General features: G+C 38.9%; 1 protein-coding gene and 1 non-coding gene across 3 annotated transcripts; both read right to left on the bottom strand.

The window, feature by feature from the left end:
- Positions 1-28,772: 28,772 nt before the first annotated feature.
- On the bottom strand, positions 28,773-124,141 carry TRAF3 (TNF receptor associated factor 3). 2 transcript variants are annotated; one of them, XM_026698543.2, is made up of 13 exons: positions 123,758-124,141; positions 122,326-122,382; positions 72,183-72,298; positions 58,924-59,182; positions 57,679-57,730; positions 54,635-54,739; positions 52,371-52,538; positions 48,100-48,180; positions 45,147-45,221; positions 42,305-42,397; positions 40,693-40,833; positions 32,436-32,610; positions 28,773-30,142 (listed from the first exon to the last, which is right to left on the bottom strand). In XM_026698543.2, exons 4-13 carry the CDS (start codon positions 59,163-59,165, stop codon positions 29,571-29,573), a joined length of 1,704 nt encoding a protein of 567 aa, XP_026554328.1. In that variant the 5' UTR covers positions 59,166-59,182; positions 72,183-72,298; positions 122,326-122,382; positions 123,758-124,141; the 3' UTR covers positions 28,773-29,570. The 2 variants fall into 2 exon arrangements, with proteins under 2 accessions (XP_026554328.1, XP_087778345.1); XM_087922219.1 differs by lacking the exons at positions 45,147-45,221; positions 122,326-122,382; positions 123,758-124,141 and having other exon boundaries at positions 28,779-30,142; positions 72,183-72,295.
- Positions 37,287-37,393, bottom strand: LOC113435358 (U6 spliceosomal RNA). The gene has a single exon (XR_003373907.1). It is a non-coding gene; the product is annotated as a U6 spliceosomal RNA (small nuclear RNA).
- Positions 124,142-133,093: the final 8,952 nt, after the last annotated feature.

Below are 133,093 nucleotides of genomic sequence, written 5' to 3'. Positions count from 1 at the left end.
CGGAGCTTGGGGAGGCTGTGTACAGCCCATCGGGGCTCCATTTTTTTTTGCCATGATGGCCTCCTACAGCCCTCTGCCAGGGAAAATGGAGCACAGGGAGGCTGTGTGCAGCCTCCCTGAGCTCCATTTTTGCTGTCTGAGGACTGCAGGAAGACATCACGGCAAAAAATGAATGGACCCTCAATGAGTAACATTGAGCTGGCCATGACCCCAGGGCCCCACCCAAGGTCAAAAACAACCCTGATGCTGCCCTCAGTGAAATTGAGTTTGACACCCTTGTAATAAAATATTAACCACTGATACCACTCTTTAAACACTGGTTGACATGCACAATTTGCTATAGTCAGACAGCAGGATTTTTAAAAAGTCTATTATTCATTGAAACATAGATATATCTTTAGTAAGCATATTTTGGTTCATGGCTGGCAGGTCATATCTCCCAGGGAAAGTCACTCAGTGGGTGCCATTAAAGGTAAGAGGTTGTTTGTATAGTGTTGCTGTTTTCAAGTTCATATCAAAAATCTAAGACAACACCCAGAATAGAATCAAGTTCCTTATGGGTGCCCTTTCTGACCTGAATGATAAGTATAGAAACATATACCTGAAGCTGATTTATGAATAACAGCAATGCAAAATCCCTTCAGCCATAGTTTTTTTAGCTTTTTTCCTTAAGCAAAAAGCAAATGTACATGATTAAAAAAATAACATATAAATGGTGTTTTATTTCAGCATAAAACCTAAGGAGACAAACGCAGAAGGAAATTGTCTCAAGCTCATGCACATACATTGCAGCAAATTAGTTATAAATAATTTCATTATTATTTGAAAAGTAGGAATATTGGCTAATTAATGCCAAGGAGATGAGTCAGAGGTTACACCCCAGTGGCTAATTTAGGGCTAGGCAACTTTATTCATTGTTCATTCATACATTAATATTTATAGCTTATCCCAATTCACATACACTTGGGGCAGTGAATAACTTAGTTCAAAACAATTTAAAAAAACATGGAAGTAAACAAAATACATATTATAAGTGATGCCCAGATTCAGCTAGAGGCCAAAAGTATATCAAAATAATATTGCTTTAGCTTGCTTATAAAATGCAAAGGGTGGGATACAAAGCAAACACAGTCACAGAAAACAGGTGAAGCCCCTTTTATTCCTTCACTTTGCTTCCAAGCTCCAAATATCATTGACGGAAAACAAAAAACTCCCACACAAACAGTTACAAGAAGAAGGAAAAAAGCAACACAAACCAGGCAAGATAAGGGCTGGAGGACATCCACAGATAACACACACTGGGAAGGACACCAAACTCAGAGAGGAACCATAAACTGTTTCCAGCGTTCGCCCGTATGCAGATCCGTCCTCTTACTCAGTTGTCACAGCTGCAGCCCATGAAGAGGATCAAGGCCCTCTCCTCCAGTGGTGGGATCTAATTTTTTTTACTACCGGTTCTGTGGCGTGATTTGGTGGGCATGGCAGGGGAAGGATACTGTAAAATCTGCAGTCAGAGGTGGTATTTGCCGATTCTCCGAACTACTCAAAATTTCCACTACCGGTTCTCCAGAACTGGTCAGAACCTGCTGAATACCACCTCTGCTTGTCTCCAAAGTAGACCGTGTCTCTGCCTTATCCTCTCCTCTCTGCGTGTCCTAGGATGGATAGGGGGTGGGCCTGGATCCTCCTCTGACTACTCAGCCGGCCTCTGCCCTTCCCCAGCCTCCTCCACAACCTCCGGAGCCACACTTCCACTCCCTGTCGGCTGTTCCTCCTCTCCCTCAGAGTCAGTCTCCACCAAAAGCATGATAGAATCACTCTACTTCCAAGGAGACAATATTCCATAAGATTCAGGAAACCAGTGAGAAGATTTGGTTCCTGGTCTATCCTCAGTGTACTCACAAGTGTACTCACAATAGGACCTCTCTAAATGGCAGATTTTATTTTGGTGCAGTATTGTCTGAAGTTTCCCAGTATTGCATCATATAAGAAAGGCTTTAAAGGTGATGACCAACAGCTTGAATTGACCCTATAAATCTTCTAATAGACAATGTTAGAACTTCACACTTGGTATCACCTTATATTGACGGAATTGATACATCACCAATTTTGCTGCTCTACTTTGTACCAATTGCAGTTTCTGAGTGTCTGATGTGAACCACAGCAGATGATGTCACAGATTAATATAACCCAATTATGTATCTTTTCCTAAACTTCCTAACAGTTGCCAGTGGGAAACCCAGAAACTTTGGAATTTATTTCACAGGCTCCAGAAGGGATTGAACCACACTCTTCAGGCTTATAAAACCAAACATCAAAACTCTCTCTAGACTACATCCAACTTTAGTTTATTAGCATATAAATGGTAGATAATTCCACAAAAACATTTCTCGTGCACAAACTGGGAAACAGGATCTGAAAGATGACATTGATAGAAACTTTTTTTTTAAAGGGAATAAATCAGTGATCGTATATAATAGTCAAACATCTTCTCATAGGTCTTTATAAATTGGGGGTTTTCAAAACCCCAAGGCTTATCCATAAAAACTTCAGGAAAGAAGAATGGCACACTGTAATATAAATCAATAATAACTGTACAACACTGGCATTTGAGCTTATATAGCAAATTTTATCATTTGGTTAAACAGCTGGCATGCAGCTGAGCATTAGTCAGAAACCTACAAAATCTCAATAAATCTTAATAAGTAAAAGCCAGTGACAAGACTTTGTATCCAGCAGAGGGTTGTGAGTGAAAAATCAAATGCAAACCAAAAGATGGATTCAGCTGATGGATTGTGTGCTATGAATAGCCATTTGAGAAATAAATAGCAGCATTTTTATTAATATAGCAATCTCCATAGCAAAAGCATTAAGGCTGTCTAATGCAGCAGGCTGCTTTTCTTGGTTCACATTTGAAGCCTCAGTTTATCACATGAAATGGGGGTATCCGTAGGATATGGTCAAAAAAATTAAGATGGTAGCCATAGAAGTGCAACTGAAGCTCAGCCTGTTTTCTTATGTGTGTCACATAACAAATAGGCAGAGCTTTGCTCCTAGTTATAGTCACTGTCTTGACTTTTTTTTTTGACTACATCCTAAGGATGCCCCTGCTTGAGAATAATGGCAAAGTAGGTTTGATTCAAAAAGTAGAAAATCCAAATCCTTTCCCCTCAGTAATAAAATTCTAGTAATGAATAAAATAATTGTGCACTTATTCTCACTTTGTGCAAAGCCCCAGATGCATTGCATATCCAGTTCTGACTTATCAACTTGAGAATTTTGAGAATTACTTTCTTCCCACATCTGCCAGGCTTTGCTCTGTGGTAGAAATATTGTGAAGAAATTTCCTCAGGCAAATGATTGAAAGAGTCGGACGTTTTAGTTATTTTAATTAGCTGTTCCCAAGCAAAGAATTTTGTGTTTTTTCTGCCTTATGTTCAAAAATTTTTTTATTTATTTTAATTTTTTTAATTTACTCACCTGGAGGAGAGAGCACCCATTATGTAGTTTTAGAAAGCAAAATATTTTTTATCAGTCAAACTCTTGAGCACATAAAAGCTCTTTTTTGCAGCTATACAGTGACAAGCAGAAACATTGTGCTAAATATAGTGAGAGTGAAAGAAATTCAGCAGATATATATATACTAAAATATAGAACCAGCCCTCTTGTGTGTCCCCATTTCTCCCTGCAATTGAAAAGCCAAACAAGCATGAAGGTAAGTTTAAAGATCATGTTTGCCAAATAGAAATGGCGTGTCTCCACTGTAACCACAGGAACTACAATAGGCATAAGTGGCATTCTGAACTGAACAGTAAATCATTGTGAGAGAGAAAGCTGAGGAAAGTTCACCTGAAGATCTTGCCTGGAATTTGGCAACAGGCAACACCAATACAGTAATTAAAAGAGAAAGAGGGTTGTCTCACAGTCTGGTTGTGCGGACACAGAAAAAGATGAAAGTCAAATGAAATGCAGAAGGCAAAAATAATTATTGAGCTAATTGTTCCAAAGCACAGCTTTTCTTAACATATGTTAAAATGTTATGAATAAAAATAAATACAATGATTTATGTATCTCTCCTACTAACAATACTTCTGCAACAAGTATTAGCAAGAGGCAAAAGTGCATAGTTTTCCAACAGATATCATACTCTGCAATGTCTATTCTTAATTACTAGAGCACAGAGACTGTTAGAGAAAATGGTAGTTGCTGCTGCCACTGCTGTAGACTCTGAGAAGACCAGGTCTCCTTGCTTAAGCAGTAGCTACTAACATATTTCTTAATTTTGACTGCCAAGGACTTTTGATAGAACAAAGATATGTATTTGTCTTTAAGCTTCCAGCTGCCAAAAGACATGATCTTCGCAACAGAGGGGGCCATAAAGGTCAATATGATATCCATAACCATGCAATTGAAGCCCTCCCTCCTTTAAAAAAAAAATCTGCATCACAATCTATTTTTAAATCTCTGGCCTCACCATATCTCAGAGGATCATTACTTCAGGTCAATGAACTTCACAGCAGCCAAATGTTAGTTCCAGATGTGCCACTCCCACTATCAGTATCCATTTTTAGTCTTGGTGACAGATACAAGACCAAAATATAAGAGAACTATGGAGTTCCTTTAGTCCTCCAGGATTTCCATTGCCCTGAGCATAGTTGCATTTACTGGATAATGTATACAACTTTCCTACATATGAAATTTAGAACCCCAGCATATACTTCTTGGGCCCAAATTGATCCAGGAAAAATGTTCAGCATAGCCACATCATGCTTCAGGAACAAATGAAAGGGAATTAATGCTTGCTTGAAGAAAACTGAGAGAATTTCCTTAAGAGCAATGAGTATTTTAATTCATTACAACCTATTAGAGAACACAGAAATGACAACTTTGGAATCTCTTGACTGCCTTAAAGTTGAGGCAAATCATTTCACTTTATCATAACAATATCTAATATCTAATCAAATCTAATCTCCAAATACAGAAATAAAGCAAATACATGATATAAGACATAGTCCATTTTATTTTTTTACATTCCTGTAGTCCCTAACATTAAGACATCAATGGGCATTAATTGTTTAACCATACAATCATTTTCCAGATAAACAGATAGCCTGGGGACCCATGGAATGGAATGAAATGGAGTCCTGTCCTAAAGATATTTGTGGGGTATTTTTTCAAACCATAGTTTATTCACTTGAGGATATCTGGACTGTTGGCAGATTGATCATATATTAAAATGTAATCCTGCACAAGGATTAAATTCCACCCCCCTTTTACATTTACATATTCCTTTAACAAATGGAATTAGGCCAGCAGGAGTGGTATGAAGACAATAACTTGGTCTCAACACCAATAAGACCAAGGAGCTTACAGTGGATTATAGAAGGAACAGATCAGACATCTAGCCCTTGCTTATCAATGGAGACGAGTGGAGCAAGTGGCCAGTTTTAAATTTCTGAGTGTTACCCTAAAAGAAGACCTGACCTGGGGTGCCCACATTGCAGCCCTGGTCAAAAGGGCCCAGCAGAGATTATACTACCTGACACTTCTCAGAAAACAACATCTGAATGAAAAACTGCTGGTGACCTTCTACCGCTGCACCACAGAGAGCATTTTAACATACTGTACCTCTGTATGGTTTGCCAATTGCACAGTGGCAGATAGGAAAGCACTCCAGAGGGTTAATGTCACTGCCCAGAGGATCCTGGGTTGCCCTCTCCCCTCTTTGGAAGGGCTTAATAGCTCCTGCTGTCTTAAGAAAGTTCAAAACATTCTCAAAGATCCATCTCATCCTGGGAACTCTTTTTTTGAATGATTACCATGTGGCAGACAGCACAGAATAATAAAAACAAGGACAAATAGGCTGAAAAACAGCTTCTATCCCAGGGCAGTAGCTCTTTTGAATTCTGCTGTATAGTGCAGTGTTGGTGTAGTGTCGGGGATTTTCGGTTCAATATGTGAAGGGTGAAGGATTTGCGTTTGTGTTTATTTTCATGGTCATGGTCATGATGTACACTGAAGATAGTGTTTGATTTCATTGTACGAGGTGCAATGACAATAAAAAGTAAACTAAAAAACTAAATTCCATCCTCCTTTTACATTTACATATTCCTTTAACAAATGGAATTAGGCCAGCAGGAGCTGGGAGGGTCAATGAGTAAAGGAAGAATGTATATCACAATCCTAACTTGAATGCTTTTGCTGAAGAAAGAGAGGCTGTGCCTTTGAAAATGCATGTGGTTTATCCATGAGAAACATTGCCAAATAATCTCATGTATTCAAATCACCGGAAGGCAAAGAGAGATTGTAGCTGAACAAATTCCCACACTCTCCACCCCAACTAGACCATTTGCTGAGTTAATGTATATGGAATATTATATTGCAAAACTGCATTTTCACTAATGTAATATGTCTAATATATTGCATGGTTCTTCAGGGAATTTAGCTAGGCAAAAATGACTGATTAAGTCAGTGGAACAGCTTGATGTTATCATTTGGATAAATATTTACCCCAGGAGCAAAGGCAAAACTATTCAGGCAAAGTATACTTCAGCCAAATTATCTTTATTAGAAAGTACTAAATCCAATTTATCATAAGAATTAAAGAGAAACAGCAAAGCACTTCATTTCTTTGTATTTTTCATATTCTTTCATCTTGTTGATCATCTTGCTGATCCTATTTGTAAAATATCTGCAAGTTAAAATGTGAAAGTAGGGGAAACTCACTGGAGGGCAATTTCAGTCATGAAAACTCATGGGGAGATTTTGTGTGATTCACTTTCTCTCAGCAGTCTCCATGACGAAAGTTGCACATTGTCCCGGGGGAGCCTCAGTGGTGCAGTAGTTAGAGTGCAGTACTGCAAGCTACTACAGGTGAAACTTGAAAAATTAGAATATCGTGCAAAAGTTCATTTATTTCAGTAATGCAACTTAAAAGGTGAAACTAATATATGAGATAGACTCATTACATGCAAAGCAAGATAGGTCAAGCTGTGATTTGTCATAATTGTGATGTTATGGTTTACAGCTCATGAAAGCCCCAAATCCACAATTTCAGAAAATTAGAATATTACATGCAATCAATAAAACAAGGATTGTACATAGAACAATATCGGACCTCTGAAAAGTAAAAGCATGCATATGTACTCAGTACTTGGTTTGGGCCCCTTTTACAGCAATTACTGCCTCAATGTGGTGTGGCATGGAAGCTATCTGCCTGCGGCACTGCTGAGGTGTTATGGAAGACCAGGATGCTTCAATAGCGGCCTTAAGCTCTTCTGCATTGTTCGGTCTCATGTCTCTCATCTTTCTCTTGGCAATGCCCCATAGATTCTCTATGGTCAGGCAAGTTTGCTGGCCAATCAAGCACAGTAATCCCACGGTCATTGAACCAGGTTTTGGTGCTTTTAGCAGTGCAGGCAGGTGCCAAGTCCTGCTGAAAAATGAAGTCAGCATCCCCATAAAACTCATCTGCGGAAGGAAGCATGAAGTGCTCCAAAATCTCCTGGTAGTTGGCTGCATTGACCCTGGACTTAATGAATCACGGTGGACCAACACCAGCAGATGACATGGCTCCCCAAATCAACACAGACTGTGGAAACTTCACACTGGACTTCAAGCATCTTGCAGTGTGTGCCTCTCCATTCTTCCTCCAGACTCTGGGTCCTTGGTTTCCAAATGAGATGCAAAAGTTGCTCTCATCAGAAAAGAGGACTTTGGACCACCAAGCAGCAGACCAGTTCTGTTTTTCTTTAGCCCAGGTAAGACGCTTCTGACGTTGTCAAGCAAGCAAACAAGCAAGCAAGTAAACAAACAAACAAATCTACAATCAGTTCTAAAATGTAATTTTACTATAAGGTGATTTGGTGTATTTCCTCATGAGCAGTTGTTCTGATGAGATAAAGCATTATTTCCATTAGTGATATAGTTCCATTACTGATGACTGAATGATACTTTTGGAGTTTTGTGGAGAAGAAATTTAAGAAATTTCTAAGAAATTTAATTTAAAATAATAATAAATCACTAGTCCTGAAATGCTTCTGGGAGAGATTCTACCCTTAAAGAAGCTGCTAAACAGTCTAAAAAATAAAGACCACTAATAAAAAATAAATGTGGCAGTGCTTTTTCCAAAAGTAAACTGGACTTTCTTTCTTTCTTTCTTTCTTTCTTTCTTTCTTTCTTTCTTTCTTTCTTTCTTTCTTTCTTTCTTTCTTTCTTTCTTTCTTTCTTTCTTTCTTTCTTTCTTTCTTTCTTTCTTTCTTTCTTTCTTTCTTGTTTTCCTCCCTCCCTCCCTCCCTCCCTCTCTCTCTCCCTCCCTCTATTTATTTCTTTCCTTTTTTTTTGCTTTGAAAACATTTCACTTATCATCCAAGTAACTTTTTCAGTTCTAACAGCAGTGAGGAATGGAAAGACTTATAATTTTTTGCAGTCATTTGGTTGTTAGCACTCTGAGGATTGGTTGTTAGCTCTCTGAGAGTCATTGAGGCTACTTGGGGGTTTGTTTGAATCCTCAGAGTGACCTGAATCACAGTGCAAATGGGTGTAGAACCTTCTTCTACTGCTGAAAGGACTATGTTATAAGCAGGAGATAGATGGTGTCATATCCCTCTCCCTATGTTAAGGTAGGGCTGTCTGGTTTTAACATAAGTAGCTTCTTTCACTCCTTTTTCAAACCAGTGGTCCTCTCTGCCCAGAATGTGAACTATGACCTGGGTGATTGAGAATATCCATAGACAAAGGTGGGGATCAAACATTAGATATAAATAATCTAACAGCTCCTGATGTTTATAACAATTCACATAGTCCTCACTTACTGTTTGTTTAGTAATGGTTAGAAATTATAATGGTGCTGAAAAATAACCATGGCCCAAAAATAACTACAACCTTTGTAGTATCCCTCAGTCTTATGTTTGTCCTTGCAGTCGGTATGCGTTGTCCTGGCTTTTCATTGTTTCCCCCTTGCAGAGCAGAGAAATTGGAGAGCAAGAGATTGCAAGAAACTAAGCTGTTTGGTGGTTCTATACACACAATGAGATTGTGGCAGCAGACCAGGCTTGGCAGCCTCATGCATGCAATACAATGTGTACAAGATAGTAAACCCTTCACCTGAGAGAAGGCAATTTGCCGGAGACTTTGATCATAAACAGAATCAAGTATTAAAGATGAAAATGAACATTTTTAACTGCATCAGAACATAAATGGGAGATACTGTAGGGTTTTTGTAATATGATAAAATGCTCCTGTTAATTAATTTCATCATTATGTTTTTATTATGAGCTGAACACAATATTTTGAGCAGGTGGAAAACTGCCCTATAGGCAGCTCAATGTCAGTTTGGTTGATTACTTGAGGGTGGAATGACACAATATATAAAATAAGTATTTCACGACTTTTTTAAAATTTACTTAAGTCTGGGCATAAGGTGATGTGTTCAGGAATGTAGGTGGAAACCTTTTCCTCAAGTTTTTATTTACAAATGAGAGTCGGGGGGAGGAGAGAGAGAGAGAGAGAGAGAGACTCTTGTAGCTTTATCCATTAATTATGTGACTTTATTGGCTGGCCTCTCTCTCTCTCTCTCTCCCTCCCTTCTTCCCACCCTTCCTCTCACCTTCTCTCATTTATGTTCTGATGCAGTTAAAAGTGTTCATTTTCATCTTTAATATTTGATTCTGTTTATGATCAAAGTCTCAGGTAAATTGCCTTCTCTCAGGTGAAGGGTTTACTATCTTGTACACATTGTGTTGCATGGCTAAGGCTCCCAACCCTGGTCTGCTGGCCCAATCTCATTGTGTGTGTAGAACACCAAACAGCATCCTCCTTCTCTTTCTCTCAATGGAGGCCAGTAAATACCAAAATGACAATTCATTGGAAATCCTCTTAAGCATTGATTACATTATCACAGTATCACAGTTCCTTCCTATTTCCTACTTTTAGCAATGAATCTGTTTGCACCCAAATTTAACATTTCATTAACTGTTAACCCTGTTATCTGGGTCATATATTTTAAGGGGTTCCATTAAGTTAACTGAGTATTATATCTTCTTTTCCTCCATTCTGCTCTTTGTATATACGCTTCATTTTAAATTATCTCCTTGATATGTTTTTAGATGCAATACATGATTTGAAAAAGTGCAAACATATACCCTCACATACACATATAACATGCAGTGTTAACAAACACATTTGAACATTCATATTTCACATCACAGTTCCTGAGTTTGTACTTTAAATTAAGGAGTTGTTCTTTTTCTAACCGAACAAGTCAATTTTGCCCCCTCTGTTAATTCTATAATTTTTAAGCCATCCCTCCATTTCAGGGTCTTTCCATTTTTTATCACATACAAAAATGATCATATACAGATACAATGTCCCATATCTCTTCTAATTGTCTCTTTCATAGTCTCAGAGAAACAAAATCTGGTTTCAGTTGAATCCATAATGTTGATTTGTTAAAAAATTGTGGAACCACTGTGAACCCAACATTTCCTGGCTTTTTTACAAATCCACCAAGCATGATAAAATGAATTTTAATGTTGTTTATATTTCCATTTTAAATTTGAAAAAGCTTTATACATTTTAGATAATTTTTCTGGAGTCAGAAACCAACATTGCATTCATTTTATAACAATTCTGTTTTAAGTAATGTAAATTTCAGTCCTTCCAACCACATATTTTCCTATTATTTCATCAATGTATTGCATGAAATGGAGTGGGTGGGTTGTAATAGTGGCACCATCCTTGCCCCACCTACATTCAAACACTTTATAAAAAGCAATTTCCCAACACTTTGGCCTTCTTGGTTATTGACCAAGTTGCGTGGTGGAAAACATCCAGCTTGAATACCAGATTGGAAAAAGCTATGCCATAGCTTTAAAAAGGATGCTGTTTCATATTCAGTTGTTGGATTAGAGCAATTGTTAAATTGTCTGGAATTTTGCAAGTAGTTGAGAGCAGAGTTCAGCCCTAAAGCCTAGTGAACCAATCTGCTCTTTGATAGCTAGCAGCAATTGCGCCAGCACAGCTGTTGTTAAACATTTATGAAAGAAACATTCCATTAGCCATCAGAGTGGTGACATCATCATACGTCATATAGCCTCTGGAAAACTTGACTCTACATGTATGAAGGAATGAGGGTGAAAAAGGCAAATAATGTTTCGGTGTTGTTATGAAAACAGTTTAGAGCACAGTTTGAAAATGTGCTGCACTACAGGTAATCCTCGATTTGTGACAATCCATTTAACAACAGTCCGGTATGATGGACTCAGAGAGGAACAGATGCATTTAGTCATTGCAAAATGTTGCAACCCCACTTCTGCTCTCCTGTGACTATGATCCAGGTTTTTGGCAATCTCTTTGCACATATGACTGGTTGCCAAATGCCCCACAGTCATAGACTGCCATTTGTAATCTTCTCTGCTGGCTTCCCCAGAAAGGAGAAATGGGAAAGCCAGCAGGAAAGATTGTAAACTGTTTCCACATGCTGAGAGGACTACCTCTCATCTCTGGGGCCTGACTAAGTGAGGTGCCTGCTGAGGGGAACTGCATTCCTTCAGCGTGGTGCAAAAATTGAGTTTCTATCTTGAAGATTTGTTCATTAAGCTGTTGTGACTAGTAACATCAAAGCTAGCAATGTTAAATAATAAAATTAGAAGAGGTATGCCTCATTTATCTGTTTTTTTTCCTTTCAGCTTCTTTGGCTGATCTATGGATTCTGAGATTTCAACACAGCTCTGTATAGCTTAACCATAATCACCTCCTCCATGATTTCTCCATTACACTGCCCCCCCCCCCACATTTTTACCATAGGCACTATTATAAGGAGTGTGAGGATACAAGAGTAGTGTGCAATTTCATCAAAAACCAATAAAAATTCAAGGAGGAAGAAATAGTCTTCTGTAACTGTTGTAAACATATTAGTAGATAACGTTGTTAAAGGACTTCTTCCTCTTCTTATCCTTATTTGCAATTAGATCTCCATTTCCTTCCACTCCTTAATTTTGTTTATATCTCCTATTGGCAAATAGTTCTCAACTTATGACCACAATTGAAACCAGAATTTCCACTGTTAATTAAGAAGGTGGTTGTTAAATGAGTCGCACCTGAATTAACAACCTTTTTTGTCATGATTGAGTGAATTAGGCAGTTATTATATGAATCCAACTTTCCCTGTTGACTGCTTGTCCGAAGCCAGCTGGGAAGGTTGCAAATAGCAATAGCAATAGCACTGAGACTTATATACCATACCTTGGTGTTTTACAGCACTCTCTGAGCATTTTACAAATGTCAGTATAGTGCCCCAACAATCTGGGTCTTTATTTTAATGACCTTGGAATGATAGAGGGCTGAGCAACCTTGAGCTGGTCAGGATTGAACTCCTAGCATTGAGCAGAGTCAGCCTGCAATATTGCATTCTAACCACCATGGCACAACAGTAATAACATTACCCTGTTGTAAATTTATGCCAGTTGCCAAATTGCCAAATTGCCAAATTTCAATCAAGTAACTATGGGTATACTGAAATGTCTGTGCTTTCCAGAAAATAAGACCCTGTCTTATTTTAATTTTGCCATCAAAAAAGGCACCAGGAATTATTTTTGGTGGGGGATGTTGCCCACTGATTCATCTCACTTCTCATGTTGCCCCCGGACTTCTTTTCACTGGCAGAGACCTTCAGGAACTTCTTCTGTGGCCAGCAAGGTTGACAAGGCTTTCCTGAAGGTCTCAGCAGCTGATAACAGAGCTCTGGATCAATCCAGCTTAATTTTTACCTGTGTACTCTGGAGTGGGCAAGGTCTTAATTAGGGCTTATTTTGGGGTAGGGATTATATTGGGTGTACACGGAAAAAATCAAGCTAGGACTTATTTTTGGGATAAGTCATATTTTTGGGGAAACACGGGATTATAAATGTGAGGACCAGTTATAAATCACTTTTTCAGTATCATTACAATCTTGAATAGTTGCTAAAGGAATAATGTAACACTACTGACTGTAGCACTGATCTTATTTGTTCTGAAATTAAATATTAGGGATGATCAGGACTCAATCAGTCCTCATCATTCCTGTGAGTTCAATGCTGACAGCAGGGATCAGGTTTGGGGGTGGGGGGTGGGGTGAGGGAGAGATTGGAGGGAGGTTGCTTTTTAAAAAACAACTGATAAGTCCATCACAGGCATAATGGTGAGTAAAAGAAGACACTTTGGAAAACGATTCCATCTGTAAATCTAGCTCTCTCTCAAAAATACCCCAATCAACAGCGATCAGTTTATTCATAAAGGGCTCTACACAAATTCATTTCTTGTTTAAGGCATCACAATGTTTGAGGATGACCTGAGCAGCATTTAGATGCAAAGCAAAATTGGGACCAGAATTTCCATTGTTATGTGAGGTGGTCGTTAAGTTGAGCCTGATTGTACAACCTTTTTTGACATGGTTAAGTGAATCAGATCTAGCCCTGGATGTAGGCAAACGTAGGATGCCAATACGTAGGCAAATTGTTAAAGGAAATGCATCCTTTCTTAGGCTTACATGGTAGCTGCACAGACTGCAACAGACTTGCTTTGGATCTCGGAAATCTTACAAGGTACAACCATATACCATTACCCTGTTTTTCCCTCATTAATTCCTTCTTAACTGCTTGATTTCCCCATGCAGGAATTCAGTCTTTACATCAATTTGATCCATCTTTATTGCTGCTATTCTGAGCAGTTTCCCTATATTTGACAATTACCATGCAAACGACTGAGCCAACTAATAGAGGTATTTTCTCCTCCTGCACTGGTTTTGCAAGTTTTGAATGCAAGTCCATTTTATTGGCTCACAATTACAGAGATCCAAGTCTTGCAAGCAGTTAATTACAAAATTAATGCCTGCTTTCAGCTTTATTTCTAGTACATTTACTATAGTCTTCTGGCTTAATGTCGGATGCTTTGAAATAGAGTAATCCGCATTTTAGCACAATAAGCATGTTTTACCCTTCAGGTAGTCTTTCCTAACTCCACACTTGATGTACGTGCCAAATCTTCCACTACTTCTAAGGCACTTATTACACAGCTCTCTGGAAAGGTGCACTTTGAAAATGGTGGATCTTTTATCAGAAAGACCTGAGACAAGTTTCCAAATATCTTTGCTTTGATCTAAACCCCGCACAAGAATTTTATTTATTTATTTATTTATTTTGATTTGTCAATCGCTTACAAGATAATACGTATAAGTATATACATAGTTGTGAATACATGGATACATATAAGAAAAATAAACAATAGGACAGGGATGGTAGGCATCTTGGTGCGCTTATACATGCACCCTACAGACCTCTTAGGAAAGGGGTGAGGTCAATAGAAGACAGTCTAAGGTTAAGTTTTTGGGGTTTGGGGAAAAAAACCACAGTCAGGTAGAGTATTCCAGACATTGACCACTCTGTTGCAGAAGTCGTATTTCCTGCAATCAAGTTGGGTGCGGTTAACCTTGAGTTTGTATCTATTGTGTGCTCTTGTGTTGTTATGGTTGAAGCTGAAGTATTCATGGACAGGTAGGACATTGCAATGTATGATTTTATATACTATACTTAGATCAGATCGAAGACGGCGTAATTCAAGGTTTTCTGTGCCTAGAATTTCAAGTCTGGTGGCATAAGGTATTCTGCAACGAGTAGAGAAGTGGAGAACTCTTCTTGTGAAATATTTCTGGACTTTCTCAACTGTGCTAATATCAGATACGTAATGTGGGTTCCAGACCGATGAGCTATATTCGAGTATTGGTCTAGCAAATGTTTTGTATGCTCTAGTTAGTAGTGTGATATTACCAGAGAAAAAAAGAATTGTATTCCTCCTCCCCAGGCACTTCATTCCAGCTACTTTCTCATTTGTAGCTGCCAAGGTTCTTTGATCCTGCCCTCTTTCTGGGGGACTTTCTTTGTCCAGCACAAAAGCTACACCCTTGGAACCTTAGAATTATTTTCTTTTTCAAAAAGCAAAGGGAAAATGTTGGTTTTCTCTGTGAGTTGAAAATCTGCAGTTTTCATTTCTGCTTCCTTTCAACTACTCAGGATGTTTACTCTTTCAAAACATCTTTACACATTTAATTCACAGGGCACATAGCCCTGTTGGTGTGTGTGAGAGAGAGAAATGGGGGAGGGAGGGAGGGAGGGAGGGAGGGAGAGAGAGAAAGAATTCCTTTGATTGAGACTCTGGACTGAGCAAGGATTAGTGAAGCATGTTTATAACTTCAGTAGAAATGATTGTTTAAAAAATGCATGAAGAAAACCAGACCAGCACCTAGCTGACTGAATCCTATCAGGAGGAGAATCAGCAGTCACAGGCTCTGTGCCGGCATATTTTGGGATAAAGGAGAGGAAGAAGATCCTGAGATTAGCAAACTCCTAGATAAAGAGCCAGTTTGTTGTAGTGCTTTCAGCATCAGGTTAGATGCCAAGGGACTATAGGTTCAAGTCCCATCTTAGGCACAAAGCCAGCTGGCGTGACTTCAGCCAGTTATTTTCACTTGACCCTAGGAAGAAGCAGGCAAACCACTTCCAAAAAATCTTGCCAAGAATTCTGCAAGATTTAATTCAGGCAGCAAAAAATTGACTTGAAGACAGACAGACAGACAGACAGACAGACAGACAGACAGACATACTGAGTCAAAGAGGAGGAAACAGAGTAAATCAATAAAGGAGAATATTTGTAGCTCAGGGTTAAAATGATGGGTTCTTGGTGCTCTCTCAGTTTGCTTGTTACCTAGCTACCTAGCTTGCCCTAACTAGGTAACATCATCGATGCTAGCACTCATGATGTTACCTAGTTAGGATAATGAAATGTTTTCTAGAAAACAAGGAAGCTCAGAGAGCATCAAGGAACCCACATAACTTAGCTACTGTATCTACAACACACTAACCCTAAAAGTTGGGAGGTTGAGAGGTGCTGAAGGCTCAGTGCTGTTAAATCAACACTTCCAATGTATCTCCATTCTTTCTTCCATAGTTTAAGTACTGTGTGTGCCAATTGGTGAAGAAAGATTGAAATCTCACTCCCCCACCGCTACTCCAAGAGTCTCTATAGCATTCTCTCCGAACCCACTTCCCTTGAGTTTCAAGAGAACAATCTTCCCTGCTGCAGATGGAAACCTTCCTTGCAATGCAAATAATACTTCTATGCGGTGGGTAAAATAGAAAAAAAAATGAAAGAAACTGCTTTCCCTGAATTGGCTGTTTACATAACTGGAAATGTGCACTTGAACTATCTACACACACCTATCTAGTTTTGGCCCACAGAGGCTCAGCAGGTGTAATCTAAGGCTCATCATATATATTTTAACTCTTTGCGTTGGATATTTAATGATTAAGCAATTACCAGGAAATTGCAATTTTATGGTAGAGCACTAAGCAGGCAAAATGAGATTTTAGCAGCTTCTGAAATCCACACGCTCCAAAATTATAAGTGCCGCTTTATAACTGGAACTAAGAGGCTCCAGGGCTACCATATTAATTTGGAAGAATCTCATGAAATCAGTAATGGACTCATCTGAAATCATTCACTCACATATACCCCTTCGGTTTTCTTCTTAATCAGAAGAGCACTGAAGCACAAGAACGGATTAATTTCTCTTCTTAAAAAAGCAGGACCAAATAGTCTAGGTAGGCTTACATTCCATCCAGGCAATGCCCCCTGCACCTCCAGTCTTTGATATTTGAAAGGTTCCTTAATTGCTCTTTGATTCAGAGTTTTCTCTTAATACGATTAGATAAATATATGGCTGGTTTTACTCACAAAATTCAAATATACATTACATCAATTATGAAAAGATATCCATGGAACTTTTAACAGAATTTAATCTACTAGATATGCAACTTTGATTGTTCACTAAAGAATGTGCAGTACTTTGTTTCAGCACTTTGTACTGGACTGGTCTATTTATCTCCAGGGCAAAGTTCTGGGGAAGGAATTCCATCCACCTGAAGCACTGCAATCTGTTCCTTGTTTCTTATCTAGGAGTTATGTGAATTATCTCCACTGCACTCCTGCTTGTCAGCTGATAAGGCAAAAGAATTGGAAATGATCCACAAATCGCTTATAAAAGTGAGCATGAAAATCCATCAGGAAAGAAAGTGTTAAATTATTCCACCTTCTCTTCTGAAACTCTCAGCTGCTAGACATGGATCTGCTCTTGCAACTATAATGCACCTATAGCAGGGGTGTCAAACTCAGGGCCCATGGGCCAGATCCGGCCCATGTGGTGTTTAGATCTGACCCCTGGGGCTGCCCTGGAAACAGCAAAGGAACAGCCCGCAGTGCCTCCGCGAGTGAAAATGGGCTCCCGACCTCTTTTTTCAGCTGGGATGGCCTCCTGCAACCCGCTGCCAGCAAAAAATGGAGCTCAGGCGGGGTGCCTGAGCTCTGTTTTTGCTGGCAGAGGGTTGCAGGAGGCCATCCCAGCTGAAAAAGAAGATTGGGAGCCCATTTTCACTGGCGGAGGCACTGAGGGCCACCACAGGCATCCCTGACATGAATGACTTCAAGCTGGACGTGCCCTCCTGCCCGCCCCCTCAGGTCAAACACAACAAAATTGAGTTTGATACCCCTGATCTGTAGCATGAACATTGTAATGATACTGGGTAAAAAAATAACCCTTCCTCATGGATAGTTACCAGATATTACATTGGGAAAATAAAGTTTCACTATATTAATATTATGTTTTATTTCTCTTGTGTTACTTCTAACAGAAGATATTTCATAATTTACTTTTTACTCCTGCAACATGCAATTATTTAGAAAAGTCCCAAAATCATTCTGAGAAAACAAAGAACATTTGTTTTTTAATATGCTATGGTTTCCCCAAGCCCCTGCAACTTTAGCATTACCTGCCTCCTACTTCAAGCATTAACTTCCCAGTAAGATGAAGTATCATATTGAACAGAGCCAAGATATATACTAGAGAAAACAGGCAATTTGTATCTTGTATCAGAGGAGTACAAAGCAAGGTCCCGAGGTTCACGAACACCAAGTGAATTAAATCAGAGTTTCTCAACCTCAGCAACTTTTAAGATATGGGGATTCTTCTCAGAATTCTGGGAATATATAGTCCACATATCTTAAAGTGGACAAGGTTGAGAATCGCTGAGTCTGATAATGAATTGCCCTAACTTACAAGGGAGAAGCAGATCTTCCTGTTCATAAAGTATCACAACAAATTTGACAACAGGAATACTTTCTCTGCTGTCAAAATCATAAATGCAGGACAATTCTTTAATCTCAACCTCCGCTCGCAATTGATGAGTATTCTTCAAGAGATTCCTCACTTTACTTCTGGTTTCTTGAAGCATCCTCACATAAACCCCCATCTTTTTTTGAGGGGCTGCCACAAAAAAGAGGGCATCAACCAGTTTACCAAAGCACCAGAAGGCAAGGCAAGAATAAATGGTTAGAAACTAACAAAGGAAAGCAGTAATCTAGATCTAAGGAGAATTTTCCTGACAACGAGAACAACAGAATGGCTTGCCTTCAGAACTTGTGGACAGTCCATCTCTGATGGCTTTTAAAGGAGTCTGGGTAGACATTTGTCTGAAATGGTATAGAGCCATGATGGCCTACCTATGGTACACGTGCCACAGGTGCATTGCAGAGCCATTTGTGTGGGCATGTGAGCCCCTGCCAAACTCACCTGCACTGCACATGCGTGCGCCTCCCAGCTGATTTTTGGCCCGTTTGAGGCCATTTTCGCCCTCCCGGAGGCTCGAGGAAAGCCTCTGCAGCCTCAGGATACTGAAAAATGGGCCTTCCAGAAATATTGGAAGTGCCGAAACGGGCTTGTTTTCAATCTCCCGAGACTTCAGAGGTTTCTCTCGAGCCTCTGGTAGGGCAAAAACGGCCTTCCCTGAGCTCCAGAGACCCTCCAGAGGCTGAAAATGGGCACTTCCGGTATTTCTGGAAGTGAGTCTCCTGCTTGAACAAGGGATTGGAAGACCTACAACTGTTGATCTGTTATTTTTTCCCATCTTCCCTATCCTCTCATTTACTTCAGAATGGAATGTTAAATGTCGAGATTTTTTCTTTTTTTGCTCAGCAAGGACTGGAACTTGAATTCAGCCAGTTGTGGGATAAACATTTATTCCCTTTGGGTCTGAGATGTGCTCAAAGCATCATTAGTCAAATTTTTTTGAGGAATTATCTTTTTCCTGTCCCTCTTCTCCTACCCTGTCCCTTCTCCTTCTTATTTTCTCTTGTTGAACACTAAGGTTTTCCCTCCAGGAACATAATTTATGCTGAAGATCAATGTTGACTTAGACACATTCCCCTTTTTCCACGATGACTTAGCTCTTAGTTTGATTCTCCATTCTCAAAATAGAGGAATTATTTTTCTATAAAAGTCACTACATGTGTAGACTGTTAACCCTTAATAATAAACCCAATTTTCCATGCTTTTATTATTTTTAGCATGTCAGATATCCATGGAAGACTTTCAAAGATTAATCATTAGACGAAGCTATATTTTATACTTATGTTGAAACTAATTAAAAAAATCAGTTATTTGTGTGGAATTGAATCTGGGATTGCTGTCTGCACTTGGGAAAAGTAGCTGCAGCCAGGCAAAAATACCTCCCATTCCACTTCTCCAAGGCTCAGCACACTCATGCTTTTTCAAAAGAGCTCCATAAACCTGAGAGATGGATTAATTAATTAATTCTTTCATAAATTACACGCCTTTAGGCTAGAGTTCCAACTGCCTGGATAATTGAGCCATCTCCCTATGTTTCAAAGGACATACTACCGCCCAGAGACAGCCATATCTTACCAGGCTTGCAAACGCAAACACTAAGATAGTGTGTGGGGGCTGTAGGTGAACAGGAGATAAGAACATAGCAAGCAGTTGGAGAAGCAGGAGGCAATATTTAGACAATGACAACTATTGAAGGCAGGCAACAGTGTTATCAGCCAGTTAACTTGGGGTTTCCAATTTTTGTATTTAAAAGTATATTATTTGTAAGGATGCTTTACGAATGTATGCTTATACTAAGAAATTACAAAGTTAAAACACAATTCTTTTAATAACAAATACATAATAGGGCTTGAAATTTATTTATGAGCTACAGCGCTCACATAGCACATCTGTTTTTAATTAAAACTACATTAATTTTGATTGACTTCTTGAAGCCGAGGTATTTTTCAGGCTCTTGTGGAACTCTGAAAATGAAGTCTCTCTGACAATTAGCAGCATTGATGTACTTGTGCAAGGTCTGAAGCACATCTAAGTAATGTCGAGATTGTGCAATCAGACAAATCTTTAGGTCACTTAGACTCCAATCTATCATAAAACTCTCCGCTTTTCCCTTAGAATACTTCAACATTTGATGTCATTTGGCTAGAACAACTGAGTATGTCTAATCCTATAAAATTTACACAGAACAGATATTCCCATACAGCTAGAGACCAAACTCTACATGTGAGTTAATTTCCTTTGTGACCTAGTCTTTTCACCTGGAAAATAATCCCAAAATATAGATTGCAGAACTGGTCCACAAGAGTCCACAAGTGGCAGCAACAATTTTCAATATCTGCAATCTCCTTGGAAACCTAGAAATTCCTGGTTTTCTTCTGCTTGAGAGTCTGATGACAAGAAAAAAATTGACCATGCTATAAAGTCCAGGGAACCACTGTAAATTGAACTGGTAAATTAATCTTAAAAGATTTATATTTTATATTTATTTCTTTTAGAAAGCAACTCATTTTTGACATGTATTTTTAAAAATAAATTGGAAATTGAAACTGAGTGTCCCCCCACACCCCAACCTAGGAAACAGTCTAACATGTGTACCAGATTACTCAGCTAATACAAAGGTATGATTCTTACAGATTAACAGAAATTCCTTAAGAGGTCTACTCTTCCATTTGGATGTAATTGTAAGCTTCGAGCAAGGATATCGAACTTAATTTCATTGAGGGATGTATCAGGGTTGTGTTTGACCTTGGGGGCCAGGGGGAGTGGCCAGTTTGACATCTGGGGGTGTTGGGGGCGGCTGCAAATGGTCTGAGTGCTCTGCCAGCGAAAACAGGCTCCCGAGCTGTTTTTGGCTGTGACGGCCTCCTGCAACCCTCTGCCAGTGAAAATGGAGCTTGGGAAGACCGTGGGCTACCCTCCCAAGCTCTGTTTTTGATGGCAGAGGCACTGTGGGCCTGTCCTTTGCTGTTTCCAGGGCAGCCCTGCGGGCCAGATCTAAGCACCCCGCAGGTCAGATCCGGTCCCCGGGCCTTGAGTTTGATACCCCTGGTTTAGAGTATGTGTTCATATGAAAACTGTTACATATTATTTAGATAAACTGCAGCATACTTTGCAGTGAAATACAAAGCAAAAGAGGGATTGGCAGGAAGCAAGTGAATTGAAAATAGATAAAAGGATGTTTTAATTTTGTGCATCAACATAACATGAAAAAAATAAAACACAATTCTGTTCTTTAAAAAATATGACTTCCTACTTAGGTTTATTTTTTTCCTTTAATACAGATCAGCATTTCAAAGTTTTGCATTCTACACACTGTTCTCAATTATTAGCATCAAAATACAAGACAGAGCAAGACCTTCAAATACAAATAAATACCAAATAACAATACAACAAACTGAAGGACAACATAGAATAATGCTATTGGGAAATTAGGATATGTTGCTAATAATTATTAACAACATTGTATTGCTGAGCAATAAATTATACACTTCGAAATTTCCTTTCCTTTAAAAAGAAAATACAAAAATCGTTGATTACCAGATTCACTTACTTGCACTGTATCCTTTATAGCTATCTATAATTAAAACAGGCAGAATATACACAATCAAATGAGGTTGGCCTTCTTTGGTCTTTGTTTCTGGATCAGAAAACTGAACACAACCAATGTACCTTTTACCAAAGAATAAAATATTAAATAAAACACCACACAAGTTTACACAGACTGATTTTGTACAGAGTTCATAGTACTGATGCATTTAACAGGTATTTCTTCTTGGAAAAGGATGACCATTTTTTCCATCACATTGAATTAATGGCATTTTATGGATGTTAAAAGGTTATCCTACTTGTCTTAAATAAGAGATTTATAGTCCACCATTTCAAGATGGGGTGTCCCACTACATCCTCATTTATCTTGTACTTCTGGAGGTTTTGGATCACAGTGAAAAAAACTATTTTCTCATACAAACTGTAGAAGATGTACATTTTAGAGAGCTAGAGAGAAAATAATACAATACAAGCCGATTCAGTGCCTTGGCAATTCAATTATTTTCCCCATTTTCCAAGTGCACAAGGACTAACTCTCTGCCAGGAGAAGAAGTCTGGATTGGAAAATATTATGTTCACATGCAATAGCTCTGCTAAAGTTCAGAATCGTCTGAGCATGGAATGAGTTGTTTAAAAACAGTGGTTTATTTCAAACCCCAGTTTACCAAGCTGTTCACGATCAGAACTCCCTTTAGTCAGAAACTAGTCTTTCTAGAAGTGGCAACAGCAAATTGTAAGAAAAGAAGCAATCTTTCCATCCAACATCTGATAAAAATGGCAAGGGTAAGAGAACAGGATCAAAGTGTAATTTCAAATGTTATTATGGGATTCTAGATCTGGGATTCTAATGTAATGCTTATAAAATCTAGAGTGCTTGCATGCTTCCACTAAGGAATCACTTATTGTAAAAGTATTATAGATACACACTGCCCAATCTTAAACTTTAATGCATCTGACACACTGGTGCTTGAAATGAGGTATACCCATATCACAATACACTTAGCATCATACTAGAACCACAAGCAAATGTTTAGGATTAGGCTTAAAACTTTCATGAAATGGAAGACGAAAAGCTACATGGTCTTGCCAATTTGCTAGAAGATAATTAAAGATTTAATCAATCCTTTTTGTGGCCTAATGCTTCTTCAAAACCATACAGGATAACCGTATTATGCAGCCATTAACAATGCTTCAACTTTCCTCCATTTTGCATTAGTCTCAACAAGATCAATTTCAGCATATTTTTTTACATTCAAAGGATGGCTCTTAATGAATGATTATCTCACTGTAAATTTTTCTTATATGAGATTATTGATTCACCTCTATGAAGGACTTCTAATGGGGAAATGATACAATTCCCTCCATTGAGGAGAGGCCACACAATCTACACCAATAAGGTGAGTTGTGTTGTGTCTCAGCTTTAACTGGCATTTGCACAATAATCACTGGAGGTCCCACAAGGAAGGAAAAGTGAAGTGAGTGATTCAATTTGTCATTAGAAATGAGGAAGGTTCATCCTTTTATGAAGGAGCTTTTTTTCAAGTCTGTTGAAAAAAAAGACCTACTTTGAAATTTGCATAGCCCTATTCTATATGGAGAAATATGAGCTATTTATTTATTTTTTTTCAATCCACACAATAAGTAGTGAATCTCATATTCACATTCTTTAGGAGCCATGCATGGATGCAAGACATTTATGCTGGAAGTGATCCTTATATTAAAAAGCAGGAAGTAGTAGTTAAGCCCTCAATGTATTTTCTTTAAAATACTTAATTATAATATTCACAGTGCAGAAGTTGATAGAACAGAATTAAGTCATGCGCTTAAAATATTTTTAAGTTCACCTTGTCCAATAAAGCCCTTAAAACTGAAATCTTTTTTTAAAAAAAGCTCTACCAGTTTTTATGAAATCAAGACACAGGTTATCATTACTGTTGGGCACACACTGGAATATACATACTGAATTTCTCAATCTCATCAATTGCAAATTAAAGGGACATCATCACGTGTACATCAGACAAATATGTTCCCAAAGCATGATGACTGATCAGTCAGTTATACAGGATAAAAGCAGGTTCCTTGCCCATTTCTATGGCACAGCAATAAATAACATTGTTTAGTGGCCTAAAAGTAGCACACGGAGGTCACAGCCTGAGTATTCTATATAGCACCTACACAGACTTGCTCTCCATAGAACATTCAATTTCAGTTTCTACACAAATAAGCAATTTTGAGGCTTGATTGATATAAGTAAAGCACTGCACAGAGGGAAACTGTACCAAGCACCAAGTTACTATTTGGAGTTGACTGAAACCCCATATTCATTGGTTTTAAGTATTATTTTTGATTGATAAACAGGAAAAAATATTAGACACAATTAACTGTGAAAGCTGGCAGACATTTCCATGTTGTCAATTCATTTGTCTGTATAGTAGCTCTGATTTTGATCTACCTATTTTTATCCTCACTTTTGGTCTGAAAAAGAGCACGTTTAACATTTGTGGCAATCCATCCAACACAAGTGTTTTTTTTAAAGCAGCCATAAACTACTTCTTTATATTAAGCAAAGATGAATTGTACATATCCTGAGCATTCACTGTTGAATAATAACTTAGTAGCATCCCTAAGCCCTCACTTTCACAACGAGCAGGTAGGAAATGAAAAATTGTCCCATCAGATAAAGACTAATTATATTACATTTGGCACACAAGTTTTTCAAGAGAACTTATTCTCTGTGACATAAGCCCCCTCTCACTTTTGTGATAGGAAAATGGGAAGTTGCTTTATACATGTCACTTTAATTATCTTATCTACCCCATACTGGCTACTCTGGCTGACTTTATCATTTCAAGGACTGGGCAGCAGCATCTGCTATCTGTTAATTTTAGACTAACAGTGCCAAGAGCTGTATGTGTGTATGGGGGGCATCTTTTGAATGCTACTGTCTGCTACTGTCCATCACCTGCTAAGCAATTTTAAAGGGCAATTTCAGAAGAACAGCCGAGAAAACTTGACACGTGATACGTAAAATTAGGCTCAAAGATAAAATTAACTTTAAAAAAAAAATCTGTCCACTTATTTATACATTTGCATAGTTGCATGTATGAAGGCATCAAAATGACAGGAGATATTGGAATTTTTGTTAAATCTTCAAGGTGTAGAAAAATATCTCCCATAGTAATTACTGTCTAGCAGCCATGTTGTGTACCATTTTTTAAGAAGATAGGAAAGCAATACAAACAAGTAATTTCTCTTTTAAAGTTTCTTGGGGCAAAATGTAACATTTTAAAACCACTGACGTACTGGATTATTAAATTAAAATTCTAGAATTCAAACAGATTGGCCAGCTGTTAACATCACTGTTTCATATACTCAAATATTCCTTATGCTCTTTCTCATGGTAGAAGGAAAGTAGCTTGGAAAGTAGATTGGAGTGCACCTCACCTTTATAGGTTAAGAGATCAATTACATTCCATTTTCTGTAATGCCACTACTTTTTTTTTCTATTCTACATTCTCAAAAGCAGTGAAAGTTACAATATAAGGTGAAAATGAATGCTGCATATAAGCCACTCAAATTCTTAAATAGTTGAAACAAAATAAACAGTAAAACAATGCAAACACAGTCATGCATATTGATCTTTAGGCACTGAAATAATCTTGGTTGGATTCTGTGAGATTAAAAATAGATAGGTTAGCATGATACAACATGATATGGTGGACTAAAGTGCTTTGTTAAAATATAAGGGAGAAAAGCTGCTTAGAGATCTAAGGTGAATTGAAAGTAATAGCATTGATATTGTAGTTAATCAAGAAGTCCTTAAAACACCAATAACCCAAAACTGACAATACTGAATTCTATGCATTTCCATTGAAAGAAACCTTCTATGTGCTAATGAATAGCCTTTGGGAAAGGAATCCAAAGATATATATATAAAATAACATATTCACATTTTTTTTCGGAAAAAGAGCAATAGCTTTGGACTTTTTAACATACTTTCTCTTGGTTCAGAGAAGATACCAAGACAGCTGGTTTTATAGGCAGGCATCTTCTCTTCTGCCCTATCTCAACATAAATCAGGGCCAAGCAAAGATATAAGCTTATATGATCAAATCAATCATGAAAGCTATTATTTGGGGCAGTGATTGGACTTTTCTCCGTCCCACTATAGAATGATTTTCCATAATAAAAACTTCACAAAATTAAAAACTGGTTTTTGAAAATATTTTAATTTAAAAAATGGGGTAACTTTTGGCAATCAAAACAACCTGGTGATATTCTGCAGCAATATTTATTATGCTTTATTATAATTTAAATTATATATCTTCTGCATGGATTGGTTGGACAAATACTTTTAGAATCTTAAGGGAGGTAAAATACCTAAAACAAAGTAAGTCGTATAAATGCAAATTCTAATCCTATTCATACATCATATTCAATTTACTGTATCTACATTTCAGGATACAATTTCTTCAATAAACTGGGGCTATTCATGATGGACTAAACAAACATCCTTTATACCACATAAGCTATCATTCTTTCAGTCTTTTTGGATAAGCATTTCTATCAAAGAATGTTATCATCAAGAACATGTAACTTTACAACCATCTTACAAAATTTACTTCAGAACCTGTTAAGGTTGTCTGAATTAAATAATTTTGTCAATAATTGGCTAGCTAGCTTGCTGTGCTATATTGAAAGCATTAGTGAGCCAATGTGGATGACAAGAGTATGTTCACAGCATTAAAATTGGATCATTTTGAAGAAGAAAGCATTTGTTTCTAAAAGACAACACAAAAATATATTCAGAAGATAACTTCAAGTTAATCTTTTGAACAGTATATTTTGTTTTGAGTGGGAGTATTCTCATCCCTACTGCTCCTCCTTTCCGGGTGCAGGTTTAAAAAAAACCTATGAGCTTATTCTTTTGTGCTTTGGAGAAACAGGTTGTTATCAGCTATCGGACTCTACAGCAGAAATTCCAGCACCTGCATTGCATTACAGGAGTGTGGCAAGAAGAAAAACTTCACATAATGGTGGAAAAAATAGCTATAGCAATGGAGCTGTAACAGCTGCCATAAATATGCTGATATCTGGCCTTATTTATTAACAAGAAAGTTTTAATAAAGTGCGCAAGTTCTAATTTTATAGCCCAACAAGACAAGTTAAGTAATTTGGGTTGGTGTGTGTGTGTGTATGATTTCAATCTGTTGCACATCAGAACAATTGGAATATATAAGTTTTGGAATAGGTTATTTTTGAAGGAACAATGCCAGATTAGATTTTTAGAACACAATTAACATATTTCAATTTGACATTAACTGCATGATGCAGACGCTATGGGTACTGAGCCCTTTGGACATCTTCACTAGGGAATCCTGTTTTCAGTAAAATTCTGTAATGCATATACAAAAGCTCAGCTACCTATACTCATGACTATTAGAATAGTATGAGAAGCCAGGTTAATTCTTTCCCCTAAGAAAAAGTGATGGGTTTACATCAGCCTGTGTAAAACTGTGGCATATAGATCTTGAGTAGGAAGTCTTCCTTTTGTATCAGAACTAGAGTGGTAACGCTTGCCTTCTTACATTGATTTGTACCAGGTGACACCTAAGAACCATAAGAAAGGCAGAATACAGTACCTGAATAATGGAAGGCAAGAATAGGAAGACATATTGCTACAAAACGCTCTGGCTGCCAAATAGTAGGCTGTATTCAAGCAGGTGGCTTGAAAACCCATGAAAACCACTCAGCATGCACTGTATATTTATTAACAGAAAAATACCTCTTGCAGGCACTGGGTAGGAAGGCACAGCCATAAAGATCAATGGCAAGGGCAAGAAACACAACAATGAAACATGACAATTAAACTGAGTCCTAGACATGAACTTAGCCTATAATGCCCAACATAAGAGAAAGCTCAATGGATGTAACATCACTGGCTAGACAACAGGCCACACAATTCCTTCTTCCAGATCCACCTCAGTTCATTCTAGGGGAGCATTCAGGTTACACAGCACCCATGAAATTAAGCAGCACCCACATGGTTGGTGTACACTCAAGCTATGCCATTAGACTTACTAGTCTCACAAAGGACTATTAAAACAGAAGTCAGTAAATTCTGTGGGTTGCAATCAGCATGATTTAAAGGCTGGAGAATGCTTTCTAGTAAAGCTCAGGTAGTTGTTTAAGTAGGAGGCTCCTGTGGGTTTCCCTGCAGGGATAGGTGTCAGTTTGCCAGAAAACTATCACTGTGAATTGTCTAGCAAATCTATTCTCTCACAATTCTGAATTGAGCCAAATTGAAATGATTAGCTCTGCTACTTCGAGGCATTTTATCTTGCAGCAGTTTCACCTACTGCCTTGGAAACTGAAGGGAAGGGGCACTGTCAGAAGTCCTAGCTCCATAGGAGCACTGTGAACAAAAATATAGCACCTGAATAAGTAATATTTCATTGATGGAAACACTGGTGAGCCAGACAGTCATCTGGGTTTCCATTTTTGTATGCTGCAAAATATTGGTGGGTTTTACAGATCAGTCAGCACATTATGCCTAAAGTCCAGTTAAAACAAATATTCTAACAATCTGAAATTAAAGTCTGAATAAACCATGAGCTATAAAGCAGCACGTCACAGCTAAGGCACATGAATGCATGCACACCACCATATCTCCATTAAGACACTGCTTTCTCCTAACGGATATCCTTTGTAAGATAGAAAAATTTCTACCTAGAGGATTAATTAGCAGTTTCCCATATAGGTATTACTCAGCACTACGCCTCCTGTCAAACCCAAAAAATATGTTGCACATTTATGCTTTAGCAAAAAATATAATATGTTTATATACACACATCTATTTCATAGAGCTTGGTCTGAGCGCATGAGGCAGAACTTTAAAAACATACAGGATTCCATTTAGAACTCCAAAGTTCAACAAATGCCCTATTTTAGGGTGAAAATTATAAATCTGATAATGATGCACAGCATCCATGAGTGATTTTTTTTTCTTAATTTTGAAATAGTGTCATTAACTACGACATATTGTAGGTTTACATTTCTAAAGAGAAATAACAGCAGTATTGAATAGTTTCTTTTCATATCACAAGTGATAACCTGCATTTGATCTTTTTTTCTTCCAAGAAATATCAGTCTATCAACAGTTTTAAAATAAAATGTTTTCTGTAGCAATTAATAGAACTCTAAACAAAAATATGACTCTGATTTAGACACTTTCAAGAAGATCTAGACATTTTTGTCAAGGTCTTCTGACAAAGTAATTTTTAAAACAGAGACCAGATGAGGCCTTAAAAATAGACAATATACTATATTTCAGACAACATTGCACTTAGATGTTCAAAGTAATAATATCTTTAACTGCAACAATACTTCATAATTTCTTTTTTTACTTAACATGCTGACAGGTTCTAGCTAACCCACGTGAACTTTTATTTTCTAGTTAAAATGAAAGTAAAGTCTGATGTCATATTCAGCATAAGATACTTTTTTTCTCTCCCAAATTATTGTCAATAAATTACAAAAAGCTTTTCTGATAGTGATCTTTGTCTTCGTGAGGATTAAGTAACTTGTCAGAACTTGAAGTGTTCCTATTAATTTAAAAAATACACCACAGTTATGGTTTCTTAATGGGTTGCTATGTTTGCCATTGGACCCTATGCAAGTTATACCTCCAAACTCTTCCTCTGTTAACATAAAGTGGTCCTCTCTGAGCTTTAAGGACCTCTCATTGAAGACAGATATAAAAAAGAGCCCCAAATGGAGTTGTCTTCTGTTGAATCTGCCTTTCTGCTATATGTCAGGGGTCTGGTAGATCCGAAGTATCCACTATGACTTTAATAAAAATAGTATCATCTTTAATATATGTTCCATTTTCTAGAACAGTTTGTGCAACAAAGACTGGGCAACCAGATGCAATATTCATTTCCCCAGTGGGTTTCTTGAAACTACTGCTGTTGGGGTCTGGCTTGAATGCATCTCCTAAGTGGCGCCGAGAAGGTCCTTGATCCATCAACATAAGGGTGACCTTTTGCTTGAATGGCCAAGGAAGCAATGCATCATATTCTCCCCGCATTATAACAAAGAACAAAGACAAATGTGTCCCTTTGCCCATCCCATCTCCATTGAGGTAAACCCTGGCACACATCTTATAGCCAAAGTATCCTGTATAAAATGGTTGGCTATATAAGGACAAAGTCTTCCCCATAACAGCCTCTTGCTTTCGACGTTTATAATCTCGAATTTTCCAGATTAATACTCCATTGTAACTTGCTGTTTCCAGGACTTGAAATCGGAGATCCATGTCAGCCAGACGGATGTCATGAACGCTTAACATTTGATCATGCCTAGATAACTGTGATTCTAGAAGACCTAGAAAGAAAACAAGGGGCTTCTTTAAACCTTAAAAAATAATAAAAGGAGATTTTCCATTATGCTGCACTTCTTTCTTCATTTACACCAGGTCTGTCAAATTCTCAGCCTGTGGGGTTGATGCATCACGTTGGCCACCCCACCCCCAGTTTAATGAAGGGAAAAATGTCCCAATACGTCAAATGACACAGCTGAGTTTGACACCCCTGATTTACACCCACTCTTTATTTAGTAACTGAGTTTGTTCCAACAACTAGGTCTTTCAGAAATATGATCATTAAGTGAACATGTGAGCCTTGTTGCAAAATCACTGGTTGGCTCCATATCATTCAGATAAAGATCTCTTGTACAGCTATACCAGTGTTATTATCATTCCAGCAGGCATAATCAGATGGACAAAATTTGGTCATCAGTGCATGTATTGGTTGCAAAATTATTATTTTATTACACCATATTTGGGACTGGTAGCTGACAAAGGTAGTTGCTTAACAATGAGTGGCTATAAAGTACTCAAGAATTCAGTGGGAAGAATACCCAAACTTGATGGATCTTAGCAAAAGGTGTTTCCATAGTATAAAACATGCAAAAAGCTTAGGGTGAAATTAGTGAAAACACCTTCAAATTAATACTTAGGTCTCATAAAAACCAGACTTCAGAAATAATTTTGTGAATCAGTTACACATCTGTAAAACCATACAAATAAAAGCCTTCCTTCCTGCAATGTGACTAAGTAATGAATATTTATGTACTTATACTTTTTATTTCAATTTATTTGGCCACCCATCCCGAATGAATGATTCTAGGCACCTAACAGCATTTAAACATATCATCAAACAAGATAACAATTATATATATTGAATAGTAAGCTGCCCAGAGTCATTGACTGAGATGGCCATAGAAATTGAATTAAATAAGTAATCAGCAACTGAAGTAAAACACCAAAAGAACCAGCAAACAAATCAATGCCACATCTGGATGGAATGGGACAACTTGCTGCAGCCAACTTGCTGCGGTTTACTAGCCACAGCCCACTCACTGTGGCCAACTTGCCACAGGACAACTCATGTGGGACAATTTAACAATTCAAATTATTTAAAATAATTAGAAAATATTCTAATTTTGTCATTCACATTTTATTCTGTCCTTTGTTTGCATTCTTTCTTTAATGATTCTATTCCACCATTTCTTTGATATTAGTCCTGCAGTGAGTTGGCCATGGTGAGTTATCCTGTGCGAGTATGCTGTGGTGAGTTGGAGGTGGAAAGTTAGCTGTGGCGAGTTGGCCATGTTGAATTGTCATATACCCCATCTGGATCTCCAAGCTCAGTGACACAACCATGTCTTTAAGGTCTTGTTGCAGGCCAGCAGGGTACAGGCAAATCTAGTCTCTGGAGGAAAGATGCACCAATGGGTAAAATGCAAGTCTGTATATGTGGGGAAGATATGTGTGCAGTTATATTTTCACACATATGTAGAAAGTAAAATAATATTTTCTGGGGTTTAAATGTTCTATTATTCTAGTTGAATGTTTTTTTTTAATATTATTGGAGGCTTTAATCTTTCTTAGAATTCTCCTCAGTAAATCAATTCTCCATGCTTACTGTACAAGAGTCACTTTCCTCTCTTTGGGATGGAAGCTTATGAAATGTCAATCACAAGAAGAATCAAGGCGAATCCTACCTGAACTTTAAGCTCTGAATGACTATAGTACTGCTCTGTAATGAATGAAGAGTAATTCACGATGCTTTAACAGATGGCAATCCTTTTTATATGCTAATTTGTCTTTCAATTGACTAAACAGTATTGTGTGAGCCTCTTAGAAAGGTACATATCATATTGCTAATTGGTGGCTCTATTGCTTCATTCAAATGAGGCAATGACCTTTTTACTTTATCAGATCCCATTGTGTTGCTCAGAAGAAAAATTCCTCTGAACTAAACATGTATGATGTCTTCCGAAGACAATTGCTATTCATTTTATGAATACATACTTTATATACTGTATTTCAAAAAAATGAAATTTCTTTGGAATTCTGAAAAGTTAACTCATAGCATTATCAACCATGTGGCTCTTAGCAAACTATATATGCCACTTTGCTCTAATGGGACTTGACAAGAGAATACCCCAGTTGGTTTAGCAGCATAAACACTCTAACATAAACATTATGCACATTAATCAAAGAGTCAGGTTAAATAAATAGATATCCAGGAAGAGGTTAGAGGGCAGCCGCATTTCAGAATGTCTAAATTTGTCAGAATCTGCCATTACTTCACCATCTCATGTTCAAACTTACCTGTGTTTCTAGCTCCTTGCCCAGTATTTTTATCAATGCTTTCCAGTTCAGTCACCCTGTTCTGGAGGGACTCAACACTACTTTTCATGCTGTCTGCTTCTTCCCAGTTCTGTCGGAAAGGTCGAATCTCCTTGTCTAGTTCTTTCAGCTTCTCAGCTTGACTATCTATTACCCGCTTTTAGAAAAAAAGTAGATTGCATAAATATAGAAGAACCTCAAGGAAAATAATATACAGGAACACTTAATACTGTACAATAAAGTTACATAGTAATTATGTAAGAATTTCAAATAAACCAGACATGACTGCCTAGTGCCATACTCTGGTATTACTCACCCATCTAATAAACCTTATTAATGCAAAAACAATTAAGAGAAAATAAAATTTAAAGAAATGTATGTATTACTATTATAGTTGCAATGTGAAAAAAGAGATATATTGCTATATTCTTTTTGGCCAGGCAAAATCAACAGAGATGTGTGAAACAGCAAGTATGTGATTGAGAAGAATCTTGGGCTGAAAAATCCCAACAAAACTTGTTCTCTGTTCCTCTCTAACTGTACCAGCTCCATCACTGCAAAATATAAATGTATCATGGAACTGGAAAGGAGGTCTGATTCCTAGTCTTTAGTGGGCCAAGACATATCAATAGGACTTTTGCCTCTTACTTATATACCACTCCATAGTGCTATACAGCGGTCTCTATGTGATTTACAGTGTCAGCATATTGCTCACAACAACAATCCAGGTCCTGATTTTACCAATTTTGGAAGGATGAAAGGCTGAGTCAACCTTGAGCCCATCAGGATCAATCTCCAGGCTATGGGTAGAGTTAGCTTGCAATATTTCATTTTAACCACTGCACCACCAGAGCAATAATACAATACTTTGCCCCATACAATTTGAAAAAGCAGAAATTTTAACTGGAAGCAATTGAAACCACAGGATTTAAAGTGACAAGTATACTATTCAAACCCAACATAGATAGAATATTTACTCCAACTATAATGTTCTCTACTGTATCTACGTTGTTATAGCAGGCAAAAGAAATTGTAAGTGATTTCTGAATCATTCTGTATCAGTTCCCACCACTGATGACAACTCCTAATCAGTTTCAAATTATAGTATTTCCCAGCCATGGTTAAGATTTTTAAGCAAACAATTCATTTTACTTCATTTAATCAATTGTATCCATGAGTTGCAAAATAACTGGCCAGGGCAGATAATTTCATCTTGATCTAGAAGGAAAACAAGAGGACACCTTTTGCCTTCTATGTGGCTTGATTATGCCTTATTTGGAAGTTCAAGAAGCCAGTGAGAGGGAATTTTAATATACAAAAAAAAAAAACACCAACCCTCAAAGCTCAGACGAAAACAGTGAAATTTAGGGTTAAAACAGTGACATTTATGGTTAATGATATAGACCAGGGGTCAACAACCTTAAATACTCAAAGAGCCACAAAGATCCTAACTGGAAGCGCCCTGTTCAATTCTGGAGCTGACCGGAAGTCCAGTTCCCCCACTATAACGTCTCCTTCTAGTGCAGCATGCTTTTTCCTCTGTTGACCGGTAGTCCAGTTCCCCCATCATAGAAGGGGCGTTGGTACTTACCTGACACGCCCTTTCTCTGTGAGCTGTGAACAGCACCCATTGTTTGTTTGGGATGATGCTTCTGTCGCTCGTCTGATAGGCCAGGCTTTAATTGAGAGGATGCTCCTCCTCCTCCACAGGACTCCTCCCAAGCCTCCCCAGTTTTGGTGAAGTCAAAGTGATGAAATATTTCTTCTCCTTCACCCTTTCTAATACTTGGCTGGAATAGCATCCCACCAGACGAATAAGGGTGGGGATGGATGCTCTTCACAGCTCACAGAGAAAGGGCGTGTCAGGTAAGTACCAACGCCCCTTCTCCAGAGGAGTTGTTCAGAGCATCCATTGTTTGGGACATACCAAAGCTTGGCGTGTCCTACGGGAAGGCTTCTGTCTGGTTTGGATTCCCCTTTTTCTTGGTCCCTATGGACCCTTTGTAACACTCTCCTGTCAAAGGCAGCCTCCGTAGAGGCGAAGACATCATTCTAATAGTTTCTAAATAAAAGGCGATGGTGAGGCCCATGTTGTCGCCTTATAAATTTTCTCTATTGGCACTTGTGGCCCATGTTGTCAACATCGCAGCGCTCCAGGTCGAATAAGTACAGGACGTACAGGATGGGTAAAGGAAGAGATTGTGTCTCATAGGACTTGGGAACTGTGCTCTCAGCCACTTACTGGTCATTGAGGAAGAGGTCTTGCACCCAATGGTGAGTGGTTGAAAAGAAACAAAGAGAACCTTTGTTTCCTAACACATATCGTGTGGTTGAAATATATGCAGAAAGCTCGCCTTACATCTAGATTGTGGCATTGTCGTGCCAGATTTTATGTCAGTTTCAGACAAATGTACGGGAGTATCAATTCCTATGGTCTGTGGAAACCCAAATTTATCTATGGGTGAAAGATGGATCTGGACTAAGGACCACTTTGTCTGTGTGAAAAATACAGAGCTCCTGTCTAACTGACAAGGCTACTAGATCCAAGATGTAACTGGCCAATGTAATGGCAACCAAGAGAACCACCTTGTATGTTAGGAATGGAGACGCATGGTCTACAGGGGCTCAAAGGGAGGTGTTTTTTTTTTAGTGCGGTAAGGACCCTGTTGAGGTCCCACGTGTGATATCAATGCACTACAGGAGGCCGTAAGATTGTAGCCCGATGCAAAAAACTTGCATATGCGTGGGTGATGAGAGATGGACTGCAAGTGTCTCCTAGTGATGACCGATGGTAAGGCCACCCCTTTGCCTCTTTATATGAACAAGATAATAATGAAATGTCATATAAATAACGCTGCCGTCTAACAGGTGTGCCTGAGATGGATACCCAGAGCCATCAGAACCTTCATAAGAACCTTGGGCAAATGACAACCCAAAGGACAGTGCAATGTATTCAAAACGTTGAGTATTACAACAAAAACTAAGAGGTTTGCTATTTGAGGATCTAATTGGAATGTGGGGATGGGCCTCCATTAAGTCAATGGAGGGTAGAAAATCACCCCTTCTGAAGGTCAGAAGTATGGAGTTCAGTATACTCATCTTAAGCGACCTATGAACTATGGATCGATTAAGTCATTTTAAAACTAAAATTGCCCCTGCTGATCTGGTGCTACAGGTCGGTTGCCTGGATCTCCAATAAATGAACAATAGCTGTCTCCATCATGCTCCCTTTAACAGGATCCCTGGAGAGAGGGCAAGTAATGCAAAGGTTCTGGGGAGAGCCAGGCCTAATCTTCTGATATCTCTAACCCAGGAAACAGAGGTAGAGACATCCCATCTGTCCGTGAAAGACTTGAGCCTTCCACCAATAGGGGCACAGTCGTGAGGCCTATGTTGTGCCTCGGAGACCTCGATTTCATGTTCCTCAAGAGATTCTTTTGCTCTGCCCTCCCCTTCAGTTTCTATCTCCAGATCCGAAACTATCTGATTGTTGGTGATTCATGCGTCCAGACAGTCCCTGGAGTCTGGAGAGAAAAAGTCCGTAGTAGAGGGAACGAAGGAACCCTTCAAAAGGCTGGGAAGGATTATTTGGGGGTCTATGAAAAGAGAGGAACTTATTTTCTGCTTCTAGTCTTTATCAGAGATAGGTCAGGGGCACCACCAACCAAATTATCTCCCTATATTGGGGAGGAAGCAAGCTTCCATTAGTTGTGTGATATCTGCTTGCCAATGTCTGAGCCATAGCAGTAGGCGAGGAGTAACCTGAGATGCCCTGGCTTGAGCAGATAATTTAATAGTTTCGTGGCGTCCCTGTGTGCCCTGATACTGGAATTTGAGATAATCTCCCTCATATAGCAGAGCTACCTGAGAGACGATCTAGTAAAAAAAAGGGGGGGATGCGGCTGACTCCGCTCTTATGGCCCCCACATCAGATTGACATGCCCTACATGGAGACAACCTGTATATCCTTTAACATGAGAGCCTCTTCTGCTTCCGTTGGAATTGCAGAGGAGGATGATAATCGCCATTATTGTTTTATCTACTATTGTGGTGATGAGAAATTTAGCAGAATCAGAAAACCAAATTAAAATTTTTCTATCATATCCTGTAAGAGGGGTATACACCACTGAAAAGACCCCTTGTTTCTGGACGAAGTCCAAAAACCTCTGTGGGACAGTTATGACTTCCTCTTACATTATTGGTTGGGAGAAGATTAAATCGTCTGACCCCCCCCTTACAGTAACAATTGTTGGGGCGAGAATGGAATATCAAGGCAGGCAGTAGGGGCTTTTGTTTTTTGAAACAACAGAGACTTGAAAAAAGACTGAGGGCGAAACAGACCTGAAAGTTGGTGGTCTGGCTTAATGCCTTCAATGTTTGACATGCCCCCCCCTTTTAGGGGATCCGCCTCTGACAAATTTTGGTCACTGTTGTGAGTAGACCCTTCCTCAACCTGTTCCATCTGTTCTCTAGTTCTCCCTCATCCCGTGCATCATGTGAATGTGTAACTGGATTATATAATACTCCCCTGAAGGAGGTACCTGCTGGTAATGAAGGTCTATTCTGCATAGTAACTAAATAGAGTGAGAATCGAGGTCAGATTGTGGAGGCTGCCTAGCCATCAACTTCTACTGTACTACGGCTGCGATGCCTCTTCAGGTTGCCATGTCCCTCCAGGCCTTCAATTTGTCAGGGATATCCTCTGAAAGGAGGAATTCTGGCGTGGTCCCACAACTGTCTGTCAGGTAAGTAGCACTGCTGAAGGCCTGGGCTGAACTGGTCCCTCTGAGGCTCTCCTGGATGGCATTGAGAGATCCAGGGATGGAGGCAAGGTGAAATATGGAACACTTCACAAAGTTGCGTGTCAACCTTGCGCAGCGGCCATGCTAATCTTCTCTGTATCATTCCAATTTTAGTATATGTGCTGCTGAAGTGAGCACTCTGGAACTGGGACCAGCCTGGCTGGGGAAGAGGACTGAGACTTCTGTTCAACCTCCCTCATGCATTTTTTTTTAAAGATATGCTTATCTAACTCATGTTGGTGTCTCTTGGCATCCTTTGTTGCCTTAGAGGTCTCTCTAGGACGTTTGACCTACTTTGAGTTGGTTTATTGTCCTCTGGGGGTATTTTTGGTTGCCCTTGAAGATTCTGACCTAAAGCCCACAAGGTGAGATATCTATATCTATATATCTATATGTGTATGAGATATTAATGGACTGTTGACTGGTTCAGAGGACTGATGTAAACAGAGGCAGGGAATCCTCTTGATATTTGCCCCCCCCCCTTTTGGTAAATTCGATTGTTATGTTATTATTCATAATAATATTGATATCATTAATATTGTTATTATTGATAATATTTTTGTTATATCTGTGCACAGCTACTAACATAAATTGTTGTGCTGTTACCAAACTCATAATTAGATGACTGAATATGGAATCAAATTGTGAGGCCAAACAGAGAACACCTTTCAGGATCTGTATTGCAATTGGGTGATCCTGCAGTCACTGGCCCTCAACAGCTTCCTGCCCAGATAGACACAGGCCTTGGCGCTCGCTGTTACTGTGCTGCTAGAATTCTGTGAGGGCTGCCAACTTAAAAAGGAAGCCCAATAGTCAACTTCAGAAAGAGGTCCATAATCGGCATAAATGTCCCCTGGACCCTCATGGAGATCCTTGTGAGGGGAAGTGGCCTCTCAACAGATAATGCCATGGAATTCTTATAAACAAAATGATGCCGGCGTTGTTTTAGTCGTCAAGATGTAGCATCAACCATCATGTCTTATTGTGAGCCGATGCAAATCTAACTGGAATTTGAGAATTTGAGTAGGAGAACTCTGAGTTCTCTGGCTCCACCCGATCAATAGCTTCTTCTATATACCTTGCGGGAGTATATCTGAAACTACAGAATCTCCTGTGGAGAAACACCTGAGGATAAGGATGCTCTGTCCTGCTTAGTGACTGGAGTTATAGGGAATTCCAATCAGAAGGAATGCTCTGTTGTTGGCCAGAGCAGTATGCTGTACCCATGCAGAGATACATGGGCGTATTGCTAATTCCATCTACAGTCTCATCTTTGTGGGGATCTTTTCCGGTAAGTCATCATATTGACAGAATCTGGCCGCTGTTGGGGCAATGTGGCCACAGAGGCACTTTGAGACACTTGTACTGATCTAGATGGGCTACCTGATCTTGTGCAGCTGCGCTGCATCTGGATTACACAGACAGATCTAGGGGTGGTTGCAGAGGGGGATTGGAGTTGAAGTAGGCCTGGAGGAGATGAGGTTTGAGAATTTTCTTCATCCTCCCACGTGAACTTCTTCATGTGTTTTTTCTAGTACCTTATGGCGCTTGTTAGAGTCTTTTTCTGCTGCTTAGGAGATACACTTAGAATGCTTCAATTTGTTTTGAGAATTTGACATGGCTCTTGAGCTACTGCCGCTTGCCATTGTGACCGCTTATTAAATTTTATTGTTAATGAGGCTGAAATGTTGGGCGGTTGGCACGCCCAGGGGCCTGAACCAGCAATGGCCAGGGAACCCTAAAACAATGTTCCCCAGTTTTGTATAATGTTATGTAAGAATACTGAATTCTTATTCTTGTTCCTATTATTATTATCATTATTATTTTGTTATTAATATTATTATTTCTGAATTAGCCAAATTTGGAACACCTCATAGGTCTAGAAAGGAGGAATTGTTGAAATAAGATGTAGGCCTGTGACAGCTTCCTGCACAGGCAGACACGGGCCTTGGTGCTCGCTGTGGTGCTGCTATTTAATTCTATGAGGGCATAAGCCAACAGTTTCCTCCTTAATGAATAACAGTCCAAAATAGAATAATTCTATCTCTCTATCTCTCTATCTACCTACCTACCTACCTACACACACACACACACACACACACACACATATGTATTAGGGTGATTTCCCTCAGGTTCCAGGAAGGAGACCCCTGCTTGGGGAAAGAAAAGCCTCTCACAGTTCCAGAAATAAAATGCAGATCACTACCGCATGGTTAGTGAGTCTGCAAAGGCATATCTCTTTAGGCGCGTAATGAGTTAAATTGGGTTAATGAGTTAAATCGGCTCAGCAGCACTTCCACGCCTTGTGGGGAGTCAATACTGCAGAGTTTCCCCTTGAATAAAAAGGCACGGTGGGGCAGATGGACGCTGATGCCCCCACCCCAGACGGTGTTCCCAGGGGAGAGAAAGAAGCCTCGGACCCTTTAAAAATGGAGCCTCTCCCATCGGGTGCGGGTGGCAGCGATCGTAGCGGCTCGGCTTGAAAAGATCGTAATGTGAGTTGTTAGCCATGCAGCTGAGGCGTTATCACCTCTGATCGTCCTGGGGGCGAGAGATCATTATCTGAAGCTCCCTTGGCTCAAGTTATATATCGTAGGGAGCTGCTTGACTCATTGAAACTAAAAGCCTTAAAGGAGTTGTTTAAAGTTTAAAAGCAAACCTTTTTGTTGTCTCCTTTTGAAGCCTTTGCTATTCCGGCCAAGGGAAAGGAAATTAACCATATTGAAAAGGATTTACTGGAACCCAATGGCATTTCAGAATGACTTTCTTTCCATAATTATCAAGTTTGAAAATTCAGTGAAAATATCACATTTTCTTATATATTTTTAAGATACAAAATTGCTGAACAAGACTTTATGCTCTAGAATATGACCTCAATAGATGGTTCAATCACATAGCCACACCTAAATTAGTCTATGCCCTGCCTTTCTCCCTCCCCCAAAATCATTTTTAAAAAGTCACCCAGAATTTATTTTCTTTAACAAAAAGAATCAATTAGTTCTGCAGTACTAAAATATGGAGAGAGCTGTACCTTTATTACCTTTATTATTGTCTTTGGAAAAAGAAAGTCATAAACAATAATAATCAGCCTAACATACATACAATATCTGTGCAATTTACATTAATAAACGAATGCTACTATTTGAGGTAGAAAAGTGACATTTAAACACATGTGGATTTACAAATGATGATATACATTCTCACCATAAAAGCTGTACCTATGTGTTTTCATATAACTTCATGAAGATAACCAAGGAGGAACTATCAAGATGCATACTGCACAGCCATTTTTCCTGAATATGTATCTATTCAGAGATAGCTAATTCCTGGGGAAGTGTTTAGGTTTGTAAACTTGACTAGTCTTCAACATGGAAACCAAAACCGAAGGAGATGGTTTCTATGGGGTTTTTTTAATGGAAGAAAAGCCAAAATCTTACCTGCAAGTGATGTATTTTAGTTTCATTACTTCGCAACATTTCCTTCTGTCTCTCAATTTCTATTTCAAAGCTACAAATTTGATTATGTAAAGTTTGTATGCTCTTGTTCTTTTCCAAGCTTTCATTCTGGAGCATGGCCACCTGAAAAAAAATGCTACAATTATTCCTCCAAATGTGGAAAAGCTTCAGCCATCTCTCATGGTCAATGAATTACAAAAGAAGTAAGATGGAGATAATTGTGTCCTCCTGCTTTGTCTCTTAAACAAAATAAACCTACTGGGGATGTGTTCTGTGGCCAGGACTGAAGCTATTATATGTGTAGTAATTAAGTGAAACTACAAGTGATGAAAGCCAAAATCAGCCTGTAGTAATTTTATGAATGAAATCACACAAAGGAAAAAATGAAAGAGGGAAAAGCTTTGTTGATATTCCCTGAAAGTAATCAATCCATGCTTTTGTTTCCTTAAAATTCTCAGCCAACTTTCTAGACTTTTGAACAGTTTCATAAAAGATTGCTAACTAGTACATTTTATTCACAGCATGTGTCATCCACGAGAACTTGCACATGGTTCATCACTGTATTTCCTCCCTAAAAATATCTTGCACCTGGAATTCAACCCTCTTGTCTTGCCAAAGGCACATTCTATATATTTGAAACTGAGAGCAACTAGAAAAAAATGTCCATGTAAAGCAAACTTTATCAAAAACTGTTAAGGATAAACATCTATGATCCACCCAACTTGTCCTTGACTATCAATAACAGTAAAATCATACCAAGATAAACAAACATCCATTTTTCTACCATCAGTAATTAAACTGTGCAAAATCAACTAACCCTTTTTTGTTTTTTTGTTTTTTTAAAAGAGGGTACTCTCCCAACACCAATACTGACTTCTGTTATTAGGATGCAAGAAAGCTAACATCATGACTGTGAGTTTATTTCATTGTTATATAACATAGGAATACTCATAATGTATATTTCAGGAAGTCTAATGTTAAAAATTATTATATGTTGGAGTATACTATATTTTATTATTATATTTGTTAGTCTGTCTGAGGGGAGTAAAGAAGAAAGAACAAGAAGGAAAAGGACTGGAGTTAGAACTATTATAGATAAGTTTAAACATACAATTTCATGATCCAACAAGTAGAATAAACCTTACTTTGCAATAAAATATAGGAGAAATTAATTCTGTGGTGATGCAATACAGTTCTATGAGCAATTTTTTTAAAAAAACCCAGAAATGCTGTTATATTTTCTGGCACAGCCTTTGTCAGAGATAGTTAATCAGTTGTAAATGATAAAAGTCTTCTGTTCTATTATTTAAAAACTTCAACTCCTTCCTTTATGAGATGAAACCAATGGGAAATATTTTATGAGAAGCATCCAGCTAAAAGCATAATATGAATATGCCACAAATTCTTGAAAAAATTACTTCAATGTTTATTTTTAAGTATGAGGCAGTTTGGTTTGGATTTGCTCTTAAATTTAAGTCATTTCATTGCCTTTGAAACTGAAGAGTACTTAGATAATACTCTAAATTCCAGAATTTTACCTGTGCTCCATTAATAAAACATTAAATATGAAAGATAACGTGAGCAGGAGATGTACCTTATTTTCCAGACAATTACTCCACTCTTTCAATAAGTCTACATGCTGCACTGCTGAGGTGGCTTCATGTGCTTTAACTTGCTGGTTTGTTCCCTGTGACAAAGAATATATTTTAGCGAGCTTCATTTTTTAAAGCAAACCTACACTAAAGTATAGCACTGGTCCATCTACAATTGAACAACATTATATATTAACCCACTGATGCATTTTCAAACATATTAACAGAGACCTATTTTAATAGAAAAACAGTACAAGTAACAGAGATTCCACTTTCCAATAATTAGTGACACACCGAAAATTTAAAAACATAACAACTATGTTATCATTATTTCAAATCACATTTTAGAATCATTTAGCTAATTGAAAGTTACATAGTATATTTTTTTAACAGTAAAACAGTATTTTTAAACAGTAAAACATTCCACAAATGCTGCTCTAGCAAATAATTGCCTCAAAAAGTGGCAAAATCCCTGCCTTGCTATAGTGTTGCCAATATTTCTTTAATTTCTTTACCATTCATTCATTCTCAATTAAAAAACCTCTTCCTTTCACTGTTTTACCATGCAACTGTTAAGTTCCCTTATCCTTATAGCAAATTCCCTGGGGAAGCTATTCTATATTAAAGCCAAATAAGGGGTGCTGGTGCTGCCATCTTTGTACATAGTTATATAGAAATGAGTAGGGGAATTTCATTTTTCTCTTTTTCATCCTAGTAAAACTGGAGTTATCCAATTAAGATAATTTACAAGAGCTTCAGTCAGACAAACCAAAAATGTTTCACAGAGCCAATGTTATAGGGTATGACAGACATCAACATAAAGGGAGTCTAGACAAATTCACAGTTTATAAAGTCATCAATGATAATTATATACCACCTTCTGGGGAAGAAAAGGGAAATATGTATCTAGTTGGTTATGTAGTGATGAGATGACAAGATTATTGGCTCTGGGATGTTTGTATGATTTTAAACTTCTGACTTTCACCAATCTCAAAAACTAAATATTAATCAGTTGAGATTGGTGAAGGTCAGCTGTGCTGCCACAGAGCACCAGTAGATCTGATACCTATAAGCTTGGAGGGAGAAGGCAATGGCAAATTATATCACTACTGTTGTTAAAAAAATACTACATGGATATGCCCATGAAATTATAAAAATTGAGTTTCAACTCAATTACTTTCTATCCATGATAGAATAAAGGAAGGACAGGTAATTGGACATTATTAACAGTGTGGTTTTAAGGGCAACAAGTTGTAGCAATCATTTTCTTAGTGATATTAAAATTCCACAGGAACAAAACTTGGTGGACTGGATCAAAATTTCTAGGTTATCAAAATGCTTTTGTAGAGAGACATGCAGTTTCAGCTGAATAGACTGAAATGAAAACAGTCAGACCCAATTCGCCTACCCCCCCAGAAATAACAGCAACTCCTGCTTTAACAAAATAAAATTCCCTACTCTAAAGAACATACAGAACACTTCAGTGCTGTAAGACACCAATAGTTTTGCATCTTATATAATTAAAGAAGAAATTGGAATATAGAGTACTTAAGGAAAAGAGTGTATTTGCCATTCCTTTCTGTCATACTTTTAGTACACATGCCATTTTGTTAAAGTATTATTATATAGAATAAGTTGCAAATGTAGTATCCTTTTAAAAGTCAATATGTACATTGTGTTTAATATATTCAAACTATATGTAAACACATATATATTCAAACACACAACATAAAAATAAAGAAGGAATAGAGCTATTTCTTCTTAGAGCAATTGTGTTATATGCAAATCACTTAATGTTTTGATTTTATCACTCAGTGCCATTTGGTGTCTAGAGCCTTTTAGAAGAAAATAGTTTATTTGTCTTGTTACTACTTACTGATCTTATAGCATCGCTACATGGAAATACAGCCTCAGGTTAAACAGTGAGAAGGATAGCTCTATATGGAACTTGGATTACACTACCCTTCCTTTCCAAATATTGAAAAATGTTAAACTATGGGGGACAAAGGATTTTGTGGATTTAACATTAGATTTTAAAAGGGGCAGTTAACATTCAAATAAATAAAATTAAGCCACATGTCACACACAAGATAGATTAGAGAGAAAAAAAGATATGCAGGGATTTTATTTCAGTGAGCTACTCTTTACTCTTATCCTTTTTAATGTAACTCTCTTGCTGGAATTTAACACTGATGTCAAATAAGCAATTTACAGAAAAACATGTACTGCACAACTTAAAATATATAAATAACATAGCCTTGCTAAAAAAAGAAGAGCCCATATCTACTTACACTAATTTGCTTTTGCATATTTAATTCTTATTGTCAAAAGAGTTAGACAAGTCTGTTCGCACTTACAATAATATTTCTAACAGATTTGTACTGGGCTATTATGTTTAGTTTTCTTGAACACAATCCACTAAATTTTGAATCTATGTGGAATACATATCCAAGTGAAATCCGTAACAGCGGAATTTATACAAGTTTTTAGACTGCTATGGATTTTCAAACAGGAAGAATTGAAATGTTTCTTTTCTAAAAGTAAAAAATGTATCGCTGAAACAGCTGAAATAATTAGTCTGCTTTCTTGAATTCAAAAATGTGTCTTGCATATTCTAAATTTGATATTCAAAACTCTTGAAACCATTTAAATTTCTAAAGTATGAAAAAAAGAAAAGAAAAAGGACATTACTGTAAATCCAATATGAAGCTTTTAATCACTCAAGCAACTGGATGCATTCTCTTTTCATGAATAACAAGAGACATCAAGTCCAGTCCAGAGAGTTATTAATAATATTTTCTTATTGCAGACTTTCATCAAGTATATAAATTATTATATACTGACCTGAAAAGTGCAGCCATAACGCTTAAAACTACAGGTACTTGGGGCATTAATACATTCTGACAAATGTGCATTCAACTGTAATAGGAAAAAAATGTGTGAGTTTTTTGGGGGGATGGAAAATGTATGCATAATAAGATTAAAAATATATAGGGGATGCAATACAAGTTTGTATTGTGGTTGGTTGGTTTTAGTTTATTTTAAAACCATGTTTTCTTATTACCTCCAGTTGTACTTGAGAGTATACACATACACATGTAATCACAGGAACATTCCAGTAGAATATACAAATTGACACATTTACAGTGAAACCTAATCAAATAATCATTTCAGTTAATTTCAAAAGGATTTCAGTATGTTTTTATCAAAAAGCCAATTTTTCAAAAGGGACATTAAGTAACCTTGTGGACCAATCATTCTGGATAGAGGTTTCACTGTATTAATGCACATCCTTCATGCCCGCATCAGGCCGCTTCCCAAATTTTTAATTCAAAACAGATTTTCATGCAAAATTCCAGTGATAAGAAAATAGAACATTTTGACAGAGACAAATATTGCATGAAACAAACATGTACATTTGTAAATTAAATTTTATTTTTACTAAAACAGCACATAGAAATAAAACTATCCTAAGAGCAATGGAGAATAAAATAGATATAAGGCATGAAAGAGTCAAATAGTAAATAAAGGAACGGTCTTTATTATTCCACAAAAATCTTTTGGATTCTCTCAAACTCATGCGCTGGCCACACCCACTCTTATTTTAGTGAAGGGGGGAAAGTTGTGATATGTCACAGGACAACTATGTGATGTTGCGTGTTTGACACCCCTGCTCTAAAGCATCACTGAATATGACTACAGTGAAATCTTGGCTACCTGACACAATGTCAGTGGTCTCTAACATGCCTTGTTCTTCAGCCCTGTGCTTGCAACTAATGGAGATCTGCCTCAGGATCATGGAGTTTGTAAAATCTCCACAGCTCAACTTCTTGTTTATGGCATATGATAGATGCATGAGAAAAAACAGTTTTAGCTTCACTTTACAACAGAGTAAAAGTAACTGCAGGTAACATAGGATATGCTTCCATTTTGGTAAAGATTAAGATTTTTTTTTAAAGATGCTATAGAATTCGAGGGAGAAAAAAATCTAAGAAATGCAACTTCCTACAGTAATTTTTAAATGAAGAACAGCCAATCCATGCTTCTCAAGAAGTAATTCTTTAAAATTGAATAATATCATCCTAGAGAAAAATCTGTTAAGTGTAAAGAGAATGGCACAATTTCATTTTCCTGAACAAATATCTAGGAATTATTTTTCCTTCCAGACCTCACAATTATACTTGGTCAGCTTCATAAAAAGAAAGCTCCCTCCATTTATTATTCACTCATGCCCCCTGTACTACACTTATTTTTTGGTTAGAGTTTTCATATTAGTGGGAGATTTTCAAGGCAGTGGAAGAGATTATTATTTCACTGCTGGCAAATCAGATGAATTGAACAATAAGATAGTACCATATAAATTAGCTATTTCTGCTATTTCAGAAAATTTTTGATAAACTTCCTTTATAATTTAAACTCAATAAAATTTTCCCATAAAACCCCAACTATGTTATTGGTTTATAAGCTTTATTCAACTGCAACGATTTTTGTGAATTTATTAAATAATCTAAACATTACCTGCTCATTACAAAACCTGATCAATCATTTATAGGGGTCTGGCTGAGGAATTTTGGGAGTTGAAGTCCATAAGTCTATTTCACAAGCCCACAAGTCTATTTCTTACCCAAATCTATTTCCCAGTCAGTACTGAAACCACCAAACCTTATTAACTTCAATGTAAATACTAAGACCTCTAATAAATGTTCTATCAAAAGAAGACATCCATATTAATCTCAGACCAATAAATACACTCATCATACCATTTTTTTCCTAATTAAGGTCAATTAATTAATATGATTATAGTTATACACACTGAAGGTGAAGCATCACATTACTTCAATCAGTTGCATAGTAATGTAAGACATTATTATTCATTTGAACTTGCAAAAAAAATTGCTTGGCAAGATATGGAATGCTAAATCATCTACCCAAATTTCTCAAAATTCCCAAATTTCCGTCAAGGCTTTTTTAAAACCCAGGACAATTTTGGGAAACCCAGGACAAGTTCATTTGGGAAAGAAATTTGGGAATAAAATGACTAAAAAGGACTGGGGAAGTACTGCCAAAGAATGATTAATTTATCTCCTGCACTGATTTTTGCTCAGACAGACCAAAACAAACAAACAAAACAAGAAACTCCTCTATCTGTAAAGGTAATTTTTAAAATTCATTTCAGGTAGAATTTTCATCCTTTATGACTGAGTCATCTTTAATGCACCATGTAGGTATTTGGACTAGATATTACATTATATGTGTGTTACTTTAGCTCCCAGTACATTCTCAAATCAAAGAGAACATTGGAGGAAATAAATAAAGTTTGTATGTTGCTTTCTTAGAAATATTGTGCCCTCATGATTGATTAATGTAAGTTATAAGGCAAAGACTACAGATGATGAACTCAGTTTTTTATGGCAGCCTAACAGTCTAATGACTCTAAACTTACCAAGCAATTACACAATTCTTAAAATCTCCAATACTACCTATTCATTATGAAGAACATACACGTTTTTCTGATACCTGCGATAAGTTAATGTAGTTTTAATGCAACATATAATAAGGGTAAAGGGGGAAATATGTTGCAATCACTGCAGATGTTTGTTTACTTATTTATTTAAGAAAATTGCAGCATTGTATTCTGGGAGCTTAGAAATACTTTTAAAGTTAACTTCAGCAACAGAAAGATTCCCTTGTTCTTCAAATGTATTGGAGCTTCAACAACAACAAAACATTCTGCAGCAACTAATATAATACAGCATGTTATCTGATTTTATAAACAGCTCTGCAATATGATTTTTACCTCTTTTCTGAGGAGTGCTGAAACACTGCACTGATGAGGACACGTAACCATAACACAAGGACAGTCTGCATCTTCATGTTTCTAAGAAAACAATAGAAGTCATGCCACGTACGTGTAGATTCATAATCACTTGTACTGAACAAAAAATAAAATGGTGAAGAAGCTATTTCTTTAGACAAATAACATGACCTGTCAATATAATTTATTTTTAGGACTGAAATTTCTGCCTTTTAGAGATGCACAAAATGTTTCTTCCTCCAACCCCCCATTTCAAGTGTTCCAAGTTTGAACAAAATGTACGTTATCTTGAGTTCTATTATCTGGAAGTAAATGTGCACAAATGATCTTATGCTGACATACTTTTTTAAGGGTGCATTTGCTTGTTAGTTGTGCAGCAAGGTGTGTGCGTGTATGCACATGTGATAATGTATGATATATATACATATCACTTGTTAATGCATATGCGTATGCATGTATGTATGTTGTAAGCACAACACTTGACTGCAACACAGTAATGTTTAATTTTTATAGAAGAAAAATAAAGTGAATACTCAATAATAATTCATTAAATTACTCTACTAAAAACTATCTGACCAGCTAGGTTTTACAGGGTCTTGGTCACTGCTACTGTTTATATGCCCATTAACTGCATAATGAAATGAATGCAGAAGATTGATCTCTTTATGCTGATGATGGATCACTGAAAATTTTGGTTTTTTTTTCTCTCTCTCTCCCTAGAAATGTTTCGATTCATCCTACAGCAGATAGTTTTAAAACATTGGCTGATTTTTCTGCCATTTTGCTATCCTACCTATTTCTGCAGCAATGTGATTAAAAAGAAGATAGCAAGGCAGTCACAACCATTTCCTACTACTTCATTCAGAGCTTGCAATATTCCATATTTGGCTCCAACAAATACATGGACCAGCTGTTTCAGCTGTTTCAAGTTCTTTTTCAATAAGATGTAGACAGCACAAAATGTTTCAAACAAGGTTTTGTTTCAAAGTTGAAGCAAAACACAACTGAGCTTATTTTTCATATCTCAGAGTTTAAGTACAAAATATAGACTTTAGAAGGCTACAGACACACATTTTCTTCCACTAAACTCCAAAATCTGCAAAGAAATCTCTAAGAAACGAGGTTTTAATACTGCTACTATGGTAATCAAGGTCACAACTAGCAGATACAATCAGGCATCAGATTGATAAAAGTTGCCCTTCCCAACATAAAATTATGTGATATTGTTTTTAAATTAATTTTTAAAAAACCATCAGTAATCCGTGCTGAAGATACTAGTCTCTAGAAAAGTTATTATTCATTGAATTGAAAATCCTCAATGTAACTGGGATTTCTTACTTTGCAGAACTTGTAGAGGTTACAAAAGTCTGAATCATCGGACTTTCGGTTTGAGCTTCTTCAGCGACAGACCGACAGACTTGTCTCTGTGAGGCTTCGATCCGTGCTCGCGGCTGGAGCGCCCCGAGCCGGCTGGTTTCGGGGCTAAGCCACCCTGTAGAGGTGGTGAAGAGGAGGGAGACTGCCAGCAAGGTTGAGGAGAGCTGCATCTCTCCTCCCCAACTGGCCATTACTCCCTTTCCTGAAGGCGGTTGCAGCGGTGGTCAGAAATGGCCACCACAAAGAAGAACTCGACCGGAAAAGAATGTGCAGGAGGAAGATAAGAAGAGAAAGTTTTGGTTGACCAGGTCAAACAGCAAAAGCAACAAATAAGGTACCCTGGAATTTAAACTGTTAAAAAACAATAACATTGTTCCCTAAGAAGATTTTTAAGCTGCGAAGGAGAGAGAAAAGGGAAAAGATTTGGTTTTCTCCTTTTCCTATACTGACAGCAAGAGACTTAAGCAAGAAATTTGGAAAAAATCCACTTTGACAGCAATAGGCATTTAATGCTGAAAATAAAAAGTCAAAGGGATAATAAAGATTTCTGGATAATTAAAAGCTTTTGAAAACAGGAAAGGAGAGAGGAAGAATAAAAGGACAGGATCTGGAAGGGAGGAGACTGCCTGGAATTAAAAAAGAACTTACAGCAAAATCTCAACAAGACTTCCAAAAGATACATTCTAATTGAAATATCACAACAAAAACTCAGGAAGAGAAAGTCAAAAAAGAAATAAGAAGATATATCTCGGGACTATCTGGATTACTTGATGATTTCTGGATTCTTGGTTATTGTTTTGAATGACTAAAATCAATCGGGTGGTTGTTTAAAACTTTTTAAAATGGCTCCACTTTTAGAAGAATTGAAAATGGAACTTAAAAAGTACGAAGAAGATGCACAAGAAGGGAGAGGTTCTTTTGGCTTCGTATTTCAGTTTTTAGAAATGGAGATTTGGAATTATGAGAAACAACAAGAAATGCCTGCAGAACAAGAAGATTGTGACAAAGAAGAAGCCATCTTTAATGAACAAGGAATCTTAGATGGGGGAAAGAAAGGAAAGGGGAGAAAGAGAATGGAAAGTTTAAGATTGGGAAAAACAACTCCCCCCCCCCAAAATAGAGTGAAAAGCAACAGAAGAGGGAAATGCAGAAGAGAGAATTAGAACTAGAGAGACAAGGGGTAAAAAGGGGAGGGAGAAGATGAGAGGGAACAAAGAAAGGAAAAGAAGTTATAAAGGACAGAAGCAAAATATAGAGAAACAGGGTCTATTTAGAGATAATGGGTGAAAACTTAACGGAAAAAGGGATTCTGCAAAGGTACATAAGATAGTATGGTTATATTAGAAGCAGAAATAATTTTAGAAAATATGAAACAATGTATAATTAAAATGCCTGATAAAATAGTTATCGTAATGCAGTGGACTGCTTGTCAATAAGTAAATGTAACAAAAGGTATATTTAATGATTTATAAAACATATGTGAAGAGACATAAGGGAAAAATTAATTATGGAGATTATATGTGTTTTTAAGGAAGTATGATATTTAATTGAAAAGAAGTATTAAAGATGTTATGGTTTTAATGATTATTAATGATAGAACTGAACTGAAATGGAATAAGGGTTTATAATTACATATATTTACAATCTTTCTTTCTTTTTTTAAAGAATATAAAGAATATAGTGTGTATTATAAGAATGTACCAAGCAGAATTCGATTGGAAGTTATGTATTATGTATTATATTGAAGGTGATAAACTTAAGGTATATATTGAAGTTTAAATAAGAGTTGAATGGATGTAATTAAAAGATATAAAGGTGTCATACTCCAATTAGTAACTACAGGAGAAAATTTGTTTAATGAGAAAAGATAATATGAAATTGAAACAGAACAGTCAAAAGTATAAATATAACGATTTGAATTGAGATGAGATAATCAAAATAAAATTGAGAAAATTAAAAGAGGCGAAAAACTATATAGAAAATGTAAAATAGTATAAGATATGTAATAGAATACAAAAAGAAGCATGAAATTGAGTTTTGTGTCTGCATAAAGAAGTTCAACCCAGGACCATGCTATTTTCAAAAAAGATGTTTTACTTGTATTTTGTGTGTGAAAACCCAAATAAAACTTTATTAAAAAAAAAAAGTCTGAATTATCAAAAGCAGAAAAATATAAAAGCTTATTTGTATAATTTTCATTCCATCCCCCGGTCCTGTACAGCATCCTTCTTTCCTGCCTCTTCATTTTGAAGCCCTGGAATTTATGACCATAAGGAAAAAATCAATTGGTTTCCTCTATTATTTGAGAACTCACTCACCCATGTAAAATGATTTGGAAAAAATGGTATAAGTTTCTCTTACAAGTATAGCCATTAAGCACTACTTATTAGATTCAACAGAATGAAAGATCTAAGAAATCCAAATTCCCAAAATGTTCTAAATGAAGTTCATATGATGCAGCATCATTTTTTAGGGTATATGCTTCCCATTTTGTAAACTGTTTAGAAAACTTTCAAATTACAGCCTCTGGAGAGGCAATTACTCTGGACTTAGGGAGATTGCTATCCAAATCGTGGTTATCTATTTGAAATAATCATATCAAAAGTATTCCTCCATTTTTCAATCAAGGCAATAAAAGTGACCTTAGGAGACTTCAGCCTTTTGGACTGTCTCCATTCAATCCCATTTACAAGGCTGCTAATTGTAATGAATCAGAAACAATGGGAGAAAAAAGTACATTGTTATTATATTAAAGAGAGTGCGTATGGCATCGAATGAACTGTCTGTCTTAAAGGCTCCCAGATTCTTCAAAAGACCTTGTTCACCATAGATAGTTTCCTGAAAAGTTGTTTTGCTTTCTAAGAAGACATACTTACTTGTATCATAATGATTGGCACTTGGCTTTTACAGTATTTACATGTTGTTTCCCGATAGTTGCAGTTTTTTTCTATATGATCTGGTAAATCTTTTCTCAATATTTTTTCTTTACAATCGGTACGAGGACATGGAAGTTCTTCAAAGAGACAGTCATTTCTTAGATGTGTCTGAAACCAACAAGCACCAGGTCATCAATACACGAAAGGCAATACATTTAGTTTATTTATCAATGTAAAGGCAATACATTTAGTTTATTTATCAATGTAAAGATAAAGAATCTTGTAAACTTTATTTAGTGATTGCAAGAAATTCAAAATATTCTTCCCCCTTGTTTTTTCTTGGGTATAAAATATATGTTAATATTGTATTAAGAGCTGAGAAAAAAGACACAAAAGCCAGTTGCCAATAAATTTGAGATTGTCAATAAATTTGAGATTGTCACCCAGAAGTTTGAAACGTCTGAATCTTCTTGCAGCAGCAGTGCAAAATTATGACACAGGTAGTCCTTGACTTAACAACAGTTCATTTAATGACCCAAATTACAACAGCACTAAAAAAAGTAACCTATGACCGTTTTTCACACTTACAACCACTGCAGCATCCCCACAATAAGAATTCAGATGCTTGACAACTGACTCATATTTATAATGGTTGCAATGTTCCATGGTCATGTGATCATCTTTTGCAACCTTCTGACAAGTAAAGTCAACAGGGAAGCCAGATTCACTTCACAACCATATTACTAACTTAAAAACTGCAGTGACTCACTTAGATGTGGCAAAAAAGATTGTAAAAATGGGGTAAAATTCTCTCAACAACTGTCTCACTTAGCAACAGAAATGTTGGGCTCAGTTGCGGTCGTAAGTTGAGAACCACTGTACTCACTTCAAAACACTGACAGAAGTACACTACCAAAGTTTATTGGGGGTGGAGTACTTAAGAATTTAGTATCCAACAGCAGTGATTTTCACTGTGTTTTTATATTTTTAGTTGCCAGTCTATTATTTTTAATATGTAATCATGTAGTTAAATCAGATAACATTTTATAAATACTATCTGTTACTCACTGTATTCCAGATACAATGGTGGATTTAAATAGGGATCTCAGAATTTGCGCATACTCATAAGTCTACTCTATCTATTGTTGTTATCTGCACACAAAAACTCTCAACAAAAGCTTGTGCATTATATTCATGTACTTCAAAATACACTTTATTTGAAAACATGAATATCTAAATGTTTTTTTTTATTGGAACAACATTGAGAAATGCAAAATCTGACTCTGTATTTCTCATGTTCATAGTACACTTCAAGTGCAGATTAAGTATCTGTGTTCAGTTGGAAGACAATGTGTACTGTATGCATGTATATGAGAAGGTTTTCTCTAGTATTGTTATATGAATAGATATCCTGTACACGGATGATATTTGAGCATTTTTTTCAGAGTTTATCTGGAATGTTTGAATGGTGTCTATTCTTTATTACTGCATCTTTGAATTCATTATAGTTTGGAATAGTAGGCTTGCTACCAGCATTGTTAAAAAAAGTAGCATTGGTCCTGAGGAAATATACTAGTCATTCTCTTTTCCTTCTATCCAAGTCACATTGGTCGCAATCTCACCAGCATTTTAGCCATAGGGGAAGAATAAAGTTTTCTTCCGAAGATTTCAATCAGAGTATCGACTATTGAATAATCCAAAGTTTTTTTTTTAAATCTAACTTTATCTAATGAACGGGTGTCAAACTCACAGCATCACATTGTCATGTGATACATTGTGACGTTTTTCCCTTTGTGGAACTGGAGTGGCTGTGACATGCGCGTGATGCATCCAGTCTAGGGACTGCCAGTTGGACACCCCTGATCTAATGTATAAATGATCTACCATTTTGCACATGCATAATGTAACAACAACAATAAACCTTTAAACAAATACTGAACAAATCCCTAGCTATACAAAATTTAGTAACCTTGGTCTAGAGCAGGGCTGTCAAACTCCCGGCCCATGGGCTGGATGCCCATGCCTGGTTTAGTCAAGGGGAAAATAATATTGAAACGTCACATGACACTGCTGTGACAACATGAGTTTGACACTCCTGGTCTAGAGACTTAACTTACTTCATAAATTACAACTTTGATGAGGGGTTCTTGTTAAAACAATGTGTAACTTCGGTTCAATTAATACCACAAATCATACAATCCATCATTCAGTGGTGAAAGGCGAGGGAGAGACAAAAACATACTGGAAGGTTTTCAGCTACTTACCAGCAACTGTCCCAAGGTCAATTGATCTCGACAACCTTTATTTTCATTTCTGCAGAATATCTGAAGAGCAAGAAGCTCCCTTCGACAGCAATTATCTTTAAATATCTAGAATTAACAGACATTTAATAGTTATAATTTTAGTGATGATCTAAAAGTTCGTTACTTTGACACTAACCTGCCTGATGCAAATAACCACATTCTGATAAATGGCTCAATAAATTTCTCTTAGAGAATTAAAATATATAAACATAAATTCACATGAAATCTGAGAAAGTATTTTAGAACATTTTTTAAGAGTAAGAAATTTTTAAGGCAATTGCTATACTGCTACAAACTGACAATACAAGAACTTCTTCACTTTTCTTTACACAGCAAGATGTATTGTATAAAGTCTGAATTAGTTTGGAAAAAGACTCGTATAGTTCACATTGCATTATAAAGTACACAGTATTTGACCTGATCATTGTTTTATTGGGAGTATCTAGAAAATTATACATAAGTATAATACTTCATTTTGTAGTAAAAGGAGGAAGATGGGCAGTTCCTAAATATGATAAATAAATAAGTTAAACAAAAAATGTTGAGCTATAATTTCTGACTTCATTCCAAAAGGAGAGAAAATGAACAAATATCTTATTTTAGCCATAGAAAATTGCAATAATATTTTTTTCCATATTACATTTAAGATTGGTTGGTATAGATTTGTCTTTGAACAAAAAAAGATTTACAGGTCCAAAGAAACATTCAGTAACCTTTTGGACTATCTGTATACTTCCAAGTTTTATTAATATCAACTATAATTAAGAACCATAATTCAATAGAAATTGGAAATACTACTTCTCTCCTACATGCTTATCAAAGAACTGGGTGACAAAACTAACACATCTTTCAACTCTATTCTTTTTGTATTCATGCAAGGATTAACTGCCAGATCATACACCAATGGTCCCCAACCTTTATGACTGGGTGGCCTGGCAGGGGGGGACAAGGGAACCAGCTGCCACTTTTGCAAGTTGAGCTATATGCATGCGTGCCAGTCCACTGATTGTGCAAGTAGAACTGTGTGTACACACGCATGTGTTCTGGCCAACCATTCATGTGGCTCATTTCTGAACAGGCCACTGCCTGATAGTGGGTCATGTCCCGGAGATTGAGAACCCCAGCCATAAATTATTTATATAGTTGTAGACCGATTTTGAATTGTTCAAACAATTCTCTAGGTTCATAGCTGCCATATATACAGCTGAGGTAAAGTATATTTCCCAGGACTGTCTAGCCTCTTCTTATAGGAACACATATCGACACAAAATTTATAAGGTAAGTTTAGACTAGCTATACAAAAGCAGACTTTACGTCAATGCTTACTGGTTTTAAAGTAGATTTTATGAGGCAATAAAAACATCTATAGAGTAATAAGGATCTGTCACAAGTGACTAAGGAGCAGAGAAAAGAGTAAGATAACAAGACTGCGCACTAAGCAATGTTCTATATGATAAATGCTACACAACCAACTCAATTTGAAGTCCAAGTAAAAAAGTATATAAAGGAAGAGATCTAGCAGGTAAAATCAGAATTAATATCATAGAAAAGCAGTTCAGGTACTAAAGTAATACTACAATCTCTAAAGCACCCTATTATTTTGTTATACAGTAGTAGAACATTAACATTTGGACTTGTTTCTTCATCAAAGAAACATGAGCTAAATGTAATTAACTTTCAATTGCCAGACTCTAATTTTAACTCTTCTTTAAAATGAAAAAGAGTACACATTTTCTACTAGTGCAAAATGCAGTTGGTCACATCTACTCAATGGAACTCCCAATCACCTTCTGAATATCAGCTGGAGGATATCACAGGAAATACATAATACCTTTCTTTGTATCTGCCAGTTAGTTTTCTGATAGTATTTGGTTGGCCAATATTGCAAAGAGAAAACTGAACTGCAGCCACCCCAATCTATTCTCCTCCAAATGTGTTAGAGGCAAATGCCAAGATTCCCAAGACTTCAGTTTCTGTAGAGCATATACACAGTACAAATAAGGTACCAAATGGGCAAGGATACTGGACTGTATGCTTCCTCATTTTTAATGTTTCGATATTTTCCTAATCATGTGTACATGCCATATATATATTTTATAATAAAAAGCAGTTTCCTTGTGGAAGAGCAAACATATATTTATTTTTGGAGGCCTTAGTGTTAAATGTTTTCCACCTGCTACCTCTGGGGATTGGACATTTATCTTTCGCTACCCGCATGCCTGTGTATTAATGAAGAACAGCTTCTCTTAATGGGCATTGTGAGAGGAAATGTTTGTATATGTAGATGTAGACAACTGAGTACCATTCAATGTTATAAAAGATCTCAAAAAGGAACTTATGACCTGGAATTGAAGTTCCAATCCCCCGGTTATGTGACTGCATTTTTCGCACCCAGCAACGAGCCAGCCTTTATGGCTATTTGCTGCATTTTATTGTCACGTGGCCATGATTTACTAAGTTTTTTTTTCCTGGAAACCAGCACTTCCAGTTTCTGCCCGCCCCCCCCCAAAAGCCACATAATGAACAATAGGTTTGCTTAATGCCTACTACAGAAAAGGTTGGATGCGATCACAAGGGGACCCATTTTATGTCCATCATGACTTAACAACCAAAATTGTGGGATCAATTTTGATAATAAATCAAGACTTATGGATTTATTCAAAAAGAAGTCTGTAGCCAACCTTGTTGTTATATATTTGTGTAAACCATTATAGAAATAAAATGGCAAGTACTATTTCCAGCCCACTGAATGGGTGAAGCTTTAGGGAAAACCATAGGGGGGAAACCCAGAAAATTTCAAAGAAGGTTGCTCATTCAAGAACTGCATTCATACAAACTCTGCCATTAAGAAATGCAGAGATTCATTTAGATAGCACAAAACCCTTTTCTAATTTGATCTATACAGTTAAATGGATTTTCACAATATAACCAAACCAAAGTATTGTTACACTAGTAATGGTAACAGCAGCAATGAAAAATTGCAAAATTATGGGGGTAAACTATACCTTATCCTTCACTATTGTTTCTTGACATGCTGTACATTTTGGACTTGTGGAACTAGAAGAGAAAAAAACCCCTTGATTTTAGATTATAAATTTTTATAGAGATATAATTATCGATAAAGAGAGAGAGAAATCAGAAAATGGGATGTAGAGATGAGTGCATTAATATTAATGACATTCAAATGTATGTTGACAAACAGACCAAGGAGACAGACACAAAGCAAGAGATTAGATTGGAGGAATATTACTGTTAATGTAATTGATTTATGCAATTCAGGATACATTTTTATAAACACAACTGCTTCATTGTTCTTGTGTGCCAATACATAAATCACAGGTTCTGTTTGTGAAAGTTATGGGAGCCCATAGGCCTAGGTATATCTTTCTTGGCATCTGCCAGGGTATCTTTCCACCAATTTCTACATTCTTTATTTAAAAGTAAATAAATAGGAAGCAAAACATCAACCTCAAATGCAATCTGTATTTGCAGCAATATGTTTGAGTCCCAAAGAGGTCTATTTTATTCTTGGAAAATTAAAAAGTAGAGTAGTGCTTTAGCTGAAAAACATGCCATTGGTCCAGAAAGAAAGAGAATTAAGCTGAGATGGTAGTTATCAACAGAAGAGATTAGAAGAAGTGAGAAGGAAACAATTTTACTAGTTTGCCTTCCGCTACAAAGATTTTTTTATGATTGTCGTGTCCATTTTAAAATTCTTGCATAGTGTGTGGACAACCAAGGTTTTGCCATGGTGTTTGTTTAAAATAGAGCAATAACTGTTACAATGCTACACTGAATTGCTTGTCCAGCATTTGAATACAGCTACCAATTTTACAATTCTTTACCATTTTTAGTCAATTTGAAACCTTGTATTTTAAAAGCAACTGTTCTGCACTGGATGTATTTTTTTTCTTTGTTTGTTCCTCTGGTACAAGCACAATGCTACAAACTACATTCTGCAGCAGACTAAATAGCAGAAAGGTCTCATCGTCTTCTAGTCCGTGCTGAATCTATTCGAGCAGCTTGTTTGTTCTCTTGAACTGCTATGTCGTAGAGATTACTGAGCAGTAATCGTCACTGAAAAATCATCGGTAGTTCTTGTATTTGTATCCTCAAATGACCCAAAGAAGTACTAAAGCTTCACAGCTTCATCATTGAATACTAACATATACTCCAGAAATGGGGGGAGGTTTAAAAATCCTAAGTTTCATTTTTTTTAGTCCAGTTCATATATATAAAGAATGACTAACCTCAACAGAGAACTCATGCAGGTCTCACAATAGCGATGCCCACATTCTGTCTGTCTTGGATTACACAAAATGAGATGACATTTTTCACATTTGTATTTGTCTTCCACTGCATTCACAAATTTTTCCTTGTAACCACCTTGTTCTGGTACATAAATGGATGGGATAGGGTGGCGATCAGGATTTCCCTTCTGCTGTATTGTTTCCACTAAGACTGGTGGGTCTGCTTTCTTGCTTGCATCCATGTTGGAATTAATAAATACTATAAAGAAAACATATGTATGTTCAATAATTAAACATATTAAGAGTAAAATAAAGCATAATCTTTTATGCATACAATTCTTATGAAAATGAATGCACAGATCATGCTTGCATTTGCTTGAAATCATATTACTCCCTCCCATGGACCAATCCATGGATAAGGCTTAATCCTCAATGATTCAAGTAACCACCTATCACCTTAAACTTAGTATTTTTCAATTGAGTTCATTCATACCAACCTGTTGAAATATAATTTCTAGTAGGCATAGTGAATACCAATATTTTTTTCAGCTTCTTCATCCTTACAGCTCCTAAGTATTAGGGTCATTAATAGTCACAGAGAGGAGCAATGCTCTCACTAATCTTGTATATCTGCACAAAGAATAAATCAATGAAATTAAGGAACTGGAACATTTTAGCTCTCAGTTAACTATATGTGTAACCTGGTTACCTCTTGTTTATATTTGTGCAAAAGTTTAATCCTTTCCTTTTGTCCTATTTCTGCACTTCATCAACTCAAAATATCTTAAGTCTTGGATCAAACTAGCCAGCTCCTCAAAGGCAACATAGTGGTATTTTCTTATAACTGGCAGCTAAAGAACATATATTACATCTGCTGTCATCTCATCCTTCTCAACAGCATTAGGTTATCTTTCCCAACTGTACTTTAAATCACATTTCAGGGTGAGGGGATAGACACAACAAATATATCCCTTATGACTTCAAGTTTCTTGATTTTTATTGTCTTTCTTGAAATTCACATGAATTATTTCTGCCACCAAGTTTAGAATGATTCATCTACTCTCTCTTTCTAACTAGTTTCAACATTTTGAATAAAGTTGCAGTGACAATGAGCACATGTTCCACAAAGTCAGAGTTAACATCAGTAGTATTTAATCCTTCTGTCCTCTTAGTAAAAACAAAAGGGGAAACTAATGTATCCACAACTTTTCTTCAGACATGTCAGATGTCTTATTTTGTAGTACAACCATAAGTACATTCAATACAATATTTGCTACATCGAATATGTACACAACAATTCTCAGTTCTGTAAAACCAGCTGTAAATATGCTTTCTGTTAAATTGTTTTCTGATTTTTGGCAAATCTATGGACCAAATCTCTCCACATTTCCCAATCTTGTATGGCTGCTTTCAACTGTTTTATGCTCTGGTATTAGCTTTGATGGTGTCTAGCTATGCTTTTGGCAGCTTGTTTTCTTTTACCACCGACTATTCTGAGCATAACTGTATTTTCCAATGAATTGTGTAACAATAAGTAAGATGGGATTTTGTGATTTTGCTTTCTAGTGAGATGTCTGATTTTATACTCCTGCTGCCCCTGTACTTGCTTGTTTGTCACCTTTCTGTCCAAGGAATGTACAGGAACATCTCCAACATTATAGCTTGACTGAGTTGAATTTCCTGTCTAATTTTTCATGGTCCAACTTTCGCAACAATAAGTAATTATGGAGCACACAATAGTGCATATTAATCTGCATTTATTTGCCAGCCTGATGTCCTTGCTTTTCCATACTCAATTTATATTCATCAATGTTGGGTGACACAATGCAATTATATACTTTATTTCTGGACTTCATTCTCTACTTTTATCAATCTGTGATCCTAGGAACGTGAATTCTTGCATACATTCAATCTCTTCACTGTCAGTTGTTATTTACACATTTCTAGTTTTTATAGTGGTCGTGAGTTTAGTCTTTTTTATGTTCAGGAAGAGCATAAGAGCATCAGCAAATGTCTTGCTTTCTTCTTTAATCTTTTTGGCCAAATATTCCAGCCCTTCTTTGGTTTCTGAGGATATTATTATGTTTAGCATATTAAAGATTGTTTATGCTCCTTCCTCCAATCTTTACTCCAATTTCTGATTCTTCAAGTTCCAGCTTCATCATGATCACTTTGGCATATAGGTTGAATAAAAAAGGTGGAAAAAATGCAATCTTGCAGCACCCCTTCCTCTTTCTTGAACCAGTCAGTGTGACCAAATGATAGCCACACAATGACTTCCTGATTTGTATTCAGCAATTGCACCAACTTTATCAGATGTGATGGCACCCCAGATCTTCTAGGGCTCTCCACAGCTTGTCATGATCAACACAATCAAAGGCTTTCTTTTAGTCAATAAAGCAGGTGTAGATATTCTTTTGATATTTAGATTTTTTTCATGTTCCAGCACAGATTTGCAATATTGATACTGAAACCTGAATTAGCTTTAGCTAATTCCCTTTTGATGGTCTGATCATTTCCAAAACTGTGGCCATGTGTTCATTTCCCAAATTTCCTGGCACAAAGCTATGATGGATATGGATAGTGCAGGCCTCAGCAATTCTGAAGGGATGGTTCAATACCTTGGGCCGTCTTGTTTGGCAACTGGTTCATTGCCCACACGACTTCTTCCTAAAGGATGGTTGGTCCTATTTCTGCTTCCCTTTCTTCATCATCCTTGGGAGGTTGAGTCTCTTTGTTGCAGGCATAAAGCTCTATATTCTCATCATCTATTCTTGACACCTTGGTGAGACTGGAAATTGGTAGAAATTACCATGAACACCCTTTCTATCTATGCTGCAAGAGAGCCCAGGATGGGTTGACTCCTTCCTATGACATCATTTAGCTGAGTCTGTGCTAAGATATAAAAGCCAGCCCCCGGGAGAGACCCCAGCTTTGGCGAAGATACTTGACAGACTGAAAGGTGTCTCTGAAAGCACAAAATGAATATAGAAATACATCTTACCCTCTCCAGATGAATCAAGGGAGGGGATGGGCTCTCTTGCAGCATAGATAGAAAGGGTGTTCACGGTAACTTCTACCAACGCCCACTCTCCTCCATGCTGCATCGAGAGCCCAGGATGGGACACACCAAAGCTTGCATGTCCATAGGCGGGTCCTCGTCTGGCTCATCACACCGACTGTGGAACCACTTGTTGAAGCATCCGTCTGCCGAAGGCTGCAGTCGCCGAGGCAAAGGCATCCAGATGGTAGTGTCTGATGAAAGGAGAATGGGATGTCCACGTGGCCGCACAACAGATCTCCTCCAAGGATGCTTGGGTCGCCCAGGCAGCAAAAGTGGCCGCGCTTCTGGTAGAGCGCGCCGTCAGACCTCAGGGAACTGGAAGGGCCGCAGCTTTGTAGGCCTGCTCAATGCAAGATCTGACCCACCTGCTAATAGTAGGAGAAGAGGCCTTGTGCCCCAAGTGAGAAGGGAAAAAGAAAACAAACATGGCTTCCGACTTCCTGAAGGAGGAAATGCACTTAATGTATATTCTAAGAGCTCTTCTTACGTCTAGCGTGTGCCACTGCTGCTCTAAGTCATGGTGAGGGAGAGAACAGAAGTCAGGCAACACAATGTCCTGGGACCTGTGAAACCAGGTGTTAACCTTTGGAATAAATGAGGGGTCCAGACGGAGAACAACCCTATCATAGTGAAAGGAACAAAGATCCTGTCTGATAGAAAGAGCAGCAAAGTCGGAAACCCTCCAGGCAGAAGTGCTGGAAACAAGGAACACTACCTTCAGAGTCAGGAAACAGAGAGACACTGTTCTAAGGAGTTCAAAGGGGGGCTTTATAAGGGCATTAAGGACCATATGAAGGTCCCTGGAAGGATACCTATGAACCACTGGTGGGTGGAGGTTGGAAGCCCCTTTCAAAAGCCTCCTGACTGAAGGGTGATGGGATAAGGAAGGAAACGAACCCCATGAAAGAACCGAGGAGAGGGCCGCAACCTGCCTGCTATCTGGCCCTGCATATGGGAACCCCAACCCAGGAGGCTGGTATCAGTGGTTATCACTAGCCTGTCTGGGTCCCTGAACAGGAGTCCCCTCCAGATAGATGGAGAATGTCACCAATTGAGAGATCTCCGGATTTGTGGCGGGAGTAGGACCTTGATGGATGAGTGGCTGGTTCCTGCTTGTTGGTAGGGAAGCAGGAACCATTGGAGGGCTCAGGAGTGGAGCCGGGATGATGCCAATACAAGAAACCATCTTCCCCAGAAGTTTGGACAGCAGCGACAGGGGGACAATTTGATATTGCTGGATCTGGCTGATGATCTCTGCAAGGCTTTTTCCACGAGCTGGGGAAAGGAAAACCTGGCATGACATGGTATCGATGACTGCTCCCAAGTGTTGCAATTTGGTTGTGGGAGAGAGCTGGCTCTTTTTGGTGTGGATGGAAAATCCGTGGCTCTGGAGATATGACAGGGTAATTTGCAGATCCCGATGAGCTGCATGGATGGAAGAGGACAGAATCAAAATGTCGCCCAAGTAGCATTGGATCCTCACTGGAACAGAACGCAGAGATGCCATCAATGCTGCCAGAACCTTTGTGAAGACCCTTGGAGCCAATGAGAGGCTGAAGGGAAGTGCTCAATATTGGTAATGGAGAAACTGGCAATGATGAGGCCAAATTGGGATGTGGAGGTAAACCTCAGTGAGATCAATGGAAGAGAGGAGGTTGTCCTCCCGAATGCTCTCTAAAATAGAATACAGAGTCTGCATTTTAAATTGCCTGTATTTGACAAATTGGTTGAGAAATGTTAGATCAAGAATGGCTAGCCACCACCATCCCCCGAGGCTTTGGGAACGATGAAAAGGCACGAGTAAAGCCCATGTCCCGGTTGAGAGGGGGGAACAGGTTGAATAGCCCTGATTTCAAGAAGGTGCTGAATGGCCTGATTCATGAGGGCTTGCCTGGAAATGTCCTGAGAGACAGGACAGATCAAAAAAATTTCTGGGGGTAGCATTAGGAAGTTCAATTGTAAACCTGACCTAATAGTGCTGAGCACCCAGGCATCCGTCGTTGACTCCTCCCATTTGGAGGCAAAGAAGGCTAGCCGACCTCCGATGGGTAGGGAGAATGAGGGATTACTTAGAGCGATGGAAGGAACGATCACCTCCCCCCGGAAAGGGCCGTTTACCAGTAGAAGGTTGTTGCCTGCCAGATACTTCTGCACGTTGATCTTGGCATTGGGAGTACAGCCTCTGAGAGCGGGGGAAGCGAGATGAGATCTCCGCTCGAAAGGCAGGAGGGCGATAAGGAGCAGGGCGATAGCAGGCTTTCTTCCCAGAGGAAGAGAGAATTTTACGTTTATCTCTGATTTCGATGAGATAAGGTTCCAGAGCATCGCCAAAAAGCTTATTGCCTGCGAATGGAACTGAAGCCAGCTTCCATTTTCAGTGTGACTCCACCTGCCAATTTCGGAGTCATAAAAGTTTTCTTGCTGCTACTGATGATGCCATAGCCTTGGATGCACATTTGGCGGAATTGAGAGCTGCATCTGCAGTGAATTCCACTGCTGCGATAATCTTATTAAGGTCTTGGTGAAACCGAAGGTCAGAAGCAGGCAATCTATTCTGGAGTTGGCACAGCCACCGTGGGAGTGCCAGAAGATGAGAACGGGGCCAGAACCAGAATGTCAACAGAAGGCACTGCCAGGGCATCGTCCAGAGCTGTGCTGTCATTGTAGAAATGCTTATCCAAAGAAGATGGGCGAGGACCTGCTGAAGGGGAAGCACACTGTTCCTTGACCATGTCCAGGAACAAAATGGGAGAAGGCAAAACCTCTGCATGCACTACAGGCTTGGAGAAGAGCGAGTCCCCTTGGCTAGACGGATTTCCTTGTGGCTCAGGAGCCACTTCAACCAGTGACAGCTTGGCAGTGACCAAGGCCTTGCTGAGTAATGGCCTGAAGAGAGTAGGTTTGAAGACCAATGCAGAGGATGTCTGCTCTGGGCGAGAATCCTCTTCCTCTGAAAGATTTTGGTCATAAATCTTGCCCTCTTCACACTCTGAATGAGAGGAGTAACTGTGTTCAGATGGTGAAGCCCTTCCTTCGTCATCAACCTCCTCCCATTCTAGTAGAGAAGAATGGACCCTGAGGTTCTGGGGCCTGTGTAAATCAGGGTGATGAGGCAAGGAACTTATAGATTGAGAAGGGAGAAGGGCCTGAACCCTTTCCAGAGGTCGAAGAATGTGCTTGAAGCCTTCAGCCAACCCCTGCCTAATGGCCAATGAGACAACATCTTGGGTATCCCCTGGTCTGTGCTCAAAGGTAAAGGCAGAAGGCTGAAGGCCTGCTGCTGTGGGAGTGAAGGTGGCTTCAGGCCTAGATTGAGGAGAGGTTTGAGGCCTGGAGGGAGGGGGAGCAGCATAGGGACCAGAAGCCTGTTGGAAATAAGGCCCAGATCTGCTGAGATCCTGAGGATCTGATTGTACTGCAAGAGCCTCAGGAGACTAGGATGGAGGATGGAAAGGCTCATAGATAACTTCTCCTCCCCGGGAGGGCTTGGCTGGGGCCCACGAGTATCACCTGAAACAAGCTGTAGTTGCACTCCCTTCTGTTGAATAGTTCTGTTGAGCTGCCTCTCGGGCTGCATGCCTGCGCTTCTCTACCTTCAACTCAGCCTGAGTTGCCTTCTTAGGGGCTAGAGCCTTAGCTCTGATTTTAGCAGCCACCTCCCTCTGGACTGATTGGGTGCATTGCCTACATCTTTTTCTCTTATTGGGCTTAAGAGACTGTTCCACTGGGGGGAGGGGGGAGCTCTGACTGAGCCTTATCTTGCTCCATTTTTAGAATAAAGGCTCTTGCGTTAGAAAGAAACTGTTTAGAATTTTTTATGAAGCCCTTTAGGGTATAAAATGGCCCCCGGGCTTACAAAATGGCCACTTACCTCGTAGTAGAAGGCTTCAATCCAAGATGGCCACTGACTAGGGGAAACAGGCTCCAAAATCAAAGAATCGCTCCTTAGGCTATAAAGAGCCCCGAGCGAAGTCAGCAAAGGAAAACACAGCCGCCGGCCATACGATCAGCTGGCTTGCGCTCTTATCAGTTTGCCGATCATTTTTTACCATCGCTCAAAACCGCAGGCGTGGGGGAGGTCTACAGACGCTGCCCAGCTTGCCTGTACAGAGCTCTGGTAACGCTGCTCCCAACGTTGCAGGAGAGAGGCCTGCTCTCCTGAAAGAGCAGCTGCCCAGATCCCTGGGAACTGCTTGAAGCGAGGAAAAAGTACTGAAGATCGCTGGTGAATGCTATCTAACAGAACACTTTCAGAGACACAGCTATTGACTGAAAGGAGCTGAGTCAAAAGCTGGGGTCTCTCACCGGGGCTGGCTTTTATATCTTAGTACAGACTCAGCTAAATGATGTCATAGGAAGGAGACAACCCATCCTGGGCTCTCGATGCAGCATGGAGGAGAACGTCCTTTCTCTTCCTTGTTTTTGAAGATGCTTTTATGAGCAGTAAATGGTGTACCATTTACTAAAACCAGTTGTAATACAATTTCATATTCTAACAGGAAATATTTATAATTTATATGTATCTGAAATGAACCAGATTAAAAGTTATCATTATTACCAAAAGTCTTGGATTTAACTGGTAATACATAATAGGAGTAGCAAAAGGTTAAAACATGGTTACAACATGGAAACAGTTAAAGGAACAATGATATGGTAATCACATCCTTAACATTGCTCATTATGACATTAATTGGTTTACTATTGATCAGTAAATCAGAACCAAAATACATTCTTAAGCTTTCAAGTTCTTCCAGTTTATTTTTTCCTGCACGTGAAAAAAAAAAACATTCTAAGATTCACTGACTTTTTAATCATTCACTATGATCTAGGACATGATATTAAAACAAGCCTGTATGTTTGGTCATAGATTTAGTATTTGTTGACTATTCCAATCCATGTAGACCTGGGCCATGTTATAAAAAGCAGAAATGAAAAAAGAAAAAGGGAAAAAAGCAAAAATAAAATACAACATTAAGAAAATGTAAGTATAATGATGAACTAGATTCCATCAGAATAAAACGCACAGTGAAATAAAATAGACAAGAATTTGAGGAAGGAAGGGGCCCAGCATGTCTCCAGGATATGGAGAATGGGTGTAGGAAAATGCCTGGTGTTTTACCCCCCCAATTCCAGAACCTCATGAGATGGGAGGATTCTTAAAGATTCTAGATTTTAGAAAAAGAAACCTATTCTGGGAAAAGAAATAGAAAAGAAACCAATTCTGGAAAGGTAGTGCCTGATGAGTCCCAATGTTCCAAAAGTTATGAATATATGAAGTGTAGAAGAAAAATAAGATGAGTCACTGAGTTTTTCCATGTGTAATTTTATGATTAATAGCTTCCTGCTATGTTGTTATCAATTAGGACCTGCAGGACTAATGCACTAATATTTTTGATTGACAGTCACAGAAAACTCTTATAGTGAAAATAAGTCTTTTGAATAACTATGATCAGGAAGAGTCAATGTCAGCATTTTTCTCCTTTGCATAATTTATATTTTAGAAAGCACTGAACAGCAGAAAGAGCAGCTTAATCAACCCCTTTCATTTTTCCAATCCCAATAGCAGTCTTTCAAACTTGCTTTACATTTTAAATAATGAGGTGGAAAAGATATAGAATTTTATATCCAATCTTTGCTGAATCCTAAGAGATGTTGAGGAATCACAGGATGTTCCTAAAAATTCATTTTCATGGATGAGATCAGCAGAAGTAGTAAGCTTTACAAAGTTACTAACTGTATATACACCAAATTCAAAAGACTAGTGGGGAATGATTTACCATTTAAGGTGCATTAGCATAGGAAACCCCAGTAACGCAGAGAGAAGGCACATTCATTAGTAGATATGAAGCATTCCAGATTCTTTGGGGCAGGACATAATAAACATAAAAATAGAATTGTGGCAGAGTCTCAAATGGATCCTTTTATTAGCACATTTGGAAACTGGAATTAAAATACTAGATATTATGGAGGAAATGATAGAATATTAATATTTTACTTCATTGTTTGGTGTTTTTTTTTAAAAAGTGTGTATTTACAAAAGGCAGAGTCACAATCAGAAACAAAACAGTCTGCATGGACAGTCTGGAAGTTGGATTGCTACCATATTTCAACTTATATATAATTTTTCTGAATTTTATTTTATAAAACAAGATACTGACTACTTATTTTCAAGAAGTGTTGATAAAAACAACAACCTGAAACTCAGTTGGAAAACTAAGGTGTTTAGGAAGCACGTTCATTTTCTGATTATGATCTAAATGTATAAAAAACACAGCAGAAAAAGCAAGCGTAGCCTAGCAGGGGAATTCTCTCCAACCTAACAGGCCAACTGTGGAGGTGGAAAGGAATAGTTGCCAACATTCCATGCCAAAGTGCAAATGCTTTCCCTGTATAAGGTGCAGTGGAGAAATTGAACTCCAATCACTGCAAAAGGTATAGGCACAACCATGGTTGGACCACCTCCTTGATCTTGCATCATAACTGAGCAAGACCTGAAACCTAGGAGAGCAAATTTTCCCGTAGCTGCCCAACAAGATCTCAGTTACACCACATCTGTGCATATTTCCATCATATATGGGTATGGTCTTATTTCATAAAGATTTCATAAAGATCTGGTGTTTACTGGCAGCAGCCGGAACCCTGGGTACATAAGAATTCAGGTCCCAATACCCAGGGATGAACAGCTGGCTTTGAAGTAGTTTGAGAGGACACCAGCAGTAGTAAGGATTTCTGTACATTGCTCCAATAGTTTAAAAGGACTGCACCATTACCATTTTGAGGAGCCAGTCATTTAAACAATGATGTAGGCACAGGAAAACTTGGCTGTGCAGTTCAGCACCACAAAGGAGAGAGAAAAAGGAGTTCAAGTGTTAAAGACAACTACAAAAAAGGAAGTGGTACAAGGGAAAGTCCGAGAGGGCAAGTCCCTTGGAAAGGGTTTTTTCCAGTCACATGGAACTGGAAAGCACTGGAGTACTAGGATGAACTCTGAGAGGGCTGAGGCCAGAAACAGTTAGCTTTTCAGCCTGCAGCATTTTCACTTATTCCAAGCCAGGCAGATGCTGTAGATGAGGCTGGAAGCAGCATAGAGCAATGATAACAACAGCACTAGATGACAGGGATAGTTAAATTGGAGCATATTAGACACACAAATTGCCAGAGAAGCCAGAGAACTGAATCAGAGTAACAGGATAACAGTGGTCAGAGAGGTTCATACCAGAGTAGGCTAGAAGTATCAAATGCCAGACAGTATCAATCAAAAAGAGCTAGTGCCAAACTATCAGTACCAGAAAGCCAGGGACAAGGTGATGAGAGCCAACACTAGAGATAAGCAGTCCTGGCATAATAGCAGTTTATGTTAGAGAAGGTCAGTGCAGATAGAAAATAACTTTAAGTTAAGTCTACAGCAGAACTAGAGGCAATCAAGATCTATAATGATGACCAGCCACACTTGCACAACAGAGGTGGCAAAAAGCCAGGAGAAAGGTTAGTAAAGGTCTGGAATTGACAGACCTTTAGAAAGAATGAAAATTTAATAGAAGATATTATAATAAAAATACTGTAGTGAGTAGCTGGCAATGTGAGTAGGGGCTGGCAAACGAGCTGTAAAGAAAGAAAGACTGGCAAGTAGACCAGTCCTCTGAATCTCGCTGGGGAAGAAAACTGTCAATGAGTGCTATGAATGGCATTTTCTCCAGTGGTTGCATGCAGGTTCAAGCCCCAGGAATGGAAGAAGGCAATATCTTTGCTCTTAATAGCAGCAGAGCCTTTAATAAGGATTCACTTTCTAATCACATTTAAAAATATTCAATTCCACCACTTTATGAATATTAGAGACCTTCAAAACAGTGAGCTTAATTTGACATCTGGTGAGTTTTACATTCTTCAGACTTAATTTTTTTTTTTTTAAAGAATTGGCAAAAAGCTTTTCATAAAAGGAGTTTGATTTTTTGAAAAAACTAAATGGATTGAAAGACTAGAGAGATATGGGACGTTGTTTATTATTTAATTATAAATATGTTTATTTTAAATATATATTTATAATTAAATAATTATTATTTAAATAGTTAACTATTTCCTTTCAGTCATTTCCCATGAGGTTATATTAATATAACCTCATGGGAAATGACTGAAAGGAACCATGAACTGAGATTTGTTGACGATTGCAAATGGACACTAGAGGGAACTAACGGACCAGGCAGAAAAAAAAATGTTAAAATGCCTAAGCTACTTATAACTTTTTCTTATCTAAAAAAGGTATTTTGAAATATTGACTGAAATATTAATATCTCAGAAAGGATACAGATTTCAATGGATAGACTTTGAAAAGATTATGAAAAAACTTTTACCTGACACAGACTAGAGTTTGAAGGCACAGAAAACAAAATTAAAATTTCCAAAATGGAAATACAAAAGACAAATAAAAAAAAAGATACGCACATAGAACAGCTGCAACAAGAAATTCTAGGTGATGCCTCTTTATAGATTAACAAAGGTTGGTGAAAGCTTTGAAGACTCCTTTTAAATGCCAAAGTGACAGAAGAGAATGAAGACTATCTGTTATATAACCTTAGACTGCAGCATAGATTTTTTTCAAATCTAGTCAACTAAAATTCTAACACTAAATTGGCACCAGGAAAATATCAACGGAATTCAGGAATGGTTGGACTTAGATCATTTTTGGCAACATAAGAACTCTAAACTGATGACATGCTTAACTCCATCCCCCTCAGCTCTGCCTATGCTTCTATACAAACAGTAATAAACGATCAACTCTTGTCATGCCATAGGAATGATTTAAAGATCAAGATTGTGCAGAGCAAAAAGAAGGAATATAAAGTTGGACTATTTGACCATGGAGAAATTATTTATTTATATTTCTGGTAATTCATAATGTATTACCAAAAATATAGTAAGTACATTAAAAAATTGTAAAATTTTGGAGAAAAATAATCATAAAAGTTGGATAAGTGAAAATAAAATATAGAATTATAGATTACAATATAATTAGATAGAAAAATACATTTTTAGAAATAATATGGAAATAAAAAATCTTAAAAATAAGAAGCCCAGAAATAACAGATAAGTCTAAAGAATCAGTTTTTAAAAAGCCCACAATTCTATTTGTAAAGCATACCTTTATTTTTAACAGAATATTTAACAGAGTATTAAATTCTCTACTGCGCTAACAGAAGATCACCTTTTCTCTATGGATAGCATTATCTCTCTAAAAAGCATAACAATCCCTAGCACCTCCTGCTGTATCTACATCTGTTCAATTGAACCCCAATCAAATCACCTCTAAACATCAAAATGTACACTTCCCTTTCTTATCTTACCTGCATCGGCCATCTATCTCTCATTAACATCATTACAGGACATTTCTATTGGTTTAGATTGGGATGTAATACATTAACTTACACATCAACCCAAACTCATTTCACCTTCTGCCTAACTTGTAACTAGTCCCTTTAACCTTTAATAAGTCTTGGGAACTCCCCCTATTATTTGTACATTTTCAGTATCTAACTAGACAGAAGTGCCTCCCTGCCACAATTTTTTCACTGTGGAGGAGACTTGCTCAGTACCTTCCAATGTGTGCATTGGACATGTGCTATTGTCTTACTTCCTATGTAAAACCCCACTCTAGCTACAAAATACCTGATAAGACTGGTATTTATCCTCTCTTCTCCTTTCTTTGGTTTCTGCAAGTTAATCTCCTTATCAAAGTCCAAATCTCTTGACTCTGCTGCTATCTGTCTCACTTGCCTCTCCAGAAGCTATAAGTTTTAGAGCTGGACTCCAATCTCCCAATTTGCTCTTCTAAATCAGAGATTAATGAAGACAAGCTGCAGTCCTCCCCTGACCTTTTAAGCTGGACATACTGCCAGCACAGTTCACCTCTGCCATACCTCCATTGCTATCTGAGGAAGATGGCTTTTCCATTGCAACTCTTTGCAGAGGCTGAACCAAATTCATCATCAGTTAATCTTGTTTTTTTAATCTGTTCTATCTTTCCTTGGCCCTATCTTTCACTGACTGCCCAAGGTGACATAGCTTACATCTATGGAGGACTAAAAAATAGGTGTCCCTCCTTAAGAGTCTAAGTCTTAACCATACAATATGCTAGTCCTCATAACATCACTTCTGTTCTTAAATGTTAATAATATTTCTTTCCCAGAATAAAATAACTTACCTGTATGAAAGATGAAAAGGATAAGAACATCTAAATTTGATTAGAGGAAAATGTCAAAGAAAAATGAATACTCGGGCGACTCCAAGTTGATGTCATCAAATGTGGACTCTTTTAACCTAGATACAAACAAACATCTTTAAGCCCACATCCAAAATATTGATCAGAATCGTACAGAATTAAAAAAATATTTTGTGAATACATAAACAGATTGTCCTCATATCGTCTTTGCCACAAATTTTAAGTGTCTCTTTTACTCCTCTAATATTTCTTTTCCATATTGCTTATCCAGCAGAGATCTTTTAAAACTTATTTTCCCATCTTATCCTGTTTTCATTTTTATTTGGTTTTCGGTGTTTGTGATGATACATGCATATATCAGTTACTACTCTTCCAAACTAGTAGTATTTTTCCCTATGCAACCACAGAAAACAAAAAAAATCCCAGAAATATTTATAAGATGAATGTACTACCATGCAAATTTATTATTATAATTATCTGAATTGATTTGAATGCAAGCATAGGAAAAAATACAGAAATAGGTAGAATCAAATATGCTTTTAACAATGACATTTCATTATATGTAATTGATTACATTTGCTCTCAACTGCAGATATATTTTATCATAAGACTTTTTAATTAGTTTTTAATCTCAGACTTAAATCTGCCTACAGTCACAGGTCAGCATAGGGTTAAAGACCCTTTAATTTGAAAAAACTAAGTTGAAAAATAAGGCAGCCTGCAAAATAAGCAGCTACACCCTAATCTTGGTAACTGTACTGGTTATTTACAATAAGAAATTAATTTTTGTAGGTCAAGGGTACATTTTGCTAGGACACACTTACTCTATGATAAGATGGGTGGCCAATAAATTTCATAAATAAATGAATACTTTCATTTTTCCATAATAAAATAGAATTGTTGTTAGTTACATGATTATTCTCTAATTTTGGGCAAACATAAAAAGTGAGCAAATCTTAAATGTCAAACAAAGTTACATTTCAGAAAAAGGAAAGGGAATAACTTTGATTAAACAAGAAAATACTGTTTGAAGTCAGCATATCTTATGTGAAATGATTTATCATATTCAGGAACTGGATAAGAAATCTATTGGTTACAGAAATAATTTCCATGAAAGAGCTCATCCAACTGATTTTATGAAATCTGCAACTACAGCTTCAGAAAACAAAGTCCTTAGCTATTAGCAGTGAAAAAATATGGAAGTGCTTTTAGAAAATAAAGCTATAGGACAGCAATCTCTAATATAGCTTTTGCTACATCATAATTTCATAAAACATCCATTTTGTTGTTTCTTATTGCTTAAGAAACGTGTCTTGAAATCTGCACTTCATATTTCTCCACAAGGAGTTGCTGTGCTGGTAGCAGCTTACTACTATGTTCAACTATTCATTTTAATTCTCTATTTCCATCCGTATATTATGCAATAAAAAGCTTTTGCAACTTTCCTTGAAGACAAAGTCTGTTTCAGTGCCTAGGGCTGCATTATAAGCACAAGGACACAAGGAGTTCTGATAGATGATAATTCACTACCATGAGAAAATGAAATAAATGTGTGCAGAACAGAACTTATCATCTCAATGTAGTTTCCCATATGCAAGGATCAGGAGTGCAATGGAATTTCCAAGATTTATCTTATCTATCAGTTAATATCCCTTCTTGCTCTAGCACATTTACTTTTGCAAAATCATCTATTTAAAAATCTAGGAAGGAAGTTCAAGAACCTGAAAGCTGAGGCTCATTTGGTCTTCTGCCTTATTATTATTTGTTTTTAAATCCAAGGTACATTTTTTAATTATACTTTTTCTTTTAAAATCAAGAAAGCCAGTTGTACATGATCACTTTTCCCTAAAACATCTGGTACTTTTCTACTGAGTCTTACTTATTTTTATTCATTTATCACATTGTGTAATTACCTATTTCACAAATGTGATTCTGGGAAGCTCACAATTAAAATAACAAAGGCAACAAAAATAAAAATTGTCATTGATAAGTGATGCAGTTGTAAAGTGTGACATTTTACCAGTGTCATTTAACAAAGACAATTCTGGCACTCCTGGTTGCCAAGGGAACCACCAGTAATCACATGACAGTGGGGTGGTCAGATGGCCAGAAGTATTACTTGTTCTGTATCATTGCAAGTCAGTGAGTGGCCATTAACTGTGGACCACTTGTGTTTTTATTTGTTCCTGTATTTATTTTAATCCAGACACTCTACAGTATTTCCAGGTTCATTTTTTTAAACTTGTAAGCCGATATAATGTATACATCTATCAGGAAATAAAAATATAAACACACTAAGACTGCGTTGTACTGCTTATAATTTTTTGAGATTATACATTTATGATCACCATTATTAAATAGGGAATTAATATTTTCTTTCTTAAAAAGTCAATTTTACCTTGTTTATTCCCCATATTCTAAGCATTCACGTTTAGATAACAAAGGCCATGAATTGTATGAGCCATATTCTTTCTGATTATTTCATAAAAAGTAATCAGAAAGATAGAAACCTTAATTATAAATAACAATCATAAAAAGGCTCCTATGGCAAGAGAAGCTAATCAGAAAAAAAAAACTCGAGAAGGATAAGAACCTGTTTAAAAAAAAACAAAAGCGGTATCAGACTTCTCAGGGGCAGCTAGATAAGAAATTGCAGAAACAAAACTTCCAAGAATAGAAAAGCTTTGATAAATAGCAAAGTTAAAGTATTACAAAAAGATTCCAATGACTGCTATGTACAGTACATCTGGTATTTGCTGGTAATCTTATGAGAATGTGTTCTCATGCCACTTCCTTTTCAAAACACTCCTTCCCTCATTACTGCAGAAGCCTGGTATTTCCATCCACCCCTACCCCTCATATAGCCAATCCAAACAATCTTTCTATATTGAATCTCTTTACCTTTCTATACATGTGTTGATTTTGTACATGGTTTCAGTATTATTTAACTGCCAGATATTCTTCCCTCCGAACTCCTGGAGTAGAGGCCATGTTCCTTCACCATAGAGCACCATTAGGACATCTAGGCCAGGTGATGGCCAAATGCCTTCACAATGCCTACGTGCAGGATTTCACAGCTGATTCAGAGCAAGAAAAGTTACCAAGAGTACAAAATGTCCCGAAGTCCCACAATACATTAGGAAGGCATTAAGAATTGTTAACCTAATCCTATGTAGCTTTTTCTCTGGTAATATCACACCAACTAGAGCATACAAAACATTTGCTAGTCCAATACTCGAATACAGCTCATCAGTCTGGAACCTACATTACGTATCTAATATTAGCACAGTTGAGAAAGTCCAGAAATATTTCACAAGAAGAGTTCTCCACTCCTCTACTCATTGCAGAATACCTTATGCCACCAGACTTGAAATTCTAGACCTAGAAAACCTTGAACTATGCCGCCTTCAGTCTGATCTTAGTACATAAAATTATATATTGCAATGTCCTACTTGTCAATGAATACTTCAGCTTCAACCATAACAATACAAGAGCATATAATAGATACAAACTCAAGGTTAATCGCAACAAACTTGATTGCAGGAAATATGACTTCAGCAACAGAGTGGTCAATGTCTGGAATACTCTACCTTACTTGACTCTGTGGCTTCTTCCCCAAACCCCAAAAACTTTAACCTTAGACTGTCTACTATTGATCTCATCCCTTTCCTAAGAGGTCTGTAGGGGGCGTGCATAAGCGTACCAACATGCCTACCATCCCTGTCCTTTTGTTTCTTTTAATTTTTCTTATATGTATCCTTTGCATGTATTCATAACTATGTTTATACTTATACCTGTTATCTTATAATCGCTTGAGAAAATAAATAATAAAAAATAATAATAAAAGGTCATGCATGTGTTGGCACTGCTTTTCTACCACCAACGAGATTCTGTTGGCGCTTTGCTGATGTATTAGACATGTACTGAGGTCTCATAAGCAGATGGGGGGAAATAGAGGTGGAAATCAGAGACTATTTATCTTTCTCATCCAGTGTGTCTCATTCTTGAAGCATTGAAGGAAGATCAAATCATCCTATAGTTTATTAGATAGGCTCCTTTAAACTGGTCAATCTATGTCATCTCATTCCATCTCACATTTATGTATCACATTTATTTATTTATTTGATTGATTGATGTATATACTTCCTCAATCCAGTTGAACTCGTTATACTTTATGCTTACCTTGTCACTGTTGTTCAATCTTGTGTTAAGTTATTCCTTGTCTAGCCTGTTATTCCTTGTCTAGCCTTGTCTAGCAGCTCTCAGTCAGGCCATAAATTTTAGTATAATTATCTATAAAAAGTAGTTGATCTCCAAAAGATGGACTGCCCATTCTGAGGCTTCACTGGTCAACAAGCCAATTATAAATCTGGCCCAGTAGGTTAAGAATAAAAAGATTTATCAACCTTTAGATGGTATAAGATTCATATTTATTTTTACATTTATTATCAGTTATTATGTCAGTGTAATCTCTTACAAAGCACATAGATTTTCTCTACAATTACTTGGTACATTAGAGAAAAGGGCTAAAAATAACAGAATGAAATTGATCAAAAATAAATGCAAAGTTCTTTACTTAAAAAATAGAAAGTAAAATCATAGGAAGTCCTCAGATGTAAGAGGAATATCTAGCTTGGCAACGGTATTTGAGAAATTAATTGTGTAAGGTACTTGGTACTCTCTGTGTTTGGTTGTTTTCTTGCAGATGTTTCATTAGCAATTAGGTACATCAGGGCTAGACGAGAATGGGGTTTGCTATCTATTTATTATTAATTACTTGCCCTATCAGAATGGTTTCTTGATTAGGCTGTTGTTTACTTTTAATTGTAAGTCTGAGTTACTAGTTCCTTAACTAGGGTACTCACTTCTTGATCATTGGTCTTCATCTTGGTGTTAATCTCTGCTCTGATTAATGATAGCTGTTAAGGTGATGTTTTGATCTTTTTGTTTCATTTTTGCCTCTTTAAAATAGTATGTAGTTGTTTTTTATCTCCTGTGCCTGTTGATTGCTGATTTGTCTGAATGCCAGACTTCCAGAAATTATCTAGTATTTTTGAGTTTGGCTTGATCTAGGATGCTCATAGTTCTTAGTTGAAGCTATGGTTAAATATGTCCATGTGTTGCAAAAGTAATAAATTTTCACCATGTCTCCTAACTGCTAATTGGTATTCATGCATGTGTTCTAATAGTCTTCTATCTCTTTGTCCTACATAGTGGATATTACAATCTTTACATTGTATGTTGTAGATCGGGGTAGTCAGCCTTTTTATACCTACCGCCTACTTTTTATCTGTTAGTAGTAAAATTTCCTCTAACCACCCACCGGTTCCACAGTAATGGTGGTTTATAAAGCAGGGGACAAAACCCCTACCACCCACCATGAAAGCTGGAACGCCCACTAGTCGGTGGTAGGGACCAGGTTGACTACCACTGTTGTAGATGATTCTGTTTTTTTCTTCTGGGGTTGCTATATCCCTGGTTTACTTAGGATGTTTTCAAGAGCTTTAGTTAGCTTGGCTGCTACAGTGATGCCATGTTGTTGTAACTGTTGGTGGTTTCTGAGATGGTTTGAATGCATGGCAGTATTATCCTTATCTCAACTTGTGTTGGTTGTACTATAATAGGTTGAGTGATCAAGCACTTTTTGATAAAGTTGTGTGGGTATCCATTTTGTTGGAAGATGTTGTATAAATATCTGATTCCTTTTTGTGATGTACAGGGATTACTGCAATTTGTTTGTGCTCATCTAAAGTCCTTACAGATTCTCTTGTGAGTGGGGCAGCATATTGTTTTCTTCTTCCCTTGTGAATTGTATTTCTTTGAATATGTTGCTGATAATTTGATTACGTGCCATCAAATCAGTGTGATCTCTTAGCAGAGATGGACCTTCTCCAGGAACTTCTGTCCTCAGTCTCACACTCAAGTCTCCCACAATACATCCATCACCACTATATTGAGACCATCCATCCTGTTGCTAGCTGTCCTTTTCTTTTCCTTCCTATTATCCTCCCTAGCTTTATAGATTTCTCAAAGAAACTGGATTTTCATATGTCTTAAATACGATCATTTGAGTCTGATGATTTGTAGTTCAAGTGAGAACTTTAGATTGATTTGTTCTGTATTCCATTTGTTTTGTTTTGTTCTTGGCTATTTTTATTCTCAAAAAACCTTCTCCACACCGACATTGAAAAATGTCAACATTCTTTCTATTCTATTCTTTAAAGTCCAACTATTGTCAAAGGGAAAATTATGCACAATTTTGATGCATATAGGTATATGCATTCCAGAGTCATATTTTCTAAGGCCTTCAATACTATTCTACCAAGTCCTAATCTGAGGCATATTTATTGATTCTTGGATCCTTTACTGTTAATAGTCAACCCTAAAAAAAGCAGAAGCTATCTACCACTTCAGTATCTTCATTGACAGTCCTAAAGCTGGTTGTTAAACTTGTCATTATTTTGGTCTTAATCTTACACTCATTGCTCTCCTTGAATTTTCTTACTAGAGTTTGTAGATCACTTGCATTTTAGCTCTCAAAGAAATGTCATCAGAATATCACAGGTTACAGTTTCCTCCAATTTAAAAACCATGTGCATCCTCCAATCCAGACTTTCCTCAATATGTATTCAACATGTAGGCTGAATACATAAGGACAGACTATATAGTTTTGTCTCACTTCTCTGCCATTCTGGACCAGTTTGTTTCACCATGTTCCATTAAAAGTACTTGTGAAAATCCAATTACAAACTTGGTATTAGTCATCAATGTAACATGATTGCAAAAAAAAAGGCAATTGCAATTTTGGATTCCGCTAACAGAAATATAATTTTCAAGTCATGGGAAATAATATTTCCAATTTACTTTGCATTCAACTGAATCCTTCTCAAATAGTGTCCAGTTCTGAGGAGATTCATAATTTGATATTCCAATAAATAAGATATTCTAAAGCATGTTTAACATAAATGGAAATAGGAAGGAAATAGCCCATAATTGAACTAGGATCCAAAGACAGGTTTCATAAATTCAGGAAGGCCTGCCTTTTTCCCCACGTCTCCCTTGATACATAATCAATTATTATTATTTTTAAAAAACAGTTATTCATTGTTAACACTGAACAAATGGAAATGACAGGTAAAAGAAACAAAATAAAATACATTAGATTAAGAAGAGGCCTTTGCATCAACATAAGCAAGTGCGAGGTGCCTGTCCTGCTTTATAAATAAGAATTTCTCCAGAAATAACTAAATGTATCATGAAGCCAACTTATTTTATTTATAAAATTTCTATTCAAAGTCAAAAAGCATAATACTAGTTGCCAATTGATTTTTTGAAGCCAGAAAAAGATGAGAATGAAATATATTAAAATAATTTTGGGTACATAGTTTAATTTTACTATTAATTTAAAGCAAACATACAACTCCCCCTAAGATGCATGAACAATATAATAGAAATCACTTAAAACACTTTTTTGATGACAGAGATACTTACACTGAAGCAAATGTGTTAAATTTGTTCAGGATAGTCCTAAGTAGCAATTTCTAATTGTGAAACTACTAGAGCAAAAGGTATTGTACCATTTTGTATTTTGCAAATAATTCCAGCAAGGCCATAAAAATATATTAAACACAGTTTCCCACAACATCTAACCCAAGCATCGGTGGTGGATGCATCCCATTGGGCGGCGAAGTGTCTGAGGCGGCCGCCAATGGGGAGGGAGGGACGTACTCTATCTGGGACGACGACTATCTGATCCCCTATTGGGTTTCCTATAGCTGCCGCCCCTTCTGCTTCTGTCGTCCGTGTCGGTCCGATCTTGGGGTTGGGATCGGAAGGAAGGGGGTCTTGGGTATCTGGGCGGAAAGGGGGGCTGATAGAAGGGATGGGGGGAGCCTCTTCGAAAGGGCTGAGGGCCTCTAGATTCTGACCTCCGGAAGAGGGAGGGAAGAAACTTTTTCTTACTGCGGCCCTCGACCAGCAGGGGATCTAAGGCTGGGCTGAACAGTTTGTCTCCTTTAATGGGAGTGGAGGCTAGTTTAACTTTATTTTTAACGTCCGCCTGCCAGTGTTTGAGCCAGAACAGGCAACGGGCCATAACGTGTGAGGTTATAGCTCTAGAGGAGAACTTCACTGATTGGTAAGTGGCGTCGGCTAAGAATTCCGCTGCCACCACGAGCTTGGCTATATCCTGATGTGCACGTACGTTGGAGGAGGGGACGTGCTGCTTCAACTGGCGAAGTCACTGGATTGAGGACCTGGTGAAGAAAGAGGCGGCCGTGGCCGATCTAATGGCCCAAGCATCGGATAGGTGGGCGCGGCATAAGGCCAGTTCCGCTCGTTTGTCCTCGGGCTTCAGCGCCTCCAGGGCCTCACTGGGGGAGGAGGAGGACGCTAGGGCCACAACGGGCTGATCTACCTCGGGGATGTCCAGTAGGTTAGCAAAGTCCGGGTCGAGACTGAAGAATCTCTTGTCCTGACTGAAAGGCGCCGGGGGGCTGGTGGAAGCCAGCTGCTTCGCCACAAGGTCTGAGAAAATGGGTGGGGCCAGAATGACCTTGGCCTCCACCACGAGCTGCTTGAATATGGAGTCCTCTGGGGCCTCCGATGTGGAGGGGGGGGCGGAGGGAGACTGAGGAAGTAGGCCAGAAACGTTTTTGGCTTTAAACAGAAGGGATTTAAACATGTGAGGCTTGAACAAACCCACGAGTGGGGGTTGGTCAGGGGAAAGCCCCTCATCCTCCGACATCTCCCCCTCAGTCAGATCTCCCTCTAGGAGGGGCTCGCTGTAGCGGGAAGATCCCATCCGGGATTCCTCTTCCTCTTCCCTGGGATAGTCAAAGGCCCCCTCCTCCTCCTCCTGGTCCCTTTCCAGAAGAGAGCTATCCCTCTGTAAGAGTACCTGACCAATAGGAGGATCTGATCCTGGAAGGGATCTGATGGACAGAGACTCGTGTCCGGGGGCTCTTGGGGAGGAGCCGGGTCTGGACATCTGTTGCAGCCCCTCCCCAATACCTTGGCGGATAGCCAGTTCCATCCAGGCTTTGATGTGAGCTGGAACCCCCATTGTGGAAGGATCCTCTTGGCGCAGACCAGCGGCCGTAGGCGTGAAGGTGGCTTCAGGAGTCCGTCTGGTTGGTGTTCCCGGGGCCTGATGACCCTGAGGGGAGCTGCGCCTGGATTGGGAAGAAAGGTCTAGAGGGGGGAGTTGGGTAGAGGTGGAGGCTGGAGGCACCTGTGGTGACTGCCTGGAATGCCTATCAAACTCCTTTTCCAAGGCCTTATGGCGCCTTAAGGTGTCTCGTGAGAGGCCTTGGAAGGTTCCGTAGCCTGCCTGCGCAAGTGGTAAGACTTTGATTTAGCCTTCAAAGAAGGGCGTTTAGAGGTATTGTCATCTGCCATTTTAATAAATGAAAATGTATAAAGTTCACTAGAGGCGGTTGGCTCGCCTAGAGTTCGGCCTACGACCAAGGCCGGGTGATCTCTGAGCTGGCCCGCACCCCCTTTTGGAATTTAGTATGAACTATGAAGCCAGGAGGGAATTACTTGAAGATAGTCAAGGGATATAAATATACAAAAGGTATTGTATATATGATATTATTACTATTATGATTATTATTTAGATAGATAGATAGATAGATAGATAGATAGATAGATAGATAGATAGATAGATAGATAGATACACACACACACACACACACACACACACACACATATATATATATGAATCTTTGGTTATTCGGATTTTCTCCCGCGTAAGATTGGCAGTATCTAGGCAACGTTTCGATGAAGTCTCATTCATCATCTTCAGGCTTCTGTCTTCGGCTCTGTGCTTCTCAGAGTGATGTGAGCTTGCAGTTGCTTCTTCCTTTTAACTGCTAGTGGGGGTGTGACTTGATTGGGTGGGGGCTTGGCTGTGTTCTGATTGGATGGGGTGTGTTCTCATTGGTAGGGGGTTTGGCTGTGTTCTGATTGGTTGGGGGGTTGGCCGTGTTCTGATTGGCTGGAGGCATGTTCTGTTTAGGTGGGGGCTTGGTTGTGCTCAGGTTAGTCTTAGTTGCTGGGGGATTTGAGTTGGTGAGCTATGATCTTGCTGTTTGGCTTCGAGTTCGTTGTCATGCCGCATCTTCATAGTGGGTGTCGGTTTGCTTCATGTATGGCTCGGAGGGGTTTGAACTGGGTAGTGATGCAGCTGCAGTGTGGCTTCTGGTCCGTGGTCGTGTCTCATCTTCTGTGTGGGTGTGAGTCTGTTTTCTATGCGGAAGTGTGGTGGTGCCATCTTGTGTGGCTCTCATGGGTGTGGGTCTGGTGTCATTCTTCATGTTAGGTACTCGTCTGTTCATGAGGGCGGGTTTCCAAATGGCTGGTAGGCGGGAGGTGTCATCTCATTTATTCATGCTGTGTGGGCATTTTTCTATCTCTATGGCTTCTCTGATTATTCTGCTGTTGAAGTGTTCGGTTTTGGCGATAGTTCTGGTATTTTTAAAGCCAATATCTTCAGGCTTTGCCTGAAGATGAATGAGACTTCATCAAGACGTTGCCTAGATACTGCCAATCTTACGCGGGAGAAAACCCGAATAACCAAAGATCCACATACTAATACCCGCGAGAACCGCAGAAAACACACACATATATATATATACGTAATATAAAAATATTTTTTATCTGATAGTCTATATGATTGAAGATTAATCACAAGATTCTTTCTTCTTTCCTTTTTTTTTTTTTTTGATAATAAGGTTAATTAATTGGATTGTACCACTATGCAAACCAGCAACAAAGGCTGGCTAAAGTAATGACCGAATTTGCCAAATGAACGCCTGAGGCCTGGAACAGAGAGGCCTAGCAGTAGACCTCCAGACGAAGAGTGAAGGGGTGGGGACTGCTGGACTTTGCCCCGAGTGGAGCTGCGGGAAGCCAACGAACGTGCCAGACCAGGTGGTCAGAGTGGCACCCTGAAATAGAGCTCGAGACCCAGGGGGTCAGAAGGGAGCTGAATCAACCGCAGCAGCTAAATAAAGAAAAAAAAGGCGCCCAACCACGAGGCAGCGCCAAGATGGCGGCCTAAAGCTGAGCTACCGTCGGGGCCTCTCGGGACGGAAGGGAGGGCTCCTCCGGCTAGCTCAGCGTGCCTAGAGGGCTGTGAGGAGGAATTTAGCCCTCCCAACGATCGGCGTTCCGGTGGGGGGAAAACCAGCGTCGCCCTCGGGCGCGGATTTAACGAGCCGCTGAGGCGGCGCGGAGGCAGAGACTGAACTGATAGTCGGGGGGGCGCTGAAGCACTGCAATCCCGCCCGCTCAAGCCCCTAGGGGCGAGGGAAAAACCTCCCCCTGGGTCAATACCTTTTGCGCAGGGGCTAGGAAGCAAAGGCAAACCTGATTTTAACAGAAAGATGCAATTAGGAGCAGCAGGAAGAGAAGAAACCTGGATCAGCCAAGGAGCCTTTCTGCAAAACAGCCTGTTCTCTCAGAGGCTGAGCAAAAACTGGGGAACGCTGCATGGAGCCAAGTGAGGGGGCGGAGCGTCCCTCAATTGAAGCTCAGCCTGTGAGAAGAGGACTCAGAAGCACCTCCCACTCTCTGGATGCTCCAAGCGGCTCGAGGGAGAACCAACAGACGATCATCCCAAGAGAAAAATCTTCCAGATGCCCCAAACTATACGGCCTCCCAAAAATACACAAAGAAGGCATACCTCTCAGACCCATAGTCAGCTCCAGAGGAGCACCACTACAAAACCTAGCTAAACACTTAGCAAAACAGCTACAGCCCCATGCTGGGGGTGGGGGCTGGGGGGCTAGGCTGGTTGGCTGCGCTGCTGCCTCTTGATTGGTTGATGTAGTTGATGTTGGTATAATGGGCTGTGTGACGGCTTTGTGAGTTTTGTTGTGGAGATATCCTGGATCTTGTGCTGTAATCCCCAGGGTCGTTTGTTTTGTAGTGATCTTTTTTCCATTAGCCTCTCATGTTTTAACGGCTTGGGTAATGGGTTGTGTGATGGGTTTGCGAGTTTTTTTGTTGTGGTATCCTGGGTCCTGAGTTGTAATCTCCTGGGTCATTTGTGTTTTGATATCTTTTCCATTAGCCTCCTGTGTAGTAACGGCTTGGGTAATGGGTTGTGTGATGACCTTGTGAGACTTACTGCTGTGGTATCCTTGGTCTTGTGCTGTGATTTCCTGGGTCATTTGCTGTGTTGCAACTTCTTGAGTTCTTGTGGTGTAATTTCCTGAGTTTTTTGATGTGATATCCTGAGCAGGTGGCTGTGATGTAGCATTCTGGGCTTTAGTCTGGCTTCGAGTTTGGCATCTGGGTCTGTGTTCTTGGCGTGTGTCAGCTTGTTTGGTTTTGGGGGTGCGACAGCTGGCAAGGCAGCCGTGGTCTGTTTTCTGGATGGTGGTTGTCCTTCATTTATAGGATGGGCTTGGGCATGAGTCTGATGAGGGGGGTTGGCAGTGCTGTCCCGTGTTGTTTCGGGTCTGGTGTTGGTTTTCGTGGCTGGGACTGATTTGTTGGTGAGGGCTAGCTTCCAGATGTCTGATAGGCGGGAGGTGTCGTCCCGTCTATTCATGTTATGGGGGTGTTTCTCTATCTCGATGGCTTTCCTGATTATTCTCTTGCTGGAGTGTTCAGTGTTGGATATTAATATTTAAAAGCAGTGCCGAAGTTTGGCACTGACCAAAAAATAGTCTTGGTCTGTGTTTATTGGTCTTGGGAGTTTGCTGTGTTCTGCTTGATTGGTGTTTCTAATATCTTCTGTCTGTTTTGTAGCTTTTTTTATCTTGATTGGCTGGCAACATTGTTTCCTGTATTTGAGACTTTTAGTGCGGCTTGGCTCCGAGTAAACGGACGGCTATCATTTATTAAGAAGCTAGGTTTCATCTGGGTGCCTGGTTGGGGTATGTTTGAGCTGGAGGTATCAAGGGGAGTATGTTTGTGCCCAGGTGTTTGGCTGGCTTGTGGTGTGGAGATTTTTTTGTTTGAGAGTGCAGGCTTCCAGATAATTGACAGTCTGGTGGAGTCATCTCTTCTATTCATGCTTTCAGGGTTTTTTTTCAATCTGTATGGCTTCTCTGATAATTCTGTAGCTGGGGTTTTCTATAGTGGCTAGACCTGAAAGCATGAATAGAAGGACTTTGCTGGTTTCCAGCATTCAGGTGTATGTTAACACAATGCCAAAGAGTAAATAGGTCTCCAAAAAGCAATTGTTGCTGCCCATCAATCTGGGAAGAGTTATAAGGCCATTTCCAAACAATCTGAACTCCATTATTCTATAGCCATGGTGGCGAATCTATGGCACGCATGCCAGAAGTGGCACACAGAGCCATTACTACTGGCATGTGAGCATTCTCCCTTTTCTCCCAGAAAAGGTCTACTGCGCACGCGCATGCGCCTCCCACCCACAGCTGATTGTCGGGTAACTGCCGCGCATGTGTGGGGGTGCAGCGGCGCGCAGGAGACACTCGCATCTGCGCAGAAGCATGCGCCTGTGCACACACCTTCTGGAACACTGTCCTTTGGATAGAGACCAAAGTGAAGATGTTTAGCTATAATGCACAGTGCCATGTTTGGCAAAAACCAAACACAACAGATCAGCACAAACATCTCATACCAATTGTTAAGCAATTATTAACCTTCATCAAGTAAATCCATCTTATATTCCCAAACTTTCTCTAAGAAATAAAGCAAAAGAAATCACTCCCCATTTGTAATAAGATCTTTAAAGCCTTATCATTCAATCCTGGTCAAAAATAAACCCCATTAATAGCTATAAGAAACAGAATGTATTTATTTTAACCTAACTGAATAAACTCACTGTGTGGAGCTGTTCATTTTAAAAAGCTTGAAGCTTGATCTTTAATCCCATCCAACAATGTCCCACAAGTTAATTTCTTGTCATTCTCTTTGTCTCCTTTCAGAAACAGCCTCAGTAGTTTCTCTTTCTCTCCTCAGAGAAAGTTTTCTTGATTTCACACATTTCTTTTCTAGCTTTCCAAGTCACACTTCTGAGTTAGTATTTGTATCACCCCTTTAATTGTTAAGACTCCAACTAGTTTCATTTGGCATCTTCATCCATGTTGGCATCTTTTTCCACATCATTCTTATTTTTTGGCATTTTAAGTCCATTTTTAGATCCACAGCATCTTTTTGCCATATCACTTTTATAATCCAGCATTTTCTAAAACCCCAAATCCACATTTCACTTGTTTTATCTAATAAAATCTGTTGTTATTCACTCCAAAACAATCTTACATTGTTCTTAAACAGCATTAATTTTTTTCTATAGTTAAACAGTATTTCCCCTTGTATGAATGAGTCTCTCCTCCCTTAATTGTAATCATCTTTTTTTTCTGGTTCCCTTTAGTCAGCTTTCAAGTCCCCTATCATCTGTTTTGTTTTCCAATCAACAAAATTTTTCACACATGAGGATCTTTTACAATTAATTCCAAAATCCATAAATTATTTTAATTGTTTAAACATCACATAGGAAATTTTCTTTCAAGTCCACAGTCACTTAACTTTCCAAAATCCACATTTTAGTCCCCATTTTACTGTTTCCAAAAAGTAAAGCTTTTTTTTTAATTTTTAAACTTACACAAAAGTTCTCTCATCAACAGTAGAAGTGGATTCTCCTGGTCCTTCAGAAGATTCTTAACTTCTAAGAAGTTAATAATAAGCATGGCTAGTCTAGTGAAGAGATGGACCAGGGGAGACATGATAGCAGTCTTCCAATATTTGAGGGGCTGCCACAGAGAGGAGGGGGACAACCTATTTTCCAAAGCACCCGAAGGCCAGACAAGAAACAATGAATGGAAAACTGATCAAGGAGAAATTAAACTTAGAAATAAGGAAAAATTTTCTGACAGAACAATCAATCAATGGAACAGCTCACTTTCAGAAGTTCAGAAGTTGTGGGTGCTTCATTACTGGAGGATTTCAAGTAGAGACTGGACACCGCTTGTCAGAAACAGTACAGGGTCTCCTGCTTGACCAGGGGGTTGGAGTAGATGACCTACAAGGTTCCTTCCAACTCTATTATTCTGTTATAAGCAATAGCCTAAAGTAGTTAGAGGAAATAGATGAACCCAGTATCTCTTTGAAAAGTGCCGAATGGTGGCTTAAGCAGGATGATTTTCGCTCTGCTTCCTTTCGTTCTGCTTCCTGATGGAAATCGCTGCTCACAGGATGATTCTGAATGGAGCAAACTTGACAATCCTTGCCCATTCCAAGGAGCAAATATATTCATTGGCTCCTATTATCACCAGGGTTACCGGTTCTGCAAAAAGTAGAGTTCTGTTCAATCTGCCGTTGCTGAAAACCCCCTTCTTTGTCTGGGAATTATGAGAGTTGAAGACTTCCATGGCTAAAGGATGTCAGGTTGATCAACACTGAACAATAGCAGCATCATAATACATTCATTACTATCAGTACTCACTACAGCTAGACCAATGGTACTTTTCCAAAGGCAACTAGACTTTCTTGGTTTTCTCTGAAAATGTTTCACTTCTCATCCATGAAGCTTCTTCAGTTCATTCTTGGATGAGAAGTGTAACACTTTCAAGGAAAAAACCAAGGAAAGCACCTTGATGTGGGTGATTGAGAATCTCCAGTCACTACAACTAATGTATACATAGATTTGGTCTTTGATGAAATACTGAGACTTGTTAAGATATATCTTATGCCATGAGAAGCATTTTAAAAGTATTTCAGTATTTCAGGTACTCCAAAATTTAATGTGAATGGACATAGCTGCTTACAGTATGACAAAATTATGAGCATATATAACTTAAGCACGTATAATCAGTAAAGAGAATTATTCCACCATCAGTTGCAGTAATGGGAAAGGATCAGCTTGCCCAGTTGAGATTTTAACAGCCAACTTTAAATATACAATCTAGGTCCAGCATTTTTTTATATTTGTAAGAATTTCCATCAGAGCTATGCCACCAACCAATTAAACACAATTGCAAGTTTGCTCTTTCCCTGTTGCTTACTTTTACATATTATTTCTAATATTTTTCAAATAATATTTAAATTAGAAAAATAACAAGAACATTGAAGTTTCACACTTGAACATGCCATTTAGTTCTGCACATAAAGGAGATTTGAAATCACACAAGTAAAACTGCTTTGAGAAACTTAATTGGAACTTAAATGGTTCGTATGCATTGTGAGAAAAATGAAAAAACAATTTAAGCAAATGTTGTAATTCAAGGATTTTCTTTTCTCTATCATGCTGTTGAACAATAAGCATCACTGAATTTGCTTTTCTAAAAAAAAAAAAAAAGAATGTGGAGAGGCTCCCTGACACCATAAAACATTAACTGGGATTAAAAACTAACACTTGACAGATATTCTATCTTGATTAGCTAAATTAAACAGGGGAAAAAATCTATCAACAAAAGACATTATCCTGCGCATTCCAGTTCAGATGGGCAGCCTCAAAAAGGTGGATTAAACTGCTCCAAAAAATACATGTTACTGCATTTATCTTATCTGTTCTTCAAAAAGAGCATCACATCTAACAAAAGAGAATATTCTATGAATGGGTGGCTGAAGGCAGGGAGAAAGAGAGCGCACTTATGAAGAGAAACATTTTTCTGAGCTTTCATGTATGAAGATGCTGAATTATTTAGCAAGGACTAAACAAGCATTCTCAAACATAATACAGGTAGTTCTTAACTTATGACCAGCCACTTTGGAGAAACGACTGCCATAGAATGGATGTTTACAACCCACAAAGCTTTCTCCAGCTATTATAAATGGTTCAGAGGTGGTATTCAGCAGGTTCTGATCAGTTCTGGAGAACCAGTAGTGGAAATTTTGTATAGTTTGGAGGACCGGCAAATACCACCTCTGACTGGCCCCCGCCCCATCTATTCTCTGCCTCCCAAGTCCCAGCTGATCGGCTAGATCTTCTTTTGCTGCCCTGCACAGAACAGAACTGGAAAGCAGGTTAGTGGGGTGGGAAGGGAATGGGATTTTGCATTAACTTTTCTCTGCCACACCCACCAAGCCACAAGCCCACCAAGCACGCCCATAGAACCGGTAGTAAAAAAGTTTGAATCCCACCACTGAAATGGTTATACTGCTTCTTCCACGTTCATGTGACTTTATGTCAAGTGCTTGACAACAGGTTGTCTTTACAACTGATTGTGTGGTTCTGTGGTCATATAACCACAACTCATGACTTTTTTGCCAGTTTTTGGCAAATACTATTTAACACTAAACTGGGTTCTGAAAATTTTTAGTACACAGAAAATACTGTGAGCTCTAGAATATCAAGTTGAGTATTTATATGCTAAACCTGTTGGTGATCATACACATATGTATGAAAGTACTATTTATCATGAAGTTCTCCAATTAGGCATTTATGAATTCACACCTGTGGATTATGCACCTGTGGAAAGGCCTGTCTGAAACATTTTAGAGATGAGAGAATTCTTTGGTGGGAATCTTTCTCTTTGAACACAGTATGCAACAAGGCAAAGTTTTTGCAGAACCACTTCAGTTTCTGAGACTGACAGAGTAGATATCAGGAGGAATAGTGAAATGGGGCGTTGGTTCTTACCTGATACGCTTCTTTTCGTAGAGCTGTCGAGAGCGTCCAGGTTGGGAGGAGCTCCAGTCTCGGCTCTCACAGGCTGAGCTTGAGATTGAGGAACGCCCCTCACCATCACGTGGTCCTCGGGCGCTCCCCAGTTTTTGCGAAGACGAGAAGGAAGGTCCTGTTCTCATCACACTCAGGAAAAAAATATTAGTTCGCTCGGTCGAACAGCAAGGTTTCCCACCAGACGGCCTACGGGTGGGGCTGGACGCTCTCGACAGCTCTACGAAAAGAAGCGTATCAGGTAAGAACCAACGCCCCTTTTCCATAGAGCTGTCTCGAGCGTCCAGGTTGGGACATACCAAAGCTTGGCTAGTCCTGTGGGTGGGCCCCCGTCTGGTACAGAACCTCTCCTGGAACCCTGCTGGAAACCTGCCCGACAGGAGAACCCCCTGGAGATTGGAATGCCTCAACGAGAGGGCCTAAAGAGGAAGCGGAGCTGTCCATCAGGCAATCCCACTGGAGAAGCCAGCAGATGTTTACTGGGGCCGTGAGGCGAAGAGACTAGGCAGATCGACCCGGACCCTGTTAGGGACCCGGGTCGAGGAGCCCGGGCAGGGGCAAGGGAGGGGATCTTCCCTGGAGGGGACCTGGCCGGGGTCGAGGGGAGAGACCCGCAGTGACCAGGGAGCCACCGTTGCGAGGATAGCGATATGGCGCCCTAGGGTATTATGAGATAGACCCTTGTTGGGAATTCCCCTGGGAGAACTCTAGGCCAGAGTGGTGGAAGGGAGGCACGGGTGTGCCCTAAAACCAGAGGCCGGGGGGACCCGGTAATGGGCAACCTCCATGACCCGGGAGAGGAGGAGGGGCCCCTCTGCTAGGGTCAGGGAGGCCCCGGAGAACCAATTGCCTGGACGTAGCGAGTTCCCGAACTGAGGCCTGTCCTGGCGGAAGCCAGGTTCGGTTCCGCCCAACGGCGAGGCGAACGACCTTGCCCAAGGACCCAGCTGGCCGAGGGCCGCCTCGGCTGGGAATAAGGGAGTAGTGAGGGCTAGAGATCCGTGAGAGGACCGGGAGCGCAAAGAGGAACCCCAGCTAACATGGGATGGGGGTAGAAGTGTTGCCGGCCAGTTGCCCTGGGGCAGGGAGAGGAGGGCAAGAGTGCTCCGGGATAGGAGCCTATGTCAAGCAGGGGTTAAAGGTCAGAGTAGGGAGTGGCTTTCTCACTCTCCTTCCTCCCGTTTTCTTTCTTTCTTTCTTTCTTTTTTTTTAAAGGGCAGCCTCCTGGGGGCGACTGCATTAACGGGAACGACGGAACGAACCTCTCCCGGATCCCCGGGAGGGCTTCCTGAAAGAGGTACCTCCGGGCCTGTCCGATTCCGATCGGTAGGGAGGCCTGTAGGGAGAGGATTGGTAGTACCTGGAAAGGGAGGAGGAACGGGAAGAACCCTGGCGAGAAGAGGGAGAGGAACCTCTGAAGTCAGACCTCCTAGAAAGGGCAGGGAGGTACTTGCGCTTGTTCTGGGTCTCGGCCAGGAATGGATCGAGAACCGGTCCAAATAGCTTCCCCCAGAGATGGGGGCTGATGCTAGCTTAGCCTTGTTTTTTACGTCCGCTTGCCAGTGACGGAGCCAGAGTAGATGACGGGCGGTGACCTGGGACGAGATGGCCCTGGTGGAGAATTTTGCAGCCTGGAAGGTGGCGTCTGCCGAAAACTCGGCCGCGGCCAGGATCTTAGCAATGTCCTGGTGCGCCCTGAGATTGGCTGCGGGAACATGCTGCTTGAGCTGCTGGAGCCACTTGATGGAAGACCTGGTGAAAAAGGACGCGGCAGTGGAAGCCCTGACTGCCCAGGCGTCAGAGAGGTGAGCGCGGCACAGGGCCAGTTCAGCTCGCTTGTCCTCGGGCTGGAGAGCCTCGAGTGACTCGCTGGGAGTAGAGCGGGAAGCCAGACCTACCACGGGCTCGGCCCACGGGAGGGGATCGAGCAAGGTGGAGAACTGCGGTTCCAGATTAAAAACCGCTTGTCCTGGGCGTTGGGGGAGGGGGCCCCGAGGAAGCCAGCTGCCTAGAGACCATGTCAGAGAATATGGGCGGGACAGGAATCACTTCGGTTTCCACCACAGGCTGGGAGAAAATAGAGTCGGGAGGAACCCCGCCGCCGCTGGATTGGGTGGGGAGGGGTTCAGGCCCGAGGTATTCCTGGCCTTGAACAGGAGGGACCTAAATAGGTGCGGTTTAAAGAGCCCCAAAAACGCGGGCTGGCCTGGAGAGAGGCCCTCGTCCTCCGACATGTCCCCCTCCAGGGGCCTGTTCCCGAGAAGAGTTCACTGTCTATGAGAGACCCGATTTCGAGGTCCTGATCGTCCCCAAGGAGGAAGGCTCCCGGATTCCTGGGCCTCCATCCCCTCCATCTCCAAGGGTAAGGTCAAGTCCCCTTGGGGAGCTGCCTGACCATGCGAAGTTGCTGATCCTAGAGCCTCGGGGCCGCAGGCCGAGGAGCCAGACCGGCCAGCTGCTGCATCTGTTGCGCTATCCTTTGCCGGATGGCCAGCTCCATAGCCTGCATCAGGTTTTGGGTATTTCCGCCATGGGGGTGGGCGAACCTCCTCTGGGCGCAGTCCTACGGCAGTGGTGGGTAAGGTGGCCTCAGGGGCCTGTCCAGGCTGTGAGGAAGAAGCAGAAGCAGGAGAGGAGGGGAGAGGAGGATGGGTGGAGGTTGATGGGATGGAAGGGTCCAGGGGCACAGAGCTTGACTCCTTAGAGCGCCTGTCAATCTCCCTTTCAAGGGCCCTGTGTCGCCTGAGGGCATCCCTTTGGGAGGCTTTGGATGGTTCCTGTGCCTGTTTGCGCAGGTGGTGGGATTTAGCCTTGGCCTTCAGGGAAGTGCCACGAGAGGTATTGTCATCTGCCATCTGGAGAGGAGAGAAAAAAGGAAAAAAACTTTTCTGATTAATGCGAGGCGGTTAACGGGTCTGGATACGGCCTAAGCAGAGGCTGGAACTCCCAGTGCTCGTATCGCACCCCCCTTTTGTCAAGGGCAACAGGGATGTTCTGCAACGTTGTTGAGAAGTAGGGCCTAGGCCAGGGGCCAATCAGCCAGAACAAACGCCAAGCTGCCCCTGCCGGGCGAACCGGGGAAGGGGAATGGCCAGCAGATAACTCCCTTGCTGGGGAGAAACTATGGAGCCAGGGATTCTTGTGTCTAGAGGATTCTTGCAAGGTACCAGCAAGGATTTGAGCAGTCCTAGGATCTGCCCAGAAATCAAGGAAACAATGCGGCCTACTGGTAGGCCTCTCGCGAAGACAGACAACCCTGGGGCCACAGGCCAGAAGTAATGCAAGCTGAAAGTAGGTCTGGATGCGGCCTACGTAGAGGCCGGGAATCCCAGCGCACGTTTCGCGCCCCCCTTTTAGTCAAAAAATTGTTTAAAATAGAGGTTTGGTACGAATCAGGGCCTAGCCCAGAAACCAATCAGCCAGAAAGTGAACGCCAGGCAGCTACCCCTGCCGGACGGACTGGGGAAGGGGGGGGGCGGAGCTGCTACCTCGCCTGCTGGGGGAAGAGCTGCAGAGCCGAGGACCCTTCTTTCTGCAGGAGGCCTGTCAGTATAATGAAGAGCAGGTTGAGATGTAGGAGTCCCAGGCTGCCTAATGGTCGGTTAAGGCTGCGGCCTGTAAAAGGGCCTCTGGTAATGGCGGACGGCCATGCGGCCACTCACAAGATGGCGGCTGTTCCTGGGCACACCCAAGATGGCGGACGCCACAGGGGGCCCAAAATGGAGGCCGCAAGTAATGGAGGCAACCCCAGCGGCGGTAAACTCCCCAGGAAAAAGAGAGAAATCGATCCTTTGGGAGAAGCAGGGAAGCGATTCCCTGGGTTAAATGGCGTTCGCGGGGGGGAAACGGCGGCTACAGCGAAGAGAGGCAGGGGGAAACGAAGCGGCCTCGCGCGGAGCGATTAGGCGGCAAACGAAGTGGGGGGGGCAGCGCTCGAAGCGCTCGTTTTTCCCCTTAAAGAAACGGAGCATATGGTATAGAAACACTCCCTGAGGAGTTCAAACCTGATTTCCTGCGCTGCCTGCTGGAATGGTCCACGAAGAAACGATGAGAAAAAAAGCTAAAGTGCTGAACGACCGGAGCAAGAGAAAAACAGCCTGCCTGCCACGAGGCTGAGCAAAAAACTGGGGAGCGCCCGAGGACCACGTGATGGTGAGGGGCGTTCCTCAATCTCAAGCTCAGCCTGTGAGAGCCGAGACTGGAGCTCCTCCCAACCTGGACGCTCGAGACAGCTCTATGGAAAACACCTAATACAAAATAGTATAGAAGAGTGGATTGGGAGAATTCACAAATTAACACCCAAGTGTAAATTCTAACTATAGCCTTTGTGATTCACACATACTGGTAACTTAGAAGAAAATTTGATTGACATAAAATAACAAAAGAAAGGAAATTGGAAATTTCTGTTCCAAAAAACAGTATCTCCAAACACGGAAATCCTGTTTGTAACACTAGGTGAAGGTGGAGGATTGTCCACATTGTTTCCCTCCACAGCATCAGTAAAGGTTGTGGAAGGTTTCTTCAAAGCAGCTTTGAAAGCTTCAGATGCTGCCGTCATCCCAGTAAAAGGGGCACACTGTCTTTGTCAATGCATAATAATACCTGGTTGTTGCTGTTATTCAGTTAGACAATATGTTAAGAGGCACACACTTTACATCTTGGAACTGTATCTATCTGACTCAAGTGAAACACAGAGAAGGAATTTGGAAGAAGACAACTGAGTGAAAAAAATAACTTTATGAAAAATAAAGAGGTTATTTTGCAAGGTACTGTACAGTATATACTCCTATTCAATGAGTTAAAAGGTATCATGGACAAATGGTGCTTTATCATTAACATGGAGATGAAAAAGAACAGACTTCAAACTAGAGGTTGTGGAGATGCTAATGGATAGAGGTATGTCCATAATCTCTTTATAAAATATTTTATCAGTTGGTTCCCCTCTCCAAGAAAGGGGAAGAGCAAAAGCTAAGACGGAATATAAATTTTAGGCAAAAGACTGTGAGATCGTATTGTTTAAAATGTAATTGGAAGGCCAAAACATATTCAACCCGACAGAGTGAGAATCAAGCTTTATTCCAAGTATAGCAATTAATCTTGGCTCTTTAAAATAATTTGATTATAGCAGAAATTTACAGACATGATAGTGCCAGATTAATTACTTTACTGAGTAGCCAAAGAATACAAAAAGCCATATACACAAAGATCAGTCTTCTGCAATACCTAAAAGTGAAATAATTCTAGTAGGATTTTCCAACATGTATGGGATAAAGGTAAGAATTAAAAGAAATGGCAAAATAAGATGCAAAACCTCATTCTGCATTTTGAACAGATTAGAGCTGATTGAAGAGCTGGTCCCATTATTGGGGTTAGAAGTCTCAATAGGCAGGTACATCCTGCCGGGAGAAAGACTGGTGAAGCTTATTTTAAGTTCCTACTATTAATAAGCATAAACAATTAAATCAAGCTCCCAAGACCAAAAAACAAAACAAAACCAGATATAGTGATAGAATTTTGGAAATACTTGAAAATGACCGTTCCTTAGATATATATCAGGGTCACAATCTAAAGTTGCTTAGCTTTTTAAACCTTGCTTGCAGAAGTGTTAAGTTACTATTGGGATACTGGTATTTCTTGCTTATAAATTTCATAACTTTGATGCTTCCCTTTTTTTCTTATGCTACTTCTGGGTCAACTGACGGATTGTAAATGCTAATCATATATGTAAATAATATATTTAAATATATATGTAAATTTAATTTTGAACAGAAATACTAATTTGTCATTAAGGTATGAATTTCTCATTAGGCACTGGTATATATTCAAGAAGGTGAAAATGTCAATGTGTGAAGTTTTTCAGATCATGCTCTCAAGTTAAAGTTTCTCCTCAGGTATACCCTGAGTGAATATTAAGGGGATTATTCAGAATGAATGAAGATTTCAGTTCTAGAACCTATGCTGCCCATCAAAAAAATTAATCTGTTTTATGGATTTTTTTTTACTAAAAGAAAAAAAAATGGAATGATTTATGGATTTAATGATTGAAACAGTTGAGAAATAAATAAGGGATTGAAGAATATCTGTCAGATAAGGAGAGAAAACAATACGTTTCTTAGTAACTGTTGAGGAAAAGGTCAGAAGTCATAATATTTCATACTTATTTTCCTTTTTTTCTTGCCCCTCTTTTTTTGCTTTTTCTTTGTCTTTTATTACTTTATATAAATGTAAATTTAAAAAGAAAAATGCTCTTCAATGTTGCTCTTGAAAATGACAACATTCTCACTGTCCTCACCGATTTTCCACATTATAGACAATTTATCAAAAAGGAATAAGATCTAAGAGCAGCAGGCCATAGGTTGCTGTTGATTTATGATTCATGAATGATGTGCTAAAAAACAACTGGAACAGTTAAATAAATGTACATATCTTAGAAGACAATATATCTTTAAAGAGCACATATTCAGGAGTGAATTATTTTACTTCACAGGACAATTTACCCTAATGCAGGTGGGCAAAATTTGAAGAAAGACTAACTGGTAGTAGGAGCTGTCTCTTGCACTGCTATGTAGGAAGTTTGATTAATTTATCCATGGCAATCTGTTTCAACTCAGTAAATTTTGAGGGTATTCTACCATGAACTTTTTATTTCAAGACTTGGCAAAAAGTATCCAAGTCTGGCTTGGATCCAGAGATTGGCCATTCCAAAGCACCAAATTTGTTCTTTGACCAGCCACTATTTGGAATTACTGTCCTGCTACATGATATAAGCATGTCAGCTGCAAGTTTCCTAGATTTCTTTTACACCAGATTTCTGTTAAACCAGAAATCTGGTGTATTTGCTTCTTTCAAATATGGTGAATGCTCCAGTTCCTGAAGCAGCACAGCATTTCCAAGGCATGACATTAATTAATAGCAGATATGAAGTTCTTATTGTGAAGTGCAATGTTTAGATTCCACCAGACAAAATAATTTTGAGATTCGTCAAAAATTTCCTTTTGATTCATTTGTCCATAGAATTTTCACTTGGAAGTCTAGATACCAAACAATTTGAGTTGAGCATCAATGTTCTTAATAAGGAATGGTTCTATCTAACTAGTCTCCTATGAACCTGTTTTTAATCTAGTGTTTTTCTGATAGTAGTCATAAACACTGATTTTAGCCAGAGAGAGAGATCCACAGATCCAGACTGTTGTTCTGAGGCTGATTCCTAAGACAATTTTATACACAAGTTTGGCTCACTGTTAAAACTCTGACATCCAAATTTAATAAGGAAATTAAATATTACAGAATAATAGAGTTGGAATGGACCTTGGAATTCTTCTAGTCCAACCCTTTCTCCAAGCAGGAGGCCCTATGCCATTCCAAATTGCTGTCCAATCTCTTCTTAAAAACTCCAGTGGTGAAGCACTCACAACTTCTGGAGGAAAACCATTCCACTGATTGTTGTTCTGTCAAAAAATTTCTCCTTAGTTCGTTGGATCTCTTTTTGATAGATTTTCATCTAACTACTTGCATACATGCATGCATGCACCCATACATACATGTATATCTATCATATATAAATATGTATGTATGTGTGTATGTATATATGTCTGTTTGAATAATCAGCTGAATATTCAAGATCACATAGGCAAGAAGTTTGTTTTTAATTCAAAAAAGTATCATTAAACATGATGATACAGAGCAGGCCTGACAAACCGGTGGCTCGCAGGCCATATTCACACCCATCCTGGCTCTGCAAAGGCAAAAATCATCAGTCCCGATCCAGCCCATGACGTGATCGAGTTTGACACCCCTGAATATCCAACAATATTCAAGTCAACAAAGCAATGTGTTTTAAACATTAAAAAGGATGGGCTTCAAAACAGGCAACTTTTCTAGGTTTTATAGACTTAATGTTATCTCCTATATCTTAAACATATGCAGTGGATAAATAGCTACCTAGTCTAGCAAGTTGAGGACCAATGAGGAACCAGCTTTCTTAGATTCCCAGAACTTGGACAAATCTAGGTACAAATACAAGAAGCTAGTCAGTTCAGCTGCCTGTGCCTCTCAGCTGCTAGATTACAAAGTAGCTTATGATGCCAACTACAACTACCAGCCAAGCATCAGGATATCAGAAAATCGCATTACAGCCTTCAGCCTGATATTCACTCCTTGATGCTACCCACAAAAGCTTATACCAATATTGATCAATTATATGCTATTAAATTGGCGTTAATTTCTCCAAAATGATCTATCCACAATCTGATCTTTTGAGTTTTCTCGAGGTGTAGTGTACATGACAATATGTCTTTTTTTTTTGCTTCTACTGTTTTTGCTTTATGTGGTTGAGTGAATATTCTTTATCAAGTGCAGATTATTATGCTCCTGAATGAAGAAACAGAGAGAAGATAGAAGGGTTCCACAAGGGGAATGAGCTGAGAAGAAAGAAAGAGGAGGGAAATGGCTGACTAATTGCTAGTAACTGGCTATTTTCTGAAGGTTGCTGATTGTGCAGTGTATGTTTGGAGGACTGCTTACTATTAACCTAGATGAGTTTCAGGGCCCATATATGGAATCCACTTCCTGAGACAGCAAACTCACTGAGCAAGCAAATGGGGGGAGCAAGTAAGGAAGTTTCATGTGGGAATCCAGCAGAAGTATGACTGAGAACTCTAAACAGCAAATAGAATCAAGGAACTTTCAAGGTGTTATGAAATTGTGTGCTATGCATGTCCTCCAATTTGAACGATACCTTCTGGAAATGAAAGCTTGTGATTGTTCAAGTAGCCCTTGACTTACAATGGAAATTAAATAAATTAATGTGCAAAAGTGCTTTTTCAGGAGGCAACTGGACTTTGTTTTTTGTTTTTTTGAAGACATTTCTCTTCTCATCCAAGAAGCTTCTTCAGCTATGACAGGATAGTAGGGAATGGAAGAATTTATATTCCTTACAGACAACTGATAATTTGCATCCTTTTAGAGGGTCACAAAAGCACTTGGAGGTTTATCTGTGTCCTCATGTCATTTTATCATCTAACATTTTTTTATTCTAAATTTCATTATACCTTTATGCTTTTGTCTGTCACATTTGCAATTTTATCATGTACTTTTATTTCATTATTCAGTAAATTTCATCTTAAATCTAATAATTCCATCCCTCAATTTGTTCCCTTTAACATAATCAAAATTTATCGTAATATAATCAATCACTTTATAATTATCACATTCTGGTTTAATAACAATAATCTCCTAACTACTATGTAAAGCACACACACACAAGATTCCGCCTGGTATTCTTTCCTCAATTACTTTCTAAATCATTTATTATTTCAAGTATATTGATCTATTCAATTAATTATAGGAACTGACATTAGTCTTTCCACTAGAATCATCATAATTCATTTTAACTGTGTTCTTTGTTTTGTATCATTTTCTTATCATAGCTTCCAATTTTCATATTTATTTCAATTATATCCATATATAATTTAACAAGAATCCTTAAAAAAGAAGGCAAAGAAAAAAAGAAAAAAATCAGTTCCATTAGCTTTTAAAAACTACATTCTTATATATTACAATATATATTATCTACCCATTATCTCTATGTCTCCTAACTAAACAGTTTCTTTTCATTTTTGTTCAGTTTCCATATCTCCTTATTTTCTGGTTCTTTCTCCTATTACATTTTTTTCCCTTTATTTTTTCCTTCCATTTCTTATTCCAATTTTTATTCCCCTCCCTCTTTAAAACTTTCTTCTGTAAATCCCTTTTCTGCTGTTTCCTTTTTCTTTGTTTGGCTTTCCAAACATTTTCTTTTTAGTTATCCCCTCAAGCCTCCAAGTTTTAATTTCCATTCTTTTTTCCCTTCATTTTAATGTTCGTTGTTCCATTTGTTCATTAAAGCTGACTACTTCTTTAATCAGTTCCTCCCCTTCTGGCAGTCCCTGTTGTTCTTTGTTCGCCAAAATCACCATTTCTATTAGTTGTAAGGCAATACATCACGATTTATTTCTTTCATGTAATATTTCCTTTATATTTCCATTTTTAGTTCCAAAAAAAGTTCTGCCATTTTTATATACTTCTTTTAGGTTTTCTTCCCTTTCTTTAATATTTACGTCCAAACCAATTGTCCATTAATTTAATTCAACCAGCGTTTTTAATGTTTATTTCCAACAATCAGCTTCTATTAATTCCTCTTTAAAATCATCAAATAATCCAACATCCATAAGTTTGAGTTTATTCCAAAATCACCAAACAATCCCAAAGTAATTTCTTCATACTTCTTTCTTTTATCTTAATATTCTATATTTTCACTTTTTTGTTTTCATATAAATTTTATTGAATTTACAATTAAAAAAATAACATAACAACATTACATAAGAAACAGAGAGAGAAAAAGAAGAAAGAAAGAAGAGAAAGAGAGAGAGAAAAAAAAACCCTCGGTCTTGCGACCGAAAAAGAAGAAAAAGAAATATAAAAGAGAGAAAAAAAAAACAAAGAGACGGAAGAAAAAAGAAAATACGTTAAAACCAGACAGATATTCTTTTTGACAGTCTACAAGATCCAATTCTCCTACCTTACTTTAAATATACACATCTTATCGCTATTTATGGTTATTTATGCTTATTTATGCTCATTGAACAGTTTATCTCTGATATAACCAATTATACCACGTATTCCAATTATTATCAAATGCTGAAGACTCTTTATTTTTAAGAGCTATGGTTAAATTGTCCATTTCTGCGCAGTCACATATTTTCTGAATGACCAATTGATCTGTAGGTAAACGGGATGATTTCCAGCACTGGGCAAATGCTAATCTGGCCGCAGTTAGAATATGAATTATTATATATTTCGTCTTTTTAAGAAAATGTTTATCAGAGATCCCTAGTAGGAAGAACTCTGGTTTGTATTCAATTTGTTCTTTAGTTATCTCCTCCAGCCATTTTCTAATTTTTGCCAGTATTTCTGGGCTTCTTTACAGGTCCACCACATATGAAAATAGGTTCCCTCTATGTTTTTACATTTCCAACATTTTGGACTAGAGTTTGGGTTCATTTTAGCTAACCTCGAAGGGGTAAGTGCCATCTATATAACATTTTATACATATTTTCTTTTGTAGCGCAGATTTCGTGATCTTAATGATTCTATTCCAGATCTTTTCCCATTCTGTTAACGTAATGCTTCTTCCAATATTCCTACTCCACATTATCATGTTCCCTTTCACTATCTCTTGCTCTAATTCTACCTCCAATAAATATTTATAAAATTTGGAGATATTCTTTTTATTTGATCCTAATAAAATTTTATCTAAGTGTTGTAATTTGCTATAGATTCCAAATTCTTTGATATCTTGTTTGTATCTACTATGGATTTGTATATATAACCACTGATCAATTTTAAATCCCTGTTCCTGTAATTCCTGTCGAGTTCTTAATTTTCCTAAAGGATCTAATAAATCTTTATATTTAGTCGTTTTTGTTATATCCAAATTGTTGGGATGAACCATTGCCTCCATTGTTGAAAGCCAAATCGGAATTTTTAAATAATGTTTTTACATATTTTTTCCAATTAGTTAATAGTGAATCTCTAATAAGATGTCTATGAAAATGCGCCTGTTTAGTTTTCCCCACATCCCATGGAAATGCGTGCCATCCTCTCTGAAGGTCGTGCCCTTCCAAGGCTAGAGTTCTTTTATTCCGTAAATTGACCCAGTCTTTTAACCATAATAAGTTGGCTGCCCAATAATATAATTCCCAGTTTGGAAGCGCTAGCCACCTCTACTTTTTGCATCTTGTAAGGCCTTAATACTGATTCTAGCTTTTTCCCTTGCCAAATAAATTTAAGAGTTACCTTATTTATATCATCAAAAAAAATTTTTGGTAATTTTATTGGGATTGTCTGGAATAAGTAAAGGAGTTTTGGTAAAATGTTCATTTTGATTGTGGCAATCCTGCCCAGTAAAGAAAGCTGCAACTTATTCCAAGATTCTAGATCTTTCTTAATTTGCTGTAACAGTTTATCATAATTATTCTCTTTGAGTGATTTACTATGTGGTGTTAACCATATGCCTAAATATTTGACCTTTTTTGTTGCCTGTATCCCCATGGTTTTTCTAATTCTTTCCTCTGGTTCTCTGTTAGATTTTTAGTCAGTAATTTCGTCTTATTTCTGTTAATCTTTAATCCTGCTACTGAACCATATTGTTCTAGTTCTTTTATTAGATTATGTCCTTTTTCCATGGGATCCTCTAGGAAGAAAACCATATCGTCTGCAAGCGCCTGTAATTTATATTCCTCTGCTTTGACCCTAACCCCTTGGATTTCAGGATTTTGTCTTATCCGGCGTTAACAATGATTCTAAAGCAAATATAAATAAGAGGGTGAGAGAGGGCAACCCTGTCTAAAGCCCTTTTCAATGCTTAGTGGGCCTGTTTGTTCACCATTAATTAGTATATTGGCTTGTTGGGTATTGTAAATTGTTGTGATAATATTCTCGAATTTAGTGCCCAGATTCATATTATAGATTTTTGTATTAAAAGTGCCAATGTAAGTTATCGAATGCTTTCTCCGCATCTAGAAACAAGAGTGTAAATTGTTTCTCTGGATGAGCTTCATAATATTCTAAGACGTCAATAACGGTTCTTAAATTGTTTTTAATTTGGCGGAATGGAAGGAAGCCATTTTGGTCTTCATGAATGTATAAATTTAAAACTTGTTTTACTCTTCATAATAATTGAGGTAAATAATTTATAATCGGCGTTTAAAAGTGAGATTGGTCTATAATTGTTGATATATCTGGCATCCACATCCTCCTTGAATTAACGCAATCAACGCCTCCCTCCATGAGTCTGGCATTTTGGCAGCCAAAAGTACTTCGTTAAACACTTCCAGCATCAGAGGCCCTACTAAATCTATTGTGGCTTTATACAATTCTACTGGAATCCCATCTGGACCAGGGATTTATTATTACATTGATTTTCCATTGCAGATTTTAACTCAGACCATGTAATATCCTTATTTAGTAATTCTTTGTCTCCTTCCCTATTGTTTTATCATTCGTATTCTCCAGATAAGTTCTTATTTTATCCTCATTGACTTCTTTTTTATATAATCTTTGGAAATAGTTTAATATAATATCCTTTTTCTTCTCAATCTCATGTTGTGGGATGCCTTTCTCGTCTATTAATTGGTGTATCAATCTCTTTTCTTTTTCGTTTTTAAGTTTATAAGATAGCCATCTTCCTGGTTTATTGGCGTGTTCAAAATAATTTTGTTTGGACCTTCTCAAGCTAACTTCTATTTTATCTTGTTCAATTAAATTCAGCTTATGTTTGGCTAGTATTAACTGATTTTGTAGTCCTTGGGTCTTAGGGGTTTTTGTAATTGTATTTCTAAGTCTTGGATTTGTTGTTGTAACGCGTTTTGTTGGGCATAAATTCTCTTGTTTCTCATAGCATTATAGGAAATTGTTGTGCCTCTTATAATTGCTTTCATAGTATCCCAAATGTTCTGTTTTGAAGTTGTTTCATTATTATTATCTTTTAGAAAATAGTTTAGCTCCTCTTTCAGTTTATTAATATACTCTTCTTCGTTTACAATTTGGTTATTTAGTGTCCATCTTTTTTTTATTAGTCTCCTATCTCTCCAAATTAGCTGTATTGGGTTATGATCAGCCCATTCATTCGGTAGGATTTTGATTTCTTTTATTTCATTAGCCAAGTCCAAATCCATCCAAGCCATATCTATTCTGGTCCAAGTCTTATGTGGGTTAGAATAATATGTAAATTGTTTTCCTTCAAGATTCCGTTCCTCCATAGATCTTTTAAATTTAACTCTCTCAACATTTCCTTACATGCATGAAAGTTCCCTTTTCCCCTTCTTGTTTTCCCCATATTACTATGGTCTTTCTGGTAGTCTGCAATGGAGTTAAAATCGCCAATCAAGCAAATGTTTCTTTTTTCAAAGCCTACTATTTTTGGTGAAGGTGTTTAAAAAATTTCCCTGGTCATCATTTGGGGCATAGATTGCTACAAGTAAAAATGTGATGTGGTTTATCCAAACTTGTATAACCAGAGTTCTTCCTTCGGGATCCGACCAGATTAATTCTGCCTTTACATCTTGTTTTACATAAATTGCAATTCCTTTTTTTCTTGTGTTGGTCGGCGGTGCTGTAAAAGTTTACCTAATTTTGGACAAATTAGATGTCTTTCGTCATTCTTCGAAATATGTGTCTCTTGAAGACATATTATATCTGCGTTATGTTGAATAAGTTTTGAGAATATCCTTTTTCTTTTTAATAATTTAAAATCATCAAATAATCCAACATCCATAAGTTTGAGTTTATTCCAAAATCACCAAACAATCCCAAAGTAATTTCTTCATACTTCTTTCTTTTATCTTAATATTCTATATTTTCACTTTTTAGGGTTTCAATGTTAATATAACAAAGTTTCTCTTATTCTGTATCAATTTCTAAGTTTAAGAGAATCAGATACTTTTTAAAGAGTCACTGAAATTTTCCCTTTACCATTAGGTGGCACTCTCCGTTATGTCCAAGTTCCACCCTTTCTTTTCATTTTCTTTTCCAATTTGAAGCTTTTATATTTCAGTAATCCAACAGACCCAATTATCAATTTTGTCAGGATTCCGGCAGTTACTCCAATTAAATCATGAGCCTCGAGCCATACTCTCAACACTAAAAAAGATTTATTTGAAGTTAGCATTTACCTGGGCATAGCCAACTCTGAGATACGTAATTCATTGTCACCCTTGATCCTGCTTTTCCCCACCCCACCTCTCTGGGTGCATCATCCAACGAAAAACATCCATAGCCAAGAGTCATCAATCATGCTCTCCAATTAGATTTTTGCACGGCAGAAGCTTCAGTCATCTAATCAGTCTTTGAAGAAAATATGAATGGAATGTACTTTCGATTCCACACTGCTGCCTCCTCTTTTAAACTCCCCTTCTTTCTGTTGTCAACTCTAAAACGTGTATACAAAATGTTTTATGGGTTGACAATTTTTTTCCCTTTTTGACACCATCAAGTTCAGCCCTTAATTGTGCCTATCTAGTGCCAAAAACATATATTTATCCAATTTAAACAAGTGTTTCTTTTATTTTCAGAGTTCCTCCTTCAATTTAGCTCTTTCAAAGTTCAAAGCCACTTTTCTTTATATCCAATTTTCTTTTCACTTTATCTGATGCCACTATTGCAGACTTTCTTAAAATTCCTTTATAGTTTAATTCCAGGATTTGCCTGGTCTCCACACTGCCTGCTTCTTCAATGCTCCAGCATGATCTTGTGTCCCGGAAAGCCTTCAGTCTTTGAGGTGGCCATTTCTGACCACCGCTGCAGCCCTACTTCAGGGGGAATATACCTAGCCAAGGAAGAGAGATGCAGCTCCCCTCAACCTGACTGTCTCCCCCTTCTTCACCACTCCTACAGGGTGGTTCCAGCTCCGTTCGGAGCCCTCCGACAGGGAGAGTATAAATCAAGGCCGCACACGATCGTGGATTTTGATCTGTCCATGACGGAAATGCCACCGGAAGTTGGAACATGCGTTTTTAGTGGTGGCACCATTTATAGAAGTAGTATTTAACTCCCACTTATTTTAAGTAGGATTTTATTTTATTGCAATCTACTCTATTCTTTTCCATCCACTGGGATTCCAGTCTGAGTATTAGTTGAATCCATTGAACTGAATGATATTAATTGAAAATACTTTTTGATACAGTGTAAACATTTGTTTTGAAAGATGAGACAAATATTATACTGAAAGAGCAAAAGAAATAAATTGTTTCCAGGCAATGCCTCTAAAATCTGTCTTCTCAGAATACCATTTAGCTTTCAATAAAACAATTATCATCTTCAAACACAAAATTCAGGTCAAATGAAGGTAGAACATTTGCTATGCTTGCAAAAGGGCTTAGAATTAATCTCTGGCATTTCCAATAAAAAAGGCCAAGCAACAGCTAATGAGAAAGAATTTCTTTGACAGGAATCTTAAAACAGCTGCTTTTCATCAGAGTAAACCAGAGGGTCCCCAAACTTGGCAACTTTAAGACTTGTGGACTTCAACTTCCAGAATTCCTCAGCCAGCTATGTTGGAGTTGAAGTCCACAAGTCTTAAAGTTGCCAAGTTTAGAGACCTCTGGAGTGAACAGAACTGTGTTAGTTAAACAAAAGCTTTTGCTTGGAGTAAGTTTCTAATGTTCTACATTTATGAACTTATCCTACACCATGGAGTCAGGATGTTCAAAGTATAAGAATGGACCCTTATCCTAATGAGTTGCCATGAGTGTGAATTCACATATCTATTCAGATTACTAATACAATATAAATATCCAATATTTAATGGAATATTCAGTGTCTTATGAAAGCTTTTGTCATCTGAAACATAGCAGATCATTTCTCAAACAGGAATCTTAGCTCTACAAACTATGTCACTTCCTTTCAGGTTTGTTCCAAATTATCTTGTTCTCATAGATATACAGCCTCATGAACTCTTAGATATTTTTAATATTTTTGGTTCTTCTCCCTTGTTAATGTGCTTCCCTACTTTAATTTTTAATGACTTTTTCAAGTTTTTTCTTTAAATTTATATTTCAAATTGTCACCAAAAATTCAAGGTAGCTAAAAAATAACAAAAACACTATTTTGTAACTTAATTTCTATTCTATATTACTTACTATATTATTTACTATACTATTCTACAATATGGTTATACCTAGAATACTGCATCCAGTTTGCTCACCACACTATAAAAAAGATGTTGAGACTTTTGAGTGCAGAGAAGAACAGCCAAGATGATTAGGAGATTGCAGGCTAAAACATACAATGAATGGTTGCAGGAACTGGGCATGGCTAGTTTAGTGAAAAGAAGGACCAGGGGAGACATGATAGCAGTCTTCCAATATTTGAGGGGCTGCCACAGAGAGAAGGGGACAATCTATTTTCCAAAGCATCCAAAGGCCAGACAAGGAACAATGGATGGAAACTGATCAAGGACACATGTAACCTAGAAATAAAAAGAACTTTTCTGACAGTGAGAATAATCAATGGAATAGCTTGCCTTCCGAAGTTGTGGGTGCTTCATCACCGAAGGTTTTCAAGAAGAGACTGGAGAGCCACTTGTCAGAAATGGTATAGGATCTCCTGCTTGATCAGAGGGTTGGACTAGATGACCTGCAAGGTCCCTTCCAACTCGTTATTCTAATAATTTAAGAAAGGGGGACCCTGAGCCATACTCTCTAGCAACTCTCCTGAAAAATATTGGCCAGTTATGTATTATTTGCATTGTGTGTATCAAGAATCTGGCTTTAATACTGAGCACAAGAATTCCAGGTCAAAACACTGATACAAAGGTCTCTGTATTGGAACATAAAAGATTTTGTAATAACCAGTCCAGAGTTAATTTTGCTTTTGAAAAATGGAATGATGAACTAAGATTTTATAAAATCATCAAATAATATATTTTCTACCTCAATAGGCTACGCTAGTTAATACTGTTTTCGATCTTATGCATTTACTTTTATTGTTAGATCTTTATATTTTTTTCATGGTCAAATTTATACTGGAGATAAAAGTCATAATTTGGCACTTGTGTGTCTTTAGCAATGATATCCTTCTAATCTCTTAATGTATCTTCATACAAGGATGCAGGTTTCTGCTTTCTGTGCTATAAAAACGGTATCTGTAGCCTCACCATCTTAAAATTTTCACGAAGAACTAGATCAGCCTTACCCAACGAGGGCATCCAGTTGGTATATATAGCCTTCAATTCCTATAATTTCCCAGTCAGAATAGCCACTGCTGAAAATTCTGGGAATTGGAGTGCATCAGGCTGAGGAAGGCAGAACTAGATTTTTAATATAAGAAGGGATGCAAAGTACTAAAATGCTGCTTTGTTTGACACATTATAAAACAGAGAAAACTAAACTGCTCACATTCTGGCATTATATAGGTTAGATGTGATAATTTTGCCTTATCCTATACCTTTTAGAAAATTCTTGCTGTCTTATACCTAAGCTGCCATCCTAATCTGCAAAACCTATGACTCAGCAAATAACAACTATTCAGCTATGACTTTGAAAAAAGCTGTTAGAACTTTGCCCTTTGCTCTGGCTCCTATTAGATTTGACCCTTTAACGTATTTTCTACCAACTTTTTACCAAAACTGATTCCAGAAAACCTGTACTTAACTGAATGCATTTTTAGACCTATTTTCATAAAACTGCTTAAGTTCTATCAATTCTATCTGAATTATATTCAATCAGAATATAGATCTCTCCAGGCCATTCTTATCCTTTGCCAATTTATCCTATGAGGATACCATTTGGGTGAAAAATAATAGAAGACTAATCACTTACAGGCCAAATGGATTAAACACATGCAAATACTAAGTTGTTGAAAATTAGACTCTAATAAAACAGGTTCATAACATTAAGCTTTCATGATAATGGAAACAATGGTACTGATACTTTGACAAATAAGTCAGTCTCCTCAACCTGGGTTTCTTCCACTAATAAATTCTAGTTGGAGCAGAACACCATTATAAACTGCAGAGCACCATTATAAAAAATAGATCTAAGCATACAGGCAGTTCTCAACTTTCAACCAGTTACTTAACTAGTCAAATTTATCCGAGATCTCCCAAGGGCTACTTATGACCCAGATTCAAAGTTCCGATGGTCCAAATACCTCTTGTTGAGATCAAGTGATCTCATTTCAGTGCTTGGCAACGTGCCCACATTAATGGCCGTTTACACTGTCCTGTGGTCAGGCAACTGTGGTTTATGTTTTGTGCTGCAACCTGGTGTTTACTTCCACTTTATGACAAAAAAACCACCCACTGAGGAAAATGGATTTGTTTAACCAGTTATTCACTTACCCATCACAAAAAGCTAAAATCAGGTACGGTCATGTGGTTGACCAGCTTAATGACTGTTACAATTTATGGCCTTAATTACAGTCCTAAATTGAGGGCTACTGTACAAGCTTTATAATTATGAAGTGTACAATAAAACAGCAGTAGACCTATTTGTGAAGAAATAAGTTGGGGGCCTACCATTAGATTTCAAGGTATCTACAGTCCCTCTTTTCTACATGGATAATCTGCAGAAAGTTGACTCTGATTTTGAACTTCTAGTAATACACAAAATCTATAAACAAATGTCTTTATTTTTCTCAATTGGCCTGATGGGATGGGGAAGAATCAGAAGGTTCCATTATTGTAAATTAATTTTTAGTCTTGAGTTATTAGTTTAGTAAAAAGTAACATAAAAACATGAAAAATCATCACATGCTAGACTTACAATTTTTAAAAAACTGAGCAGCCTTCTATATGTATACTACAGTATTGATTAAAACCCATTTTTGGAAAGGCCGAGACCAAATTGTCATTCTGTTATTTTTAACTAATGTCTTGGCTTCCATTTCTCCCGCTTATTTGCTGTGGTTTTTAAACCACCTTCAGGCTGAAAACACCAATTCCTTTCCCATTGCAAAATAAAGTTGTTATTTTTAAGGATACTTACCAGCTGCAAAACAACGAAGAGCCACATCTCAAGTATAATGATAGTAATGTTTATTAAAGAAGAGCCGTTAGTGTGAAAATCTTTTTTTGTAAAATGGAATGCAATACTATTCTTCAGTTATTGGCTCCAGAATCCAGATACTATCTCTCCATTTTATTTAACCAGTAGGATAAATTCATTTAGGCAGTTGGCTACTCCTAAAAACAGTTTTTTGCTTAGTTCACTTTTTTTCTCGTTCAGTTTTTTCTTTCTGATTTAATGTATTTCCATCTTGGTACTCAAGTTTGGGCTCAATTTTTTCAGGATGGCTTTTAAGTATGAACACCTGACATACTGAGAAAAGTTGTGGATATCAATTTAATTTCATGCCTTAAAGCATGGGTGTCAAACTCCCCATGTCACGTTGCTATCACATGTTTGTATTGTATTACAATTAAAAATGTTAAAAACATTTTAAAAAAATAATAAAACCCTAAAAACACCCTGATTAATTTAACAAACATCCTATAGGAAGATACTGGGCCAGTTGGCAACACATCCAGGAAGCAGGATATTTAACACATTTAGCACCCCTGGCCCTGGTGGCGGGGTGCATAATTAGTGTTTAAGGCACTACAGAAAGGCTAACAGAGTTGGAGCTATTCTAATCTCCAGAGGGAGGATTTTGCCCCAAAATAACTTTTAAATCATCTACTTGAAAGTCATTATGAGTTAGGTCACAACTGATTTGAAGGACGTATTCATAACTTTCCCATCAAATGTACTTGACGACATATTTCATTCCAGGAACTGCAATGTCCAGAAATACAAAAGGATGTCTGAACCCCTCAGGCTTAAGGAAAACAAGGAGAACTGAGATTCATTAGCAACAGATGCTGAAAACACCTTTATGACTTTCAGCAACAAAAGCATTTTATGGACAAGAAATTATGAGTAAAAATAAATGGCTAGCTTACCAAGATATACTAGAATTTTTTCATGGGTACTGTAAAATAAAAACAAGACATTCTGTAACAGAAGAATTATTCCTGTCAATAGTTTCCTTATGAAACATTAACCGAAAAGTTCAAAAGTAGATAGTTATGATTTTGAACAAAGTAAGAATGTGAAATAGAATGATACACTAATGATAAGTATGTTATTACTAAAATGTATAAACATTCGTTGAAATATGAGACAAGAGAATAAATGAAAGTGTATGATAAAATGAGCTAAACTTTTGATTATAACATGCACATGGACTAATGGGAAAATATGTGGTTGAAAAGACTGAAATTTACATTATGTTCTATAGAGAATTTTTATAAAATATATTGTTAGTGCTTATCATCAGAGAAATTGTCTAGAATGTATAAAGGTATTTCAAATCTTTGCTGGATATGAGCAACATGAAATGACTTCTATCATGTTTGGTGGACTGGTAAAAAAAATCAAAATAATTTTGTGTATAAATACATGAATAAATTCAAAAGATTTTAAGGATTAAAGTACAACTGAAACCAGAGATTTGGGGACTAATGCACAAATAACTAGGAAAAAATTGGGAAACAGTTTTTATACAGTGTATGACAACTGCAAGAGTATTATATGCTCAAAAGTGGAAAGGCTCACCATTACCTATAACAACGAATTGTTTGGTGAAGTTGATGGAATGTGTAGAGATGACCAAATTAACTGATTTGGTCAGAGAAAAAAAGTATCTACTTTTATAGTTGACTACACACCCCTTATAGAACAAGCACACTTAGGATTAGAAAGCACACTTAGGATTAGAAAAAAATTGAATAGAAAAAACCAATATTTTTGTAATCAGTGTAAGAGAATTCTCTAATATTATTTATATTTGCTGTAAAGGAAATCAGAAGTTTCTTCATCCAAATTTTTCTTTGATTTTCTTCCTGCACTTTTGCTTTTGTTCTTTCTTTCTCTACTGATTCTTTCTTTATTAGTCTGTTAGTTTTTATGTGTTTTGTAAAAGTTTAATAAAATGTATTTTAAAAAATCCATGAATAGATGTTAATAAATTGGTCCAATGACTAAGTTACAAGAAAGTCTGCATCAGATTGCTCATGTTCAACATGTCTTGAAAATCACTAATTTGAATGTGGTTTATATCAGCAAGAAAAATCCTTTACTTACAGAAATCATAGTAACAGAAAGATTAATCAATATAATTTCAACAAGTAACATGCAATTAACCTAGGAGATGTTACAATATATTTGCACTCCTTTGAAAGCAAAAATGTATTGGACAGCTCAAATAAGAGTATCCAATCCAATGGCCATGTTAAGACTTTAACATGACAGAAATTCATTAAAACTATTTATATATTGCCACTTATATTGCATTTCCAAGTTGTTTACAATTACTTTTAAGAACAATAATAAAACAATTAAGTTAAAATATTCCATATAAGATATTAAAAATGAACAGGAGAATTTTTTTAAAAATCCAGCTCTACTGGTAACAATGACAAATTTGTAAATTTCTAAATGTACTGATAGTTGCTCTTTGTTTATCAAGTGAGAAAAGTTTCCAAAAGGCAGATATTATGAACAAGACCATTCTCAGTGACTGTAGAATGGTGAACCACAATTTATACCAACAAAAGTTCTTTAACAATCCTAGTAATTTTGCAGATCTGTAATGAAAAGCAACCTGCCTGATCTCGTGCTACTTCAGGTCCAGTAGCTAACTGGGAGCCAATTCATTTGCTTCAATACAAGGACATTATGTCCATGGCCAAGCACTGTACTTAGGAACCAGACAAATGCATCCTGCACTGATCACATGACAACAGGGACAAATTCAGTTTTTAATTGCTTACTCTTTTCCATTTATGGCCATCAATGGCAGATTTAAAGATTTATATTAACCAGATGATTTAAAAATTGTTGATGTTGTTAGCTCAAAATGGTCATAATAATTTACTTATAATTAATATTTCTTTATGAACATCTTTTATTTATTTAATTTGTCAAGCAAGTATCCGATAACAGGTGTAAGTATAAACATGATTATGAATATATGAAATGGATACGAATAAAAAGGAACATTAGGACAGGGACGGTAGGCATGTTGGTATGCTTATGCATGCCCCCTACAGACCTCTGAGGAAAGGGTGAGGTCAATAGTAGGCAGTCTAAGTTTTGGGGGTTTGGGGAAGAAATCAGAGTCAGGTAGTGTATTCCAGACATTGACCACTCTGATGCTGAAGTCTTATTTTCTGCAATCAAGTTTGGTATGGTTTACCTTGAGTTTGTATCTATTGTATGCTCTTGTATTATTGTGGTTGAAGCTGAAGTAGTCATTGATGGGTAGGACATTACAATAGATAATTTTATGTACTACACTTAGGTCGGACTGAAGGTGGCATAGTTCTAGGTTGTCTAAAACTAAAATTTCAAGTATGGTGGCATAAGGTTTTCTGTACCTTATTTTTTATTATTATTATTTTATTATTATTAATTTTATTTAATAATTCAAGCTTCTTTCAAGTAAGATGGTACAGCAATTCATGTGCAGGAAGAGTTGGAAAAATACTTTTTCAGCTTTCATAATTAGCAAAATTTGGAACTTATCATATTTAATGCATTAATACAGAAGAACTGTTTCAAACTAAGCCATGCTCCCTTAGGCATTTAGGTCAAAATGTTAAGTGAGTCTTGCTGGTTCATTTGTTTATGGCTATGAGGTTATTGATTGTAAAATGGAATTTTTAAAATGTCTGTCATGTTATACAATATATTGTTGGTGGTTGACATTTCTTTTGAATTATTTGTACTGTTCTTTTTTTAAAAAAATTTCTTGTTTGCTGCCCAGAATAACGATAGTGATATGGATAGCCATATAAATTGTTTAAATATATATATTCTAGAAGATCCATATTTATTGACACATTTATTTCAAATTTTAATTTCAAATTTGATTTTTTTTTTTTACTAACAAATTCTGATGCAACTGAGACAGGTAGTACATCGATGCAGCTTATGCGACTGAGGCCATTGAAGACCTCCATGTCCAAGAGCTGCCTGCTCTTCCACATTAACTGGAAATGGCTGACAAACTTATATTTGTACACAATCATAGTTAATTGAACCATGGTTTATTAGCTCAACTACTTGAACTTGAAAATTAGTCACAAATTAGTCAACTACATTTTAGCTTAAGCAATTTTGGTGACACCAGCAAAAGTTTAACATGTAATTAAAGCTTGAAGTTAATAGTGATTAATTATGTATATTAGGAGGGAGAAGGGAAAAGTGCACAAACTAGCATGGTACAATGAACTGAGCTTTAAGTTGGAAACAAACTGAAAGCCTACTCATGTATGTAGCAAATTGGAACTTCTGCAATTCGTGTTCTCAAAAGCTATCCTGAATTTTAGGAAAAAGAGCAATACAAAAATTGAAAAAATAAATTAGTGAAAGGTCTTGAGAAAATAGTATTTTATTCCTGCTTGTCTAGATTCTACAAGTAGAGATATTACTAAATTACTGAAAGACAGTTTGAGATAGTTAAGGTAGGAGATGAGAAACTGGGAGGATTATGAGTTCTAGGTCTGCCATAGGTACAAAGACATCTGATGATCTTAAACCATGGATGACCTTAAGCCAATCGTTTTCCCTCAGGGCTAGAAAGGAAACCATGGCAAATTACAAGATTGATTGTGAAACCTTGTCAAAAAACTTCAGGGAATAGTCTAGTTGCCAGGAGTCAACACTGATTCAAAAGCACACCTCCAAAAATAGCACTGATACTCTATGCTTGGAATTTTCTTCTAGTTGCCACCTGAATCTCAATTTTAAATCAATTTCTCAGCAAATTACATTGACAGCACAGCCAATGACTGGTGGAACAAGGAGCTCACAAACAGCTCACAAGTGCTCCATCTAGAAGATAATAAAATTGGCTCATTTTAGAGCTCTGGAAGTTAAGGAACCGCCATCTTTACCCAAGCCATGATTTAGCACCTTTAAAAGGATACAGGATTTTCTTACTTCCTTTATAAAGTATGAAATTTTTGAAATTAATGTAAATATACTCCCATGTAAAATGCTGTTCATTAAAAAAAAGGATAAGAAAGGACTTTAAAGGTTAGACATTAGAGAAACCAGAAAGATAATTAGAAGAGAAGTGATATATTAGTACAGAATGCATCAATGTATTCTAACTTTGGAAGAATCCAATGTTATTTGGGAGCAATTAACTCAGATGTTACTTTAAAGATTGACACCATCATAAAAATGGGTTTAAGAGATAATAGAATAGGATAAGACTGAGACTGTTTGAATGTAGATTTTAAAATGAGTTACAAGAATGATATGGAAAAAGATGTTACACTGAATTTACAAATGAAACCAACTGGTGTTATTATTATTAGAAGGGATATATAAATAACAAATCAGAAAAGTGATTTGGGTAACTTTATTTTAGATTTACAAGAGAGATATGAAGGAGTTCTGAGAAGCAACAAAGAGAAAATGAAAAGAAATAATCTTTTGGAACACTATTTAAAGGAATTAAAATGATTCTTAAAAGCAAAGGGAAGGAATATAAAGTTGGTTTACTTAAAGTTAAATATGAATGTTGTTTCTGGTAATTCTTAATGGACTTTTGGGACCATGGTGGGACTTTTTGTTTATAGATAAGAGATGAGATTTGGGAAGGAGATATGACTTTGTAGTTGTAAGAGGTGGTGATAAGTTTACATACATACATACATACATATTTTCTTAAGTTTTCGCGGGTACTTACATGTATAGTATCCAGCTTCGTTCGAGTCTTGGTCTGTGTTTATTGGTCTTGGAGTTTGCTGTGTTCTGATGAAACCTAGCTTCCTAACAAATGATAGCCATTTACTCGGAGCCAAGCTGCACTAAAAGATTCCAATACAGGAACACAATGTTGCCAGCCAATCAAGACACAAAAAAAGCCACAAAACAGACAGAAGATATTAGAAACACCAATCAAGCAGAACACAGCAAACTCCAAGACCAATAAACACCGACCAAGACTCCTAACCAATCAGGATGAAGAAAAAAACCATTCTGGCACAGCAGTAGGCTAGCCCCAAATTTAAAACTGAAACAACTGTAGAAGTCTGACTCACAGACGAACACAATACAGAAGCCTGATGATGGCAGATGAGATTCTGCTGAAACGTTGCTACAACTTTAAAAGCACAACTACAATGACGTGGGAAAATACCCGAACAAAGCTGAATACCATACATGTAAGTATCCGCGAAAACTTAAGAAAAAATATATATATATATATATTCATGTTTTTTCATTTACTTTTTGTATTTTCTTAGTTTGTAATTGTTTTTTATCTTTGTATCTGGTAACCTCATTAAAAATGTAAGCTGGACAATAGTTCATTTGTTGCAATTCCCCTTTACTGAGCACATTTACAGATCGTTCTTGTGTTCCAAACATAATGGAGCCTGCCCATGATGGTTGTAACTCATGACAGTCATAAAATGGATTGGTCATATGATCTATCCTATTTATGACTCTTTATTGTGGCAATCATTAAGTGAATCACCACTATCACTAAGCAAATGTCAAACTCATTAAGCAAACCAATGCCTATGGGCATAGTTTTGTCAAAATTCAGAAGTAAATGCCAATTTTTGGCAAAGCTGTCATAAAACATGATCACATGATTGCAGGACACTACTACAATCATGGGCCAGTTACCGAGCGCCCAAGTACAGTTACCCATGACCATGGGGGTCCTCATAGTTGGAATTTCAAAGCTGGCCATAAGTAGATCCACTGGAACATCAACTGGTTGTTAAGTTACCGGTCTTCAGTCAAAGGACTATCTATATTAAGACTTCTAAGATTTCTATTAATTCTAAACAATTATCTATAGAGAGCAATAGCCATCTTTGGAAGATATTCCTTTGAACGCACGGATTCTGCAGATTTTCACCTTCTCCTTCCTTTGCGATTTGAAATGTTATGAAAAGGCACCGAGTCAGAAATGTAAACAGAGAAAGTAGCAGAACTATAAAATTATTAATAAAAGAAGACCCTTTGCAATTTTGGTTCTTAGGCTCTTCCTTTATAAGAAACAGCCACCCATTGTAATTACTTATGGATTTAAGAAACAATTTAAAGCTTAATGCTTTGCAAATACTTTTGGAAAAGTTATAGGTATGCTTGGAAGGAAGATATGAATATTGCTTATATAAATGAAAGAGCGCCATTGGTATGCAGAAAGCACCCAAATGCATTTTCCATTCTGTTGCAGGGATGGCTCACCTTAAAGCCTATGCAACTCTTAAGAGGCTAATTATTATGTATTCCATACTGCTATTGCACATCTTTTCTGTCAGATTCTCTGAGTAGGAGGACTACAGTGCACTTCCAGATTCCATTTTCATATTGAGGAATAGCTAGTATGTTTCTGAATCAGTTCTAGACAGAGAAGAAGCTTTTTCATCTGCTTTATACAGTATTTAGCTTTTGTAAAAATCTATTTAGCAACATTGCTATTGCTCATATTGCAATTTTCTGCCCATACCAATTCTGGGTTACTATGTCTACTTGTGGGCTGCAGGAGAGGATATTTGCACCAGCAACAATACATTTCATTTCACTTCTTTCAATTTTTTTATTTGTCTATTTATTCAGCAAATTTATATGGCCACCCAATTTTTGACTCTGGGCAGATTATATTAAAAATCCATAACCAGAGTCACTACCACCCTCCCCTCCCCCATGGCAACAGCAACAAATCAACCAGTTGATCATCTCCATTTGTGGTCCTCAGACCCTCTGAGAAAACCGTTGTCAGGCCCTTTGGAAAGGCAATAAGGTAGGAGCCAATCATACTTCAAGGGAAATGTTCCAGAGGCAACCATTGAGAAGACTCTTTGTAGTTTAACCAGATGTACATTCTTTAATAGATGGCATCCACAACATACCCTGGCTTCCTGTCGTGTTGGACCAGGGGGATGAAACAGGGGAAGGCCATGTCGGCTTTGAAGGTGATAACCATGCACCTTGAATTGTACCTGGAAATAGATTGGCAGCCAGTATAGCTCCAGCAAAAGAGGTGTACAAATCTAGGCTTGCACAAAATTGTTCAGGCTGCCACGTTCTGAACCAACTAAAGCTTCTAGATATCTTCAAGGGCAACCCCATGTAGAACACATTACTGTAGTCCAGACATATCCAGAATTCTGGGGTATTTCTTATTTGAAGACCCTACAACTTTTAAGTATGATAAAGCATTTTATTTGATCTGGTTTGGTAGCTAGAGAAGGATATGAAGATGAGGGAAAGAAATTTAGTGTGATTATTTTTGCTTCACTAAGTATTTAGTAAGTTATTATACAAATTCTTCTAAAAGTTGCTTCTTTATATCTTAATAAAGATTTTGGGCCACAGAAAATTAGATTTAGTTCAAATGATAAAAATCCATCTCATTCATTCAAAGTGTTAACTGGATCTACAGCGATAACAGATGTTTCTGCTGGTATGTAATATTACCCATTAAAAGAGATTATGGGCTTATTACCAGAGGTGGGCTTCAAAAATGTGAAAAATCGGTTCTCTGCCCAGTTGCTGGGTGGCCTAGTTGGCCTCCTGCACCATGGTGGAGGGGGGGGTGTTTGCCCTCCCCGGGCTCCGGAGGCTTTCCTCAAGCCTCCAGGAGGGCGAAAACAGCCTCCCCTGGGCTCCGGAGGCCCTCTGGAACTCCCGGGAGGCCCATTTTTCACCCTCCCTGAGCCTCCACACACTTACCTGGCATCCAAAACATGCTGCATGGAGACCCCTGGGAGGGGCCAGCCAGGGGTCTCCCTTTACAGGTTTGCCGAACCACGCAACATCTTAACAGGATCACCTAAACCCGTGCGAACCTGCAGCAGCCCCCCCGCTTGTTACTTTTTTGATTGAACCATGTGCATGTGTGTATAGCACTCAGAAAGACCTTCACTTTTGTCGATTTTGTTATGCAGCAGTCCGATTCTACAGTTGTTGAAATTCTTTTCCTTCACTAATCTACACCCATTACCCCATAATGACAAAATGAAGTTTAGAAATATCTGTAAATTTATTAAAAAGAAAAAAACGTGAAATATCACATAGGCATAACTGTTCATACCCTTCATTCACTACTTTGTTGAAACACTTTTGGCAGCATTTACAGCCTCGAGTCTTTTGGGATATGACTGGATTAGATTTTCTGCCATTCTTCCTTGCAAATCCTTTCAAGCTCAGTCAGGTTGGATGGCAACCATTGGTGGGCAGCCATTTTCAGATCCCTCCAGACATATTCAATAGGGTTCAAGTCAGGGCTCTGGCTGGGCCACTCTAGGACATTCAGAGTGTTGTCCCTAAGCCACTCCTGTATTGTCTTGGCTGTGCTTCAGGTCGTTGTCATGTTGGAAAGTGAACCTTCAACCAGGTCCGAGGTTCTGGGTGCTGTGGAACAGGTTTTCATTGATGATATCCCTGTACTTAACTCCATTCAGCTTTCCCACAACCCTGACCAGTCTCCCAGTTCCTGCTGCTGAAAAACACCCACAGCATGATGCTGCCATCATCATGCTTCACTGTTGGGATGATATTGGGAAGGTGATGAGTGGTATCTGGTTTCCTCCATACCTAACATTTAGAATTGAAGCCAAACAATTCAATCTTGGTTTCATCAGGTCAGAGAATCTTGTTCCTCACAGTCTTGAGAGTTCTTTAGGTGCTGTTTTGCAAACTCCAAGTAGGCTTTCATGTGTTTTACACATGTCTAGCCATAAAGCCCAGATCTGTGGTGAACTGCTGTGATTGTCCTCTTGGAATTCTATCCCATCTCCATACAGGATCTCTGGAACTCAGTCAAAGTGACCATTGAGTTCTTGGTCACTTCTCTTCCTAAGGCTGTTCTCCAATTGCTTAGTTTGACCGGGCAACCAGTTCTCGGAAGAATCCGGGTTATGCCAAACTTCTTCCATTTGAGAATTATGGAGGCCATTGTGCTCTTAGGAAACTTCAGTGCAGCAGAAATTTTATTGTAGCCATTCCCAGATCTATGCCTCGTAATAATCCTATCTGTGAGCTCTGCAGGCAGTTCCTTTGACCTCATGGGTTTTGCTCTGCTACAATATGCATTATCACTTCTATAGAAAGGTGTGTGCCATCATGTCCCATCAATTTAATTTACCAAATGTAGACTCCAATCAAGGGTTAGAAACAATCAATAGAAATGGGAGGCATCTGAGCTAACTTTCAAGTGTTATTGCAAGGGTCTGAATACTTATTATGCCAATGTGATATTTCAGGTTTTTTTTCCTTTTTAATAAATTTACAGATATTTTTCACTTTGTCATTATGGGGTATTGAGTGTAAATTCAACAATTGTAGAATGAGGCTGCAGCATAACAAAGGTAACAAAGACGATCTGAATACTTTCTGAATGTACACACACAAACACACAATCCCATGCCATTAAAAACTGGCAGCAAATACAAACATCAAAAAAAATATAGCCTCCACCACTACAAAAATAAGGTTTGCTGTAAGTTGTTCTAGGATCTCCAAATTTATTTCAGCATACAAAACTAACTCTAAAGTTGGGGAGGTTCAGTCATATTTTTGTGTCCACTAAATATTGACAATGTGATGTTTGTGAAATTCTTCATGGCTGCACAAAACAGAACTGTATGCATTGTTCTTTATATACGGCTGTGCAAACAGTGTGCCCAGATCTCAATGGCCACTGGAGGAAAAGCGTCATCTTGCTTATATCCTATATATATATTTCTGATCCATTCATTTGAAATGAATATTTACAATATAAATTTTTTCATTTTCTGAAAAACTGAGCAAATTTGTCAAAAGAGAACTAGATGGCTATCCTGCTGTATTTGCCCCACTGAGTGATTTTAAGACTGTATCAAAAGTTTCAAAAGAGAGTTATAAAATGAACTGTTCATTTCTTATGTAGACTTCCATTGATTTATAGATGGAATCCAAGTTCAGAATAGGAAGGAAAAAAAGCAACCGAACAGCATATTATGCTAGCCAGTATCATATACATACTTCAATTATTTTATTGTTTCCAAATTACATGTAGTTTCTTTCCATCTTGAAATATACTGGTGTAAATGTTATTTAAAAGCAGAGATCTTTGTGCAGAGTAATATGAATCCAAGAATTAAGAATTCTTGTCAGCATGGAACCCTTATTCTCTGAATCCTCTGAAACACTGGAAATTCACTGAAGCTATTTCTTATTAATGACCATAGGCAAAATATAGCCATCAATGGGCAGCAATTGTGATAACTATGTATCATCTCTAATATGAAAAGCAGCATGAACCTGAATTCCAGTTGCCGGAGAGCAGCAATATTGGGTTATGATTCTTACATCCTACTTGCAGGCTTCCCAGGGACAGCTGCTTGGCTACTACAGGAAACAGGATGCCACATTAGGGAGGACTTTGGTATGATCCAGCAGGTCAGTCATGTTCTTAAGTATACACTTTACATTTCGAGAAATGTCATAATTCCTGATTTTAGCTTCATGGTATGCTGCATATGTCCACTGCAGACAAAAATAATGTACATATGCAATAAGTTAGTCTAATGTTTTCTTTAGAATGTCAAAATTGTCTGCTTTTCACCTCTAAATCTAAGTGACAAACTGTCATAAATATTTCTTTCTTACTTATAGATTCTAGAAAAAGCATGGTTTTCAATTTTCTTAACACCTTCATTGACTTGGGATTAGATCCTTGTAACTGCACATAAGGAATATATATAACATCAGCACAACTTACTTTTAAGGACACATGCAAATATTATTTCATTTGTTTAACCTGACACTCTTTCCATTCCTCTCTAATAAAAGCAGTTTTCCAAAATGACCTGACAATCTCAGTACCATCTTACTAAAAACAATTCTTTCATACATGGAACATCTTTGCTATGAACTCTAAAATCCAGCTTTTGCTTCCCAAATATTGAAGCCTGAATATGGCTTCATAAATCTATCTTCTATTATTTTAGATAGCCAAATACATGCAGTTTCAAAATCAACCCTTAAGCCTTCAGCAAATTAGAATGAAAAGATTAAAAAAGAAAAACAAGAAGGTATATGGAGTAAAAATGTCAGAAGGTTATAATTTATCTACTACCGTACAGGCAGTTCGTGATGATTGTAATAATGCATTTTTCTAAATAGCCTGTATAGAGATCAATTAAAAAGTCAAAGTCATTCATATTATAGTATTCAATAGCACAGGCTAGAGCAGAGACTGCTTCTCTCCACAGACATGCCTGAAGCACACAGTACTACTGGTGCAGTCCTGATCTCAGAGACATGATTAGTCATTGAGTTCAATAACTGGGAAAATTGAGCTCTAAAAATATTACATTTACCCATAAAATCTGTAACATACATCCTTTATTACAATCTTTGATCAAAATGCAGAACATTCATCCTTACTAGCTTGAGGGTTACTCCTCCCATTGTCATCACATAAACCCACAAGGTCCTACAATCCGTATCTGTTTTAAATTTTCTTGCACAACATAATATAAAGAACAAAGCTTTCCAAAATACATTTAGATGACTGAAAGGGCAGAAACCCAGGCTATTAACAATAACATCTGAATATTTCAGTAACATCTTAGTAAAACACTATGTAGACATGACTAGACTGGCAAATGCAACTATGATTTTCTTAAATTAAATGCTACCTTTTTCTAATATACATTTTTACAAACTGATCTGTTGCCAACTTCCCTTCCTCATTTAAAAGAGGCAAACCAATGAAAAGCATTGCAATCATCTTTAAGAATCAATAAGATTTATTCTGCAGAGGCATGACTCAGTATAAACTTTTAAGAAAATTCTTCACGGCACTATAAAATGACGTAATCGTGTATAATTCAAGCTTTTCTACTTCTTAAAATAGAGGCACGTTTAAAGTACTACTGTGGTGACAACAGCAAAACAATTTGTAACCCAACGCCCATAATACCTTCATGTTGCATATCCTTTAACTGCTCCTTCTTCTGCACTTGCTATAAAGCTATCCCTATAAAACAAAAACAAAAAAGCACACAATAAAGAAATCTCCATTGCATTTCATTCATCCCACATCTTTTACAAGTGTCTTCCCTCTTCAGCTGCACCTGCAACAGTCCTTAATCCTGCATGACTACTACAGATACAAGTTCAAAATGCAGCTGCCTGAGCATCCTTCGTGACTGCAAAGTGATCAAGCAAAACAAGTGTTCGGGGAAGATACAAAGTTGGTAGGTACAACGTGAGTTTGCCACAAGTGAATTAAAAGCAGCATTCCCCCCCGCACCCGTTTTTTATCAAGGCAGACGCTTCCCCCTTTGAAAAACCCTTCGGTCCGCCCACATCGACTGCATATGGAGGGAGCCAGGAATTAAGAGAGCATTCTGCATTCACACACATCAAATGCATGCAGGCAGACACCTTTATAGTGCAGCTGCAGCGGCCGAAGGGGAAAAAAACCGGCATGCTTTTCTTCCTCGCCGGCAGCTCTCAGACCCCGCGTCCTGCCGATCCGATCCTGAAACGTTACAAGAGGTTTCGGCCTCGCAACAAGCTTCGAGGGGGGTGAAAAAAAGGCACACCGCGTCTCTTAAAGCAGCCAGACACACCACCTCTCTCTTCTTCCAAAGCGATATAGTGGAGGGAGGAGGTGCAGGAGGGAGGAGGGAGAGGAGCAACAATAGCAGCAACAGCTCGAAGGGTGATGAATGTGCGAGCAAAGCAGCCAGTAGTGATTCTTGGCGGCGGTAGCAGCAGCAGCAAGAGCAGCAGAACGAATCTACCTCGGAGAGGCAGTTTTGAGGCGCATGGAGGCTGAATGCGAATGCCTCCGGGCAGCAGCAGCACCAACAGAATCCCCGCATAGTCCCCAAACAGCAGCCTTCTTTCCGGGCGGCTGCTTTAATTGTGGGGGGGGAAAGAGGCAAAAGAGAGAAGTAACAGCTCGAGGAAGCGGGAAGATGCAGCCCCTACCCAGTTCTAAGCGAGCTCCCCACCACTCGAGACACGCGCTTTAACTGAGCAGCGGCGGACCTCTCCCCCCTTTCCCTCCGACAAGCAGCGGGGACCTTCTCGGCCGCGGCGCCAGCCCCTTCCCCACAGCAGGTCCACGGTGTTCGGGCAGCTGCCCCCCTTTGGAAGTGGGCACTTCCAAAGGGGGGACCTCCGGCCGTTGCGTCCTCCACTTCCTCACGCACACGACGGCTTTCCCTTCCAGCCAGCTACACCGCCCCTGACTTAGCAAGGCAGCAGGAACTGGGGAGGCCGACCCGCTCTGCCTCGGCTTTGGGAAACGCTCCCTGCTCCCCACCAGCTCCCCATTCAGCCTCTGCCTGGAGGCGAGCAACGGCCGGCCAACCTTCTCCGGTTCTTCCCCTACTACTTACTCTGCGCCTGAGGAAAAGAAGGGGAGGGGGGCAAAAGAACCGCGGCCGCCAGCACTACCGACTACTGCTGTTCTTTGCAGCAGTTCAGCCAAACGCAGTCTTTGCTTTGCCCCGGCTGGAAAGTCCCTGGTGCGCTGCCCCGGCTGGTTCTTTTTCCCCCCCCGCCCGCCCGGCACTTCCTCTCCCGCCCTCGAGCCCAGTCTGGAAATCCCCGCCGCGTTCCTTTCTTTGCTCGCGCTCGCTCCCTCGCTCGCGCGCTGCCGGGCTCTTTCTACAACCAGCACACCACCGCCGCCACCAGCATCAGCACCAAACGCGTCTCCAGACTGGCTCCTCGGCCCTGGCGAGGCGGGTTGAACGAGGGACGGGCCTCCGCCGGAGCTCAGTCCCCGCCCCGCTCATTCGCCAGCCGCGGGCTGGTTGGCTCTCCTGCCTGGCCAAACGGAAAAGAGGAAAATGCGGGGGGCGCTATTTCCGCACACTTTTCATTCAGGAGGAAAAAGGAATGATTGACCCCTAGCCGTAGTTCCGAGGAAGCAGTGACAGAGCTGGCGCTCTTTCGTTCGTGCGTAATTGGGCTTTCGTTTATATGGGGAGTCCCGCTGGAATTCTAGCGCTTGTTTGTGTGGTGAAATGATTACATGAAGTCTCTCTCTCAGCATGGGCTGAGCGCTGTCCTAGCCGTCCACATCTAAGTCCCGTATCTGTTGTGAGCGCTGACTTCCATCATGAAGTTCATAGGGAATTAAAACTTAGGTTTCCCACAGTTGGAGTGGAGGGAAAGAGCGATCCTTGAGCAGGCGTTTGCTTAAATCGTTTTTTTCCACGCTCTTTTCCTTTGTATAAAGGACCTTTATGATTTTCACATGAGGGCATGACAGCATTCATAATTATTTCATAAAAGTAAGTTTTAAAACATTTATGGAGAAGATTACATTTCACTTCTGCTAAAACAACAATTCACTAAAAGCATTTTAATGCAAGTTACAAATTAAGAGTTTCCACAAATATATATTTTTTAATAAAGGCATTCTCCAACACCAAACTTCAAAAGCATCAATACTATTCCTATTTTGCTTCTTCAAAGTCCAACTTTCAGTTTCATGACACAGGGAACATCATGGCTTGCACAACTCAGATCTTTTTATGTACAGGGCAGTTCACAGTATTAAAAATGTATATGTAAAGTTGGAATAGAAGTGTGAAACAAGATGGCCACCTCACCTCATTTGGCGTTTGTAATTATGAGGTGTAGTATTTCTAAAATGAAATGGGGAGGATAAAAACCTGGCTCCCTATAAATATTTTCTTAATATGGTGCCTTCCAGATGTGTTGGGAAGACACTGGCACACTGGCCTAGAATTCAGTGAGGGCAGCAAATTGAGGGAAGCTGGTTTGGATATAGCCAAGCAATCATCTCTGCTACCAAAAAATACACTTCTGGTGTAAAGAGGTTTTCAGTCAGCCTTGTGTGAAATCACTAGAGAAGCAGAGAATGAAGAAGGAAAAGAAACAACGTGACAAGTGAAAATGAAGGGAAATCAAGAGTCATCACAAGGCCAAATAACCAATTCAAGAAAGTAAGCTCATTTCACTCCAAAGTCAAGGGTCAAAAAAATGCGAAGAATAGGAATAAACAACATGTAAACGCAACTTCAGATGGCAAGAAAACATTCAGAGCCCAAGATTTATGGGAGCTAGCAAAACCTAGCCAACAGAGGCAACATACATGTTTTCATATTCACTCTCAGAAAATATTATCTATTTGCCATCATAACCTAATTCATAGAAAAACTATTTTTATCTTAAGGTTATTCTACCAACACATATTTAGAAAATGTCATTTACATATTTTGGGTGATATTAGAGATCAGAGAAATAGCATTAAACTGGTAAGTTTGAAAGTTATCGGACCCACATTAAAGCTGCTTTATGGTTGTAGCTCTTTATTCTGAAATGTCTATAAAAAAGAATAACACTTAAATCATTTTGAAGAAATGCTCATATTTAGGCTATGATAAACGCCTTCTCCAGCTGAAAAAGCAAGCAAATAACTGAATCCTAGTTTATCCCTTTGAGAAGTTGTCTCTTACCAGATCTTCACCACATCTGGATAACCTGAAGCAAGTGAGATGCTTATCCAAAACAATCCATGTTATCATACAATTGAGCATGTTTTTAGAGACTGGCAGCCATGGCAAAGCCTGTCAGGAAGATTGAACCTCTTATGCGAATTAGAGCCACTTCCACATCACCAGTGTTTCCACCCCTTTAATCACTCATAAAGCAGTGTGATTCCAAGTCCAACCAATAAATGTTATTACTTCTACCAGCCTCAGGGCACTGAAAAAACCCCATTGTCTTGGCAATTGTTCAAGTGGATATTTTTCCTTACAACTGTGACCATGGTTACCTTTGCTGGACTGGGGAAAAGCAGAAATTTTGAATGATACATACAGGAAAAGTCAAGTTCAGAGAACATGATGCTGAGCTTAAAAGTGTGTGTGCAGGGGAGGAGGGGGGAATCATAGAATCATAGGGCTAGAAGGGACCTTGGAGGTCTAGTTTAACATAACTCAGTTTAACTTAAGTGCTAGGAAGCGGGTTAGGTAAGGATTCCAGCCGACGAGAAAATTAACCACTCACAAGATTTACAGTGTTAAGCAATTCTAAGTAAAATATTAGTTTTGTAATGTTTCCAAAAAATTTGGATTAGACTCAGAACAGAACATTTTTGCATCTGAAAATAAATGATAGCATGAAATCAATCTGGTCTGGAGCTGATGCTGCTGATCCTAAAATGATTGCAAACGCTTATTTGAAAATGCTTTAGGGTTCAAACGTGGAGTGAGTGTTTTCAGAGGTTTTCTTGGGGAGGGGGTGATAGGTTATTTATTTATGGTGCCTTCTAGTCAATCTTAAATCCTAGTCATTGCCTGTACAATTCTCAGGAGTTTTCTGACAACATTTTAGGAACTGACTGGCCCAAATCCACCCAGCTGATTTCATATCTAAGGCAGTACTAGAACTCCCAGTTTCCCAATTTTTAGCCTGGCAACTTTTAACAACTACACCAAATTGGTTGTCAGGATTTCACGTTACAAATTCCCATTTCTTGGAGAGTTGCCAAAGCCTATATTTTATTTTAAATGCCTAAATTCTGCTTCTTGCAATTGCCGTAGCATGACAAGCTATCTTTATGAAGCAGCTTTAATATGGTTTAAGTGATGCTACCAGGTGCTGTTTTTCTGATATGTGAAGTCCAGTTGTTTCCTACAATGAATGAAAATTAAGCTTGATACCCATGTGCCATTTCAGCTTCTTATCTCTTATTGTCAGTGGCATTGAATGGCCAAGAAACAATCTGATTCTATCCATTGTCCTTCTCATTACTAAAAAAGAACCAGTCACAACTATTTTGCCTAAATTTGTTATTGTCATTGTAAATTTCACAATTCACAAAAGTTTCTAGAATCTTTACAGACTAAAGAATTTGCCAGGAAAAGGATATAATATGCCTATTATGCATTATTATAAATTTGATTCTGTAAATTATTAACTTATCATTTAATATACAATATAGATCATGCTGAAGACCATATTTGTTCAAGTGGTATAAAACACAGTTATGGCAAGATTACAAAATATAGAAGTAATTCATCCCTTTGATGAAAATTGAAGGAAAGAAGTGGTGTGGGGATGGGAAGGGCAAAGCTACATTACAATTTTTATGGGGGCAAAATAATTTCCTAGAGGAGAAAATGGACTGCTGGGTTATTTTAAAATTATTTTAGAGAAATATAACAGAGCTGAGCATAAATCCAAACTGTCATGTTCGCCGATCGCGAGAAGGAGACGCGAGACTCAGTGACTCTTTTTAAGCTCTTTATTTAGTTCTGAGATCGGCTCGGCTTTCCCTCGGATCGGTGGCGGCTTATATTGAACTTGCCTTGCCAGCCGCGGCCAATGACACCGTTTCGAATCCCCCGCGATCGGTTTCCTCCATTCGCGGGCGATTCGCAATGGGCCAATCACTACGGCTCACTCAGCCAATCCGAGCACCGTGCGTCCTGGCCAATCAGGATGAGGGGTTACAAGAATGCTAATGTAGCAATACAGAACACCCCTCCCCTCTTGGTATGGTCCTACGTAATGTAGTCCCATAAGTAGGCGGGGCTCTGTATCTGTCTACTGGACCTGCGCAGGTTAGTTGGTGCCTGGTCTTTGAGCGGTTCGGTTGGGTTCTGTGTCGCTCTCTGCCTCATCGATGGAACCGCCTGGAAGGGTGAGCCGGGCCTTCCGCCGTAGCTCCCTCCCGGTCTACTCGGGCTGGTCGAGCTGCTGGCTCTGCTGCTCCCGCACGGTCTTTCCGGGCTGGTTGAGCTGGCTTGGCTGCTCCTTCCAGGCGAGGCTTTGGGCTGGTCGCTTCCCTGTACTTCAGCTGGTGAGTATTCTTGGTTTCTTTCTTGTTGGGGTTGCCTGTTTTGATTTTCGGGGTTTGCCTTCCCTTCTTGGCTGGTGTTTGGGTGCTCCCCTTCCACTCCTGGATTTTTGTTTGCTTGTGCTTGTGTGTCGGTTGTGTTTCCCGTGGCAATTCTCGATCTTAGTTGATCGATGTGTCGCTTCCATGCTCGCCCATCGTTTGTTTGTAGCCGGTACGAGCGGGGACCTGTTACCTGGGTTATTGTGGCTGGTACCCAGAGTGGGTCCTCTCTGAAGTTTTTAGCATATACTGCGTCTCCTGGTGTGAATGTTCGATGCTTGCTTGATGAGTCGGGGGGTCTTTCGGGGTTGTATGTGGGGTGCAGCCTGTCTAGTGGGGATCTTAATTTTCTCCCCATTAATAGTTCTGCTGGGCTTTTGTTAGTCATTGTGTTGGGAGTTATATGTTGGATGAATAGCATTTTATTTATTTTTTCTTGCATCTCTCCGGTTTCGATTTTTTGGATTGTTTTTTTGGTGAATTGGACCATTCGCTCTGCCCTCCCATTCGCCACCAGATGTACTGGTGCTGTCATGGCGTGCCGTATTCCCTGCTCCGCTAGGAATTTTTCGAATTCCAAAGCGGTGAACTGTGGGCCGTTATCTGATACGATTACATCTGGGAGACCGTAGGTTGAGAATAGTTTGTTGAGTTCTCTGATGACGGCCTCTGTGGTGGTAGTTCTCATGTTGCTTACCTCCAACCAGTTGGAGTAGGCGTCTACCGTTATAAGGAATGTGTGCCCCTTCGTGGGCCCAGTGAAGTCTATGTGTATCCTGGACCATGGCCCTCTAGGAGTTTCCCATTCCAGGATTGGGGCGGTGGGAGGGCTCGGCCTGGATTCTTGGCATTGCCTACAGATTGCCACCCAGGCTTCGATTTGCTTGTCCATCCCTGGCCACCAGGCGTAACTCCTGGCCAGGGCTTTTGTCCTAACGATACCCGGGTGCCCCTCGTGTAGTAATTCCAAAACCTTTTTTTGTAGTTTTTCCAGGATAACAACCCCCATAGTAAACAACCTTTTTGAGTAAAAAGTTCTGTTTGTCAGTTTTGGAAAGTCCTGAATTGTTTGTCGTTGTCTTTTTCTGGCCACCCTTTCTCCGCCCAATTTAAAACCCGCGCCAGATGTTTGTCTTTATTGGTTTCGCGGGCAATGACTGACACGGTTAGGGGGAGGTTGGGTAAAGTCTCGATGTTCAAGGTGGACATTGTGGGTGCCGGGTCGGTGTCCAGGTCGGGTATCGGGGTGCGGCTCAAGGCGTCTGCGTGTGTGATTGTCTTACCGGGTCGATGGATCAGCAGGTAGCTGTAGGCGGCAAGGAATTCGGACCATCCTTGTCATTCTGGGGGATAGTATGTTCGGGGTGGCCTTGTTCCCTGCCAGGATGCCCAACAGTGGTTTGTGGTCGGTGATGATGGTGAATGTTCTGCTGTAGAGGTACTCGTGGAACCTCTTCACGGCGGTAATGATTGCAAGGGCTTCCTTGTCTAGCTGACTGTAGTTCCTTTCCGGCTTTGCTAGGGTTCTTGAATAAAATGCGATGGATGCTTCATTTCCATTCGGGAGTGTGTGGCTGAGGATTGCCCCAACGCCGAAGGGTGACGCGTCACACGTTACCGTGAGCGGAAGGGTCTTGTTGTATTGAATGAGGACGGCGTCCGATGTAAGAAGGTCCTTGGTACGGTTGAATGCGATTTCCTCTCGCCTTCCCCAGTTCCAGGTGGTTGTTTTGTCCAACAGACTATGCAGCAGTTCCGCCACAGTCACCTTTTGGGGCAGGAAAACATTATAGAAATTAATCAGTCCCAGAAATGCCTGCAGCTCTGTTTTATTTGTTGGCCTGGGGGCTTCCTTGATGGCCCTGATTTTTTTTTCCATTGGGTGGATCCCGTGTTGGTCTAGGAGGTACCCTAGGAATTCGACCCTCTCGGTATACAGCTGACATTTTTCTTTTTTGACCTTTAGTTCTGAGTCTCTGAATCTTTGTAGCACCTCCTTCAGGCGGCCTTCCAGTTGTTTTTGGTTGGCCGCTGACACCAGTACGTCATCGAAATAGGGCACTACCCCCATGATTCCTTGTAGGAGCCTCTCCATTAGGCTCTGGAAGACCCCTGCTGCTACGCTGACTCCAAACTGGAGTCTCTTGCAGCGGAAAGCCCCCTGGTGGGTTACTATGGTTTGCGCCTTGGCAGTTTCTGTGTCTACCGGCAATTGTTGGTAGGCTTGTGCCAGGTCGAGCTTCGGGAAAACCTTGCCTCCCCCCAGTGAGTGCAGAAGGTGCTGTACTACTGGGATGGGGTAAGCGCTTTGCTGTAGGGCGCGGTTGAGGGTGGCCTTATAGTCTCTGCAAATTCTCACCGATCCATCGGGCTTGACTGGGGTGACTATAGGGGTTTCCCACCTGGCGTGGTCGGTTGCCTCTAGCACTCCCTGTTCGATGAGCTTGTCTATCTGCTCATTGATCTTGGGCCTGAGTGCAAAAGGCACTCGCCGCGGTTTAAGGCGGATCGGTGGGATGCTGGGGTCTAAGTTGAAGGAAATAGGGGGCCCTTGGTACTTGCCTAGGCTGCCGTCAAAAACCTCCTTGAAGTCCCTCGCGAGTTGTTCCTCCCAGTCTGCCTCGGCGACGTGGTCGATGCCTGTCACTTCGATTCCGAGCAGTGCGAACCATTGCAATCCCAGGAGGTTAGGGCGGTCTTTGTCGATGATTGTCAGGGGAAGTATTTCGGTGCGCCCTTTAAATGTGATCTTAAACTGTCCCGTTCCAACCACGGGGATGCGGTTCCCCTGGTAGTCCTTTAGGATTAGCTTCTAACTTTCCAGCTCTCGCTTGTTGATGGTAGGCACCAGGCGCTTGATTTCCCGCCATGCAACCATGGAGAGGTAGGATCCAGAGTCCACCTCCATTTTGCATGGCTGGCCTTCAATGCCCACCTCCACATGTATCTTACGGGCATTCCAGCTTGATGAATGGCTGATGATGACCATCTGATGGGCCTCTTCCCTTTGTCGGTTTTCGCCGTTTCGTCGACTCTGTCTGTCTCGGCTCCACCGGCTCTCGGTTTGTCGGTCTCTCACCTTAGGGGGGTGCCGTCTCATCTCCTGCCACTGCTGTTTCGTTTCCGGGGGCTGTAGGTCTGCTTGAGCCGGCAGACTCTGGTGATGTGGCCCCTCTTGTCGCATTGTCAGCAAATCACGTTGAAAAAACGGCATTCTGGCCGAGGATGGTCACCCCAGCACCCGGCGCATTGCAGCTCCGACTTACGACTCCACCGCTCGCGCCGGTCTCGTTCCGTCTGGAGTCAGTGGATGTCCTCCTCTTCATCTGTGGTGTCGGAAAGGGAGTTGAGGTCGCCATGATGGGTGATGGTGGTCGCTCGGCGGCTCATCTCTGAATGTGCTTTGGGCATCGGTGCTGTTTTGGTGGTTGCGGGCCGGTCTGCCCATCGCATTCGTGCTGCTGACTTCTGGGTTGCCTCGGCTGAGGTTGCCTCGGCAATGGCATCCATGAGGGAGATGTCACCCCTCGCCATCAACTGGCTCTGCAGGACAGGTCCTTGAGTCCCAGGATGACACGGTCTCTCAGGGCCTCATCCATGTCTGTGAAGCCGCACATGCCCCCCAGGTCTCGTAGATTAGCCATGAAATCGCTGATGCTCTCACCCTCCTTCTGGTCGCTTCAGTAGAAATTGTGCTGCCTGATGAGCGTGGGCACGGCAGGGGCAGAATGGCTTCGCAACAAAGGCTCAAGATCGGCCCACTCCATCGCCTTTACATCTTCGGGTTTCGCGAGGGCTTTCGCCATCTTGAACACTGCAGGCCTGCAGTGTGTCAGGAACATGGCTCTTTTTTTCTATCCATTCACGTCCTTGAGGTTGCTACTTTCCAGAAACATCAGGAATCGATCAATGTACGATTCCCAGTCCTCAGTAGCCTGATTAAAGGGTGCGGGTGGCACGATGTTGCTGGACATCTCGTCGGCTGCTTTTGTCTGGGTGCCACGTGCTTAGGGTATCAGTTCCATGATCCCACTTTCGTTACCAGTGTCATGTTCGTCGATCGCGAGAAGAAGACGTGAATCAGTGACTCTTTTTAAGCTCTTTATTTAGTTCTGAGATCGGCTCGGCTTTCCCTCGGATCGGTGGTGGCTTATATTGAACTTGCCTTGCCAGCCGCAGCCAATGACACCATTTCGAATCCCCCACGATCGGTTTCCTCCAATCGCGGGCGATTCGCAACGGGCCAATTGCTGCAGCTCACTCAGCCAATCCGAGCGCCGTGCGTCCTGGCCAATCAGGACGAGGGGTTACAAGAATGCTAATGTAGCAATACAGAACACAAACTTGGTTCAGATAAAGGGCAGACTAGGTCAGCAAGAAGCTAGAAAATACAATACTAGCCTATGTTAGCCAAGTGAATTGCTAATACTAATAATACTAAATTATATTAATAATATTGTATATTACTGAACTATGATAATATTTATCGTAAAATGTAACTCCAAACCTTGTTTACTAAATCTATTGATTTTCCCAATGGAAAGTGCCATCAAATATAAACAAGTTCTAGATGAGTAAACTATGGATAGTGTCAGTTGAAATTGCTTATTTTAAATTGATAATCTATGGAAGAGAAAAATCAGATAGTGTTGTGCTCATGGCTCCCAATGAAGATTGACTGAATTGGTACTGTAAAATGGAATGATTAGTCACTGTTTTGCAATTTAGCTTTTATTGGTAGAGGAGTAGGACAATTGCAGAACTGGTAATCATATTAGTTAGAAATTAGGAAAAATGTGATCCTACAACTAGGAATCTATGATTCAAGAACTTGAGGCAAGAAAAAGATAAT

The sequence above is a fragment of the Pseudonaja textilis genome, chromosome 1 (assembly GCF_049901715.1).
Source record: "Pseudonaja textilis isolate UNSWEBS1 chromosome 1, rPseTex1.2, whole genome shotgun sequence".
Lineage (NCBI taxonomy): Eukaryota > Metazoa > Chordata > Lepidosauria > Squamata > Elapidae > Pseudonaja > Pseudonaja textilis.
This window is presented reverse-complemented; position numbering and strand designations above follow the sequence as displayed.

Coding starts and splice junctions, on each gene's coding strand:
- TRAF3 (XM_026698543.2), bottom strand. CDS start 59,165: ATGGATGCAAGCAAGAAAGCAGACCCACCAGTCTTAGTGGAAACAATA. Junction 57,731..58,923: donor TGCATGAGTTCTCTGTTGAG/GTTAGTCATTCT, acceptor TTTCTCTTCTAG/TTCCACAAGTCCAAAATGTA. Junction 40,834..42,304: donor GTAATTGTCTGGAAAATAAG/GTACATCTCCTG, acceptor ATTTTTTTTCAG/GTGGCCATGCTCCAGAATGA.